The sequence below is a fragment of the Carassius carassius genome, chromosome 29, assembly GCF_963082965.1.
Source record: "Carassius carassius chromosome 29, fCarCar2.1, whole genome shotgun sequence".
In the NCBI taxonomy this organism is placed as follows: domain Eukaryota; kingdom Metazoa; phylum Chordata; class Actinopteri; order Cypriniformes; family Cyprinidae; genus Carassius; species Carassius carassius.
The window spans coordinates 26,951,954-27,096,132 of record NC_081783.1 but is presented as its reverse complement, the minus strand read 5'-3'; the positions used below and the strand labels follow the sequence as shown (position 1 = coordinate 27,096,132).

Genomic DNA, 144,179 nt, shown 5'->3' with positions numbered 1-144,179 from the left:
TTGATTCAGGGTTAGCATCATCTGGGGTCCTCTGAGGGGTCAGCATCATCTCTTCTCAGGTGTTCTGGATCCAGACTGGAGCTTGTGTAAATCCTAGTATCCCGTGGCAAAACATAGAAACAAAATAGAGACATCATTATCATAGCTGCTGATCCAACAAAGTAAAATTACTTTAACCCAAGCTAATGAATAAAAATGCACATTTGATCAGATGCAACTACACTCACAATTTAAGAGATACATTATTCGAATGCTTGGCGAAAGAGATGCGTTTTTAATCTAGATTTAAACAGATAGAGTGTGTCTGAACCCCGAACATTATCAGGAAGGATATTCCAGAATTTGGGAGCCAAATGTGAGAAAGCTCTACCTCCTTTAGTGGACTTTGCTATCCTAGGGACTACCAAAAGTCCATCGTTTTGCGAACTTAGGGTGCGTGATGGGTTGTAGCGTGGTAGAAGGCTAATTAGGTACGCAGGAGCTAAACCATTTAGGGCCTTATAGGTAAGTAATGATAATTTGTAACTGATACGGAACTTAATAGGTAGCCAGTGCAAAGACTGTAAAATTGGGGTAATATGATCATATTTTCTTGACCTCGTAAGGACTCTAGCTGCTGCATTTTGGACTACCTGTAACTTGTTTATTGACGAAGCAGGACAACCACCTAGAAGTGCATTACAATAGTCCAGTCTAGAGGTCATGAATGCATAAACTAGCTTTTCTGCATCAGAAACAGATAACATGTTTCGTAGCTTGGCAATGTTTCTAAGATGGAAGAATGCAGTTTTTGTAACATTGGAAATATGATTTTCAAAAGACAAATTGCTGTCTAATATAACACCCAGATTTCTGACTGTAGAGGAAGTTACAGTACATCCGTCTAGTTGCAGATTGTAATCTACAAGATTCTGTGTAGTGTTTTTTGGTCCAATAATTAATATCTCTGTCTTATCTGAATTTAATTGGAGAAAATTATTTGTCATCCAATCTTTTACATTTTTAACACACTCTGTGCTTAGATAATTGAGAAGTTTCATCTGGTCTCGTTGAGATATATAGCTGAGTATCATCAGCATAACAGTGGAAGCTAATTCCGTATTTTCTAATAATATTACCAAGGGGCAAAATGTATATTGAAAATAGAAGGGGACCTAGGACGGATCCTTGTGGCAATCCATATTTTACTGATGATAAATGAGATGACACCCCATTAATGTAAACAAAATGGTAGCGATCGGACAGGTAGAGATATAGAGATGTAGAGCTGAGTATCATCAGCATAACAGTGAAAGCTAACACCATGTTTCCTGATGATATCTCCCAAGGGTAACATATAAAGCGTGAAGAGTAGCAGCCCTAGTATTGAGCTTTGACATACTCCATACTGCACTTGTGATCGATATGATACCTCTTCATTCACTGCTACGAACTGATGGCGGTCATATAAGTATGATTTAAACCATGCTAATGCACTTCCATTAATGCCAACAAAGTCTTCAAGTCTATGCAAAAGAATGCTGTGGTCAATTGTGTCAAACGCAACACTAAGATCCAATAGAACTAATAGAGAGATACAACCACGATCAGATGATAAGAGCAGGTCATTTGTAACTCTAAGGAGGGCAGTCTCAGTACTATGATATGGTCTAAATCCTGACTGGAAGTCCTCAAATATAAAATTTTTCTCTAAGAAGGAATATAATTGTGAGAATACCACCTTTTCTAGTATCATGGACAAAAAAGGGAGATTCGAGATTGGTCCATAATTAACTAGTTCTTTGGGGTCAAGTTGTGGTTTTTTGATGAGAGGCTTAATAACAGCCAGTTTGAAGGTTTTGGGGACATATTCTAATCACAATGAGGAATTAATAATAGTCAAAAGATATGACTTCTGGAAGCACCTCTTTTAGGAGCTTAGATGGAATAGGGTCTAACATACAGTCGTGGCCAAAAGTTTTGAGAATTACATAAATATTGGAAATTGGAAAAGTTGCTGCTTAAGTTTTTATAATAGCAATTTGCATATACTCCAGAATTTTATGAAGAGTGATCAGATTAATTGCATAGTCCTTCATTGCCATGAAAATTAACTTAATCCCAAAAAAACCTTTCCACTGCATTTCATTGCTGTCATTAAAGGACCTGCTGAGATCATTTCAGTAATCGTCTTGTTAACTCAGGTGAGAATGTTGACGAGCATAAGGCTGGAGATCATTATGTCAGGGTGATTGGGTTAGAATGGCAGACTTGACATGTTAAAAGGAAGGTGATGCTTGAAATCATTGTTCTTCTATTGTTAACCATGGTGACCTGCAAAGAAACGTGTGCAGCCATCATTGCGTTGCATAAAAATGGCTTCACAGGCAAGGATATTGTGGCTACTAAGATTGCACCTAAATCAACAATTTATAGGATCATCAAGAACTTCAAGGAAAGAGGTTCAATACTTATAAAGAAGGCTTCAGGGCATCCAAGAAAGTCCAGCAAGCGCCAGAATTGTCTCCTAAAGAGGATTCAGCTGCGGGATCGGAGTGCCACCAGTGCAGAGCTTGCTCAGGAATGGCAGCAGGCAGGTGTGAGCGCATCTGCACGCACAGTGAGGCGAAGACTTTTGGAAGATGGCCTGGTGTCAAAAAGGGCAGCAAAGAAGCCACTTCTCTCCAAAAAAAACATCAGGACAGATTGATATTCTGCAGAAAGTATAGTGAATGGACTGCTGAGGACAAGGGCAAAGTCATATTCTCCGATGAAGCCCCTTTCCGATTGTTTGGGGCATCTGGAAAAAGGCTTGTCCGGAGAAGAAAAGGTGAGCGCTACCATCAGTCCTGTGTCATGCCAACAGTAAAGCATCCTGACACCATTCATGTGTGGGGAGTGGGCTCACTCACAATTCTGCCCAAAAACACAGCCATGAATAAAGAATGGTACCAAAACACCTTCCAACAGCAACTTCTTCCAACAATCCAACAACAGTTTGGTGAAGAACAATGCATTTTCCAGCACGATGGAGCACCGTGCCATAAGGCAAAAGTGATAACTAAGTGGCTCGGGGACCAGAATGTTGAAATTTTGGGTCCATGGCCTGGAAACTCCCCAGATCTTAATCCCATTGAGAACTTGTGGTCAATCCTCAAGAGGCGGGTGGACAAACAAAAACCCACTAATTCTGACAAACTCCAAGAAGTGATTATGAAAGAATGGGTTGCTATCAGTCAGGATTTGGCCCAGAAGTTGATTGAGAGCATGCCCAGTCGAATTGCAGAGGTCTTGAAAAAGAAGGGCCAACACTGCAAATACTGACTCGCTGCATAAATGTCATGTAATTGTCGATAAAAGCCTTTGAAACGTATGAAGTGCTTGTAATTATATTTCAGTACATCACAGAAACAACTGAAACAAAGATCTAAAAGCAGTTTAGCAGCAAACCTTTTGAAAACTAATATTTATGTAATTCTCAAAACTTTTGGCCACAACTATACATGTTGTTGGTTTAGATGATTTAACAAGTTTATACAATTCTTCCTCTCCTATGGTAGAGGATGATTTAACAAGTTTATACAATTCTTCCTCTCCTATGGTAGAGAATGAGTGGAACAGTTCCTCAAGGTGTGTATAGTGCACTGTCTGATGTGATACTGTAGCTGACGGCTGAATTGTTACAATTTTATCTCTAATAGTATCGATTTTAGAAGTAAAGTAGTTCATAAAGTCATTACTGCTGTGATGTTGGGAAATGTCAACACTTGTTGAGGGTTTATTTTTCGTTAATTTAGCCACTGTATTGAATAAATACCTGGTGTTATGTTTGTTTTCTTCTAAAAGAGGGGACGTTTTTGTCCACTAGGGGGTAAAGTTGAGTCTTATTTTGGTCACCACTTTCTCTGTGTTTGAGCTAATGGAATGATTTTTGGTGACAAATCTTATTTTGACCCATATTTTGGGAAAGTGCTTGGTAAACTCAATGGTAAACTGTGGGCAAATTCACTACCCTTTCGGTATGTTCGTGGATGAAAAAAAAAAAAAAAAATAGATTAAAAAAAATCATTTTTTTGCATAAATCTATTAATCAACCTCAGTCCTGATCAAAACTACCAAATGTTAAAAAAAATCCAATATTTTAACTTTAATTACCAAGTTCATAAATGATGTCACTGATTTGGGGAAAAAAACACACAAAATTACATATTTTCAATATAAAAAGTGATTGTGGACTGGATATTTTTTACCTTTTATCACAGTCTTGGGCATGTCAAAGATTAGTAACAAGATTGGCTTTGATGCATTGTTAGTTTTTGTGCAGCATTAGATTAAAAATGTTTCTCCCTAATTTGTTGTTGGTGGCTGTTTTTGCCCCATTGACTTCCATTATAACGACATTTTTTGATTGCAAAGCCATGACACCATATAATCATTCATTCTTGATTGTTTGTGTTTTCCCTTTTGGGAAGAGGTAAAAAAAATATTTTTACAGTTGATCACTAGGTGGGACCATTAACCCTTTAGATAGGCCTGTGCAAAAAAAGGCTTAGTTTCTGGCTTGTATATGGAGTTATATGGATTATAATAGCAAATTATAGTGTCTGTGTGTGTGTGTGTGTGTGTGTGTGTGAGAGAGAGAGAGAGAGAGAGAGAGAGAGAGAGAAAGAGAGGGTGTGAGAGAGACCTTTGTGCACTTACCTTGATGCACAGTATCTGAAAAAATCCAAATATGCACCTCATGCTCTCAGAACTACAAGGAGTAAACAATAAAAAAGAATTGTTTTTATGCACCTGCTGCCTTTTTGATGGTGAAAAGTACAGATGGCCTATATGTGAAATGCCCGTCTTTTCTTGATGGTAAAGCCAGTTTAAAACCTTAAAATCCTGTAAAAAAAATCTACTTTGCATCAAATTTATGAACATAATGCATTATGAACCAAAATGCAATACCAAATTCAAATAAGCTGCAGCTCGCTGGAGGGGTCCAGCTACATAATCATTTCTAAAACTTTGGTACAAGTCAAGCCCTTTCTCCTGTTGCTTGCTGCTCTTCTCACCATTAAATGACCAGAACGATGGCATGCAAGTGTTTATATCCACGTACTTTGCTTTTTTGTTTAGTCTATTCGCTTGTTAAGTCTGACGTCACATAGCAGCGCTTCTTGTCCAAACGCTCTATCAGTTGACACGAGAAAACAACAAAAGGTGCTAATATAAACTCACAGTGTGATAGAATACTAGCGAAAAAGTTATAATCTTAACCTTTAACTCCATACCGAAGTCCCAGATAGCCAGACAATGAAAATATAAATATTAAAAAAATATATAAAAATTATTTTTGTTTGGGACGCTGTGAGCACGAAGACTGTCGTGTATACCGTAAGTTTGAAAGCGTTTAGCTTAAATTATTAATATGAATAAACAGTGCTCATAAATGGCTGCTGAGGTCATATTCTCAAGTGAAGCGAGTTGAGGCCTGGACCCGGAAACACCGCTTCTTACGTCATCACTTAACAACCGAATACTTTCACCACCATTAAAAGGCAGCAGGTGCATAAATACACTTTTGTTTATTCCATGTAGTTCTGAGAGCTGAGGTGTACATTTTGATTTTCTGAAATACATCAAGGTAAGTGCGCAAAGGTCTCTCTCACACACTCTCTCTCTCTCTTTTCACACACACACACATACACACACAATATAATATGCTGTTATACTCCATATAGCTTCATATACAAGTCAGAAACTAAGCTTTTTTTTGCACAGGCCTATCTAAAGGGTTAATGGTCCCACCTAGTGATCAACTGTAAAAATAACAAATGTTACCTCTTCCCAACAGGGAAAACCATCAACAATCAAGAATCTCACACACACACAAACACTATAATTTGCTGTTATACTCCATATAACTCCATATACAAGCCAGAAACTAAGCCTTTTTTTGCACAGGCCTATCTAAAGAGTTAATGGTCCCACCTAGTGATCAACTGTAAAAATAACAAATTTTACCTCTTCCCAAAAGGGAAAACCACAAACAATCAAGAATGCATTATTATATGGTGTCATGGCTTTGCAATCAAAAACTGTCGTTATAATGGAAGTCAATGGGGCAAAAACAGCCACCAACAACAAATTAGGGAGAAAAAATTTAAATCTAATGCTGCACAAAAACTAAAAATGCATCAAAGCCAATGTTGCTACAAATCTTTGACATGCCCAAGACTGTTATAAAAAGTAAACAAAAAAATCCAGCCATAATTACTTTTATATTGAAAATAAGTCATTTTGTGTGTTTTCCCCCCAAATTAGTGACATAATTTATGAACTTGGCAATTAAAGAGTTAAAATCTTGGATTTTTTTTAAAAAACATTTGGTAGTTTTGATCAGGACTGAAGTTGATTAACAGATTATTAATCAACAGATTATTAATCAACTACAGATTATTAATCCCCCCCCCCCCAACACGCACACAGTGGCATAATTTATATAGTATAATAATAAATTGATAAAAAATATTGTACTTGTTTTTGTTTAAATGAATTTATAAATTAAATAAATAAAAAAGGGAAGAAACATTTAAATACACATCTAAATTAAATGATTGAACAAAAAAAATCATAAAAGGAGTAATGTGGGAAATATGCTTCAAAGACTGGGCAAAATAGGGATGAAATCCAAAAAATCTGTCAATAACTTGCTGCTGACGTGCACGAAAACTAGCCATTTATTGGGCATTTCTTGTCCTCCCAGATGTTTTGTTTTTCCTTATTTCTATGGTGTCCTTTACATCTATCAAAATAACATCTTTATTTGCCTCTATATTTTTGAAAGGTATCTTTTCATGTGTTTTTGTTCAGCCATTTTGTCAGTGCTTTATTATAGACTTCTATGATTGCTAATTCACAACAGAAGACGATTATTAGGTTGAACGTTCAGAATACGATTCCATAGGTTATATTTCAGCACGAATTTCACGAATGGACAGCGACTCTTAAGTAGCATGTAGAACGTGTTCATGTCAAATAAAGTTTTTGGGAAAAGCGCATGGAATTGTGGCGAGCGTTTATAACCTTGCACGTTGAGAGCGCTCTTCAGAGCTAAGATACATTGTTATCGGGAAACTCAACCCAGATCAGATTTAAGCATCCATTAAAGTGAATCGGTTCAAAGGAGTCATTAGTTCGCAAATCGGACGAGTCATTAGTGGACAGATATGCTCATATGCTCCGCGCATATAACGTTACTCCCAAATATATTTTTAGGTAGCACAGATTAAATTTCAGGAGCATATGCGACAAAAATGTTGGCAATTTCGAGCCTTGTAGAAGCTGCTAAACTTTCTAGCTAGAAGTAAGCAATAACCAACATGGCATTACTTTGCTAAGTTAGCCCAGAATCGTTTAACATTAATGTTATGGAATCATGACAAAAGTGATCAATTGATTGGTCAAATTTTACTAGACCTGCATATTAAAATGAAAGACAATATATTGGATTGGATTATGGCAGAGAGCTCTTGCGAAAATGCTTGGAAGGAGGCACAGCACGGAAGTCTCTGTTCCCACACGGTGGTTCCCCAGCTGGCCGCTCGTCCAGTGAGCAGCGTTATAATGAACTCTACCTTAGATTCCTCGGTGGGAAACGATGACGGTTGAAGAGAAATATAGAGGGAGCATTTAGCCACAAATGAGCGACACAACTGAGGCTCCCCGGAATAAAACACTGGTGGTGGTAGACGAGGCTCAGGAGAATTAATGCATTGATCCACGGCGGCTGGTGGATTGGACGCAGGTGTTTGCTGAGAAGAAATGGTCTCTAACTTGAGGCGCTGAAACTGAGTGGTAAGTTCCGAAACCTGAGTGACCAGGGCTTGGACAGCACGACCCGTGGCCATCATCTGATCCTCCTGGCATTCCATGCGAGAGTTACTACTGGTTAAAAAGTCTCGTAATTCTGCCGAGATCGCTGGATCCATCCTGGTTGGTTCGTTCTGTCACAATGATCGAGTCATGAGATCCAAGTGCGATGTAAAAATGGTTTATTTTGTAACTCTGACAGTCAGCAATGAGAACGTAGGAAGACGATGGCATAGCCCCATATAAATCACGTCCAGACCACTCAAGCAACAGTAACTCAATCTCAGCGCAGGAATCCTAGGCGAGCAAAGAATAAGTCAAAGTCAAAGTCACCTTTATTTATATAGTGCTTTAAACAAAATACATTGCGTCAAAGCAACTGAACAACATTCATTAGGAAAACAGTGTCAATAATGCAAAAATGATAGTTAAAGGCAGTTCATCATTGGATTCAGTTATGTCATCTCTGTTAAGTTAAATAGTGTCTGTGCATTTATTTGCAATCAAGTCAACGATATCGCTGTAGATGAAGTGACCCCAACTAAGCAAGCCAGAGGCGACAGCGGCAAGGAACCGAAACTCCATCGGTGACAGAATGGAGAAAAAAACCTTGGGAGAAACCAGGCTCAGTTGGGGGGCCAGTTCTCCTCTGACCAGACAAAACCAGTAGTTCAGTTCCAGGCTGCAGCAAAGTCAGATTGTGCAGAAGAATCATCTGTTTCCTGTGGTCTTGTCCTGGTGCTCCTCTGAGACAAGGTCTTTACAGGGGATCTGTATCTGGGGCTCTAGTTGTCCTGGTCTCCGCTGTCTTTCAGGGATGTAGAGGTCCTTTCTAGGTGCTGATCCAGCATCTGGTCTGGATACGTACTGGATCCGGGTGACTGCAGTGACCCTCTGATCTGGACACAGACTGGATCTGGTGGCCACGGTGACCTCGGAACAAGAGAGAAACAGACAAATATTAGCGTAGATGCCATTCTTCTAATGATGTAGCAAGTACATAGGGTGTTATGGGAAGTGTTTCCGGTTCCGGTTTACCTAATTAATGCAGCCTAAAAATCATTTAACGGATTTGGGTAATAAAAGCATATTAGTATGTTATGTGTATGCCAGGTTAAAGAGATGGGTCTTTAATCTAGATTTAAACTGCAAGAGTGTGTCTGCCTCCCGAACAATGTTAGGTAGGTTATTCCAGAGTTTAGGCGCCAAATAGGAAAAGGAATTATTCGAATTATCAAATTGCCTGAGTTTTGAGAACGTAGCGGACATAGAGGATTATAATATAAAAGGAGCTCATTCAATAAGGTCCAGAGAATAATCCAACTGGAGGAATAGGGCAGAACAAGACAAGAGAGACACACGAGAATCAACGAACCAACAACACGAACAAGAAACCAGCCAAACTTAAAGGCAGCGCAAATGAGCTGCAGCTGGTGCTCATTAACGCAGCTGCTGCTAGTTAACAGACGCACACAATCAGACAGAGTTGAGCGCACTGACCCATGAAACCGTGACAAAATCATCTAAACCAAGATGTATGTTAGACTCTATTCCATCTAAGCTCCTAAAAGAGGTGCTTCCGGAAGCCATAGATCCTTTTCTAACTATTATTAATTTGTCATCGTCATTAGGACATATCACCAAAACCTTCAAAGTTAAACCTGTTATTAAGCTTTTCATGAAAAAAAACACAACTTGACCCAAAAGAACTAGTTAATTACAGACCAATCTCAAATTTTCATTTTCTGTCCAAGATACTAGAAAAGGTAGTTATCCTCCCAATTATATTCCTTCTTAGAGAAAAATGGTATCTGTGAGGATTTCCAGTCAGCATTTAGACCCGTATCATAGTACTGAGACTGCTCTCCTTAGAGTTACAAATGACCTAATCTTATTATCTGATCATGGTTGTATCTCTCTATTAGTGCTATTGGATCTTAGTGCTGCGTTTGACACAATTGACCACAACATTCTTTTGCATAGACTTGAACACTTTGTTGGCATAAATGGAAGTGCATTAGCATGGTTTAAATCATACTTATATGACTTATATATAATTGTACCATCAATTCGTAGCAGTGAATGAAGAGGTATCATATCGATCACAGGTGCAGTATGGAGTACCTCAAGTCTCAGTACTGGGGCCGCTACTTTTCACGCTTTACATGTTACCCTTGGGAGATACCAGCATGGTGTTAACCTTCACTGTTATGTTGATGATACTCAGCTCTATATTTCTTCAACGCCTGGAGAAACATAACGATTTGAAAAATTATCGGAGTGCATAGTCGATTTAAAAACCTGGATGAGTAATTTCTAACTGCTAAATTCAGAAAAAAACAGTGGTGTTAATTATAGGACATAAAATATCTGCATGTAATAACCTAGAATGCTTTCTAAGACTTAATGGCTGCTCTGTCAATTCTTCGTTATCAGCTAGAAACCTGGGTGTGCTATTTAATAGTAATGTTTCCTTTGAAAGCCACATTTCTAGCATTTGTAAAACTGCATTTTTCCATTTCAAAAATATATCTAAATTACGACCTATGCTCTCAATGTCAAATGCAGAAACGTTAATTCATGCATTCATGACCTCAAGGTTAGATTATTGTAAAGCTTTATTGGGCGGTTGTTCTGCAGGCTTAGCAAACAAATCATAGCTAGTCCAAACTGCAGCAGAGTTCTTTCTAGAACCAGGAAGTATGACCATATGTCACGAATGCACACAGGAAACAAGAGATCCAAATGCAGTGTTTTGATGGGTAATCCAAAAATCAATATCCAAAAACAGGTAAGAGGTCATAACTTTAAATCAGTCCAAAACAAGAAACAAGAACCAAGAAAAACACAGGGAACACGAGAAAGCCGGGTGATGGAAAACAAGGACTCTATGAAACAGAATGAGACAGAATTGGACAGGCTGGTTTATATGGACAGGTGAAAACGATGAAAGTGGAGACAGCTGAGTGCAATTAACAGTGATGAATGGGACAAAGGCTTATGGGAAATGTAGTGCCTGCAGTTGGGTGACTATGGGGAAGTGAGACCACTAGTGGACACCCAGGGAAACACAGACCAGACACTGTGACATTACCCCCTCCTCTAAGGAGCAGCTACCAAATGCTCCATCGAACACAAGAACAAAAACAAACCAAGGAACACAGAGACCAGGAGGGAGGTGGACTGGTGGAGGATAAGGGGGAGGGACGGAGTGCCCAGGTCCATAGAGGGAAACAGAGACAGGAAGTGGAAAAAAAAAAAACACCAACAACAACGAGACCAGGAGGGAGGTGGACCGGCGGAGGACCAGGGGGAGGGAAGGAGAATGTTCCCTCTATGTTTCCCGTAGAGGGAAACAGAGACAGGAAGTGAACAAAACAAAAAAAGAAAACAGAGGCCAGGAGGGAACGGAAAGTTCAGGGTCCCAGGGTAGAGCCGACAGAGCAGGAATCCTGGGTGGAGCAGGTGGAACTGGAGCCCACCGGGATGGCACAGATGGAACTGGAGCCCACCACAGCTGAGCAGACGGGACTGACGCCCACCAGGGTAGTGCAATGAACCACCACCGCCCTGCGGTAGAGACAGAGGCCCACCAGGGTGGTGCAGAGGGCCACCACAGCCGAGCAGACAAGACAGATGCCCACCAGGGCGGTGCAGAGTACCACCACAGCTGAGCAGACGAGACAGAAGCCCACCAAGGCAGCGCCGAAGCCCACCACAACCGTGCGGCGCAGAGAACCACCACAGCCGTGCGGTCGAGACAGAAGCCCACTAGGGCGGCGCAGAAGACCAGCACAGCCATGCGGTTGAGAAAGAAGCCCACCAGGGTGGCGCAGAAGACCACCACAGCCGTGCGGTTGAGACAGAAGACCACCAGGGTGGCGCAGAAGACCACCACAGTGGGATCGATGGCACAGGAGAGCAAGTCTGGTTAGGAAAGCCTGAAAAAGAGAACATGAACAGGTTAAGGGTGGCCTCCGTGGCCCTGAGGAGATGGTAGATGGTCTCCATGGCCATGACAGGGCAGGCGGTGAGTTCCTGGATGGCATCCATGGCCATGACAGGATAGGTTGAGCGCTCAAGATGTTCGGCTGAGATGTGACAAGACTCTGGAAGTTCCACAAGAGACGTGAAGAGGCTCTGGTAGTTCAGCAGAGACGTGAACAGGCTCTGGTAATTCATCAGAGACATGAAGAGGCTCTGGTAGTTTAGCAGAGACATGGAGAGGCTCTGGTAGTTCAGCAGAGACGTGAAGAGTCTCTGGGAGTTCAGCAGAGACGTGAAGAGGCTCTGGTAGATCCGTGGTGATTTGACTGGGTTCAGGAAGATCAACTGTGGCTTGACTTCATTCAGGACGATCAACGGTGACTTGACTTTATTCATGAGGATCAACGGTGACTTGACATTGCTCAAGAAGATCAACGGTGACTTGCCCTTGATCATGAAGATCAACAGTGACTTGCCCTTGCTCATGAAGATCAACGGTGACTTGCCCTTGCTCATGAAGATCAACGGTGACTTGCCCTTGCTCATGAAGATCATTGGTGACTTGCCTTTGCTCATGAAGAACACTGGTGACTTGACCTTGCCCATAAAGATCATTGGTGACTTGACTTGACTCCTGAGGTCTAACTGTGGTAGTGCTTGACTCATGAGTGTTAATGGTGACTTGACCTGACTCATGAGTGTTAATGGTGACTTGACCTGAGTCTGGAGGGTCAACGGGGACCTCACTCAACTCTGGAGGGTCATCGGGGACCTGAATCGACTCTGGAGGGACCACGGGGACCTGACTCGACTCTGGAGGGACCACGGGGACCTGACTCGACTCTGGAGGGACCACGGTCGCCGGCGGCCATCTTGCAGTGTGGTGCCGGGTTGGCGACCAACTTGTGCAGTGGCTCTGGGCTGGCGGCCATCTTGTGCAGTGGCTCTGGGCTGGCGGCCAACTTGTGCAGTGGCTCTGGGCTGGCGGCCACCTTGTGCTGTGGTGCTGGGCTGGCGGCCACCTTGTGCTGTGGCGCTGGGCTGGTGGCCACCTTGTGCTGTGGCGCTGGGCTGGCGGCCATCTTGTGCAGTGGTGCTGGGCTGGCGACCACCTTGTGCAGTGGCGCTGGGCTGGCGGTCCTCCTGTCTGGAGACACAGGTCTAGAGTCGTTTATCACACCTGGAGAGACAGGTGTGGCTGGGGGGTCCCACTGAGACCGATGTTGTAGGTACGTGGTGAACCCCCCAAAATCCAGGATCTCCAGCTCCTTCTAGACAGGTGTGGAATAAGTCCTTCAGGGCCTCATCATTATACCCCATTCCTACCGCCATGGTCCAGAACATTTGCGCCAAGCCACCCACCTAACTCCCCTTTTGACGGAGGATGGTTAAGTTAGAAAGTCTCTCCATCCGCTCCTCTATGGTGGCTGGGGAACGGAAACAAAATCCCACACCACTGGATCTGGGCAGGATGGAGTCCTTCTGTCATGAATGCACACTGGAAACGAGAGATCCAAATGCAGTGTTTTAATGGGTAATCCAAAAATCAATATCTAAAAACAGGCAAGAGGTCATAACCATAAATCAGTCTAAAACAAGAAACAAGAACCAAGAAAAACACAGGGAACACGAGAAAGCCGGGTGATGGAAAAAAAGGACTCCGTGAAACAGAATGAGACAGGCTGGTTGTATGGTGAAAACGATGAAAGTGGAGAAAGCTGAGTGCAATACCAGGTGTGCAATTAACAGTGATGAATGGGACAAAGGCTTGTGGGAAATGTAGTGCCTGCAGTGGGGTGACAATGGGGAAGTTAGACCACTAGTGGACACCCAGGGAAACACAGACCAGACACTGTGACACCATATTAGCCCGATTCTTTCAACACTGCCCTGGCTCCCTATCAAACATCATATAGATTTTAAAATCTTGCTTATTACTTTGCCCCTGAATGGTTTTGCACCTCAGTATTTGAACGAGCTCTTATTGCACTATAGTCCTCCACGTCCGCTGTGTTCTCAAACTCTATTTTTCTTCCCAAACTCGGGATTAACCTACCTAACATTGTTCGGGAGGCAGACACACTGTAAGTTTAAATCTAGATTTAAAGACCCACCTCTTTAAACTGGTTTACACATAACACACCAACACATTTCTAATATTTAAATCCATTAAAGGATTTTTAGGCTGCATTAATTAGAAAAACCAGAACTGGGAACACTTGCTACATCGTTAGAAGAATGGCATCTATGCTAATATTAGTCTGTTTCTCTCTATTTCCGAGGTCACCGTAGACACCAGATCCAGTCTGTATCCAGATCAGATGGTCACTGCGGTCACCCGGATCCAGTATGTATCCAGCCCACATGGTGGATCAGCACCTAGAGAGGACTTCTACAGCCCTGAATGTCAGTGGACACAAGGACAACTAGATGAGCCCCAGAGACAGATCCACAGTCTAGACCTTATCTCCTATACAGCCATCAGGACAAGACCAAAGGCAACAGATGATTCTTCTGTACAATCTTACTTTGCTGCAGCCTGGAATTGAACTGCTGGTTTCAGCTGGCCAGCGGAGAACTGACCCCCTGACTGAGCCTGGTTTCTCCCAAGGTTTTTCCCTCAATTCTGTCACCGATGGAGTTTTGGTACCTTGCCGCTGTCGCCTCTGGCTTGCTAATTTGGGGACACTTAATTTCCAGCGATTTCACTGACTTGATTGCACAGATACTATTGAACAGATACTAAATGAACAGAGCTGGATGATGACAACTTATTTCAATGATGAACTGCCTTTTTGCTTTAATGACACACTGTTTTCCTGTTTAATGCTCTTCAGTTGCTTTGTTATAATCTGTATTGTTACTGTAAAAGCGCTGTATAAATAAAGGTGACTTGACTTGACTTGTTACAGGTCCACTGAAACAGTTGCAAATGTGTTCTGTATGCTGTTTTCTGTAATGTGGTTGCTGATATTCTGATCTGGTCCTAACATGATAAAGAATGATCAGTATAGCCCAAACTAATAGGGATGCTTACATTAAGACACACTGTTAAATAAAGAATAAACATGAATTCATATGGAGTGTCAATGTAAGCTAAGTGCAACTATTTAAACTAATTGAACCCATTGTTGTCTGCAGTGGCGGACTGGGATAGTAAACCAGGCCGGGAATTTGACTCCACCCCAGGCCACCTCTGTTGCTGCAGTCACAACCACCCAATTAATGTGTCCACCAGACTGCTAAATTATTTGGCTCTTTCAGTTGTCTGAATTGGGTGAAACTTAAAAAAAATAAATCTAAATCCTTAGACTTTGGACGGGCAAAATAATCAAATGGAGTATCAAGGCATTCACTGTCTCTATCATCTTTCCCTGAATCTCCCTCTCTCTCACTCTGCACATTGAGTTTCTCTGCAATATGAAATAAGCACTTTCAATAATCTACATTAATTATGCAGCCATCAGTTGTATGTCCCCGTGATCACAGTCCTACTACTGATGATCTTATAAATCATAAAAGCACCCATTTTTCTAAGAGTATAGCCAGCATGTTTAGTTTTGCTTATAGTTTAAACTTTACCTGAAGGTTCCTGCTCTGACTCAAAAGCTGAACTGTCCACCCTCTCTTGTTCAACAGTAGGATCACTAGCAGCACTAGTGCTACTGTTGCTTCCTTCATCACTTTCAAAATAAATAAATAAGCATTGCAGACTAGGCTACATATTGTAGGCTAGAAAGGGAAAATCTAAATTTCTGGTCAAATTTGGCACTAAAAATATACTGTATCCCCATATGTAAAAAAAGTGTGCTAGTTTGTGCAAGTACCGTTGTATGTGCTTTGTGTATGGAAAAACTATACTTTCAAAAATATATATATTTTATCATATTATTAAGAATATTTTAACTATGAGCAACAGCACAAATAAAATGCAATAGAGTAAAGATGCAAATAAAATAAACTCACTTTCAGGGTTTTTTCGGGGAGGTCTAACGTTAGATTTTAGGTACAGAAATTGAATAAAGTAATCAAATGTAAAATAGAATTGCATTTTGGACTATAAATTAAAGATTATTCTTTATTAAAGTTACAAAAGCTTTTCAATCAAGAGCAGTGAGTGATTTCTTTGTTGTTGCTGTTCGATTAATATAAAGACTGTCACTTTAACCCCTGGTTTCACAGACAGGGCTTAAGACTAGTCCTAGACTAAAATGTAAGTCTGAGCTGTTTCAACTGAAATAAACTTGCACTGAGTGATCTTAAAAATATATCAGTGCCTTTTTAGTTTTAAGATGCACATCGGTAATGTTTTTTTCTAAGCATGTTTATAAAAATTACTTAAATGTCCTAATTGATCTATGGTCTAATCCTTGCTTAGTCTAAGCCCTGTCTGTGAAACCGGGCCTAAGAGAATGCACTGATACAGTGTTCGTATTGAACAAGAGTGAATAGTTTGTCCACCGGTTTTCTTTTTTTTATTCTCATCGCTGTTTTTGTAATGTCTGGGAACCCAGAATGCTCATCCATCAACAGAAACAAATATTAGCTGAACCCCGTTTGTTTTACGTGTTATTTAGCTATAGTAAACAGATGCTTTGTCAGATTTAAGCTTAACAGCGGTCCCAGCGCGTGCCGAACCGTGTGTGGAAGAACCAAAGGCTTCGGTTATTTTCAATGAATCGTCCCACCCCTAATAAATATAATGTAAATGTATTTCTGACCGACCTGCTCCCTACTCGCGAACATGGCTGGGATTTTGCAGCAACTTGCTGCGTCTGTGGACAGTACTTTTCTCCTTTTTAGATGTTCCCTCTCTGCTCCTTCTTTGCGTTTATGCTCCATACTACTGTATTTGCATGTACAAAATGTGTCTGAAAAATCATAAAGAAATTACATATATATAAAGTGACACACTGTCATGGATTTCTCATGGAGGAAAGTCTTGATTTCATATGTAAAAATCGTTCTATCCAAAGTGATGCATTTTCCCATGAAAAGTGCATAAAAACTGTGGACAGTAGATTAATAGCAAACTTTCTTTACACCCTGGCTGAAGGTCAGGAAACGTCAAGCACTTACAGGAAGAGATAACATTAAAACCACATAGAGATATAGAACCTCAGCAGCTATGAGGGCCATTATTTTTGCTTCATAACTTTAAAATTACTTTGCTCCAAAAGACCAGGCTTCACAGATAATTAAAAAAAAAATCACAGTGCAGATCCAATTTAAGATTATTCTTTATTCTGTGAAAATGAAAAATAAATTATATGTGTGTTTTTATGTGTAAGCATGCAGTACTGCAAATCTTCTTTCACACATACAATGTACACAATGTTCATATGTGTGTATTTGCCTATACTCTTTTGGACCAAATGAGTAAATGATGACGGAATTGTAATATTTGGTTGGGTGAGCTATAACTTTAATAATTATATGAAAATATTTAAATATTTTCTTAATTGTATTATTATTACTATGAAAATATTAAATTATTTATTTAATGAAATTGTACTATAAATAATAAACTAAAACTACTAGTAGGTGGTGGTAAATGTCTAACGCATTCTCATCCCAAGGCGTCATATACTGACCCTCTTGACATTTCGTCAACATCCTACGCATATGGCACCCTCTAGCATCAATATGAGACACAGATTATGGGTTAAGGTTAGGGTTAGGGTGAGGGTTAGGGTTAGACCGCTAGGAGGCGCCTTCTGGCCCATTTTTATCTGCTTCTAATATTGATGCTAGAGGGTGCCATGTGCGTAGGATGTTGACGAAATGTCAAAAGGGTCAGTACATGACGCCTTGGGATGAGAACGGTCTGAAATGTCTTAATGATTAAGTCATCGAGTCATTTATTCATTCGATTTGTTCAAATGGCTGATTCCTTCAGGAGTGAAGTAAATGGTTCTTTATGAATGGTTAAATTAATCATTAGGCTTGTTCGACTTGAAGCGGGTCATCACCATCAGACCGATCGGTGTGTGACATCAAAGTACAGCAAGAGCTTAGAGAGCAGACGACTCCTTGTGCTTTTGAATCGCTCTCAATGTACTTTGATGTCATACACCAATGGGTCTGAAATTAAATGACATGCCGTTGTGGGTTGCTCGGAGGTGAACAGTTCTGCTTTGTCTTTATCTTTTGGTTGGCAAAATTGAGCAAAACATGTTACCAATAGAGGATTATATGTAGAATGTATGTTTTTCAAAAAGATGCCACAGAGAATGAGATCATATCATGATTATTACAGTGAAATTTTGAATACTCAAAGTCTAGTGTGACAATGACATAAAGTTACTGTCAACTGTGGTCTGTTGGGCAGCAAGGTGTATACCTAACTAAACTTGAACATGAGTGAAATCTGTGTGGGGAATTTTTTCTCCCTCACTCATCATTTCCAAACAAGATCCACCTAGTTCACACAGCAATGGTAAATGTGACCACATCTTAAGGCATTGTTCACACTCTGAACCTATGATCTCTTGCTTAAATCTGATCTTCAGGACTGACTGTCTAGCACTGTCATTTTGATTCATGTTCAAAACATCTCACTTATTTCCTCTTTAGTATATAGAATTTACTTGTACCTGTAAAAATGAGTGAATTCGGGTGCAACTAAGCTAAGCTACACTAACACACATGCTACACAACCTCAGTTTTGTCCAATGTTGCACTCTGATACGTCTCCTTACAGCCACAGCTACTGTCATGCAATAATAGTTTATCAAGATATTCTGCTGCTGTAAACCAAATTTTATGAAAACTATTCGATCAAAGGCATCAGTAAACTATTATTAAAAAAATAATTATTACACATGTCATTAGAGGAGGCAGTTGACGAAAAAAGAAAAAGGAGGGGGGGGGTCTAAACATTCTCTAAACATTCATGTACAAATTTATTAAACCCCCAAAAGTTACATAATTGTAACTATATAAAATGCATTTAGTGACTTTTTTTAAATCTCTACAGCAAATCTACTCTGATTATTATACAGGCCATTTTGTAGATTTTTAGTTTTTTGTTTTTCTCAGCTTGTGTCAGACACTGACACTGACAAAGCTTCAAAGCATGCTCTCCTGTTGTGCTTATGGCTCAGTGCCACCCGCTGGTGGCATCTCCTTTATAATGCTGAGAAAAGCCTTGCCAAAGTAAGAGGAATGAGATTCCTTTTTTCCATTTATACAATGTTGATAGTGGGTAAAAAGAGAAAACATTCTCTAAAGATGGAAGATACACGCAGAGGCCGATAAGGGAGCGCCGGGCCAGGATACGGTGGCGCTGTAACTATTTCATCTTCCATGGTAACTTAAACAGCAGACAAAAGCCTTCACACTCCAGGGCCCACTGCCAGCATGCCAAGATTGACTGGGATTGTAATAATTCATAGACTTTGGAGCTTCACTCTCCACAAGTGAACGACTGCATTAAGCTTTGATGAAATGGCCATTTGGCTCCAGTGTTCAACATCAGCCTCCATGTGTGCCATATGTGGTCAGTTCAGCCAGGCAGTGACCTGAGGCTGAAGTTCTGGAGTGATGTGAACATCATTCGTCCGGCTCGGTGGGAGTACTCATGAACACATAAGCTCACGTGAAGTTGTGTGATTGGGGCATGACAACGGAAAAGCATGCAATATTGTGCTAAAGAAGCTCTCATCCTTGACTTCATGTTCCGTAAAGAACATATGGCACATGCACATGAATTAATTTAAATTACAATGTACTAGACAAAAGTCTGGACACACTTTCCTATACAGTATATGAATTTCTTAACAAAACTAAATGATTTATTTATTCTTTGAGATTTTGGGGTTTGAGATGGGGTTTGAGATAGTTCATGCTTTAATTTCCCTTTATTTGAAAAAGGACTTGCATCTTACACACTTCCATTGACCCTCCCTGTTCTTCATGTTGCAAAAAGAGATTAAGTGTGCATAGTTACACAAAAACACTATGGCAAATGTGCGTAATGAGGTAAAATGAGAAAACCTTTAACATGAAATTGTAAACCCAGGGACCATTGAAGACATAGCATCTGCCATTCCACAAACCTTCCCATAGTCCCCCACCTTATCATCATTAGCCACTGGATACAGATACAAAATAAGTAGCCCTTACAGTGGGCCATTAAAGTGTCATTTGGGCAACTGTGCATGAAGAGCCCCAGATAACATGCAGTGCTGATGCAGATCCAAGTTTTTGAATCATAGCCTCATATACAGCTCTTAAATCACACTGCACACTAAAGCAGTCACGGGTTTCATTAAAGAACGAGTCACTCAGCAAGACAAATACTTGCCAAATGGAGGCGACACGTTAACAAAACTATATATACAGACAAGTTAAAGTTTTTGTTACATTCTTTGTATTTGACAACAATTGAATTCAAATTGTTTTGTCAATTTTAACAGCGTAAAAATGCATATGAGACATAAATGTAAATTTACTTTACCTAATTTAATTATAATTAAACAATTAACTTACTTATCTTACTGTAATTAGCAAGGGCTTATTTGCAACCTATTTTTAGTTTGACATCTTAAAAAAGTGTGAAACACAGCAACACAGACTCATCAAATAGTGTGAGTTTGGGACAGGTCTACTTGTTTGGCTGACCAAAGACAGATAATAGAAGGTTTGGAAAAGCCTGTTTGTGTTATTAACCTGTTTGTCATTGTTTTTAATAAATTTAATTTGGTATCCCCTTGAAATTAGAGTAAAAAATAAAATAAAATGCTGTACAGATACTCAGCAACTTCAAGACGTGTGACACACTAAAAATGCATTTAACGGCTATTGATTTGTTTGTTTTGATACTTATGGCATGAAAATCATACTGTCAATGCAAACCTTGATGCTTAAATGCAAGTGTAGATTTCTGTGGTCAGTGGCCAGTGGCCAGACCAACACTTCTGATCATTCTTTATCATGTTATAGCCAAAAAAATATGACATTTCTTCCCCAAAACATGTGAACGAGAGATACAGATTATGAATAGTGTCGTCTGGCTTAATAAACAGCTCTGGCTGACACAATCTGCAGCGTGTTGTGACCCGCTCTACATCTGTAAGAGCCATACATTTGGTGCGGGGTTGTCCACACACCAGTGCATTAAATACATCAGAGCACAGAGATAGCATCGCTTACAGTGCTCATTTCTGATGTGTTGCCTGTCGGCATGTTAACATCTTCTCGAATAGCCTCCCACCAGTGAGTTTTTTTAAAGACACTAAATCAGTCCTCAATATATATATATATATATATATATATATATATATATATATATATATATATATATATATATGATAGCCCCTTTTTCAGAACATGGGGTAGAAGGTGTAAAAAAGGCAATTTGATAAAGTATTTGCAAGTTCCTTTTTTTGACAAGGACAAAATGGCGGGAAGATGTGAGCATCCCGAAAGGCCAAGTAAAATGGAATGCCAAAAAACTCTAAGCTCGTGTCTAAAAAGAAATTCAATTAAATGGGATTTTAGTGTTCTGAATGCATGAGAGTCTTTGCACAGCTGATAAGGGCTTCAGTGAGCTAAGACCACCTTTATGCCAGCAAACGATCTGTTCCCTTTAAACGTGTAATCCTTACTCGCAGCACAATATGGATGGCTGAAATATCAATGCGCTGGGGAACCAATTTAAACATATTGAATCAAGTGAGGGGGATAGTTGAGGATGGACTTCCTGTGGCTTAGAGAGCAGCCACACAAGCTTTAACGTCTCTCACTGAATAGAGCCTTGATAATGGTCAATGTCCTACTAGTGGCAAACAGTCTGTATTATCCCCTCAATAGAGGATTTTGTATTGTCCTTCACTTTTGAAGCCAAGTACCAGTTAAGGAAAATTCATCTAAGAATCAAATGTTATCACTCTGTTAATAAAAGCTTTCAGGGATACAAAATTACAAACAACTAGCAGTACACTGTTTACAATGGTATGCGTATTTTAAAAGTGCAGTGCAATGCATTAGACATTAAGTGGGTGTTAGAGTTTAATGACCATTTTCAAGAGACAAGCACACATGAAATCTGCCAGTGTTGTAATTACCAGTGGGAAACTGGACTTGTTTAGGGGCGCCATTTAAAGAATTCAACTAAATGGTGGAACCAAATGGAACTGCACACGCTTATTATTGTTTTATTATCCAATTGGCCGTATAGTTTAGATTGTGTACATTTTTTGCAGTGTATTATTTTAGCAGAAAAGCTTTCCAGAAAATACTACTCATTTAGCTGACGAGGTGACAGGTTTGCATTACAGTATATTGACAAAATGACAAAACACACAGATAAAGCATAACTTAAATTTTTTTTTCCAATAAAAGTCACTTGCAAACACATCTGTCATGTTTTGGTTTCTGTTTGTTCTCGTCTGTCCTCATTTTGATGAATTCCCTGTTCTCGATAGTTAATCATCGTTCATTATTTTCCACCTGTGTTGTATTAATCATCTTGTTTGCTCAATTGTTTCCCTTTCTTAAAAAGTCTTTAGTTTCATTCTATTCATTGTCTTGTGTGTTTATTAAAAAGACTAATTTTCTTCCACTTTTTTGTTGTGCGCCATTTCTAAAACCACTACTACCTGACAGAATTCAAGACCAATTTACAGATGGAGATGAACTGGGCTGAGAATTATCTCCTGGAAATCCAGCAGGAGAGAAGGACATTGGAGGAGTATGTGGAGGAGTTTTTGAGCATGTTACATTTCAGGAGTTGGAGCTATGCCATGAGTAATGCCTTCTTCCGAATGGGACCAAAAGATGATAGTTTGTTTAAATTCCTTATTAATTGTGTATTAGTTAAATGGTTCCAAGTTCCTTGTGGATGTGTAGGATCCTCAACGTAAATACAAGGTCCGTTTATGACTTTCAGGCACATTCCTGTGAAAGGTTTTTTTTTTTTTAGGTTCCCTTACGAAAATTACCCATGGTTTTAACAATAACACCACAAATCATCGTTCTTTTAGCCATGGTAACTGCAAATTAACCATGGTTTTGTTACTTCAAATAATAATTTACAAAGAAATATTAATATACTGTAATTTTTTTTTGTTGTTGCTATAAAAACAGACCTAAGCCATCAATAGCCTTTAAAATGACTTTAAATGCATTATATAAAAAACTATTAGGCAATAATGATTGGTTAATAATAACACTGGTAAAATACATAATGTAGGAAAATACAAAATAAACAATTTATGTACATGTTATTACAAATGCCTGCAAAGGGAGCCAAATGCCATGTAATTGCTGCTGTTACACTTAAAGGACAATCAAATCCTTGTTTAGGCTACTGACCAAATATTTAATTAAAATATTCAATTAATCTTGCATTTTTGGCCACCTTGAAACACCTCTGAATGCTTGAGACTATAAAATAGATTAGAGTCATAATAAAGTTATAGCCATGGCTAAATGCTGGGAGCTACAATTGTAATTTGTAAATAATACAATTTATTAATTTACTTTTTTATTTGATTAAAGTTCTATTTTCACCCCTATAGTAGGTGTTTTTTTTCCATCATCATATTTGAGGAAGGGGGGCACAACAATACAATCCTGCTTAGGGCACCCATTTGGCCAGCAGCGGCCCTGCACCATTCCATCTATGAGCTGCTCTATCAGAGTGCCATGAGAGCCCCCTCCTTAGAACAGTATTTAAAATCAATGTTATGGTAAGTGGGCACATGAAGTCGGTTTTTTTTTTAAATCCTATATGGTGAGGGCTTTGTGCGGTTGCTTCGTGCCCTTTCTTGAGTTGGTAAAAGCCCCATTAATCTTGGGCGCCAATCAAGTGAGGGGGACTCCACCTATGTATCCTCGGATACCTATCAAAACAGGGTGCTGCTACTAGGGATCTGTTGAGACAGCTCCTTCAGCAAGCTTATGCGAGAGCAAGCGGTAGCCCCTGTGTGACAGGCAAGACTTTGAATAAAATGCTAGGTTCTTCGCCGTATCCCTTTAAAGGAATCTTTTTTGATTCCAAGCCTTCAGCTCTATCCCGGGCCGAGGCCCTAACAAGTAAGTTGGGTATGTAGCCTAGGCCTTTGTCTGTATGGGGTTATGTCATGGACAGCCTTCTAAACGTCCTATGGGCAACTCCCTATTGATTCATAGTCACACCAGTAGTGACGTCAGGGGCTGTCGCTGGCCAACTCGTTGGTGTTTTTTCAGTGTATGCTTCAGACACAGGTCACTACGAGGTGTTCCCCCCATAGCGACTGAGGGAACATTGGTTAATTCGTAACCGGAGATGTTTTTAGACATCTCAAAAACTTAGTTGTCATTTTTTTAATACTGAAAAAAATCCTTTTTATAATGTCAAAGGAGTTGCCATATTGTAAAATTTTCACAACTATCTGGTAATTTTCTTCATGTATGCTTGTTTGAAGGTGAACACCACACAGGAAAGCTTCTGGAATACAGCTCAAAAAAGACATCAGACTGTAACACACAATGTCCAACTGTACTGTACCTTACTGGTATGTAAAAAAGTGTACTTTGTACACCTCTAAATTACCCATTGCACACGAGTAATTGAATGCCTAAGATTATGGTTAATTGATAAATTACAGGGGAATGCACAATGAGCAATCATTAATGTTGCCAAGGGGGTTGATTTGATAAATAAATGTTTTAACAGCTTATGCGGCTTACGAGTTAAGTGATCACATTATGCCATCTCAAATTATTAATTAAAGAAAGCAGATTAAATTATTTGCTCCATTATGTATTTTAGGGATTCAGAGAAGACAGTGTTTCTCCTCCACCTTTTTAGCAGGCAGGATTTAAGTGCCTATTTGAAATCAATTATCAACTCTAATAATGATCCTAATGAGCTCATAAATTAAGTCTGCCATAATGGGATGTTAGCTCTGCTTCTGGTTATCACTTCAAGTCTGCCACTAATTTCCATGCTTCATCTATCAAAGGTGATTGCCTAATACAGTGTCAGCCTGTTAGGGGTGATATGGAGATCAGAGGAGGACGCAGAGTTGAAACCTTCACTGGTCTACGAGTGAATAACAATGAAATTGATGATATCCTCTGAGACCTGTGTGTATGTCCATGTTTGGAGTATATGCCCTATTCTTCTCTTTAGGGTAGTGGGTGCGTACAGGGGTCTTGCGTTTGGAGGCAGGGGCTCTGGGACATCTTGCACATCCCATTTGAAGCGTCTTATGTAAATGAGCCTCATAATGGATTTCAACATCTCTGCCTTATTTACATAAGCACGCTTTTCAATGGTCGTTCCACATCAGGGATCTCATTATTTAGCTCCTTTCAGGACCATTTATGAGCTTTGCCCTTTCCCCTGACCCTTCCATTTCAGACATTCTCCAAAGCACAAGTCTGTGATGACAGTGACAAGTGCACACTCATCATGTCAAGGTAATGTATGCTTTTCTTAACCGCCGAGTGTCTTCTTAAAGCATGGTGCATAGAGCAGTTGTTTATCTCTGGGATTTAATAGGCACTCCAGCAGGGACATTTAGCTCAAAGAAATACAAGACACTCAGTTCCTGGGTCTAAGAGTTGGTGGTCTATTTGGTAGAATTATTATCTTGCATAAATAAATCTTTTACTTTAAAAAAAGGTCTTAAAAAACACAGTCAATTCATTTCCATAATGACCAATGCAGTCTACCAAGAGCAGTGTAAATGAGCTATTATTAAATATTGCAGCCATATCAAGCCCAAAATGTGTTGAGACAGGCTTTTGGGGGCTTTAAATAATGGTGCAAATACCAGTAAACTGACTCCTACAAACCTTAGTAAATCACACTGCATTTGAAAAATTTGCAAAATGCATTCATATAAGCCACAAAAAAAAAATAAAGTTTTTTTTTAACAAGACTTTCCATTGCTAATTTTTCATTTCCAGTGTCTTTAGTAAACTCTGAAAGGGTTTTTTCTTTTCTTTTTTTCTTTTTTACACCAAAAGAAGGATTGGGACAAGCTGTTATAAATCTGGTCCTTAGAGTCTATATGCACTTATACAGAGAAAAAAAAATCCAATGATGAAAAATTACAATTACAATGTTTTAATACATAAATATTCTGTAATTGTAATCACTGACTGCTTAATTAGATTAATACATTGTATTTTAGGTGTTAACATACACATTTCTAGTTCCATTATCTAAGTTAGTTTATAATAAGCAAGCCATACAGACAGACAAAATGTATAAATATGCATACGTATATGATTTATACTGCAAAATAGACCGTGACAACCAATGATTAATTGAAGCATGGCTTTGTTTGATTAATTGATTTATGACAAATTTGATAGAACTCATTTATTATTTCATGGTAAACTAGACTAGTCAAATCCCAAGTGAATATGGGTTACCTAATGCTAAATAATATACAATGTTCACTATGCAGAATTATTTAATAAAAAAAAAAAGTATAGTCTTATAAAAAAAAAAAAAATCCATCACAATCATTTTTATATGAGCCACTATTATTCTGTGGTGGTGTTTGTGTCTGCAAAGACTGCCCTGTGCATGCAGTTTCTTATTAGGATCATAACTATGAATTCTTGATTCTGGTTTCATACATTTCACGCAAAAAAAAAACTTCTTTTTTTAAACTCCTCCCATCATCCCTAGACACATCCCTAATCACAAAAATCTATCAAAATAATTCTGATTCATCAAAGTGTTAATTGACTGGCCAGGTGATGCCCATTTTTACAAGCTGACCTATATCTGATAGAGACAATGTCCATACCATTGGTATAGCAGACGTTCATGAGGTGCGATAACCTCTCTGTGCTGGGGTGCGTCGAAAGATGATGATCATGAATTATAGGCCTATAATTACATTTATTAACATTGCAGGCTTCAGTGAAAAGTAAGAGCAGCTTTACTTAAAACACTGTTTCTTAATTTTTTTTCACCATGTTCGGGCCACAAGAGAAATATTGGGGGAGTAAATTAAAAAAGTGATATTCTGTTTTCAGCATATGAAGTGGCTAGATTCGTCTCTCGTCATCTTTGAGATAATACATGCCGTTAATGCAGCATCAGATGCCACACTTTCACTTTCTGGTGAATTGACTGAGATTTAGATGTTCAACTCTTGCTGAAAGTTTGCACGTTGCTTGTTTGATATCCATTGGATTGCCTTCATGGTTTAACATTAATATATAGGCCTACAGTATTGCAACATAATCCCTACCCCATGACACCAGTGCCTCTGACTTGCCGATTTGCGCTATGCAACTGGTCCACACTTAAAGAAAGTTGACACACAGACAACAGGACATTCCAAGCATGCAAAGCAAGTTTCATAAAATTCAGCCCATAGGGGGTGCTACAAAAGACACAGCACTATAACTACACAACAGTGATCCATGCAACTGAAAAGGAGGCTCATAATATATCCTTTAATATTACTTTAAAAAAAAACAACAAAAAAAAAACACATGGACACATAATTCGTTTTCCCGTGATAAAAAAAAAAATATATATATATATAAAAAAATAGCAAATATTATATTTTATGTAATCTGTGTATCAAAGTTGAAGTTCAGGTAACAATAAGGCAGACCCTGGCAAATGTTTAACAAACTTTAATAACAAAATACACACAAAAAAAAAAAAACTCAAGTCCAGTCACCTTAAATAGCGCTTTAAACAAAATACATTAAGTCAAAGCAACTGAACAACATTCATTAGGAAAACAGTGTCAATAATACAAAATGACAGTTAAAGGCAGTTCATCATTGAATTCAGTGATGTCATCTCTGTTCAGTTTAAATAGTGTCTGTGCATTCATTTGCAATCAAGTCAGCGATATCGCTGTAAATAAAGTGTCCCCAACTAAGAAAGCCAGAGGCGACAGCCAGCAAGGAACCAAAATTACATCGGTTACAGAATGGAGAAAAATCCTAGGGGGAAACCAGGCTCAGTTGGGGGGTCAGTTCTCCTCTGACCAGACGAAACCAGTAGTTCAATTCCAGGCTGCAGCAAAGTCAGATTGTGCAGAAGAATCATCTGTTTCCTGTGGTCTTGTCCTGGTGGTCGTCTGAGATAAGATTTTTACAGAGGATCTGTATCTGGGGCTCTGATTGTCCTGGTCTCAGCTGTATTTCAGGGCTGTAGAGGTCCTTTCTAGGTGCCGATCCACCATCTGGTCTGGATATGTACTGGATCCGGGTGACTGCAGTGACCCTCTGATCTGGATACAGACTGGATCTGGTGGCTACAGTGACCTCGGAATAAGAGAGAAACAGACTAATATTAGCGTAGATGCCATTCTTTTAATGATGTAGCAAGTACATTGGGTGTTATGGGAAGTGTTCCCGGTTCCGGTTTACCTAATTAATGCAGCCTAAAAATCCTTTAACGGATTTGGATATTACTGTGTTATGTGTAAGCCAGGTAAAAGAGAGGTCTTTAATCTAGATTTAAACTGCAAGAGTGTGTCTGCCTCCCGAACAATGTTAGGTAGGTTATTCCAGAGTTTAGGCGCCAAATAGGAAATGGATCTTCTGCCCGCAGTTGATTTTGATAGGTATTATCAAATTGCCTGAGTTTTGAGAACGCAGCGGACATGGAGGATTATAATGTAACAAGAGCTCATTCAAATACTGAGGTGCTAAACCATTCAGGGCTTTATAAGTAATAAGCAATATTTTAAAATCTATACGATGTTTGATAGGGAGCCAGTGCAGTGTTGACAGGACCGGGCTAATATGGTCATACTTCCTGGTTCTAGTAAGAACTCTTGCTGCTGCATTTTGGAATAGTTGTAGTTTGTTTGTACAAGGGAAACAGGTCAATTTAGCTCAAAGGGAATCATTTAAGATTTTGAAGGAAATTTGAACAGAATCACTGTTTCACGGCTGATCACTGAGACGCCCTGCGATTCACTGAACGAGCCGTTTAACATCAAATCTGCACTGGATATTAATATCCAAAGTATAGTGAAAACACTATTAATTAGCACAGTAACAAGATCGGCAGTTTAAGACATTAACCTGTAAGCACAAAACACAAGAAACTTCTCTTTTCAATATGAATAAGGCTTTATTAGATAAATCTAAGACATATAAACTAATCTAACACATAAGCACACCCAATCACAAATTCATACAAGTTGCAGGAAGATAGTAAGTTAGGGAAGAATGAGTTTAAGAGAACGAAAATTCGCATTGGCTGACGATGTAGAGTTGTGGGCTGGTTGAAGTTGAACAGGCACTCGAGGTCAGACTATGAGACACGCCGTTACAAAACTTAACTCAAAACACGAAACTCTCAAACAGAAAAGAAAAGAAACTAAAGTAAAAGAACAGAAGTAAAGTTTGACGAGACTAGGTGGTGTTTCTTCTCATCGTGCCTAAGCAGCAGCAGGCGTGCAGGCCGAAGCACGCTGGAACCGTGCTCAAAGAACGCTAAAAGTCATGACTAAAAGCAGCAGCTGAAAAGCAAACGCTAAAAGCAGACTAAAAGCAAACTAAAGCAAAATTTTATGGTGTCCTGATTATTTAAACTGGCCTGTTGGCCAAACCTAAAATGTTGTCTTGACCAATTAGATATCGTCTTTGCTCGGGGTATCATAAATCATATGTAATCTTATCAAGCATGTGGTCCGAATTTTCCCACTCTTGCAGGGTCTAATTTTGGACATGATTCCTACTGTATAACAAGAATATGACACATATGACAAATAACTGATGGTCAGGACTGTTTCAAGCTAACACGTACATAGTAAACATGAATATGTATCCTCAAGCTATCCAATAGTTATTAAAAGACATACACAATAAGTGATTATAACATGATAGTAAAATGTGTGGGGTACATATACAACCCTAATTCCGGAAAAGTTGGGACGTTTTTTAAATTTTAATAAAATGAAAACTAAAGGAATTTCAAATCACATGAGCCAATATTTTATTCACAATAGAACATAGATAACGTAGCAAATGTTTAAACTGAGAAATTTTACACTTTTATCCACTTAATTAGCTCATTTAAAATTTAATGCCTGCTACAGGTCTCAAAAAAGTTGACACGGGGGCAACAAATGGCTAAAAAAGCAAGCAGTTTTGAAAAGATTCAGCTGGGAGAACATCTAGTGATTAATTAAGTTAATTGATATCAGGTCTGTAACATGATTAGCTATAAAAGCTTTGTCTTAGAGAAGCAGAGTCTCTCAGAAGTAAAGATGGGCAGAGGCTCTCCAATCTGTGAAAGACTGCGTAAAAAAATTGTGGAAAACTTTAAAAACAATGTTCCTCAACGTCAAATTGCAAAGGCTTTGCAAATCTCATCATCTACAGTGCATAACATCATCAAAAGATTCAGAGAAACTGGAGAAATCTCTGTGCGTAAGGGACAAGGCTGGAGACCTTTATTGGATGCCCGTGGTCTTCGGGCTCTCAGACGACACTGCATCACTCATCGGCATGATTGTGTCAATGACATTACTAAATGGGCCCAGGAATACTTTCAGAAACCACTGTCGGTAAACACAATCCGCCGTGCCATCAGCAGATGCCAACTAAAGCTCTATCATGCAAAAAGGAAGCCATATGTGAACATGGTCCAGAAGCGCCGTCGTGTCCTGTGGGCCAAGGCTCATTTAAAATGGACTATTTCAAAGTGGAATAGTGTTTTATGGTCAGACGAGTCCAAATTTGACATTCTTGTTGGAAATCACGGACGCCGTGTCCTCCGGGCTAAAGAGGAGGGAGACCTTCCAGCATGTTATCAGCGTTCAGTTCAAAAGCCAGCATCTCTGATGGTATGGGGGTGCATAAGTGCATACGGTATGGGCAGCTTGCATGTTTTGGAAGGCTCTGTGAATGCTGAAAGGTATATAAAGGTTTTAGAGCAACATATGCTTCCCTCCAAACAACGTCTATTTCAGGGAAGGCCTTGTTTATTTCAGCAGGACAATGCAAAACCACATACTGCAGCTATAACAACAGCATGGCTTCGTCGTAGAAGAGTCCGGGTGCTAACCTGGCCTGCCTGCAGTCCAGATCTTTCACCTATAGAGAACATTTGGCGCATCATTAAACGAAAAATACGTCAAAGACGACCACGAACTCTTCAGCAGCTGGAAATCTATATAAGGCAAGAATGGGACCAAATTCCAACAGCAAAACTCCAGCAACTCATAGCCTCAATGGCCAGACGTCTTCAAACTGTTTTGAAAAGAAAAGGAGATGCTACACCATGGTAAACATGCCCCGTCCCAACTATTTTGAGACCTGTAGCAGAAATCAAAATTTAAATGAGCTCATTTTGTGCATAAAATTGTAAACTTTCTAAGTTTAAACATTTGCTATGTTATCTATGTTCTATTGTGAATAAAATATCGGCTCATGTGATTTGAAAGTCTTTTAGTTTTCATTTTATTAAAATTTAAAAAACGTCCCAACTTTTCCGGAATTCGGGTTGTAAATGAATATGGAGTTAAGCGATGGACTGATATTCATTTTTTAGTCATTTTGAGTTCATTTTGGTCCATTTATATCTAGAAAAGACAGTTTCTCTGCCATTCTCTGACATAAAGATTTCTGTGGAGACCAGAGGTTAAAAGGCCCCCCTTAGGAATTTCAGTCTGGTTCTGCTAGGTGGGGGAAGTCAATCCAAGGATCATGTGTATTACTCTCATGGGTTTTACATGTGATGTCCGGCGTTGCATCTCAATTACTTGCCCCAAATTTGACAATCTCTTCTCCAAATTGAAATTGTGAATAATTGTTCTAATGGTGTTAATGTCGAAAGCTGTTCTGTGAAAGAGTTGGTTGGTTGGTTAACTAGTTTCTGACTTGTGGCACTCGGAATGAATTACAACATCCTGTTGCCTTTCTGAGGAATTCGGCTCGTGTTTCAACCACAGTCCTGATCGACTCTTTAATTTGTCTGGTTCGGGTCTGATACGCTACATCTACTAAGTGTGCAAAACAACCACCCAATAAATCATTACAATAATCTAACCTTGAGGTCGCCATAAATGCATGGATTAACATTTCTGCATTTGACATTAGGTTTTACATGGACACTTTTTGCTTCCATCGGAATGAAATCATTAAGATTGACGAATCCGAACGTAGTGTTTGCATGAACGGTAAATAAAGTGATTGGGTTGATATGCGCGTTTACATGTCACAAGCTTCTGATCGGATTTACTCTTTTGACATGTGCACACTGCTTGAATATACAGAGTTTCCGCTGCTTTTTTAAAAAGCACACGTCATATTTATCTACTTCGGGTCCTAATTAGGCGACGACCTGCACATGAACTGTTGTGCTGTTTAACTTTACTTTAGCAAAAAAAAAAAAGTAGTAAAAGTGTCTCTTTCCGCACTCAAAACAAGTCTGTTGATGAGAGTCTTAAACGAGGACCGGTGGGACGTGGTCGTGTTCCACTTCACATACGCTGAGAGAAAGGGGAGATTTATAATGACAGGACACTTATTTATGATATTTTATTCACCAGGAAGAACACTTCGTTCCGCGTCATACGTCATTACGCTATTTCTACGTCACTGCGCATGCGCAATACTTTCCAGTTTCGGTTTTCAATCCGATCAAGTGTTTACATGTCCTCTCGCTCGGATTACAAAAGGGATAAACCACCCCTTACAATCCGATCGAAATTTTAGTCGGATGTAGCCAATTCTATCCGATTGACATGTTTACATGTGACATTTTTATTCTGATTGTGCTTCTAGTCCTATTACGATCTGATTAGAAGGGCCCATGTAAACGCAGCTACTGAGAGCATAGGCCAGGGGTGCCCAACCCTGTTCCTGGCGATCGACTGTCCTGCAAAGTTTGGCTCCAACCCTAATCAGTTGGAGTGCCATGCATGAAAGAGTTCTGAAAAAAGTGGTATATGAAATGGGCCCCTGATGCTGTGTGTTTCGTTGTGAAAGCAAAACTACTTTGTTTGGCCTTCCAAAAGAGGATGATATCCGCTTCCTCATGCCTAGAGCTGATCTGCGCTGGTCGCTGAGGAAATAAATAAACGTTGCACTGTGGATTGCTGGACTGGCTTTCACCATGGATGAAGCTGAGTCCAGCCCAGGGTTGTCACATGTGGTTGCTTTAAGCCCACTGGTTGCTCCTTCATCGAATCCGAGTTCCTCACTCAAGACCGCAGTGTGTGATGCTGCGTGACGCATTTTATGTATGGCGTTTTTTCCCTGTCAAATGTCGAGAGCACATTATTGTATCGCGAAAGTACATAATGCGTGAGCGCAAATCTCTCTGAGGGGATGCAGTCTAAGCACATACACACTTACTTTAAGTGAAGAGGAGAGATTCGCGATTGCACTGAACACGTTTTAAGTGCAAGGCATACTCTCTGAGCAAGCCCAGAGAAAATTCTTACAAGAGCAACGTGTATCTGAGAGCGCGCACCCAGTTCCCGCGCGAGGAGAGAGATTCGCGCTCTGGACATTATATTCCGCGAGCGAGCAGAGAGATTCGCACTCGTGCATTATATTCCGCACGCGAGCAGAGAGATTCACACTCGGGCCCATTATATATTTTATCCAAAGCGACTTACAAAGGAGGACAATAGAAGCAATTAAAATTAACAAAACAGCAATGATATACAACTAACAAGTCTCAGTTAGCTTAACGCAGTTAATGCAGTTCACATAGCAAGGGCTTTATAAATAATATAATAAATAAAAAGATAACAGATCGAATAGAAAAAGAATACTTGCCGAACGCAAGCTTCTAGTTGGCATATTAGTCTGAAGTAATTAATTTAGGTAAAGGGGTGCAGAGCCATTGGTGGTTTTGTAGGCAAACGTCAATGCCTTGAATTTTATGCAAGTAGCTATTGGCAGCCAGTGCAAATTGATAAACAGAGGTGTGACGTGCATTCTTTTAGGCTCATTAAAAATTAATTTTGCTGCTCCATTCTGGATTGATTGTAAAGGTTTGATAGAACTAGCTGGAAGACCTGCCAAGAGAGCACTGCAATAGTCCAGCCTTGACAGAACAAGAGCTTGAACAAGGAGTTGTGTAGCATGTTCTGAATGAAAGGGCCTGATCTTCTTGATGTTGAATAAAGCAAATCTGCAGGACCGGACAGTTTTAGCAATGTGGTCTGAGAACGTCAGCTGATCATCAATCATAACTCCAAGGTTTCTGGCTGTTTTTGAAGAAGTTATGGTTGATGTGCCTAACTGGATGGTGAAATTTGGGGAAGTTGTGGCCTAATGGTTAGAGAGTTTGACTTCTAACCCTAAGGTTGTGGGTTTGAGTCTAGGGCCGGCAATACCACGACTGAGGTGACCTTGAGCAAGACACTGAACCTCCAACTGCTCCCCAGGCGCCACAGCATAAATGGCTGCCCACTGCTCCGGGTGTGTGTTCACAGTGTGTGTGTGTGTGTGTGTGTGTGTGTGTGTGTGTGTGTGTGTTCAATGCTGTGTGTGCTTTGGATGGGTTAAATGCAGAGCACAATTTTTGAGTATGGGTCACCATACTTGACTGTATGTCACGTCACTTTCACAAATTGTGATTAAACGATGGGTTTGCTGGAACCACAAGCAGTTCCAACCTTTGTCAAGGTTTGAGTTGAAGGTGATGGTCCTTCATCAAGCAAGACATGTCTGTTAGACAAGCTGTGATGCGAGGAGCTATTGTCAGATCATTAGGATGGAATGAGAGGTAGAGTTAAGTGTCATCAGCATAGCAGTGGTATGAAAAGCCATGTTTCTGAATGACAGAACCTAATGATGCCATGTAGACAGAGAAGAGAAGTGGTTCAAGAACTGAGCCCTGAAGCACACCAGTAGTTAGATGTTGTGACTTGGACACCTCACCTCTCTAAAATACTTTGAAGGACCTATCTATTAGGTAAGACTCAAACCACTGGAGTGCGGTTCCTGAGATGCCCTTTGCCAACAGAGTTGACAGGAGGATTTGGTGGTTAACCATGTCAAAATCAGCAGACAGATCAAGCAAGATACTGAATATTTGGAATCCGTTCTTGCCAGTCTTAGGGCTTCAACAACTGAGAACAAGGCAGTCTAGGTTGAATGTCCACTTCTGAAGCCAGATTGGTTGCTGTCAAGGAGGTTGTTCTGTGTGAGAAAGGCAGAGACTTGGTTGAACACAGCTCATTCAAATGTTTTTGCAATGAAAAGAAGAAGGGAAATTTGACATGTTTAAGTGGCGCGATGAGATGCAATATGCAATGCAACACGTAAAAAGACAGTACAAGTCATTATAATCAGTAATTATGTCCCCACTGGATGCAACAAATTCTTCGTTTGTAATGGGATTTATTGGTTTTGTCTCGTTGTGCCGGGAGACGGCATCAGTATGTTTGCAGTATTTAGCCAATCACAACACACTTGATAGCTGACCAATTAGCGTATACCTCGCTTTTAAGAATGATGAGCTTTGTAAAAATCGACGTGTTTCTGAAAGGCGGGGCAAGGAACAACAATTAACGTACATTATGTGGAAAATAATGTGTTTTTTTAACCTTAAACTGCATAAACACATTGCATTACACATAATGTTCTTTTTAGCAACGTCATATGACCTCTTTAAGAATATATATATATATATATATATATATATATATATATATATATATATATATATATATATACACACACACACACACACACACAAACACACACATTATCACTAAATTCATCACTTACTAATAAACATATTATTTGTTAATTCTAATCAGAAAATAGAACAAAACAGCAAACCGATACCACCACACTCTATCTTTGATTGCAGAGTTAATAATAATAATAAAATAATAATAAATAGGCAAATAAATTCTGGGCAGATAACAACTTCTGAGGCAAGGGATATACTAGGAAAATTGTATTTTGAGGTTTTTTTTAGAGCACGTAGCACAGTGTGAGCAGGGTTTGCACATAAGTGGGGCTGTGCTTAATGAAATGCAAAACCTGTGCAACTAACAGTTTGAGGCTTGTGTAGCAGCTTAGCCTGTTGGTCCAAGGCCATTCGTCATAATCAGCGGCACTTTTCTCATTAGTAAAAATCCATTACTCGTCGACTATCAGCCACCCAGTGTTATCGGTGCAGCAGCAGCAATCCTTGCATGCAGTGCAGGGGATGAAAGGTGTCCCTGCATGCCTTAAGGCTAGTGTTTCAGAAGTCGTCGGTCAGGTGTCATTTTATGCTAGAGTTAGCTGTGTTGCATCAATTCTCACCCACTGCTACAACAGGCTTACAAATTGAGGAGAAATTGTTCACAGTAGGCCACTATCAAGCAAAAAGCAACTCAACCGTCCTGCCGTTCTGTGTATTTAGTATTTAGAGGCCCAAAGATGGAGTTTATTGTTAGGCTGTCAAGAAGACAAGTGAGGTCCCACCAGACACCACTGGGACGATGCCACTTAAACATTTTAGAATTTTAGTTGACAGTGTCAGTTAAACGACTGCAAATCAGAGACGAATTTCTGCCTACTCTCAGGCAGCAATTTTGTACATAATAATAATAATAATCCAACAATACTCCCAAATGATGTTCTGCATCAGAGTTTTCAGCTTTTACATTTTAATGAAATTGATTTAATGAAAATATTTTCATATTATTATTATTTTATTTTTCAGTGTTTATAGTTTATTAGTTTACATTTATGTTCTTTAATAAGAGGTACCATTCATTAAAATAATAGAAATTAAAAAAAACATTTGATATATATGAAAATGGTAAAATGTGAAAGTTATTGTAAGTCAGCAATCCATAATTTTATAGCAATATGTATCTGTGGACCCTCACTGAAAAAAAAGGTAATTAAAAATCAGTGCTGTGTATCGGCAATAATCTGGTGATACGATACGTATCACGATACAGAGATTGTGATGTGATATATTGCGATGTCAATGTCAATGTCACCTTTATTTATATAGCACTTTAAACAAAATACATTGCGTCAAAGCAACTGAACAACATTCATTAGGAAAACAGTGTCAATAATGCAAAAATGATAGTTAAAGGCAGTTCATCATTGGATTCAGTTATGTCATCTCTGTTCAGTTAAATAGTGTCTGTGCATTCATTTGCAATCAAGTCAACGATATCGCTGTAGATGAAGTGTCCCCAACTAAGCAAGCCAGAGGCGACAGCGGCAAGGAACCGAAACTCCATCGGTGACAGAATGGAGAAAAAAAACCTTGGGAGAAACCAGGCTCAGTTGGGGGGCCAGTTCTCCTCTGACCAGACGAAACCAGTAGTTCAATTCCAGGCTGCAGCAAAGTCAGATTGTGCAGAAGAATCATCTGTTTCCTGTGGTCTTGTCCTGGTGCTCCTCTGAGACAAGGTCTTTACAGGGGATCTGTATCTGGGGCTCTAGTTGTCCTGGTCACCGCTGTCTTTCAGGGATGTAGAGGTCCTTTCTAGGTGCTGATCCACCATCTGGTCTGGATACGTACTGGATCCGGGTGACTGCAGTGACCCTCTGATCTGGACACAGACTGGATCTGGTGGCCACGGTGACCTCGGAACAAGAGAGAAACAGACAAATATTAGCGTAGATGCCATTCTTCTAATGATGTAGCAAGTACATAGGTTGTTATGGGAAGTGTTTCCGGTTCCGGTTTACCTAATTAATGCAGCCTAAAAATCCTTTAACGGATTTGGATAATAAAAGCATATTAGTATGTTATGTGTATGCCAGGTTAAAGAGATGGGTCTTTAATCTAGATTTAAACTGCAAGAGTGTGTCTGCCTCCCGAACAATGTTAGTTAGGTTATTCCAGAGTTTGGGCGCCAAATAGGAAAAGGATCTGCCGCGTGCAGTTGATTTTGATATTCTAGGTATTATCAAATTGCCTGAGTTTTGAGAACGTAGCGGACGTAGAGGATTATAATGTAAAAGGAGCTCATTCAAATACTGAGGTGCTAAACCATTCAGGGCTTTATAAGTAATAAGCAATATTTTAAAATCTATGCGATGCTTGATAGGGAGCCAGTGCAGTGTTGACAGGACCGGGCTAATATGGTCATACTTCCTGGTTCTAGTAAGAACTCTTGCTGCTGCATTTTGGACTAGCTGTAGTTTGTTTACTAAGCGTGCAGAACAACCACCCAATAAAGCATTACAATAATCTAACCTTGAGGTCATAAATGCATGGATTAATATTTCTGCATTTGACATTGAGAGCATAGGCCGTAATTTAGATATATTTTTGAGATGGAAAAATGCAGTTTTACAAATGCTAGAAACGTGGCTTTCTAAGGAAAGATTGCGATCAAGTAGCACACCTAGGTTCTTAACTGATGACGAAGAATTGACAGAGCAACCATCAAGTCTTAGACAGTGTTCTAGGTTATTACAAGCAGAGTTTTTAGGTCCTATAATTAACACCTCTGTTTTTTCAGAATTTAGCAGTAAGAAATTACTCGTCATCCAGTTTTTTATATCGACTATGCAATCCATTAGTTTTTCAAATTGGTGTGTTTCACCGGGCTGCGAAGAAATATAGAGCTGAGTATCATCAGCATAACAGTGAAAGCTAACACCATGTTTCCTGATGATATCTCCCAAGGGTAACATATAAAGCGTGAGGAGAAGCGGCCCTAGTACTGAGCCTGAGGTACTCCATACTGCACTTGTGATCGATAGGATACATCTTCATTCACTGCTACGAACTGATGGCGGTCATATAAGTACGATTTAAACCATGCTAATGCACTTCCACTGATGAAGTATTCAAGTCTATGCAAAAGAATGTTGTGGTCAATTGTGTCAAACGCAGCACTAAGATCCAATAAAACTAATAGAGAGATACACCCACGATCAGATGATAAGAGCAGATCATTTGTAACTCTAAGAAGAGCAGTCTCAGTACTATGATACGGTCTAAATCCTGACTGGAAATCCTCACATATACCATTTTTCTCTAAGAAGGAATATAATTGTGTGGATACCACCTTTTCTAGTATCTTGGACAGAAAAGGGAGATTCGAGATTGGTCAATAATTAACTAGTTCTTTGGGGTCAAGTTGTGGTTTTTTGATGAGAGGCTTAATAACAGCCAGTTTGAATGTTTTGGGGACATGTCCTAATGACAATGAGGAATTAATAATAGTCAGAAGAGGATCTATGACTTCTGGAAGCACCTCTTTCAGGAGCTTAGATGGTATAGGGTCTAACATACATGTTGTTGGTTTAGATGATTTAACAAGTTTATACAATTCTTCCTCTCCTATGGTAGAGAATGAGTGGAACTGTTCCTCGGGGGGTCTATAGTGCACTGTCTGATGTGATACTGTAGCTGACAGCTGAATGGTTGCAATTTTATCTCTAATAGTATTGATTTTAGAAGTAAAGTAGTTCATAAACTCATTACTGCTGTGGTGTTGGGAAATGCCAACACTTGTTGAGGCTTTATTTTTCGTTAATTTAGCCACTGTATTGAATAAATACCTGGGGTTATGTTTGTTTTCTTCTAAAAGAGAAGAAAAGTAATCAGATCTAGCAGTTTTTAATGCTTTTCTGTAGGATATGTTACTTTCCCGCCAAGCAATACGAAATACCTCTAGTTTTGTTTTCCTCCAGCTGCGCTCCATTTTTCGGGCTGCTCTCTTTAGGGTGCGAGTATGCTCATTATACCATGGTGTCAAACTGTTTTCCTTAACCTTCCTTAAGCGTAAAGGAGCAACTTTATTTAAAGTGCTAGAAAAGAGAGAGTCCATAGTTTCTTTTACATCATCAAGTTGTTCTGAGGTTTTGGATATGCTAAGGAATTTGAATACATCAGGAAGATAACTTAAAAAGCAGTCTTTTGTGGTAGAAGTGATGGTTCTTCCATACTTGTAACAAGAAGTAGAATTTACAATTTTGGCTATATGAATTTTGCAAAGAACTAAATAATGATCTGAGATATCATCACTTGGCTGAATAATTACAACACCATCAACATCAATTCCATGTGACAGTATTAAATCTAGAGTATGATTTCGACAATGAGTAGGTCCTGAAACGTGTTGTCTAACACCAATAGAGTTCAGAATGTCTATAAATGCTGATCCCAATGCATCGTTTTCATTATCAACATGGATATTAAAATCACCAACTATTAAAACTTTATCTGCAGCCAGAACTAACTCGGATGTAAAATCACAAAACTCTTTAATAAAGTCTGTATGGTGCCCTGGTGGCCTGTATACAGTAGCCAGTACAAACATAACAGGGGATTTATCATTAACATTTGTTTCTTTGGATAATGTTATATGAAGTACCATTACTTCAAACGAGTTATACTTGTAGCCTGCCCTCTGAGAAATCCTGAAAACGTTGTTATAAATTGAAGCAACACCTCCACCTTTGCCTTTTAGACGTGGCTCATGTTTATAACAGTAATCTTGGGGGGTGGACTCATTTAAGATAATGTAATCATCAGGTTTTAGCCAGGTTTCTGTCAAACAGAGTACATCTATATTATGATCAGTGATCATATTATTTACAAAAAGTGTTTTCGTAGAAAGGGATCTGATATTCAATAAGCCAAGCTTTATCATTTGTTTATCCATATTGCTTCTGTTTTTTATTTGTTGAACCTCAATTAAATTGTTAATCTTAACTTGGTTTGGACGTTTTTTGTATTTTCTAGTTCGGGGAACAGACACAGTCTCTATAGTGTGATATCTAGGTGAAAGAGTCTCTATGTGCTGAGAATTAACTGACCTCTGTGACGGGAGGCAGCTAGCAGACGGTCGGTTTAGCCAGTCTGTCTGCTTCCTGACCTGGGCCCCAGTTAGTCAAGTATAAACACTAAGACTATTTGCCATATTTCTACAGAGAAGAGTGGCGCCACCCCAGGAGGGATGAAGACCATCTCTTTTAAACAGGTCAGGTCTGCCCCAAAAGCTCGTCCAATTGTCTATGAAACCTATGTTATTCTGTGGGCACCACTTAGACATCCAGCCATTGAGTGATGACAATCTGCTATGCATCTCATCACCACGGTAAGCAGGGAGGGGACCAGAGCATATTACAGTGTCTGACATCGTGCTTGCAAGTTCACACACCTCTTTAATGTTATTTTTAGTGATCTCCGACTGGCGAAGTCGAACATCATTAGCGCCGGCATGAATAACAATCTTACTGTATTTACGTTTAGCATTAGCCAGCACTTTTAAATTTGCCAAGATGTCAGGCGCTCTGGCTCCCGGTAAACATTTGACTATAGTGGCTGGTGTCTCTATATTCACGTTCCGTACAATAGAATCACCAATAACTAGAGCACTTTCATCAGGTTTCTCAGTGGGTGCATCACTGAGTGGGGAGAACCTGTTTAATGTTTTGATCGGAACAGAGGAGCGGTGTTTTGACCCACGACTACGCTGCCTCACCGTCACCCAGTTGCCCTGCTGCTGGGGCTCTGTTTCCGGAACCGAACAATGTACAGGAATCCCTGAGCTAGACGCATCTAAAGCCGTATCTAGAGCCCTAACATTTTTATTGTCCTCAATTAAAGTTTGGATGCGTGTCTCTAATTCTGAAATCTTCTCTGTCAGCCTAACTATTTCCCTGCATTTATCACATGTGAATCCCTCATCAGCGACAGAGATAGATAAACTGTACATGTGGCAAGAGGTGCAAGAAACAATGAAAGGAGAAGCCATTACTCACCGTGCTTGATGAAAATTCTTACTGCGGTTGTTTGATGAACTTGTGAAAAACTGGAGCGAGGGAGAGGAGAAAAGAAAACAGCGATAGGTTCGAATGAAAACGCTAATGACAAGCTAACGAGTGCTGACGCTTTACAGGTGTACTGCACTCACGGAAATAAAATAAAAGTGAACGATCAAAGTTAATCTGATAAGATTGATCGATAATATCAGAAATATGGTGTGAATTAAGTTATATTTTACCACTTTAAAAAACAGAGAGTGATAGTAAGATAAAGATTATAGAGAAAAAAATAAGCTACACAGCTACACGGAGCTACAATTTGCTACAGAAGGCCAACAGGAAGTAGAGAAAACACTGTCCAACAGCGACACCCGCAGGATCCTAAAGCAACAGAGATCCTAAAGCAACAGACGATATACGATATACTACGATACTGTAAGTAAGGCGATATATTGTGATATTTCTTATTTTAAGAATAGGTTTTTTTTTTTTAGGAAAACTGACATTAAGAAGATATTCCATATGCAAAGCTTAACAAAAAATAAATAAAAAAAAAATAGTTTTACCAGAACACACTGGCATCTGCATTTGCAATAATCAGTCCCTGTAACATTCAACGTTACTGAAGCACTTTTTGTGCAGTACAAGTAAAGGGGGGGGGGGGGGATTCAAGTGCTTGCAGGATTCTTTAGTTAATGTATATGTATAAACTTATTTTACATAAAGACCATATATATTTTTAGACCCAGCTTTAAAAGTTCACAGTTTAGGTTTACAATTGTGACATACAATGTCATAACATTTTGATCTGAACAAATAATTACATCTGCTTAATATAAATGAAAAATATAGTTCTTGCAGGATTCCTAAAAAAATTAATAAATAAAACAATTGTAAAACAATAAAATAAATACAGATGTTGAACAATTTCAGAACCTTTCCGCTTGGATTTCACAGGTTTTTCAGTTTGTATGTATGTTCCCCGTGGAATCACTGAGATGCGAACACTGCCCCAACTGCACAAAATGCCCCCATCACGAGAGAAAGCTGCAGCCGTGCTGTGACCCTACAGCCCGCTGCGCCCTGCGCGAAGGCTTTTCACACGGGACGCAGCAAGCGGCGGAACCGAGGTGCCATCCGCGCTATGGTCCCGGGGGGAACGTTGCCACAAAAGCCCCAAAGACAGCACATTTCAGCTTTGTACACTGAGTCGGGAACTGGAACAAATCTCACTTCATCCATTACTGGCAGCGAACTATTATAAAGATAATGATAGTGGCGTGCCTTAATGCTAGTATTTCCTGTCACTGTTTAAGTTCTGAGATGAAAACTGCCATCTAGAGGTTGGGATATAAACTCAAAACGAAACAACTGCATGAATCTTGAATGATTTTTATGTTTTGATATAAATATCGATATTCTGTTTTTGAGAATCAATACAGTATCGGCAAACAAAATATTGTGATACGTGTATCAATATTTTCTTACACCCCTATTAAAAATGATCTCAAAAATCAAAAATATTAATATTGCTGAATCAACCTATATTAACATGATGCTTTACAAGATTTAATAAGGTAGTAATATCTCTTTAAAGTAACAATTGAAGTTTACTGCTTTTTTCAGTGCTGATCCATCCACATTTGTTTTGACTCATGTTAGTATAAAGCCCTTGATAACATACACTTCTAAATGTATGGTCATGAATGTAGCACAATGCTCAGTATGTACATCTAACTCCATTATTTCACACCTCCATTATTTCACACCTTGATTATAACACATGCACTCATGCGCCAACCTGCTCAGAGGTCATTACGGTGTGGCTGAGCAGTTTGTAGCCATGTAATTAATCCTGTAGCGTTTACATTTCAGCGGAGCTGGCCATGGTGGTGAGTGAGTTAATCACCAGGGGAGCCAGTTCTATGAAATGACTCTCTGCTTTTTACGAATGGTTCCCCATCTCTCCTCTTAATCTGTATTTTACGAGTGAGAAACTTTGCATTATGCAAATCGGTCGATGGGAACAGGTGACATTTCAACGGAGAACACGAGCAACAGCCCAGTCTGGTCTGGGACACTGATTTAGACATTAGTATCTGTCATCGCTCAGTGCCCAAGCCTTGATCTGAATAGGAGAAAAAAAAAAGAAAAAAAAATCTTGTTTAATATATCAAATTTAAGGTGGAAATGAATGTGTTTAAAAAATAAATAAATAAAAAAACAATTGCATATATATACAGTATATATATATATATATATATATATATATATATATATATATATATATATATATATATAATTAGGCAAATGAATCTCAACAAAAAAAAAACTAACAAAAAATTGTAAAATAGTATGAAAATAAAAATAAAAATGAATTGTCCAGAGAACAACAAAAAGGCACTTGAACAAGTCTCTTTTTCTGCAAATAAAGAAATGTTGCTGAACAATCTTGCCTAAGTATATTTTAGAAAATAGGAATTATCACATGTATTCTATATATTTCTGAATTCTAAATATATTTTAAATGTAACCACAAATTTTGAATAATTTAAAACCAAGAAAAAGCAGTCCTAAAAAGGCACTGCAATTACTGTTATAAACCAATGTTTTAAGTTCCAAGTAAATAGTATGTGTTGTGAATCTGTCGGCAGAGATCCTTTATCCCCACTCCCACCCTCTTCACATTGCATGAAACATGTATAGGGTGTGTTCCACCTTAAATGAGAGCATCAGCACAAGCTTGGCTGCCCCTGGCTAATGTTTGCATCCAATAAAGAACAAATCAGCACCCAACTTGGCTCATCTTATCATGCAGTCATAACTGATGATCAAAGAAGTCATAAAGATCCCATTTAATCTTTCGCCTATCTATCACACTGATGTCTTCATCGTCTTTGTGCAGCGGTAATATCAGCCTATTACCAAAGCAAAATAGATCTGGCATGCATACAAGGCGAATGAAGTGCTCACTTTGACGTGACAGTGTGATCAGTGAGAGCGGTAATCTGCAAAAAAAAAAAAAAAAAAAAAAGATCTCAATTATTCTCTGAGTGTAATGTGGGAGAGCAGCTTTATGCACGCACTTCTGCTTTCATATATTGTGACACGCACTGATAAAACATCCTTGCCAATTTATACTCTCCCTGCTTGACTAATCTTGAACAGCTCCCAGCACCTCTAATCACTCCATCAGCCACCAGAGGACACATGAGAAAAAGAGAGCTTTCCAAATAGTGAGCTATTCATTTGCTACCTAAATAAGAGGGATATTGGAAGACTATCCTCAATTCAAATTACATTTGTAAATTAGGCAAGTTCTTTTAATACGGAGGCATTAGGGATTTTTATCTTGCAGCCCGCAAATATAAAGGGTCATTACAGGGCTGAGCATGTTGACTGTATTCAAAAGCTCAAGTAAATTACAGCAGATTCACCAAAGGGAAATGTTTGCTGTGGACCACTGCACCAGTGGAGACCATTATTGCAATAACTTATCTGTGCTGCACCATCAAAATGCATAAAATAACTGACATAAAAAACAACCCAAACAAACATTTTTCAGAGACTGCACATTTAGAGGGGCATCTTAGCTGATGAGACAAGAGGGGCAGTGGCTCTAGCAACCAGGCCACCACCTTCTACACATCCCTGCAGAACAAACACATACAAAATGTGCAGAACAGTAGGTCCCCAGGACTGGAGTATTACATCAAAACTTTATTTAAAATTTTGTCTTAATCCTTAAACTCTCAACTTGCATCCATGATTGAACACACACACATGCACACATATAGATGTGGTCTCAGTTGTTTGGACTCTAAGTCAACCAGGGAAAAAACACAATAAAACAAGACATATTCAAATATCACCAGAAGACATAAGGGATTCAAGCACTATAATATTCTGAGTACTAATTAACACCAGCACATGAAACTTATTCACATTTTATAATTACTCCTGCAGGCTAGGGAACAGCCCCTCATGCAACTATCATTACCCCAATTATCATACATTTCCCTGTGCACCAATTAACAATATGGGAGGCCAGTGCTGCATGTATTTTAAGTGTTATAATTAAGCCAGGCTCTTTTGTTAATTAGCCTGTTCTGACTCTTTGCTTTTTATGCTACTCGTCATCTCATTACCAGAGTCATTTAATTCAATTAGCACCTTAATTAGATGAACAGCCATGTTCTGATGTTACAAGTCTTGTTGGAGAAGCACAGCATGATTAGCAAAGACAAACATGGCATGCAAATCGTGGATGCCACTGCTGGAGGTGGAATAGAGCTATGGAGATGAGCCAGATCACCCAGTCACAGCAAGAGGCAATAATTTGCAAATACTGACAAACATCATTGACAAAATCTTTAAAATTTATGTGAAAATAAATGGGAAAGTTGTCACGGTTGGTAAACCGTGATCTCTGGGTTTTGCACTTTGTGGGTGAAGTCTGTGTGTTACGCGTCAGCACTGATTAGTTTGTGAGCGTCTCCGTTAATTGTCATCAGCAACAGCTGTCACTCATTACTCATCCCTATATATTGGCTTGTGTAGCGTCTTGTGTGCGTGAGAGCGTTGTTTCATGTTTGTGACCTGTGCTTTGCTTTCTTGTGTGTTTCTGCGTTGGATGTCCGTGTTTCCCCGGAACCCCGTCCACTCTACGCAACCCACCACCAAGCAACACCACTTACCTTCGGCTCGCTTCCCCGCAGTTCCTGTGTCACCCTCTCCTGCTTCCAACTCACCTCCGCCTTCCGGATTCGATATTCATCACCACCATCTTGGACTGTGCATTCCTCCCAGCGTTATTTGTGTCCCAGTATTGTATTGTTTCATTGTTTTCATTAAATTACTTTAACCTCGCACTTGCTTCCTGCCACTCCTTCACCCCAGTCGTTACAGAACGCTCTCACCAAACATGGAAGCAGCGAGCACCACTTCACTGTCTGAATTCAATCACCACAATGTCAACTGCATGGATCAGCAGCAGGAGAGCATCGTGAACACCGGACGCGCGATCCAAGCACTGGTGACACAGGTGTCCGAGCTCACCCAGCGGATTCATCAACTCACCTCTCCCACTGCGCCCACCGCACCGCCTGCGCCGCCCGTCCCTCGGGAGACCTCCAAGGAACACTTGCGGCCAGAGCCACGACTTAAGGTGCCAGAGAGTTATTCCGGTGAGCCAAACTTTTGCAAGTCTTTCCTTAACAAATGCTCCATGCATTTTGCATTGCAGCCCCGCACCTTTGCGACAGAGGAGTCCAAGGTTGCGTTTGCTCTTACCCTACTCTCTGGCAGGGCCGCCTTATGGGGGACGGCGGTGTGGGAGAATCAACATCCGTGTTGCGCCTCGTTCCACACCCTCTCCGAAGAGATGAGAAGGGTGTTTGATCGAGCCGCGGCAGGCAGGGACGCCGCTCACCAGCTCTCGGACCTCAAACAAGGAGAATCATCGGTGGCGGACTATTCCATTCAGTTCCGCACCCTGGCGGCCGCGTGCCAGTGGAACGACGCAGCGCAGTGGGATTGATTCCTGCATGGGCTGGCCGACCGTGTTCAGAAGGAGATCTACCTCCTCGAGCTGCCCCCAACGTTCAATGGCCTAATCGACCTGGCACTCTGGGTGGACGCTCGGATTAACCGCCTGGGTAGACAAGTCAGTCCTACACGCCATTACGTCTCTCCGGAAAGGGGCCACTCGAGTCGAGAGAACATGGTCGGTCCCGTCGACGATCACGAACCCATGCAGGTGGGTAGAGCTCGGCTTTCCCGGAGGGAGAGAGAGCAGCGGAGGTCCCAAGGACTATGCTTATATTGCGGTGGCTCGGAGCATTCCATCCATTCCTGCCCGGTAAAAAGAGCCAGCCCGGTAGTGAGTTTGAGGCTACTATCGGGTGGGTTCTCCGCCGGGAAGTCCTCAACCACATCATCGACTCTCCTTCCGGTGAAACTGCGGTGGGAGAACCACACTCACGACTGTCACGCCCTTCTGGACTCTAAGGCCGAAGGTAATTTCATTGACTCTCTCCTTGCACGTCACTTGAACCTTCCAGTCCAGCCTGCGTCTCATCCCATCCATGTCACCGCACTCAATAGCCAGGAACTGCCACACGTCACCCACTACACTGAACCCATAACTCTGCTCATCTCAGGCAACCACAGTGAAACCATATCCTTTTACCTCATGGACTCCCCTGTAGCTCCCATTGTTTTAGGTCACCCCTGGTTAATCAAACATAATCCACGAGTGGATTGGGGTTCCAACACAGTCACCTTGTGGAGTGAAAGTTGTCATGAGTCTTGTCTGGTTTCTGCTTGTCCTGTTGTGCCTGTTTCTGTCTTTCAGAAAGAGACCATGGTGTTATCAAACATGCCCGCAGAGTACTTGGACCTGAAGGAGGTGTTCAGTAAGTCCCGTGCTGCTTCTCTTCCTCCGCATCGTCCCTACGACTGTGCTATAGATTTAGTGCCAGTTAAGTCTCTGCCTAAAAGCAAGCTTTACTCTCTTTCTATTCTGGAGAGGGAGGCCATGGAGAAATACATTTCTGATTCCTTGGCATCGAGGTTCATCCAACCTTCCTCTTCTCCAGCGGGGGTGGGATTATTTTTTGTGGGTAAGGAGGATGGTTCTCTGCGACCTTGTATTGACTACAGAGAGCTGAACAACATCACGATAAAGAACACAAATCCGTTACCGTTGATGTCTTCAGCTTTTGGGAGGTTACAGGGAGCATCCGTATTCACAAAATTTGATTTACGTAACGCTTATCATTTGGTCCGCATCAGGAAGGGGGATGAATGGAAAACTGCCTTTAACACCCCTAGAGGGCACTTTGAATATTTGGTGATGCCGTTCGGGCTCTCCAACTCACCAGGGGTTTTCCAAGCACTCGTTACATTTACATTTATTCATTTAGCAGACGCTTTTATCCAAAGCGACTTACAGATGAGGACAGTGGAAGCAATCAAAAACAACAAAAAGAGCAATGATATATAAGTGCTATAACAAGTCTCATTTAGGTTAACACAGTACACCTAGCATGGGATTTATAATATAAAGAAAACAGATAGAATAAAAAAAGAATAGAGCAAGCTAGTGTTAGAGGTCTTTACGCATACAGACACACACATACAATTGCATAATTAATGAAAAGAAAACAGAATATAAAAAGATTAGAAAGGTAGTTAGATTTTTTTAAAGAATAGAATTAGAATAGTGAGTGTTAAAGTTAGAGGGTCAAATAAAGATGGAAGAGATGTGTATTAAGCCGATTCTTGAAGATGGCTAAGGACTCAGCTGTCCGGATAGAGTTGGGGAGGTCATTCCACCAGGAGGGAACATTTAATTTAAAAGTCCGTAAAAGTGGCTTTGTGCTTCTTTGGGATGGCACAATCAATAATAATAATAATAATAATACATTTTATTTATATTGCACTTTACACATGAAGAACACATCTCAAAGTGCTACAGGTGCACAGATAAAATAACTGAACATAAAAACTGTCAAAAACAGCATTAAAACAGAATTATATTAAGAAAATGCAATACAAAATAAGTGAGTCTTTAAATTATTTTTAAAAACCTCAATCAAGCGACGTTCACTTGCAGAACGCAAGCTTCTAGAGGGCACATAAGTCTGAAGTAACAAATTTAGGTAAATGGGTGCAGAGCCAGTGGTAGTTTTGTAGGCAAACATCAATGCCTTGAATTTTATACGAGCAGCTATTTGAAGCCAGTGCAAATTGATAAACAGAGGTGTGACATGTATTCTTTTTGGCTCATTAAAAATTAATCTTGCTGCCGCGTTCTGAATTAATTGTAACGGTTTGATAGAATTGGCTGGAAGACCTGCCAAGAGGGCATTGCAATAGTCCAGCCTGGACAGAACAAGAGCTTGAACAAGGAGTTGTGCAGCATGTTCCGAAAGAAAGGGCTTGATCTTCTTGATGTTGAATAAAGTAAATCTGCAGGATCGGACAGTTTTAGCAATGTGGTCTGAGAAAGTAAGCTTTTCATCAATCATAACTCCAAGCTGTTTTTGAAGGAGTTATGGTTGATGTGCCTAACTTGATGGTGAAATTAATGACGTGTTGAGAGACATGGTAGATCAGTTTATATATGTTTACCTGGATGACATACTGATTTTTTCTTCATCTCTCCAGGAACTTGTTCAACACGTCAGACGAGTGCTCCAGAGGTTACACGAGAATGGGCTTTTTGTCAAGGCGGAGAAATGCGTATTCCATGCACAGTCTGTCCCCTTCCTAGGGTATATCGTCTCGTCCGAGGGAATATGTATGGATCCTGACAAGGTTAAGGCTGTGATAGATTGGCCATCTCCAGATTCCCGTAAGGCCCTACAGCGGTTTCTGGGGTTCGCCAATTTCAGCCAACTAGTCTCACCTCTGATGGCCTTGACCTCCCCCATTACTCCGTTCAGGTGGTCGGATGCAGCCGAAACTGCATTTACCAACCTCAAGAGCCACTTCGTTTCGGCTCCCATCCTTGTAGCTCCTGATCCCACACGGCAGTTCGTGGTGGAGGTCGACGCATCAGAGGTGGGGGTAGGAGCATTCTTTCCCAACGTGCTGCCTCGGCTGATAAGATGCATCCCTGCACGTTTTTCTCACATCGTTTATCTCCTGCTGAACGCAATTATGACATTGGTAACAGAGAATTGTTGGCTGTCAAATTAGCTTTAGAGGAGTGGCGTCACTGGTTGGAAGAGTCAGGGGTACCTTTCATTGTTTGGACTGATCACAAGAATTTAGAGTACATTAGAACTGCCAAAAGACTCAATTCCAGGCAGGCTCGGTGGGCACTTTTTTTCGGTCGTTTTGATTTTACTCTGTCGTACCGCCCGGGTTCCAAAAATGTCAAACCCGATTCTTTGTCACGTCTTTTTGATCCCTCCGCCCGCCCGGTGACTCCCGAGTGTATTTTACCTGAGAAAATAGTCGTCTCAGCACTCGTATGGGAGGTCAAATCGAAAGTCAAGACGGCCTTAGAAGGGGTAACGCCTCCGCCCGGTTGCCCACCGAATCGTTTATTTGTGCCGGAAGAGTTACGGTCCGAAGTTATTCAGTGGGGTCATTGCTCTAACGTTGCTTGTCATCCAGGCATAAGCCGAGGGGTTAGTTAAACAACAATTCTGATGGCCACTTATGGCTCGTGACGTCCACGATTTTGTTTTGGCTTGCTCAGTTTGTGCCAGTGATAAGTCGTCTAACCGGCCTCCTGATGGGCTTCTTCAACCGCTGTCTGTTCCTTCGAGATTCTGGTCACATATCGCACTAGATTTTGTTACCGCCCTCCCGCCCTCTAATGGCATGACGGTCATTTTGGACCGGTTCTCGAAGGCGGCACATTTCATTCCCTTGCCCAAATTACCTACAGCCAAGGAGACAGCGGTCACTGTCCTGGATCACGTCTTTCGGTTACATGGCCTCCCGGTAGACGTGGTTTCTGACAGGGGATCCCAATTTATATCCAAATTTTGGAAGGAATTTTGTAAATTGCTAGGAGCGACGGTTAGTCTGACTTCGGGTTATCATCCCCAGAGTAAAGGGCAGTCTGAGCTAGCCAACCAAGATTTAGAGAGAACTTTGCGATGTTTGGTCTCCAAGAATCCTTCATCCTGGAGCCAACAACTCTCTATGGTGGAGTATGCTCACAATTCGTTACCAGTGTCAGCCACGGGCCTCTCTCCGTTTCAGTGCAGGGTAGGTTACCAGCTACCAGCTTTTCCTAGTCTGGAATCTGAAGTCGCGGTCCCCTCCGCTCACGCATTTGTCCAGAGTTGCCACCGCACCTGGACCAGAGCCCGCAAGACTCAGCTCCGGATGAGGGAGCGCACTAAGGCCAAGGCCAATCGCCACCGGTCAAAGCCTCCCATTTACGTCGTGGGTCAAAAAGTGTGGATTTCTACTAACAATATTGCTCTCCGTTCCGTTTCTAACAAATTAGCTCCCAAATTCATTGGCCTGTTTACTGTCACCAAGATCATTAGTCCGGTGACAGTCCTCCTCAAACTACCTCCAGCGTACAGGAGAATACATCTCGCCTTCCATGTGTCCAAAATTAAACCCGTGTTTTATTCACGTATTAATCTGCCTATCCCGGTTCCCCCGCCGCCGCGTCTCGTAGATGAGGAACCGACCTATTCGGTTAATCGTATTCTGGACTCGAGACGGAGGGGACGAGGATTGCAGTATTTGGTGGACTGGGAAGGTTTCGGTCCGGAGGAGAGGAGTTGGGTACCTGCTAGGGACATACTGGATCACTCCCTTATTGATGATTACAATCAGCAGGTAGGCCCTTCTGGGAACTCCAGGAGGCGTTCTTAGAGGGGGGGGTTGTACTGTCACGGTTGGTAAACCGTGATCTCTGAGTTTTGCACTTTGTGGGTGAAGTCTGTGTGTTACGCGTCAGCACTGATTAGTTTGTGGGCGTCTCCGTTAATTGTCATCAACAACAGCTGTCACTCATTACTCATCCCTATATATTGGCTTGTCTAGCGTCTTGTGTGCGTGAGAGCGTTGTTTCATGTTTGTGACCTGTGCTTTGCTTTCTTGTGTGTTTCTGCGTTGGATGTCCGTGTTTCCCCGGAACCCCGTCCACTCTACGCAACCCACCACCAAGCAAAACCACTTACCTTCGGCTCACTTCCCCACAGTTCCTGTGTCACCCTCTCCTGCTGCCAACTCACCTCCGCCTTCTGGATTCGTCAGTCATCACCACCATCTTGGACTGTGCATTCCTCCCAGCGTTATTTGTGTCTCAGTATTGTATTGTTTCATTGTTTTCATTAAATTACCTTAACCTCACACTTGCTTCCAGCCACTCCTTCACCCCAGTCGTTACAAAAGTGTTTTAAAATACCGTAGCAGATCAACACTTCTTTTAAATTGCATAATGTTTAATTACCTTGTTGCGGTTAACTCAAAACAATAATTGACCCAAAAATAGAAATTCTGTCATTATTTACTAATCTTCATTTACATTATTGCAAACTGGGATCACTGGAAAAATGTGCCCATAGCAACTTTTCGGCACAATTAAATGTTGTTTTTTGCACGTTTTGCAACACTTTTAAAGAGAAAATACAGTTTTTCTGAAACATGAATGCGAATCTGACAATATTTTATTACAAAGATTTTTGTATGTATCATGGAAGTTCAGAAACTAAATGTCCACCGAGTGGCGCTAAAAAGATTACGCTCTATCACAGTGGTTCACCAATATAGTCCTGGGCACCCACTGCTCTGCACATGTTGTATGACATTTTGGAATGATGTTTTGGAAATAGCAACAGAGATGTTGAATGAGATGCTAAAGAAATAAATCCTACTCACAGTAGCATTTTAAGGACAAAACCGGAATAATGCCTTGAAATATATTATCTGTCCGATGTCCTGAGGTCTGGTAAGCATAGTATAAGCAGAATAATTGACTCCACTCCTTCGAATTATTATAAAATAATACACAACTGAGGAAAAATGCACACTCTGCTTTGCATCGTGGTCGCATTACTACCTCGGATGGGCATTATTTTTCTAATAATTCAATGGCCCATCATCACATATTCCTCACATAATTTGACCCTTAATGATTTGAAATAGTATAAAAGTTGTTGGTGTTCTGTTGCCTCTGTTATTTTATTTGGAACTTATTGTGAATTGTAGGTACAGGTGAATTTTTGGAGTTTGCATGTTTGAAGCATGTTCTTACAATAAGCTTGCTTATGTTATTCACTATGCACAGATATCTGAAATACTTGATTCTGATTGGTCAAAATGTTTTAAAACCCTACCAGTTTGTTAGTTCTATTAAAATCCATTACAGTGTACAAAACAATTGTGGCAAAATGGCAGCAGCTGCGTTTGTATGAAACGAGAGCAAGTCCATGATACCAGCATGACATTAAACAATTGTATACCATTTTGAATCGAGTTTAAAAAAATGTATAAGCTAAACAAATGCAAAGCTTCCACCAAGAAAAAAAAAAGTTCAAGCAAGAGTACAACGCCGACGGCTGTTACCCGGAGGAGCCTGTGTTATTAGCTTTTACAGGTTGTTATCGAGGGATAACATACCTTGGAATGTCGCGACTGACCAATCAGAATCAAGTATTCCACAGAGCCGTGTAATAATTCCTGATAACAACCATCATGTTTTTGTGTTCATCTTCTTTCATGGATGATTTTATTTATTTATTTTTGTATATTATAATGCATTATTAGATAATAAACAAGTAAGATTTAAACATTTTTATCTCAAGCCTATACCTCTACAATTATTTATTTGGTGAAAAGTTATGTAATAAGTGGCATGACTTGCATCACTGCCAAAGCTTTCATCAGACTACAAATGGGTGACATGAGGGCCCAACTGGTATTTACACGAGAACAATAACTGGTGCAGTGGGTGCTGTGTTACTCCTGGTGCATGACAATGCCCAAAATGCTCCTGTGGCCAGAGTGTGTAGGCAAAATCTGGATGACAAAGGTATTGATTCTACTGACTGGCCCTTGTGTTCCCTAGACCTGAATCCAGTTGAGAACCTCTGGGACATTATGTATAAGGTCATCCTAAACCGTAAAGTGGCACCGCAGACTGTTTAGGAGCTCAGTGATGCTCTGATCCAGGTCTGGGAGGAGATTTTCCAGGACATCATCCACCATCTCACTAGGCGCATACCAAGACATTGTTGGGAGCGCACACAGACACGTAGCGAGAATGCACAGTACTCAGTTTCTTTGATGAAATTCATGCAAGTTGAATCAGCCTGTATTTATTTATTTATTTATTTATTTAACTTATTTTACTTACTTATTTTCAGTGTGAATCCAAAAAATTTTGAAAAATGGTATGAGCTACTGTATCTACTTAAATATCAATATTTAATTAATAATATTAGACATAATATTTTAAGTAGTTTTGATTTTTATTTATTTTTTAAAAATAATCTTCCTGAATATATCATGAAAAAAAAAATCCTAAATTATTTAATCTAGAACACAATTTATTTAATATTATTAATCAAATGTGTTTGTTTTCTTTAAGTTGATTCTCAAAAGTCTGTGATTTTGAGTAAGGTCTGTTTGTATTTGACTTTGAGTTATTTTTAAAAGACTGTATACAGCTAGACAGCTCAAATAAGAATAAAACTTTGCTGCTCTAGCATTAGCAAAGCAACTGCTCATTGAACAAAGCATCAAGCCTCTTAGTGGTAGTATGTAATTATCCATAACCAAGCTCTACTCTTCTGCACAATGGTAATGACAAAAACATCAACATAACAGAAACTCTTTCAAATGTCAAACATAAATAGATGTTTCCCTTTACTCAAAAATACACAAAGTAGCATTTAATTTCATTATTTACTTTCCATATCCAGCCATATGCAAAGCAAGCTGTGAACTAACAATCACTGGCAAAATAAAATTGCAAAACTGAGATAATTCTCTTTCCTTTTTGTTTTTTTCAGTTTCATCAGTTTCTGAATTCAAGCCTCATATCTGCTTGATTCCCCTGACTGGCCCTCGTGTCCCCTAGACCTGAATCCAATTAAAGACCCATCTCTTTAACTTGGCTTACACATAACACACTAATATGCTTCTAATATCCAAATCCATTAAAGGACTTTTAGGCTGCATTAATTAGATAAACTGGAACCGGGAAACTTCCCATAACACCCAAAGTACCTGCTACTTCATTAGAAGAATGGCATCTATGCTAATATTAATCTGTTTCTCTCTTATTCCGAGGTCACCATTGCCACCAGATCCAGTTTGTATCCAGTTCAGAGGGTCACTGCAGTCACCCGGATCCAATACGTATCCAGACCGGATGGTGGATCAGCACCTAGAAAGGACCTCTACATCCCTGAAAGACAGCGGAGACCAGGACAACTAGAGCCCCAGATACAGATCCCCTGTAAAGACCTTATCTCAGACGACCACCAGGACAAGACCACAGGAAACAGATGATTCTTCTGCACAATCTGACTTTGCTGCAGCCTGGAATTGAACTGCTGGTTTCGTCTGGTCAGAGGAGAACTGGCCCCCCAACTGAGCTTGGTTTTTCCCAATGTTTTTTCTCCATTCTGTCAACGATGGAGTTTTGGTTCCTTGCCACTGTTGCCTCTGGCTTGTTTAGTTGGGGACACTTCATTTACAGCAATATCGTTGACTTGATTGCAGATGATTGCACAGATACTATTTAAACTGAACTGAGATGATGACATCACCGAATTCAATGATGACTGTCTTTAACTGTCATTTTTCATTATTGAAAAACTGTTATACAAATTAATGTTGTTCAGTTTCTTTGACACAATCTTTTTCGTTTAAAGCACTTTATAAATAAAGGTGACTTGACTGGACTTGACTTGACTATACAACACTGAACCACATTTTCTATAATAAATACACACACTATTTTTAATTTGATCAATTCTCATTGCGCCCCTAAAGCTTTCTGCACACATTTTACAACTTGTGCTGCTTGGGGACAAAAAAAATTAAAAATAAAATAAAAATCATCAAGCCCTGTTTTAGATAGAATATAAAACATATTACATTGTAGTAAGCTTTAGTCACTGCTTTATATGTTGTGCCAACAGCCAAATACCCACAGCCATATAAACAAAAGACTTTTACTTTTTCAGAATATTAAGTAGGGAAAGGGACATTTATTGCAAAGCGCTACAGATGCGGCTTGCCGTATTAGCCCAGTGCTGAGACTGACATGTGAGATTAAGAGTAAGGGATTGGAGCAGAGGTAGTCTACTCTCACATCCCTGTTGACTACGATAAGAAAGCCCATTCGATGACATGTAGGGACAAACTCAATTAACTATAATGGAGAGAGGCCACTTCAGCACTCTGTTGATGGATGGCTACAGAATTCAGTTTTCTTGCTCAGAGAGATCTTAAAACCCAATGAAAGGACGGCAGACAACAGGGACAAGCTGAATCAAAGGCTATCAATGAGAAATATCCTAATCTGTGGATTAAATGCCTCATGGCCACAGTTTAATTTGAAGTGGAATACAAACCATCTCGGAAGTGTAACTCAAGGAGTTTTGTTGAGCAAAAGGATAAAGAGAGTAGGCTGGATAAAGAAGGCAGGTCAAGCTGGAAGAATGCTGGGAAAACATGTAGTGCTACAGGCAGTCATGACTGATCAACAGTGTGAAGTGGATAATCAGAGGTAGAGGCATGTGCTCAAACCCCACTGGTGTCACACATCTTCAACAAAGCCTCGTCCAATGCAACAAATCATGTGAAAAATAACATTTGTTGCACTTCCTTATATTACATCTTATTTTAAATGTCAATGCTTCTAAATAATTATTCTCAAGGAAGTTTTATATTATTGCATTAACCTGTTGCTAAACATACATGTAATATATGTAAATGTTTTTGTCAATCTCTGCACTGTTAAAAAAAAATTAACATAAAAATAAAATAAGAAAAAGGTCCTGGTAATTTTCTGCCAGGACATTATCCAGTAATTTTATGGATACGTCCTTTATCCCTAAAACACAATGCAAATACAAAAGTGCAAAATTCAAAATACAGGTAACAAACCTGTAAAAAAATCAATAATGAAAATTAGTTTATATTAATATAGTACATTGTGGCCTATTTTATAGTGTATCAAGTGTAAAATATTTTATGTATTTAATTTCAATCACGCATGATCTAATTTGAACATTACTGTTCAAAAGTCTGGGGTTGGTTGTTTTTGAATAACACTTTATGCATTTATTTGATCAAAATACAGCATTAATATTGTGAAATATTATTACAATTTAAAATAATTTTGCTATGTTTATACATTTTAATGATGATACATTTGTTGATGATAAATATACATTTTCGACAGTCAATTCTCAGTTGTTAAATTTAGCATTATCTTTTAGAAATAGATTTTTGTATTATTATTATCAATGTTGATAAAAGAATAACATTATCAATGTTATTATCAATATCTTTCTTTCTTTCTTCGTGGAAACCTTGATATTTTCAAGATTCTTTGATGAATATAAAGTTTAAAAGAACAGTACTTAAGATACATATATTTTAAAATACACATACTATAATTTCCCCAGAGTATCTGAAATATTTGATAAAATGACCAGCCGTCCCCATTTTGAACTAAAGAACACTGTTAATGTGGGTGTACTATTAAAATGTAATGTGGTTGCTATGAAGAGCTTTTTTTTTGTTTTTTTTTTTACAGTTGGTTTAATTACAGGCATAGAATTTCTGCTTGCAGTAATATATGATCAGATAGTCAAAGCATTTAATGTTAGTATTTTAGTTAGAGTTTGTGTGACCATACTATCAGAATAGAGAGCACATGAATTATATTGAGATTTAAAGCTAACACGATTAGTCTGAAAATGCACGTTGAGGAAAAGATGATTTCTCACTTCATTAGATGCTGAAAATAAAGTATAATCCCAATTTTCTTGTAGCCAACTTCTTCAAATAAAACTTTTGACAGCATTCTGACATTGCAAACCTCTTTAAATATCAAAACAATCTTTAGAAGACCTCTTTGTAGCCATAGTCTTTATCAAAGCTATTGCTGAAACCTAAACTGACTGAAATAGGTCCAAATACTGTTCTTTCAAAATGGAACTATTCACTTTTTCTATTAACAACTGTGATTGTTTATTCAAATACTGTAAATATTAAGCCACAAAGAAGTCTTCACAGTTATCACTAGACATTTCCAGTAGCTATAAAAGACAGAAAATTACTGATTTACTTTTAAAAATCCTGTTAATCTAGCTGGCTTCTAAAAAAATATTTTAAATCCTACAAATACAGTCTTGATTAAAAAGCTTTGGCGTGTGTATTTGCAACTTGCCTATATGACAACTCTATGTGAGATGAACACCAGGTCAGTTTAGAGAATGGAAATATTTATTACAAGTAATCCCATTCAAAGCTTCATCATTTTAAATCCACAAAATGTCCAGGCAACTGGAACAGACATGGACACTGTGCCACTCCCTAAAATAAAATGTTTCAACTGGTCACAAAGAATAGAAGAAAATAAATAAATAAATAAATGAAAACAAAAACTATACATTTTAATTTTATTTAAATAAGAGGTAAAGTTTAAAATTTACATATATGCATAACTGTAATTACTAAATTATAACATATACATGAACAATAGCATAATTTTTTTTATTATAATAATTAAAAATAACAATATTTTATTATTATTATTATTATTATCTATAGCAATAATAAATTATTATAATTTATAATTATTATTTTATTTTATTTTCTTATTTTCCATTTACTTATTAAGTGCTAAGTTCTCTTTGCAACGGAAATATACATAGTAAGCTGGCTCAAAACCCGGGCCAGTGGATGATTCATAAAGCTGAGCTTTGCTTATTTGGTTAACATTTGCTATTGAGAGAAATACTATTAAAGATCCATTAGTACAAATCAAAATCCACCAATGCAGGCATAATATCTGCTTTTCAAGTAAGTACTGCTTCGCATACTGATGTTAGTAAAGAGTAAACATGCTCTGCAAATTGTAATCCTCTTTAACTAAACAGTAATACTTCAAGGACAAGCTGTTTTTCTATGCCAGCTTTGATTAGTTTTCTGCCACTACTTTAAAATGATTGCTGTCACTTAAAAGAAAGCCATCTGATTGTTAACTGGTTGTGAAATTCCTCCCTTTAATTAATTAGTGTAATAATCAAGTTAATGGGAAGACATAAATGGTGGTCTGTGTGTCTAAGTGCTTAAATTACAGTGCTTTAGTGATCTTTAAACACAATTCAAGGAGTGATGTAGGAACAAATGAACCTTGGGATTATTTGGCCTTAATTTTGAAGGGCTTCAGCAGTCATTTTAGGAAGTAGGTGTGATTTCCCTAGTTTTTTACCAAAATTATATTCAAGTCTCAGAAAAAAATAATAATAATAATAATAAAACAAACAGGGCCAGAGATGTCCTATCCACTCCAGCCTTAAGAAACAAGCTGCATTACTGACATACCCAGTGGAATGATTACAAAAAAGGGACCTTCACACCACCACCATTCCGACAGCCTTCCCAGACGAAAAAGGCTGACTGTCAAAACAGCTAAACAATAGAGTGGGCTTGTAAGTATCCTGCTTGTATCAACTGATAAATGGGCCACTCTTTAAGGAACTTATCTCTTTAGGAATTGCAGCATGAGGAATGGCATCATTTGTACTGTTTGCCTGGCTGGACGAGTCAAGCTGGATCCATTTAAAAGATAGTGAGATACTGTCGACAGCAATAGACAGGGTAATTGCAGAGCCACTACTGTGGTATAAATTACATCACTCCAAATGGCAGAAGGGCCCGCAGAGAGCGGGAAAAAAATCTGACAATTCACTCCAGCTGTCACCCTACCATCGCTTATCACTGCTTAACAGAGAAAAAAGAGGCAGGTGAAAAAAAAATTAAGTATTGATCAAATTAACAGTTTTAGCAATCTATTTAAGATGGTTGGGGGCAAAGGAGATGGAACAATTAAATTCCCCAGACAATATAATGTCTGGGGATAACTCTCAGCCTCCAGAGGAATAGCTACCCATGAAAGACTCAAAGGTATAGCCCTGCAAAACTAAAAAAGAACAACAGCCCGTTTGAAGACATGGGATACAAAAGCTACAGCATAGGGTTTGCAAAAATATATATCTAAATGCTGGAGCTTGGAGCTTATTCATTAACTTTTCGATGAAGAAAATGTGAAGGCCTTCTGGTTGCTTATTGTCACAAGTCTGTTTACAAGTACAGTCAAATCATAATTACAATACAGCATATTATGCAATATACCACATTATATACAAATAGACAACAATACATATGTATTTTGGAGTAAGTCCACATTGCTGAGGCCAATTTTCTGGTAGAATTTCAGTCTGACTAAAACATTTACATCACATATTAAAAGGTCTTTATGATATTCTGTTCTTTGAATATGGTAGGGAGTTTGTTCAAATCCAATGGGGATTGGCTTGTAAGACGTTCCTCTTTCTTTATTTATTTCAGAAAAGCAATCTAAATTCACAAAGCAGCTGCCTGCAACCAAGACCCAAATGTGTCTGTCCTTAGTGGCAGACAGATAAAACATATTAGGTTATTATTTTTCCGCCCCATAAAATAATAAGTAAAAGCCAGCAATTAGTGATGAGCCATAAATATAAATATTCTGATTTATATTTCAAACTTGAATTGTTGCCACCGTCTATATGCATCTCCAGAGATCCTTTATTTGGATGATATATTTAATACTTCACATTTAAAAAAATTTCTTTATCATTGTTCTGAAGAGAGGGCCTCATCTCCCACAAAGGGCCTACGGGACGATTTGTGTTCTGCATGGTGGTTTTATGCATCACCTGCTTGATTTCAATTTACATGTATGTCCTAGGTTATGGTTTTATTCATTTGGCTGAGGTTAAATCAATGGAGTACAGTGTAACCTTCCCTGCCAAGACAAATGACATACTATGACGCATTAAAATGGACCCTTATGGCACTGGGCAAAGGTAAATAAAAGGCTTGTTTTCCATTTGTGTAATTTGTTTTGACTTGAGCTCTTCAGAATCAGAGGAGCAGCACAAGCTATGCTAATTTTATTTAGCGTATTGCCTTTTTTTGTTTTACTTTACAAGGGAGATTGGTTAATTAGGATTTCACATTTTAGGAAGATATGTAGAATAAGATAACACAAAAGAAATGCACACACACACACACACACACACACACACACACACATATATATATAGCTTAAATTCATGGCAAACAAACAGATATATTTCAAATTATGATATAAATCTAGTTTTCAAATCCCAGTCTGTTCTATGAACAATCAGGCACATTTTTCACACTAGAAACAGCATTATCACAGTGTTGTCTCTTCTAGTCATTTCTGAAATGGCCATTTCTCAAAAAAAAAAGACAAAAAAAAACACGAAAAACACAATAATATATTTTATGATAGGATGCCTTTCCTTCAATGCATAATGCCTTTAACAAAAATCTAAGATCTGTGTTGTAAAAGGTCTATTTCCCTGGCTGGCTGAACTGTTTTAATTCCCAGACACCTTATAGTGATGGCTTCAATTTCCAGGGCTTTTGATAAAATCGCACAGTCTCTCGTGTATTGCGATTGAGCACCCGTTGGACGCCGTTTAATGAAGTGTCAAAGTTTCAGTGCCTAGTGTTTGACATAACCTCATTCAGTGTACTTGTGATAAATGTGAGCCTGGCAATCATTAAATATATAGCTATAATTGTATTAATATGACTTAAAATACCACCCATTTGTACCATCCGATTGCTGTCATTTGCTTCTGACAATACAAGTTTCATTATTGTTCCCCTTTAGATTCCTTTCTTATTCACCCCATGTCATAACTGTGAATTTATTTATTAAAATAAACAATATTATAGATATTATATATATTAAATTATTATAGATATATATGTTACAATTATGGGTGAGTATGTATGCTAAACGGAAGGATAATAGTGCTCGAGGAGGATCGGGATCAGATGAGGAGTTTACTAAAGGAAGAAGGAGAATACAGACAATATACTACATTACATTCAGCATTAACATAGACATTCACAGATAACTTCACATACAATCACGGACAAGGGACAACTGAACAGACCAGGTATTTAAACACACAGGTGATGAGGGAACTGGAGACAGGTGGGGATCAATCAATTAACAAAACAAGAAAAGGAAGATGACCAAATAAAAACAGAAAGTTCATAAACGTAACAATATAGAGGTTCAATATAGGATCACTAGAATTTCTCAAAAAATCAATGCAAACAGTTCTGTACTCATTAAGTGAGACTATCACAGACACGTGCGCTATGACTTGACTTAAAATTACAATGAAATGGATGTAGTGCTAGATATTTTCTTTGTGACATACGTCCAGTAGGGGCATGTCCAAGGATTGGCATGGGGTAGCCCCTCCACCAGCTTCACCTGAAAAAATGATTGGCCTCCTGGTCCCCCATCAACACCATCAGGCTAGAGTACTGTCAATTTGCTTAATGCTTAGTGTCACTGAAACAGAGCACTGTCACCACATCTCAATTCATGGAATGTGCAAGCTAAAAAAATTTAATATTGCCCTGATTCAATTTGTAGTCTGATTACCTCTGTGTGACTGATCAATTTATTATATGTAACTTTGGCAGACAACTGAATAGCTATGCCTTTCCTGTGTTATTCAGCAGTCACAAATCATGTTTTTTTATTTTGTATTATTCATCATTGTATTGAATTGCATCATATATTTTACAACTTTTTTAAAACAAACATAACTTTAATCATAAAACTAAGCATTTAAATAGTATCTTAACAAAACAATTACTGGGAGCTGTCAACTGACACTGATATTTAATACAGTTTATCTAAGTAGCTGCTATACTGTTATACAATCGCATTAATTTAGAAGCTATCGAATTCTGAATTTACATTCGATCATATAAATAACATTATCTTAACCAAATGCATAATTTTGACCAGCTTGGGTGTCTGTTTTTTTGGTCTTTGGTTTTTGGTTCCACTTGGTTCCCTAAAATCACCTCTGAAATCCGGGTGTAACAAATTATCAGAAAATAAACAAAAACAGTCAAACAAAAGTAAAAATAATAATAATAATAATTAATTAATTAAATTAAACACATATAGTACATGCATTTACAAAGTAGACGGTGATTTTTATTTTTTATTTCATGCCAGATTGGGCTAGCTGTCACTGAAAAACTGGATTATACATCCAACATTGTGGAAAGCAGAATACACCATTCAGACAAACCTGTTTTCAAATCGTCATAGATTATATATAGATGATTGCTCACACTTATGTGTTCACTTTACCGTAGTGCTTACATGTGTTTATCTTATAATTTAATCCAGTGGTTCTCAACCACATTCCTGGAGCAACAATGCACATTTTGCATGTCTCCTTAATCAAACAAACCTACTTCAGGTCACTTAAAATGGGTGTGTCAGACAAAGGAAAAATGCAAAATGTACAAAATGTGTTGGGAGTCCTCCAGGAATGTGTTTGAGAATCACTGATTTAAACGATAGGATAACAGGATAATTGATCTATAAATTGCAAATCAAATGAAGCTACATTACTTTGAACACTAATTGCGGTAAAGGACCACTTTCCTTGTTGAGAAATTATTTCAAAAGTATAATCTTTATATTGACACTTCATGTTAAAATATATTCATAAGTCTACTTTGTAATCAGCCATTATCAAACAAGCATTAAATAACATTTCTGAATTAAATCCCCAACTTTAAAGGACCATTATTCAGGTTGTGAATCTTAAGGAAATGCAAACTGAAGTGTAATCCCACAAAGTTATCATGAACAAAAATAATGACAAATAGTATAAACTTAGATCTACTGGTGGGCAGTGTTTGTTCAGGTAAAGGAATCTATATTAAGAATAAATTTAAATATATATATATATATATATATATATATATTTATATATTTAAGATTGTTCTAAAGATAAAACTTAAGAAGAATATTAATTCATTTATTGCAATATTTCAAATATTAAGCACGACAACAAAACACTACATACAATAGGCTTCATGTGTGAACAAGAAGTGACACCATTGATCAATATTGTAAAAATTATTATTCATGATTATGGTTTATGTAGCTTTTTGCTTTAAAAACAGTAACAACAACAAGCTATAAAAGTGTTTAGATGCTTCTATAGTCGTGCAGAATTTGACACTTTTCAGAATTTGCTCAAACATTAACCAATGCAATTAATGAATGCTAGTTTAAAACTACATTGTGATGCATTGTATACATATCAACCTATCACACCTATCAACAGCCATTAGCCACGACTGTATTAACAATATAGTATGGCCTCTCTTATATTATTGCTTAAAATACATAATGTAATGCGTTTCATATTAAGCAGCCATCAGAGAAAAACACATGATTTCATCTGACAGCTCAAAATAATTACTTTCCTGTTCTAAAACTCCCTCAAGCAGACTGATATTTGCTTGTTTATTTTGTAGCTGGTGGATGACCATTGTGTGAGCCCCTTTTGTGGTGGAGGTGCAAAAGGATATCTCACAGATCACATCATTCGAGTGAGGTTGATGACTCGGTTAGATCTCCATCACACTCCACTCAAGCGGAGAATATGTCCCTAGCAGAAGTACACTGTTTAGATGGTGATGGGATAGGGAACAGGTGACAGGCTGCTGACAGCCATTTCCTAGGGAGAAGCCTCTATTAGTCCCCTGTTACCTCTTAACTTATGTTTGCATTGCTACAGTCTGGTAAGTAATGGTACTGTCAGCCTAACTATGTCAAAGCATCATCATGCAACATAACCAGAGCTGGTAAGATTCCCTTACAAATGCGGTGTATCAGAAAAAAAGCATCGCTCCATTTGCCCTTTACATAAAACGTCTGCATATTGCACACTTTGCTCACTACTTCTGTTCTGAAAGACAAGGCAGATGGAACTTAAGTATATTATATTCATATATCTTTTCAATCTACCTTTAAAATCAACATGAAATGACACACAACCCATTTTAGTACTTTTTCAAGCAGAACAAGTCATTCAACAAGAAAACAAATTAATAATAATAATAATAATAATAATAATAAAAATCACTTGACTGCATCATGAAAGTACCAACATAGTTCTGTGTTTCCTGAAACCACCGATATAAAGTTGGTTCAACGTTTGACATTTTGTGAAAGAAAAATTTGACATTTTGTAAATTTAAATGGGTGTGTCATGTTACTTGTACAAAGAACAATTCTTACAGCCATCTTTTACTATCATGTGTAAATCAGGATGCATAATTTGAATTAAATTTGAATCCGTTAACACACTAATTTTTAAAACATACAGTATTCCATCTCAACTTCAAAGGGTGTGTGTTGTTACTGGTTTCTAAAAGAACATTTTGATGGTGGTTTTAGCCACATAACTATAATAGAACAAATATTATTGAAAATGAAACCAACACGTCATTTAGTTTCAAATAAATGCCATCTTCTATCTCAGCTACAAAGGCTGTGTCTTGTTGCAGATATCTTATGAAACATTTTGCAGTAGTTTTCATTGTCAAAAGTGATGCAGAAGTCACGCTATTGACTTTCAAAAATCGAATGCAAAGCCTTCCTAAGAGTCTCCAGTGTTACTGCCCCCTAGAGGAAGATGTTTTGACTGAGTTTGACATTCAAATGAATACATTCATTTAAAAAAAATAAAGTCTTCTATTTCAACATTAAAAAGTGTGTCTTCTTACCTGGGCCTAAAAGAACATTTCGGTGAAGGTTTTACTCTCATTTGTTATTCAGGATATATGCTATTGAACTAAATTCAAATATGTTAATACATCCAAGTAAAATGCATGCATTGTTCTTTCTCAAATCCATTGTGTTGTTACTGGTTCCTAGAAGAACATTGAAAATGAAACCAACATCATTTAGTTTCAAATAAATACAATCTAATACATAAGCACCATCTTAGAGATGTCTTATCGGTTAAAAAGCAGAAGTTATTCCTCCACCACATTTCTAACCAGGGGGGGAGGGTTTCATATTTTATTGAAGCACCCCTGGGCGCCGCCATTGGGTAGCGAACCCCCATCTGCTGTTAGCATTCCATTGACTCCCATTCATTTTGGCGTCACTTTGACAGCGAATAACTTTACATTTGAGCCGTTTAAAGACTCCATGTGTCCATTCACTATTTCTAAATATACTGTACAAATGTAAAATGTATAAAAGGCCCCATTACCTTGTATCTTACGTTATGGTCCCGTAGAAGCAGTTTTTGTAAAAATAGGTTAACGATTGCATCATAACCTGTGACTCTCTGTCGCACAGTAGAGAAATTACCGTATGGACAGGAGGAGAAGCTCGCAGGCAATCTTTTACTGTCTATGATGCAATCGGGGGAATGTGGAGGCATAAAGTTAAGGGAGAAGCCCAAAGAGAGTCTATAAAAGACACAGGACAAAATTATTCAACAACGTCTGCAAGATTCGGTGGGTTATTCAGATTTCTCTTGGCACAGCGATTAGAAGACTTGAATTGTCAGACAGGTTGCTCACGTGGCATCCAGGTCATCAAGCTCTGTTTGAGTCTGCGCAGTACGCTCGACCCCCAGGAAGTGCGTGCTTTTAATTAACTTCACTTGTCTCTGTTGAATCCAATGGGGTTGCTGTGTCCATTTCTTTTACTGTCTATGGTTCAAACGACGGAGATGCGACTGTATTCGGGAAACAGTGGTAACCATTGGTTAGAGAAAGAAAATAAAACAAGAAGAACAAGAAATCCTTTTCCATTGTTAGATGATAGTTTAATGATGCTATGGCATAACATGGCATACGTAAAAATGTATGTAAGATAAAAAAAAAAAATAGCTTTAAAAGAATTATGTATAGGCTAACATTTTGTCACACCAGGGGCGTAGCCATTATTTCAGAAGTGACAGAAATGTAAAGTACAGTTACTTTATGTATGTATTATAATTATTATTATTTTACAAGGAATTGTTTTCTTATGTATTACAATTAATTTCTATTAAGAAAATTAAATACACTACCGGTCGATAATCAATCATTTTTGAGCTATAATTTTTCCTAATGGCAATTTTTTTATTGTTTTATAGGCATATAGCCTATACTACAAACAATTATTTCAATTTTCTGCCCAGAATAAGTTAGAAAATAAACTTTATAGTTCCTGTACTGCAATAAATGATATGCCAATAATCATTGCATCATTCATAAATAGTTTTTATTTATTCCATTTCAGTTCATTTCAGTTCAACGTCTTGATCTAATTTTCATAAAATAAAATGCTATAGTAGGCCTATTTAACTTTCCCTATTCACTGCCAAAAGAATGACTGAAACAAAACGCGCCCGATGTCTGTTTCCTAAAGCAACAAACACTATTTTCATGCATCTGATTATAAGATAAACCTCGCCCTCTTATTTCAAGGTTGTTGTTAATGCTGCGGTTATTTTAACCATTTCCTTCATACATTCAGTTAAGCAACACTGTTAAAACATATTTATAATTCAGTGGAACTGTGCCTATGTTTTAGACACTTACATATCTCCTCCGTCCATGCAATAAATGCGCAGCGTTCGACTGCTCAGCTAATGTAGTCAGTAAGATGCCGAGAGCCATTTAAAAACTACAGAAAAGTAAAACTGTTATACTTTAGCATTACTGACCAGGAGTACTAAGGAGTGATCACACATCAGCTGCGTCAGAGATGAACGGAGCGCGAGAAAAATCCTGTGGCAGTTTCGGGGGGTTAGTGGAGCCAGCACGTGAAGGAGAGATGTGAGGCACTATCACTGTTCAAGGTCTCCATAAATTCCTACTGGTAATAATTTAACGAGTATATATTTTGAAATCACCGAATCGCTATAGAAATCTCGATTCATTCGATTCTTAGCATTTTAAATCGATAACTGTCAGAAATCGGCGATTCAAGATTCACGACAAAGCATAATAATCCTGACAACTTCTTAAAGTGCTGAGGTGAAGAGGTTATTCACTTAGTGCCCTGGTCGGCTGTAATTTAAAACAACTAGCCCTTAAATTACTAGCAAGCCCAAACCCCCCAACCCCCTAACCCAACCTTCATGGGTTTCCCTTAACGAAAGTTTTCAGCAGGACATTACACACTAGAGCAGGCAGCAGATTGTGTGAGATTACGACAACATCCCGGAGCAGCGTTGGCTCTGTAATATCTCCATGTTTGCAGTCATGGCCTGTCAACCCAGCTGACCAGTGGGGACACCCAGTGGGTCATGCCCATGCCTCAATCAACTTCAAGTGTTATTAAATAGTGACCTCCATGAAGAAAAGTACAATGTAATGATAGCTTAAACAAACACAATTTATCATCCTCCTCACGCTGACATTAGTTTACCCTACCAAACCCAGCCAAGCAGGCACAGTGCAATTGGCTGTGTGGCCAGTCTCTGACCCAAAAAGAGGCTCCCACAATCCTCTTTCCACAGTTCAGTTGTGTCTATTTCCTCAAATGGAAACAAGGATTCAGACAAATTTTGGGTATATGTGCTATATAAATGTACTATTTAAATGTTATACACTATATAAATATTTTAAAGATTTTCAAAAATTAATAGTAAATGTGATTGGAAACATTTGTGAAGACAAAAGTGTTACTATCGTATCGTATTATCATATTATTAATCATATTTAATGTATTTCTAATAATATATTAATCTGAATAATTTTAAGTTATCCTGAAAGTTTGCTGGGGCCCCTTAAAGTGGGATCCAGGGTCCTGATTAAGAATCACTGACCTACATACATATAGGAATCTACTAGCCCAGAGACAACATACTGCCTTCCATAATAGCGTGTGTATTTATATATATATAAATACACACACACACACACAATACAATTTCAAAGACTGCACTGTTAATAACACAAACTTTTGCTACTTCCTTTGTGTAGCTGGAGTTTTATAACTTTACCACCATAATCATTGCAGGTATAAAAAATTGCTTTATCAGTTAACCAATAAAGGCATTGTATTGGTCAGACCCATCAAACAGGTCATTCGGGAAATGATGTGCCAAGTGGATTTTTATGAGTATATTTTCCAGTGTAGTATACGCTGCGGGTCAATGCTAAACTGAAGTTGCTTGACATTTCATCTATGGTACTATGATTTTTTATAAACACTATTGACTTGGCCTTTATTGATTTGCGTGAATGTTTCACACAAATCATTTTGCACCAAATCAATAAAGAAATCTTGCGGAAATTTTATATTAAAAGACCTTTGTTTGCCTAAGTGAGTTTCAGACAGGCACACTGAATGCTTTGCTTTTAGTTTAAATTTGACCATGGCAAGCCTATAAAACAATGCATTCTTAAATCATGCACTGCCATGAATGATTGAAATTAGATTTTCAACACAATAAGATGCTGCTGAATAAATCATGTATGCATTTTACACAGTCAAAGAAAAGGAACATAATTCTTATGAAGCAGCGTCTTTCAGTCTTTACGTTTAACACTTACTGATGGGTATTTGCCTGCAGTGGTGCCAATTGCTTCTTGCTTATAATAATAATAAAATTTGAGGCTTCATACAAATTTACATAATTAAAAAAAAAAAAAGATGTGCACATAGTGGAACTCTACAGAGTGTACTAGGGAAATTAAGTCATCTTTAAGTACTACAGTTGTCTTTTTGGCTAAAATGTGTAATAATCAAGCAACATGATACTTTGTGCATCACGGTTTAATTTGCAGATTATAAAATGTTCTATGAGCAAAACATCGATCTGTTTTAGGTATAAAACACAATTTTAGGTAAAATATTTATGTATTACCTCTATAATTATGAAAAAGCTGCTTATTTATAAACAGAAACAAACAGAAACAATACTTATTTAGAGAGGAAAAACATTTTTTATTAAGTTATTTCTTTTTTAATCTTATTATTTTTAAAATATCTAATATTAACTGTGGCAAAGGACTGACCTGTTTCAGATAATTTCATCGGTTGCTACTGAAGCAATCAGTATGCACTTTACTCCCCTCATGCACGAGAAGACTGTCACCATTTAGTGTGCTGGGGAGATCTCATGTGTGAGACAGAGGTGCAGTGTTGTACAGTCTAAAATATTGTAAATATTATTTCGTTTTCATCCGTGTGCATTCAAAATCCAGTTAGTACACCTGTTGTGCATTGTTATTTGTATTTATGATTAATAATGATAAAAACTATACTGTTGTAACTCCAGCATTACGTGAATTTAACACAAATTGATTTACCAGTTCAATAATCTCAGACCTGTTGTCCAGAAATATTTAGTGCCTTCTTATAAATGTTTTCCTTAACTTTATTCTGTCCAATGCTAGTGTCTTTGTTATCCAAGACAAACACACCTGCATTTCATAGAGAGGCATGCTCATGTAAATACTGCAAGTAATGAAGCAACTATGATATGATAGCTTGGCATGCTATACTAGGTTCAGTCTTTCGTCTTGCCTTGCCTGCGTAAACCCTGTGAGCTACTGTATGGATAATAAGTTTTAGTTAAGTTTGTCTAGGGATTAAATGACTGTATATTTTTACTTTGTCTGTGTTTTTTACAGAACCACACAAACACCCAATAAAGACAAATAAGCACAATTGTATTTCATCATTATTATTCACTTTGCACCTTTAATAAATCTGAAGACGGGAACAATTTGTGTTGGCGTTCTAATTGATGCCCCTTGGTGGCCACAGTGATTTGAACTTGGTCATAGTGTTCATTAGAACATATACTCTATTAATAAAGTCATCCTGCAGTTCCCTTAGAAGTCTGCTGAGGTCCCCTGTTAAGAACACCAGAGGGTTTACTTCTACTGCTGATGCAGAAATAACACACTTTACACACCTTTAAGCTAATCGGAAATTTGTTGCACAAATAGTATTTTGGCCACAATCAAAATGTCTTGATTTAGTCATTTAAATATCCCACTTTAGAGAACTGAAGGACTGATGAAGGAGGGCACTTTTGTTTTTTATAATCAGTTGATCATTGCTGTTTAATTATGTCAGGTGGATTTTGTAGTAGATAACATGCTGTTATCTCCCAGTGAAAGGGCTACAAAGGATATCAGAAAGATAAGTCCTCTTCCAGCACACACGGCTGCTGTTCAAATATTTTAATGTTCTTTGATCTTTCAAAATATTTAATCTTCTGCCAAACTGATGCAGAAGAACAAAATATGTTTTGATAACTGTCTATGTGGCATATTTTTTGTGTGTCTATAACCACAGGAGCACTTTTCAAACAGATAAAGCCAAAGATTAAATAAGGGTTGGGGGTAGAGGAGAGGCTCATGGCAATAATAACAGCCTAAAGGGATTAAAAGATCACATGAGTCAAGAGGTGTGTTAAACACCATAAAATGCAGAAATGATTAGGCTAGATATACTTCATTCAGAACTCCACACATAAATGAGAGCTATAATATGATATTCAGGACAGGGTCATTAGATGTTCTGCGGTGCCTTTTGAACTCCATGGATTTACACAAATATGCAATTGACAGCTAGCTTAAATAAATGTATATATAAAAGTGAAAAAATGAAGGATGGGCATGTTAAAGGGATATAATTGGAAACAAAGAAAAGAAAAAAAGAAGAAAATACTTTTTTTATTTATATATATATTTTTTAATTAAGAATCAGACAAAGAATACTTTGGAATCATTAAAACATTTCTCAATAATGCTCTTATTTTTTCTTTTTAAATCAAGCGTGTTCAAAAGACAAAACACTGTTCTAAAAGACAAAGAAAGAATAATTAAAATTCCTGAAATAATGTTCTAAAAGTTAGAATAAGCTGCAACATGTCTTAAATCCCCAAAGGTAAGATGTTAATTTAATTCATTGTTGTTTTAAATATAAAAAATTATATCATTATTATGATTATTATGGTAATCTGTTGCCTGCACAGAGGAACTTTGTGTGTCTGTCATGAGCAGCGAGACATCTGCAAGACCCACAAACACAAACACCAAAACCTTTTTATTCTTAAGAAAACTTTTTATAGAAATTTTGCTCTTAGGAACCTACTTAAAAACTTAAATAGTGAAATTATTTCAAAATCACCCCATGTTCACTTAACTCTGATAAATTGAGATAAACTATTACAATGGTTAGCCATCTTAAAAGTGTTTAGCTTTATAGAATTATATATTATATAATTACATTGAATTATATATAAATATTGAACAAATTATTAAAGAAATATATACAAATAAATACATACATGCATACACACACACACACACACATCTATTGTTATGAAATGTACTGCATAGTAGTAAAGACCCACAGACAATATATACACTTAGAGATGCTAAAATGACACCATTATTATAAAACTGTAACAGATAATAACAAACATTTCTATGACTTGCCTTAAAAATGTTACAAAATGTGTTTCATTCATAGCCTGTCATTACAAATCTATCTAAAAAACCGTGAAACAAATCTTAAAATTAGATTAAAGGATTAAGATGGATTACTGTAAGTGTACAAGTTTAAAGAAACCAAAGGAAATGTCAAATGACACACAAAAAAAAAAAAAAAAAAAAAAAAAAAAAAAGATACATTCGCAAATATTTTCACTATACCGAGGGAGTAAATGGCAACAAAAGTACACATGAGCTATTGGAATGGGAAATCGGATGCTCCATTAGCAGCGGATTTATTCAATCAGCTAGCTCACCTCTTAATTAAAGGAACTAATTATGCTATTGAAAGAATTCTTGGTTGGTGGCTCCAAAAGTGGGTTGGCTGGCACGCCATCCCCCTCTTACCTCGCTGCAGGTGATGACCTTGTGATAACCCTTGTGTTCATCAGTCAAATTACTGTCCCCTGTAATGGTATTGCCAAAGCACTGGAACACTGGGGCCAACTAATCTGTATTCAAATTACATGCCACCAAACAGTAAGGTGGGCTGTGCAGCCATAACTCAGCCGCCGTGCATGCTGGGGTGAAAGCTCAACAATGACCACAGCCCCCTCCCAGCCAATCAGATATTATCATACATTTCCCAGGTGTATGACAGGCCTTCTGGGGAGCAAATGATATTGGAAAAATTCATCATAAGTCTCCCTCCCAGCCGTAATGATCAGTTTAAATTAATTACAAGTGAAGGGCTGCATGGGTCGGGTCAGTATTTGTAGAACTCCTGAATAGGTAAAGCCACACAAAGAAACTGCTTAAACTGTTGGAATATGTTTCTGAATTTATTTAGACTAGTGCTTGCAAACATTGTTTATGGTGTAATATCGTTTAAGGGCGTGTGTTTGGCTTCACTATTTTGGAGTAGGCCTAATATCTTTATCGTACTGCTTAACAAATAAGTTAATGCATTTAAATTGTTATGTAAACCTTTAATGAATTGTAATATTTTTAATATATATTTATATTAATTATCTGTTCTACTATTCCGCAATGACTAATTACCCAGCATGAAAGTAAAATGAATGTCTTTTCTGATTAGAAAAGTTTAATTTACATTTGCTGCCATATTTAATTCAGTATGGTAAGGGACTTAAGGTGGCAATCAGTAACCTCATATTAAATATTGTTAACACTTCTCTTATTACTAGGATTTTTCCATGTGAACTTAAGGCTGCAGCTATTACAGCAGTCCCTAAAAAGCCTGTAACAAATTACAGGCCTATTTAAAATCTTCCCTTTTCTGGCTAAAGTCCTGGAACATGTTGTTTTGGCACAATTACATTCTCATTTGTCATTAAACAAACTTTAAGAGCCTTTCCAATCTGGGTTTAGGTCGGGGCACAGTAGTGAGACCACTTTTGGTTCACATTATAAATTACCTCCTGGTCTCAGCTGACTCTGGTGCCTCTACTATTTTGGTTTTGTTAGACATGTGTGCAGTATTTAACTCTGTATGTCACTCTAAATTACTTGATAGACTAAAGAGTTGGCTCGGTATCTCTGGCACTGTGTTTGACTGGTTCAGATCCTACCTTACAAATAGATCCATTTGCTGCTCTGGGAAATAAATCAGACATTCGTTTGGTGCAATATGGTGTCCCTCAGGGTTCTGTTACGGGCCCATACTATTTAGCATTTATATACTTCTTCTGGGGCAAATCATTAGAAAACACAGTCTTTAGTATCATTTTTATGCTGACGATACCCAAATATACAGTACATCAGTTCAAAGTCTGATGTTACAGTTTGTTCTGATCCTTTCTGAATGTTTGCAGGACATAAAAGTATGGATGCATTACTTTTAACTTTCTAAAATGAAATAGCTAAGTCTCAGGTTCTTCTTATTGGCACACCAGCAGCCATCCATAAATGTAGTGGTTTTAATCTGACACTGGATAACAGCTCTGTACTGCTGTCTGTACAAGCTCATAATCTTGGTGTGATATTTGATGTTAATTTGGCATTGGAGGCTCACATTAGGAGTGTTACTAATTCAGCATTTTATCATCTCAGAAATATTGCTTGAATTTGGCCTTTGCTTTCTGCAATATATTCAGAACTCAGTAGCACGTGTTTTCATTCACACAGCCTCGCGCAGAGTCGGCGTCAGAGCAGATCTACTGGATGGGCATTGGATCATCGGCGGGGGGGCACTGTCGTTTGATAAATATATTTTGACGCAGCACGTAGTAGCCTATTCTCACGTTCTATGAGTTAGTAGCCTACATTTTTGGGAAACGCGCGAGGAATTGCGGCTAACGTTCATAACCTTGCACGTAGAGAGCGCTTTTAATAGCTAAGATAGGCTATGCTACATCGTTATCAGGAAACCCGGCCCAGAACAGATAGGCTAAACGACAGAACAGGACAGAAAATTATAATATACATATAATATAGGCTAAATAAAAAACATAAAATAGGCCTACAATAAATAGCTTTATGTTTTTTATACTTAAATAATTAACAAATTACGAAGACAAAAATAAAACACTGAATCAGTTTGAAGCTTTGAAAAAATGTCCCCATCGGACACATTTTTTTCGTATAGATGTTTCTGAAAACTTAAGGCTCTTTTCTTCATAAAACGAGTTGGACATCATCACACAAAAATGTCTAAAAAAATATAAATATAAATGTCAAAAATGGACCAGTTAAATCAGAAGACTAAAATTCGCCTGCAGAGAATACCCAGCAAACATTTGGACATCTTTTGACCGTTGAAAAGACGTCCGTCCGACACGTCCCGTCATGGTTGAAAAATAGTTCCAAAATGAAAGTTGAACCGACGTCTTTGACGTCTTCTGGACGTGAACTTCACGTCTTTTCTGCACGTCTCCTGGACGTCTAAATGCGTCGTCTTCTGGACGTCCAAATGCGTCGATTTCTGGACGTCGTCGTTTAAATGTTTAAATGCATTGCTGCATAGTTTAAGTGTATGGATATATAAGCCTGCATATAAAATAACCACACACCCACTGTGTAACATCGTGAAAGGCAATCAATTATGTCTTGAGGTTTAAAACATCTTGACAAAAGTTCAAGATCGGTCCAGTCAGACCTGAACGTCCATAAAACATCTTAATCAAGAGTACATCACAAACAATAACACACTATTTGTGGATGCAAAAAAGAAGCATGTTCTGAGTTAGCACATTTTATTGTTTTTGAACAGTTTAGCATCTGTTAACCAAACTAAAATACCAATTACAAAATACTGAATTATTATATAAAGGGATAGTTTACCCAAAAATGAAAATTCTGTCATTTACTCACCTTCATGTTTCAAACCTGTATACCTTTCTATGTTCTGATGATATTGTTTTCACGTTTGCTTTACTGGGTCAATGACAAATAAGAATCTTCAAGATGATAAAAATCTATTTTAAAAAATTAGTTTTTCAATGTAATCTTTGTATCCATTTTGGATTTCTGAAATCAGTTTACAGGCCTACCATTTTCGTCAGAAATATGATTTAATGAGGGTCATCACTGAATAAAAAGTGCTGAAATACTCAATCTTGAAGTCCATCATTATTGTCTGAAATTTCTATTTTCACAGTATTTATTAATGTTTTTAATATATAATAATATAAATCAATATTAATTGCATTTATTTTTAAATACTTTAATCATATAAATAATATTAAGAATATTATAAATATTTGAACATGGCATAACCACATTGCAGCAGCCATTGTTGTCATGTGACAAGAAAATCATAAAACATAGAAGACCCTCATCATAAAATATGTTTGAAATCATTGCTATTTATAAAATCAAATAGTAAAAAAAAAGTAAATGATTTTAAACTATGTAGAACCGACATGAATTCAAATATTAAATTTCTGAGAATGCGTTCACGTGTTTTCTACTAGAATGTTAAAAGATGTTTTTTTCTTATGTCTTTATTAATCTTGTCATTGACTTACACAGTTGTCTTATAAACACAAATATATTTGGAAGAATATTTGTAACCAAACAGATCTCACAATCTATTAACTGCCATTGTAGGAAAAATTATTATGATCGTAACATGAGGTTGAGAAAATTATGACTATTTTCATTTTTGTGTGAACAATCCCTTAAACACGTTACAGTTGTTTGCCTCATTTCTTGTAACCTCCACCCTCATCTCTTCCTGGAGCGAGCTTCAGGTGTTCTGCCATCGCTGCATCAGTCTCAGAGACTCTACCTCTTCACAGCAGCTGAGGGAAAAGAATATATTTATTTTTAAAATAAATAAAATAAAAAATTTGAGATAAATGGAATGCACTTATTTTCAAAATATCTTTATGGTCTACAGCTAAAAAAAAAAAAAAGAAACTTGGAACAAGATGAAGGAATCATGAATGAAACATTAGAAAAAGGTAATCAACATGCATTAGATTTTATTTTTATTGTATAAGAGATGTTGTTTTAATGTGTTGCCGTTGAGAAACACCCTTAACTGGGTGTGTAAATGTGAGAAAGTGAACAGGACATTTCTGATAAGACAGGTGGGATGTGATGTCCCCTGAATAATTAATTAAAGCGTACCAATAAAAATCACATCAATATAAGTAACTTTTAGCCTACTAACGTTAGCGAATTTTAGCCATACTCAGTGAATTTCAGTTGACAACGTGGGCATCATTTCTCTCGGTTCCTTCGTGTCAAACAAGTAAAACTCAAGCACGTTAATCAAATAATACAAAATGTACTTACCCAACAGTAGATTTTATATAATATATATCGATACATCTCCCTCCTCGAGTCCTCTTCGAGTCCTCTCCGGAACCGGAAGCCAGCGAGATCTCGCGAGATAATCTATCCTATCGCGGGATTTTGTAAAATGTTTTGTGTCTACATCTTGGCAGCACCGTTTTGGCAATTACATCCAACTCAGACCGAAATGGTGACCGGATATATATCTGTTTTACATGTATATGCATAGATTCCATAAAAATAATAACAACGAATACATAAAACAGGTTGAAATAATAACTTAATTGCAGCATGGCTTCACTTAACCAAACTGGGCAGTTTGTGATTATAATTTATTTAAACAAGATAAAGTAAATGTATTTACTTTGTATACAAAACATTTTTTCCTGCTAGTCTTGCCTGGATGTCTTTTCACAACCATGATGAGACGTGTAAAAGACGTCAGTGGACGTCTATTCACAACCTCTTTAAAACCTCTTAAAAACTACTTGGTGCACTTAAATTAATTATTGCAGTATTAATAAAGGTGTAAGCACAGCTTTTGCATATTCCACAAGGATTTCATAGAGGGTCACGATGGACGTGTAATGCACGTGTAAAAGACGTCAAACAGTGACGTCCTCTCACAACCGATTCACAACACGGGTAAATAGTGAACTACACGCAGCTAAAAGTCAAAGTAGCAATTATACATGCAACCCCATAGAACTATAGACATATACAAACATATCTGAATGCATTTTTAGGAAATGTTCTGTGTTACATATTTCTACTGATTTATGCCGTCCTACCGCGACTATTTTTGGCCGGCCACACGACGTCGCCGTCGGACCAATCTTTGCTGGGTAAGGATGTCACAACAATAATGAGCCACAAGGTATAAGGTTTAACTGATTTTTTTAGTTTTTGATTTGCGTAGAATGCAAATTTTGTAGAACTTGAGAAATAAAGACAAAATAAAATACAGGAAATGGAAAAAATAAAATACAGAAAATACAAAGTGTGCTTTGCCTTAAAGATTGTTGCGCTATGACTGCGCTAGTTAAATCTTTTGGCGGTTGTCCGAAGCTAGCATTTGCAGAAGAAGGGCCAGCTCGGCTCTCATAGACAGTGGTACTGGTGGTCGTGGCCGGAGTATCTAAGTCTGCTGATTGACGAGGCTGCGGAGGTGTAAAAACCATTTTCGTAAATCCATTTTTTTACTTAGAAATTTTTAATTTAGCTGCTAACAACTGTATAATATAGAAGGACAAACTGTTCTTCAACTTTAAATGGATTTTACGCGCGTGCTGCAAATCAAATGTAACAAGTTTACTTGGCGACCAATAAACATTCACCATGCCGAAGCCTAGTAACCATGAACAACCAAAATTATGCATTTCCCCATTCTTTTTATTTTATTTAAGTTACAGTTTGAACATTTAAAATTAAAATAATAACTAAAAGGGATATTTATTTTTTTTGGGCCACGCCACGGCCTGTAGGAGGGGCATCAATGACCGCTGGGGGGGTGGGGGGCACGGCCCTCGAATGGCCTCGCGGCAGCACATCAGTGGCGTCGTCTGTAACTTGCACTGGCTTCCAGTTCAGTCGCGTATTGAGGGTCCGTGTACGTTTTGATAGTTTGTTTTCCAATTTTTTAAATGAAATAAGCAGAAACGAGAAAACGGCCCCTTTATTTCGGCTTGATTTTTCGTTTTTTAGTTCAGAGGCATAAAACGAATAAATGACTTCAAAATTCGTTTTCCACAGGTGGGCGCTCCTGAGAGGCCCCTTCCGCCGATTGGTCAAGCAAATCTGAGCATTTGAGAGGATCACTGACCAGTGTTCAGTCTGCAGTCAGAACTTGGGTACCGATGATGGTCAAATACATTTTTACTGAAAATGACCCGCGAGTATGATTGACAGGACGATAGCGGAGGCAATTAAAAGCGCACTATAACTTCTGTTAACAAAAACATAAATATTTTTTTTTTAATATAAGTGACTTTGTCTTTGTTTTAATCAAATAATTGTGAACCACAAACCGTTTTAAAGGGCGATTTCCAAATATATTTTATTTATTTTTTATAATATGGGTATTTTATGTCACCCGTCTTATTAGTTTTTTATTATTATTATTATTGTACTTTTTTACTGTTGTTTTTTAATTTACAATATATCATATAACAACTTATAAGGATCAAAATCTACAGAAGAGATTAACAAATAACATTGGTGTTGTCATAAGTTAACTAATCAATGGGAAAATTTCATCACCGGAACAACCCTATTCTTAATGTTGGCTACATGTTACAGATTTAATGTTGAGCACATAATGTTAAAGGCTTCTTAAATACCATTTCACTCGGTTGAAGAGTCAAGAAGGATGCGTTAATTTACTGTAGATTTCAATCTGTCATTAGTTGGTGACCCGGTGTAATTATAATCGCATAAATAAAAACAAATACACGTAATAGGCTATGTATGCCAATAGGCAAAACACATCTGCTTTTTCTCTAGATCACTTTACAGTGTGATGGAAACAAACTTTTCTTAAAGCGTGTTGTATATCACCACAGCTTTATTGTCACCCTTCTATATGTGTTGTATACTGTAATAGACAATTGTCCTGCAAAATGATGAGGTTTTGTAAAAAAAAAAACCTTGCGAGCAAATGTCGAATTGTGTTTTGAAATTTAAATCAACAACGTGAGGCTTCAGGCTGTCTGATGAACTCTGTATGAACAAACACCCAGCTTTGCAGTATAGGTGGCACAGAAACAGCATCTGACCTGGCATTTAGATGTACTTTACACACTGTCTATTGCAGCTCAAAGGAGGCACTGTGAATTTACATAGCAATTTCATTCTAAGAGGCTATTAAATGTGAAGTGACAACATGAAACTGCTTTCAATATATATAAAAAACACCAGCAGTTGGTGGCAAGTCACCCTGATAATGATTAAATACTAATATACTCATTTAGGCTCACAATAAGCAGATTACATAATTATACCATGAAAAAAATTATATATATATGTGCGTGTGTGTGTGTGTGTGTAAAAGCAGGATCACCTACTGGGTGGAACCCAAACGGAAGTCCAGTCCTGGCTGTATAATCAAACAATAAAAACGAGAAACAATGCATGCCATCAATAACATTTTTTATTCCACAGGAACTTGATCCAGTTCACTTGTTAAAGGATACTCCACTTTAAATTAAATTCTGTCATCATATACTCACCCTCATATTGTTTCAAAACCTGTACGAATTTCATCTGCATTTTTTTGGTCTCTTGTTTCTAATTTTCCTCTTGACAGTACCCCATAGATTCTTTTTAGGGTTCAGCTCTGGTGAGTTTGCTGGCCAGTCAAGCACACCAAAACCATGGTCATTTAACCAACTTTTGGCAGTGTGGGCAGGTGCAAAATTCTGCTGGAAAATGAAATCAGCATTTTCAAAAAGCTGGTCAGCAGAAGGAAGCATGAAGTGCAGTGTCTTTGGTTTTCAACATATTGGACCAACACCAGCAGATGACATTGCACCCCAAATCATCACAGACTGTGTAAACTTAACACTGGACTTCAAGTAACTTGGGCTATGAGCTTCTCCACCCTTCCTCCAGACTCTAGGACCTTGGTTTCCAAATGAAATGCAAAACTTGCTCTCATCTAAAAATAGGACTTTGGAACACTGGGCAACAGCCCAGTTCTTCCTCTCCTAAGCACAGGTAAGATGCCTCTGACGTTGTCTGTGGTTCAGCAAATTCCATGCCATGTCTATGTGTGGTGGCTCATCATGCCTTGACCCCAGCCTCAGTCCATTCCTTGTGAAGTTCACTCAAATTTGTGTATCGATTTTGCTTGACAATCCCCATAAGGCTGCGGTTCTCTCGGTTGGTTGGCATCTTTTTCTTCCACACTTTTTCCTTCCACTCAACTTTCTGTTAACATGCTCGGAAAAAGCACTCTGTGAACAACCAGCTTCTTTGGCAATGAATGTTTGTGGCTTACCCTCCTTGTGAAGGGTGTCAATGATTATCTTATGGACAACTGTCAGATCAGCGGTCTTCCCCATGATTGTGTAGCCTAATGAGCCAAACTGAGAGACCATTTTGAAGGCTCAGGAAACCTTTCCAGGTGTTTTGAGTTGATTGGCATCTCACCATATTCTAATTTGAATTGTGAATTGGTAGGTGTTTGTTAAATGTGAGCCAAAATCATCACAATTAAAAGAATCAAGAATTAAACTACTTAAGTCTGTGTGCACTGAATTTACAACCCGAATTCCGGAAAAGTTGGGACGTTTTTTAAATTTTAATAAAATGAAAACTAAAAGACTTTCAAATCACATGAGCCAATATTTTATTCACAATAGAACATAGATAACGTAGCAAATGTTTAAACTGAGAAAGTTTACAATTTTATGCACAAAATGAGCTCATTTCAATTTTGATTTCTGCTACAGGTCTCAAAATAGTTGGGACGGGGCATGTTTACCATGGTGTAGCATCTCCTTTTCTTTTCGAAACAGTTTGAAGACATCTGGGCATTGAGGCTATGAGTTGCTGGAGTTTTGCTGTTGGAATTTGGTCCCATTCTTGCCTTATATAGATTTCCAGCTGCTGAAGAGTTCGTGGTCGTCTTTGACGTATTTTTCGTTTAATGATGCGCCAAATGTTCTCTATAGGTGAAAGATCTGGACTGCAGGCAGGCCAGGTTAGCACCCGGACTCTTCTACGACGAAGCCATGCTGTTGTTATAGCTGCAGTATGTGGTTTTGCATTGTCCTGCTGAAATAAACAAGGCCTTCCCTGAAATAGACGTTGTTTGGAGGGAAGCATATGTTGCTCTAAAACCTTTATATACCTTTCAGCATTCACAGAGCCTTCCAAAACATGCAAGCTGCCCATACCGTATGCACTTATGCACCCCCATACCATCAGAGATGCTGGCTTTTGAACTGAACGCTGATAACATGCTGGAAGGTCTCCCTCCTCTTTAGCCCGGAGGACACGGCGTCCGTGATTTCCAACAAGAATGTCAAATTTGGACTCGTCTGACCATAAAACACTATTCCACTTTGAAATAGTCCATTTTAAATGAGCCTTGGCCCACAGGACACGACGGTGCTTCTGGACCATGTTCACATATGGCTTCCTTTTTGCATGATAGGCTTTAGTTGGCATCTGCTGATGGCACGACGGATTGTGTTTACCGACAGTGGTTTCTGAAAGTGTTCCTGGGCCCATTTAGTAATGTCATTGACACAATCATGCCGATGAGTGATGCAGTGTCGTCTGAGAGCCCGAAGACCACGGGCATCCAATAAAGGTCTCCGGCCTTGTCCCTTACGCACAGAGATTTCTCCAGTTTCTCTGAATCTTTTGATGATGTTATGCACTGTAGATGATGAGATTTGCAAAGCCTTTGTAATTTGACGTTGAGGAACATTGTTTTTAAAGTTTTCCACAATTTTTTTACGCAGTCTTTCACAGATTGGAAAGCCTCTGCCCATCTTTACTTCTGAGAGACTCTGCTTCTCTAAGACAAAGCTTTTATAGCTAATCATGTTACAGACCTGATATCAATTAACTTAATTAATCCCTAGATGTTCTCCCAGCTGAATCTTTTCAAAACTGCTTGCTTTTTTAGCCATTTGTTGCCCCCGTGCCAACTTTTTTGAGACCTGTAGCAGGCATTAAATTTTAAATGAGCTAATTAAGTGGATAAAAGTGTAAAATTTCTCAGGTTAAACATTTGCTACGTTATCTATGCTCTATTGTGAATAAAATATTGGCTCATGTGATTTGAAATTCCTTTAGTTTTCATTTGATTAAAATTTAAAAAACGTCCCAACTTTTCCGGAATTCGGGTTGTATTTCAATTTGAGTTGAATTACTTAAATTAACATTTTTCCACGACATTCTTATTTATTGAAATGCACCTGTAGTATACAAGTACATATTCCAGGATGACAATGCCAAGATTCACCCATCTCAATTTGTGAAACAGCGGTTCAGTGAACATAAAGAATAATTTTATCTTGTATGAATTGGCCACCAGAGAGTGCTGAGCTTAACTCTGTTAGTCTTTAGGATGTGATGGAGACAACTTTACAGGGTGGTTTGACTCTCTCTTTGTCAATACAAGATCTTGGCCAAAAATGAATGCATCTCTTGATGGAAATGAATGCTGTGATCTTGCATGTTGATGAGGCACAATGAATGCATAATATAATCAAAGCTAAAGTTAAAGTTGTTTGTTTGTTTACTTACACTGCAGTCATTTTCTGGCCCTTGATATAATAGATTGTCTATCATGCATTTAGTACACTTATTAAACTTATTAAATAAATCTGTAGTTAAAGTCTCTATCAAAACACCACAATTACTTTGGCAATGAAGAACATTTTAAAAATAGATAAATATATGAATAATTGTATCATTTACACAGTTTATTCAGAAAAACGTCAACAATAAAAAAAAATATCTGACGGTAAACAATTTTTATTACAGAAAATACGAATGCTACACTGATTACATCCTTAACAAATTTAACAACATTTATCTGAATGAATAACTGATCTATAGGTGGGCCAGTAAACACTTTCATAATTGCTCTGGTCACCTGATTAAGGTTCAGATTTAGTAAAACAATGCAGCACTGGGAGTTTCCGGCGTGAGCCGCTGTGTATCCTCAGGTCCAACCATTCCTGCTGAGCCATGGCCAAGTATGACTCGGGTGGGGAGGAGGACAGCAGCTCAGGGGTCACTGAGCTCTCAGCTTGTGTCAGGGCCTGCTGGCACGCTGCCTGTATGTCCATAGTCTCCAGATTATTAAGACTCCCTGCTGCCTGATCCATGACCTGTGCACTGCTTGGACCTGAGGAAACACGACAAAGGTATTAACATAAAGCTGCTGATGTCGGTTCACACAAAGCCAAGACTCATTTGATTGAAGTTTTATTTTTTATATGAAGTGGGTAACCTGTCACATAACAAGTTGAATATTGCTATTGTTAGACACCTTGCCTCAAAGTAAAATTTAATCCTGGCAGATGACAAATAACCCTGCTACAATGCTGTTTGTTACTGAAACTTTTGCTTTTGGGTTGATGCAACAATCATGCCACAAGTTGTCAGTATACAGTAAATCCAGCATTATATAGACCAGTGCAATAAATGACAGAGTGCACCTTAACGTAAGATTAGTTTATTAGACTATTACCTGTAACCAGTCTATTGACCAGTGTTTTTATATTAACTCTATTAACTTCAATCAAAATTAAAATTCTAAACATATAGCAAATACCGGGGTTCGAGCATTTACCAGGGGTTAAAATGTGTTAAGGTTTTAAGGTCTAGGCCAACCTGGATGTATGGCTGACAGTAGAACACATCTAAAATGGAGAATAGGCTTAACCTCACACACACACACACACACACACACACACACACACACACACACACACACACAGTCTTCTCTTTTATAAGTTTGTATGTCATTGGCAGGTTTCATTGTAATCATAATCTGGCACAATTGTAAAAACTAATATTTAAACCAAATGCTAAACTTTGATTCAATGTGATTTTAAATGTTATTGCAGTGATTTTAAAATGTGTACAAACAAAACAAATGAACAATACTGTTTTTATTCATTTAGTGGTCTTCCGCTGCCATCTAGTGGTTATGAATGCAATTTCTCATGCAACACTGTGTTTTTAAGCTTTATCACTATTATAGTGTTATTTTTTGCCCAATCTCTCTAAAAATGTGCATGCTTGTTTAGAATGAATGCAAATTTAATGTATGTGTGAATATGAGTTTTTTTTAAGCAGTGTGAAGCCATTTAGAACAGAAATATAGTTTTTTTGAAGTCTTATGAACAGTTACAGCGCCACATATAGTCTGATCCCCATGAAACTTTGCATGCTTATTAAGAGTCATCTGCCACATGTTTTCACCAAGTTTCATAAAGTTTTGACTATTTGTTTCGGTTTTATAGGCTTTGATGTATGTTTGGCCACTCCCCTTTTCTAAATGACCCCTTTAAAACTAACCAAAGGACAAAATTCTAAATTTTTTCAATAATTATTGATCTGGAGAGTCCACAGAATATTACTGCAGTGGTTTGGTTCCGATCATGTGAAAAACCTACGACTAGTTTGCAAAAGTATGTTTTTAACATATTTGTGAATAATTAATGAACGATTTGACTGACAGTAATGGTTCTTGAGGCAAAGTTGTGCATTATGAGGACATCTATCAAATGATATGCTTATTGTGTGGATATGTGAAACACCACATGATTACAGAGCCAAAAAACTCATTAGGGCCAACTAGTGGCAGATTTCTTTTAAAATTCTTACAGACCTTTAGGGCCATGAGTCGAACATGCTTTTCAAGTTTTGTCGTTTCGACCTTCGTTAACCCGGTCAAAATGTACTCGTATATACTTGTGTCCCATTAGACAAAGATACTGCATACCAATTTTCAAGCTGATCAGACCAGCGGTTGCCTAGTTATAGCCATTTATGTGTTTTTTTCTGTCTTATAGCGCCGCCAAGTGGCAGAGGTGCGCATCTTTTTTTATTTGACCAAAGATTGAACTTATACATATGTGCACAAGGTTTGGTGAAGATAGCTCATTCCATTCAACAGTTATAGCTTAAATAATATTTGACTAATATTAGCATAGACACTTGTGTTCGGACTTTCCCAAGGGCTGCAACTATGTAATGTTTTTGAGTCTACGACAAACAGTTACGAGTTAGAGCCAAAAATGTCTAACGTTTGGCCAATTAGGCTGAGACTTTGATAGGTTCTCCCAAAATTGAGCTCTACGATCTGACCAAGTTTCAAGTCTCTAGGCCTTACGGTTTGGGCTGCATGTTCAGTTCTAGGGCAGAATAATAATAATAATAATAATACAAATCTTAACAATTACAAGAGGGTTTCAGCACTGCGTGCTCAAACCCCTAACTAAACATAAAATCAAGATGTAAATATTACAGTTATAAAATATGTTTTTATTTATGCCATCTCTCTGTTTGTTTGTTTGTTTAAGGGGCATAAACTGAGAAATCAACTTTGACTGGCTCATTTGACATATAGAGGTCATTGTACTATTAAGATACCCTTTAAGTTTTAGAACTCAAAACTTGTTTGTCCAAAAACAGCTTTTATTGAAACTAAGTTGAAAAATAAAATGAATGTTTGAGATTGTCACATTATGATGACACAACAGCATGACGAAAGACCACCTCTGCAGAATCAGATCAAGGCCTACTTCTGCATCATTGCATCTTTGTCCCAACCAAAGAAGATAAGAATGAGAGCAGGGCAGCAGAGGATTGTATTGAATTTTCTATTGAGTGGATGCACAGATTGTGACATAATACAAACACAATTGCAAGTCTTGCATTATCGATTACGTTTTCCGCCAATTTACTGTGACTGCTAAATTTTAAATACAAAAGCAAAGTCTATTTGCAACTGTATTTATCGTAATTTCCAGTTGAATTTTCGATGCCTTGCACAAAAATTCTCTGTCAGGGACTATAAAATGGGCAGTATTTGTATTGGGAGGTGATGTCACTCACAGATAATTGTGCCTAAAAAATGGAGATCATTGGTAAAGGCTCTGCTAAAGACAGTTGCCGATCCGATAGATGTATGTGAAGGAACTGACAGTGCAACCTGGGTATCCTTATATTCTTGGTACATTGTACACAAAAAAACCCACATTTTTTACCCTAAATGCAGAGAATATCCCAAGCTAACCGCAGGACCCACAATGGTATGCACAACAGGTCATTAACCAAGTGCATATGAGCAAACAGACAGGGCAAATATACACATATTATAAAGTATTATATTTCTCTATTTCTCATTGCGATTGGTGAATGTGACTAGGGCTGTGCGATTAATCGAAATCGAATCGCAATCACGATTTGAGACGTTGTGATTTGCTAATCGCAAAAGCCTGCGATGTGGATACAATATTACTCTGTTCCAGAGCATATGCATGAATGCCAGCCTTGAGTGACAGTCTTACTAATCAAGACCATACCTGCAAACTCAGAAGGACTGAAAAAGGTGACAGATTTTTCAGTACCCCCCCCCCCCCCCCCCAAGAAGAAAATAAAGGGAAAATATGTTTTCTTGAGGTAAAAAAAAACGAAACATTTATTAACACCACTGAACATAAAACAACTGCAATACTGTAAAACTGTAAACAACAATACTGCAGCCAACTCCCACTGCATTAGTCAACGTTAAATGATCCGCCAGAGCAGGTGTTTCAATCACTCATTAAAGTTAAACCAGACACCAATGGGTCTTGTTTCATTACGTGTTCGTTTTCATTTTGCTCATTTCTTATGACAAGATATACATAAAAAAATCTGATAACAATGTTAATTTTGACAGCAAATTTTGATTTAGTTTTAGTCATAGTCTTTTGACTAAAATGCCATTTAGTTTTAGTCATATTTTAGTCATATATCTGAATTGTTTTAGTTTTAGTCTAGTTTTAGTCATTGAAATACAATAAGATTTTATTGTATTTAATCAAATAAAATATAAAATATAATGGGTTTAGTTAAATTGTAATGCATTAATTTATAATGTCTCTAAAATGTCCAAACCCATATACTCCCGGATAAAACATCTATTAACCTGTTAATATAATTGATTTTAAAGATTGAACATGCAATACAGATACAGATTTAACTACTGTGACTTATCTTAAAATTAAATAAAACCACTTTTCCTAAAGTAGAACAGTCTTTTTTCAATTAATGATATATGCATTCTTTATAACTACTTGCATACATCATTCTTTATTCTTTCAAGCAGACATATTTAAAAGAATAAAATATAATTAATCCTTAGTGAATGCTTTTCTTTCTTTTGTTGCTTGATCAATATTAAGGACACAGACCGCATTAGGTTTATTACCCACTGTCATTTTTCGGATCATCTATGAGCTATGACGCGGTTCAGCGGCAAGCAGTGGCAAAACGCCAACAACCAATCAGAATATAGACGTCCTTCGCGCTGGCTGATTTCGGAGAAACAAGATGTAAACTTTCGTTCCTACCAAAACATTAGTTCCGAGAAAATGGAGGAGAAACTGATAATCGTTGTTGCTGGGTTTCCTATCATTTATGATATGACGCTATTTTTTCATACAGAAAAAATTCAAAAGACCAGTTACAAAAGAGAGAGAGAGCCCCGGCCGCGCACGCGCACCCACCTTCACCGTCTTGCTCTCTCTCCCTCGTGCATAATCAAAATATTTTTTTTTCCCCCGACCAAATGTGACCAAAACGGTTATAAAAATGCTGTCATTATAAAGGTGTAAAATATCGTTGATGAAAATAATGACGAAAAGTACTCGTAAACGAAATTAACAGTAATGCAGTGGAGGAGATAACTTAGCCTTGCCAAAATCCTTCACAGTGACATTGAACTAACATTGTAAGCTAACAACACAATTTGCTGATCTTACTAGCTGACTAGGACAACACTTCCATTATAACGTTAATGTTAAACATGTTAACTAACAACAACGTTAGAGAAAACAATTATATTGTTGGCAGATAACAGCACTTACCTCAAAACTAATGTCAGTGTCCAAAGCGTGAATTCATCCGCGGGAAAGCTGCCGCTATCTTGACTGTGATTGGCCAAATGACTCGCGTGCAGTAGGTTCTAGAAGTAGGTGTGAATAGGCGCGAATTCATCCGCGGGAAAAGCTGCAGCCAGGGGCTTTTCAAAGAAGACGCTGCTGTTATCTTGACTGTGATTGGCCAAATGACTCGCATGCTGTATCACCAAAGATGTTTGTGAAGAAGACCGCAGAAGACCCCCCCTCCCCCGTCAAAAAAACTTTTCGAATCTACACGATTCACGTGGATGACATTTTCCCATTCAAAGCGGCGATTTTTGCCGAAAAGCGACTAGTTTGCAGGTATGCAAGAGAGTGAGCGCACCTCCGTTCTCCCCAATCAGCACCGCTCTAACAAACTGTGTAAAAACCCACCATTAAAAAAAAAAAAGAAAGAAAAAGTTAAGCAAATTAAAACTAAAGAAAAACGTTATGTAACTTAAGCTTTGAAATGACAGACAATGATCAAAAAAGGTCATTTGCAAAGAGCTACGTCACAATGCAAGCATGAACGATCAAGAGATCCCTTATCGTTTTGTTTTCAGTACTGGAGAAGATACATTCTTAGATGTCTTGTTAGTACATGAACGTTATCTTACACATTTTATCTATGGAATGCCGAAGCTGCCAATTTTAAAAATAAATAAATACATAAATAAATATACAAATAAATGTAAATAAGAATAAATAAATACATAAATATATAAATAAATATACATAGAAAAGCAAAAAAATGAAAATAAATAATTATTTATACATTTATTTCCATATTTATGTATATATTTATTTTTTTCCATATTTATTTATTTATTCTTTTATTTATTTATACATTTATTCATTTCTACATTTATTTATTTATACATTTATTTATTTATTAATTTATTTCTTCCTACATTTCTTCCTGCGTAGGGTAATGAGGAGGGCGTGGTTTACCTCAGACATAGCAATCGAGCTCAGAGTAAGCGAAGGCGAAGGGTTGAGGCCACAGTAACGCCTATTGTGTGGCGAAATACAATTAGTATAGCTCACTGACGTTGATACGGTCTATGACTGCAAGGTATATGGTCAAAATCCTAAATCTTACTGTGTGACATGGATAGGCTACTCTTTATTCCGGACATGGCCGTAGAACCTCGTTTGGTCTGGATTTGTAAAATGTCCGGGGCTAACAAACATGAAACAGGGACTCTGCAGTGCTTAATTTGTAAATTGCGAGGTCCCGGAACAAAGCGGGGTAACGGATGCCGGATGCATGTGATTACAGGAGGGAGAGGTGATGGAGCACTCGCGCAATCACATTGGTCAGCAGTTTAAGTGATTGACTGCATGCATCAGTTGCTTTTAGGGTCTGTATGTTCATGAATAACATGGAAATGCCATGCAATTTTAAAACAACAATTTCCAGGCCTAAAAACGTTTTGAAAAAGTTGTGGAATTTTATTTTACAAATCTCTGTATAATAAACTGAGTCCTAAATTTCGGTGGGGGACTGTGTAGCTATGTCGCATGGTTTTAATAATTCTCACAGCTTTCAAGTTTATAATGAGGAAAATTCCTGCATTTATTCAACATAGCTTGTAGGTTTGAATAATAAAATTAATCCACGCAAAATTTAAGATTAAATAATTCATTCGAAACCAGTCTTCGAATCCATGAACTCTCTCTCGCGCGCTTCTCATCAGCGCATCTCGTCTGCACAGTGACCTGCAGCACGCGCCGACACAAGACTTTCACTCGCATCTCGGGACAGCTGACAGAACAGTCACTTGACTAATCGGGTCATTGTTGCATTGTCACAAAAATGTATAATTTGCACATTTTTAAGCATTTTAAGCCATATGGTACAGGCTGTATTATGTGCCCCTCACAGTCACATCCAAAGTTCACGCGTATAAAGCCGCCTCGCGAGTAGCCTATTATATGAGTTATTTTTCGTAGTTTGTTGAGCTTAAGCAATCAAATACACACAATATGATGTCTGTTGTGGGTGTTGACAAACAAAACAATTTCATGGCACACTCTACTTAAACACATGGGGAAAAAAATTAAGAAAAGGGGAAAAAATCAATAATTAAACAACACTGCGTCGTCAGTGTTGGTATTGTATCGGACACTTGCACTTAACATGAAGCTATATGAAAAACAAGCTCAAATGGAGTAAACAAGTTTTTTGCTGAGATCTGTGTTTTGTCTGTCAACAGAACGCGCGCATCTGAGGCAAGTGCATCGCATTATACGCTTTCATCAACTCTTACAGGTTATATAACATTTATTGTTGCTATATGGGCGATTTGTTTTTCTTGTTGTTTAATTCACTTGGCCAAAATCTCATGATATAAACGATTAAGCGCTTATGCACAGGACATTTAAAACGTACAAAAGTAGGCTATATTGGCTTGTGAAAAACCAGTCTTCAAACACACAAAAACATTAGCCTTTACAGACATAGTGTTTGAGTAAAGAAAATAAATAATAATAACGAATTATAATAGATATATGAATTTTGGATAGTTTTTCACGGCACATCTGGCTATTCTCTGTCTGCCATATGGAAACGCCGCCCCTGGAGGAGGGGGATCCGCCAAAATATGGTGCCGGATCGGATTTCGTAGGTGCCGGATCCGGATCCGGCGTGTTGCGGCACAAATTAAGCCCTGGGACTCTGAGACTGAAGCGCTTGATATTTTCCATTTTTCAGTCAGAACTCACAGAAAGGAAGCACGGCAGATTTAGGCTACAGTTAAGTCGACGCAAGCATATTGACCAATGCTTTTGAAAAAAATTCTCTTACAGTTTGAAAAAAAAAATTCTTACAGTGCACAAACCGATCAACAATCACAAGTACAAGCTACTAACAAAGTGTCACAAATGAACAATTATTCATTTACAAAAATCACTATTATTATTAAATTAAACAATGTACAGGGGCAACCTTATTAAATGTATGAACGTCACGTTAATCCACATCGATAAATTCAGTTAGAGGATAAGAATGTAGGGCAGTTAGCCTACCACTAAAATCCAACCAGAGCTTCATCAGAGCCATCAATACAGAAAGGATCTTAATGCATTTACACAGCAATTAGCCTACAAGTGCATAGAAATATTATGAAGTGTTTTACATTTTGAAGACATAAATATGACATGATGAAATCAATGAAGTGATAGACCTACGTTTAATATGAAACTAAAACAGACACCAGGTGGCAGAAAGACACTGTCTTAATGCCTGCGTTCAATCCACTCGTTTGATTCCTTAAAATACACAGAATCAAAAACAACTCGACGTGTTGAAGCGGATCAGCTTTGGATTTGTTTCTGATCATTTCTATTTAGGCCTATGCTTTATTTAAATAATAATAAGAATAAATAAATAAATGACCAAATGTTCAAAAAGTTGGCAGAGAGGGGTCATGTTCAGGGAAACAACATAACTGTTGATAGACTATTTTTCGGGGACATGAGTTTAATGCGCAAACCTGCGTGACCATATAGCAACTATTCAGAAATGGAAATTACGAATGCATTAATATTTTGTTTTGAATTTAAGAAAAGTCAATTGAATATTTACAGGTTTGTATCTCGTTAGTTAGATAGAATAGTAAAGTCTTTGTAACCAACCATAGTGATCAAATATCGAAGCTATTTATTGTAAAATTTTGTAAAACTTTCTGTAGGCCAAAAACTGCCAAAAACATAACTAAAAAATAGCTAGTAGCCTACAAAACTTTTTAATTTGTATTATTATTATTATTCTTTCTTATTCTTCTTCTTCTTATTATTATTATTATTAGGCTATTGTTATCATCATCATCATCAGCTGGCAAACCATTATGGAGTCTATTTAAAGGGAATGATTGTGGCGGGGAGTTTGGTCAAACTATGGCAGCAACAATAAACATTATATAACCTGTAAGAGTTGATGAAAGCGTATAATGCGATGCACTTGCCTCAGATGCGCGCGTTCTGTTGACAGACAAAACACAGATCTCCTCATTCGCCAGCAAAAACCTGTTTACTTCATTTGAGCTTGTTTTTCATATAGCCTCATGTTAAGTGCAAGTGTCCGATACAATACCAACACTGACGACACAGTTTTGTTTAATTATTGATTTTTTTCCCCTTTTCTTTTTTTTCCCCCATGTGTTTAAGTAGAGTGTGCCATGAAATTGTTTTGTTTGTCAACACCCACAACAGACATCATATTGTGTGTATTTGATTGCTTAAGCTCAACAAACTACGAAAAATAACTCATTTTTTAGGCTACTCGCGAGGCGGCTTTATACGCGTGAACTTTGGATGTGACTGTGAGGGGCACATAATACAGCCTTCGGAGCGCGCGAGTACCATATGGCTTAAAAAGCTTAAAAATGTGTGCAAATTATACATTTTTGTGACAATGCAACAATGACCCGATTAGTCAACTGACTGTTCTGTCAGCTGTCACGAGATGCGAGTGAAGTCTTGTGTCGGCGCGTGCTGCAGGTCACTGTGCAGACGAGATGCGCTGATGAGAAGCGCGCGAGAGAGTTCATGGATTCGAAGACTGGTTTCGAATGAATTATCTAATCTTAAATTTTGCGTGGATTAATTTTATTATTCAAACCTACAAGCTATGTTGAATAAATGCAGGAATTTTCCTCATTATAAACTTGAAAGCTGCGAGAATTATTAAAACCATGCGACATAGCTACACAGTCCCCCACCGAAATTTAGGACTCTATTATACAGGGATTTGTAAAATAAAATTCCACAACTTTTTCAAAATGTTTTTAGGCCTGGAAATTGTTGTTTTAAAATTGCATGGCATTTCCATGTTATTCATGAACATAATGACCCTAAAAGCAACTGATGCATGCAGTCAATCACTTAAACTGCTGACCAATGTGATTGCGCGAGTGCTCCATCACCTCTCCCTCCTGTAATCACATGCATCCGGCATCCGTTACCCCGCTTTGTTCCGGGACCTCGCAATTTACAAATTAGGCACTGCAGAGTCCCCGTTTCATGTTTGTTAGCCCAGGACATTTTACAAATCCAGACCAAACGATGTTCTACGGCCATGTCCGGAATAAAGAGTAGCCTATCCATGTCACACAGTAAGATTTAGGATTTTGACCATATACCTCGCAGTCACAGACCGTATCAACGTCAGTGAACATACTCGGTTACTAAAAGTAACCTCGGTTCTCTCTAGAAGAGCGAACGAGTACTGCGTCTTAGCTAAGACGCTACGGGAAAAGTCTCTTTTCACGAAATACTGAAGCAAAAAATTATCCTTAATTTTGTATTTTTGTAAAGCGCATTTGCAGCAGTACACAGCCATAGGCGAGACGGCTCGTTCGCTCATTGGCTTGTTCTGTGGCAACTGCACAGCCTATCGAGCGCAGGCTGATGCAACATCAGACCAATAAGGGCGCATCGCGCCCTTCTTGCCACTTCCCGCCGAAACGGGTGTGGCTCAACCTATAAAAGGAGCTCGAAAAGGCTGACTCACCTGATTTATTTAATCGCCGAAGCGAACCAGAGTGAATCGTACGCACGGCAGAGAACGCAGTACACGTTCGCTCTTCTAAAGAGAACCGAGTTACGTTTAGTAACCGAGTACGTTCTCTCACGAGAGCTCTCTCGTACTGCGTCTTAGCTAAGACGCAACGGGAACCCGATGTAAAACGCCGTGCGCGCAGGGATCACACACCAATAAACCTGAAGCAACGCCCAGGATTTACAGTGCACAGTCACCTGAGGGACTCACAGAGAGTCCGGGACAGAAAAGGGGGAAAGCCCTCCGTCCCATATCTAGCAGCATCCGTAAATGCGGCAATATGACATCACACAGCCGAGGCAAGGCCTGACCAATGTGGCAATGCGGGTCTTACGCAATACTGCCCATATAACAGTCGGCAGCGCATAGCGCTCATGACCTCAGAATTCCCCTCAGGGCCCTGATTCTTCTATACCGACAGCAGCCTTGCTTGCAAGGCGGGAACCTCCAGGTTATAGAACCTGATAAATGTAGACGGCGAGGCCCAACCCGCCGCCATACATATATCCTGCAAGGAGATCCCAGTAGACCACGCCCACGACGAGGCGACGCCTCTTGGGGAGTGTGCTCTGACGCCCAACGGGCACTGAAGGCCCCTGGAAGCGTAAGCTAACGCTATGGCGTCAACTATCCATCTGGATAGAGTCTGTCTCGAAACAGCCATTCCCTTGGAACGTCCACCGAACGAGACAAATAGCTGCTCCGTCTGCCGAAAGGCAGCAGAGCGAGACACATAAGCTCTTAAAACCCTGACAGGACAAAGAAGACTTGAGTCTCCATCCTCCCCTGACACCGGCAGGGCAGACAGGGCAATAACCTGAGCCCGAAACGGTGTGTTGAGGGATTTCGGCACATAACCATGCCTAGGTTTGAGTATGACCCTTGAGTCATTGGGCCCAAACTCCAAGCACGACTGGCTCACCGAGAGCGCGTGCAAATCACCCACACGCTTTACAGAAGCGAGAGCCAACAAGAATACTGTCTTGAACGACAGATGCTGAAGGCTAACCGATTGGATAGGCTCAAATGGGGGACCCTTCAAGGCCTCCAAAACTGCCGCGAGGTCCCACATAGGGACTGACGGAGGTCTGGGAGGATTCAGCCTCCTAGCTCCTCTGAGGAACCGGAGGACTAAATCGTTCCTTCCTATTGACTGACCGGACGCCGTTTCAGAAAACGCCGCGATGGCCGCCACATAAACTTTGAGCGTGGATGGGGCTCTGCCCTTATCCAACAGCTCCTGTAGGAAGGAGAGGACCTCCGTCACCTCACAACTAAGGGGTGAATAACCTCGAGCTGTGCACCAGCTGGAGAACACCGACCACTTCGAGGCATACAGACGTCGTGTCGACGGAGCTCTAGCCTGAATGATGGTATTTAGCACTCCCACTGCGAGATCAGCGGGTAACCGTTGAGTGCCCATACATGGAGGGACCACAACTCCGGTTGAGGGTGCCAAATCGAGCCCTTGGCCTGCGAGAACTGCTTATACGCGTGAACTTTGGATGTGACTGTGAGGGGCACATAATACAGCCTTCGGAGCGCGCGAGTACCATATGGCTTAAAAAGCTTAAAAATGTGTGCAAATTATACATTTTTGTGACAATGCAACAATGACCCGATTAGTCAACTGACTGTTCTGTCAGCTGTCACGAGATGCGAGTGAAGTCTTGTGTCGGCGCGTGCTGCAGGTCACTGTGCAGACGAGATGCGCTGATGAGAAGCGCGCAAGAGAGTTCATGGATTCGAAGACTGGTTTCGAATGAATTATTTAATCTTAAATTTTGCGTGGATTAATTTTATTATTCAAACCTACAAGCTATGTTGAATAAATGCAGGAATTTTCCTCATTATAAACTTGAAAGCTGCGAGAATTATTAAAACCATGCGACATAGCTACACAGTCCCCCACCGAAATTTAGGACTCTATTATACAGGGATTTGTAAAATAAAATTCCACAACTTTTTCAAAATGTTTTTAGGCCTGGAAATTGTTGTTTTAAAATTGCATGGCATTTCCATGTTATTCATGAACATAATGACCCTAAAAGCAACTGATGCATGCAGTCAATCACTTAAACTGCTGACAAATGTGATTGCGCGAGTGCTCCATCACCTCTCCCTCCTGTAATCACATGCATCCGGCATCCGTTACCCCGCTTTGTTCCGGGACCTCGCAATTTACAAATTAGGCACTGCAGAGTCCCCGTTTCATGTTTGTTAGCCCAGGACATTTTACAAATCCAGACCAAACGATGTTCTACGGCCATGTCCGGAATAAAGAGTAGCCTATCCATGTCACACAGTAAGATTTAGGATTTTGACCATATACCTCGCAGTCACAGACCGTATCAACGTCAGTGAACATACTCGGTTACTAAACGTAACCTCGGTTCTCTCTAGAAGAGCGAACGAGTACTGCGTCTTAGCTAAGACGCTACGGGAAAAGTCTCTTTTCACGAAATACTGAAGCAAAAAATTATCCTTAATTTTGTATTTTTGTAAAGCGCATTTGCAGCAGTACACAGCCATAGGCGAGACGGCTCGTTCGCTCATTGGCTTGTTCTGTGGCAACTGCACAGCCTATCGAGCGCAGGCTGATGCAACATCAGACCAATAAGGGCGCATCGCGCCCTTCTTGCCACTTCCCGCCGAAACGGGTGTGGCTCAACCTATAAAAGGAGCTCGAAAAGGCTGACTCACCTGATTTATTTAATCGCCGAAGCGAACCAGAGTGAATCGTACGCACGGCAGAGAACGCAGTACACGTTCGCTCTTCTAAAGAGAACCGAGTTACGTTTAGTAACCGAGTACGTTCTCTCACGAGAGCTCTCTCGTACTGCGTCTTAGCTAAGACGCAACGGGAACCCGATGTAAAACGCCGTGCGCGCAGGGATCACACACCAATAAACCTGAAGCAACGCCCAGGATTTACAGTGCACAGTCACCTGAGGGACTCACAGAGAGTCCGGGACAAAAAAGGGGGAAAGCCCTCCGTCCCATATCTAGCAGCATCCGTAAATGCGGCAATATGACATCACACAGCCGAGGCAAGGCCTGACCAATGTGGCAATGCGGGTCTTACGCAATACTGCCCATATAACAGTCGGCATCGCATAGCGCTCATGACCTCAGAATTCCCCTCAGGGCCCTGATTCTTCTATACCGACAGCAGCCTTGCTTGCAAGGCGGGAACCTCCAGGTTATAGAACCTGATAAATGTAGACGGCGAGGCCCAACCCGCCGCCATACATATATCCTGCAAGGAGATCCCAGTAGACCACGCCCACGACGAGGCGACGCCTCTTGGGGAGTGTGCTCTGACGCCCAACGGGCACTGAAGGCCCCTGGAAGCGTAAGCTAACGCTATGGCGTCAACTATCCATCTGGATAGAGTCTGTCTCGAAACAGCCATTCCCTTGGAACGCCCACCGAACGAGACAAATAGCTGCTCCGTCTGCCGAAAGGCAGCAGAGCGAGACACATAAGCTCTTAAAACCCTGACAGGGCAAAGAAGACTTGAGTCTCCATCCTCCCCTGACACCGGCAGGGCAGACAGGGCAATAACCTGAGCCCGAAACGGTGTGTTGAGGGATTTCGGCACATAACCATGCCTAGGTTTGAGTATGACCCTTGAGTCATTGGGCCCAAACTCCAAGCACGACTGGCTCACCGAGAGCGCGTGCAAATCACCCACACACTTTACAGAAGCGAGAGCCAACAAGAATACTGTCTTGAACGACAGATGCTGAAGGCTAACCGATTGGATAGGCTCAAATGGGGAACCCTTCAAGGCCTCCAAAACTGCCGCGAGGTCCCACATAGGGACTGACGGAGGTCTGGGAGGATTCAGCCTCCTAGCTCCTCTGAGGAACCGGAGGACTAAATCGTTCCTTCCTATTGACTGACCGGACGCCGTTTCAGAAAACGCCGCGATGGCCGCCACATAAACTTTGAGCGTGGATGGGGCTCTGCCCTTATCCAACAGCTCCTGTAGGAAGGAGAGGACCTCCGTCACCTCACAACTAAGGGGTGAATAACCTTGAGCTGTGCACCAGCTGGAGAACACCGACCACTTCGAGGCATACAGACGTCGTGTCGACGGAGCTCTAGCCTGAGTGATGGTATTTAGCACTCCCACTGCGAGATCAGCGGGTAACCGTTGAGTGCCCATACATGGAGGGACCACAACTCCGGTTGAGGGTGCCAAATCGAGCCCTTGGCCTGCGAGAGGAGATCTCTCCTCAATGGTACCGGCCACGGGGCGACATCTGCTAATTGCATCAAATCTGGGAACCATGGTTGGTTCTTCCAAAGAGGTGCCACAAGCAGTATTGAACATCTCATTTCTCTCACCCGTTCTATCACCTGCGGAAGGAGGGAGACGGGAGGGAACGCATAAAGCGGGCAGCACGGCCATTTCCGTGACAGCGCGCTTTCGTTCTTGGAAAAGAACGCGGGGCAGTGAGCGTTTTCGTGGGACGCAAAGAGGTCCACCTCCGCCATGCCAAATCTCTCCCACAACAGCCGGACTGTTTGCGGGTGTAGAGACCTTTCTCCCGTAGGGACATTGCCTCTGGACAGCCTGTCTGGACCCAGATTCTGCAGTCCAGGCACATGCACTGCTCTCAGCGAGCGCACGTTGCGTTGAGCCCAAATCAGGAGGCGTTCCGTCAGCCTGCACAGGTTTCGGGACCCGAGACCGCCCTGGCGATTTATGTAGGACACCACGGACATGTTGTCCGAACGGACTACGACGTGGTGATCCTTGATATGGGGACAAAAGCGCGTCAGCGCGTTCTCCACTGCCAGCATTTCCAGGCAGTTGATATGATGGAGCTTTTCCCGTTCTGACCATAGGCCAAAGGACGGTCTGCCTTCGAGCAGCGCTCCCCATCCCGAAGTGGAGGCGTCCGTCGACACCATTTTCACACTCGGGGAAGTCCCCAGGCTTACACCTGATCGGTACCAGCCGTTCGCTGTGCAAGGTGCTAGAGCCGCAACACAGCTCTGATCGACCTTGAAATGCAGCCGACCAGACGCCATCGCTCTGCGCGGCACCCGAGCCTTCAGCCAGAACTGCAGGGGGCGCATGCGGAGCAGGCCCAGCCGCAGAACCGGAGATGCTGAGGCCATGAGACCCTGCATCTTTTGTCAATGTTTGAGCGACACAGTCGCGCCGCAGCGAAAAGAACTCGCTGCACGCTGAATGCCCATCGTGCGCTGTGGTGACAGTCGCGCCGTCATGGAACACGAGTTCAGAACTATACCCAGAAACAGGATCGTCTGACTGGGGTTCAGCGAACTCTTCGCCCAATTGACACTGAGGCCGAGCTTCTCGAGGTGATCAAGTAAAACGGCCCTGTGGTCCACAAGCTCTGCTCGTGATCGGGCCAGAACCAGCCAGTTGTCCAAATAATTCAGCACTCATATGCCTTTGAGTCTGAGAGGAGCGAGCGCTGCATCCATGCACCTCGTAAACGTACGAGGAGCTACGGACAAGCCGAATGGCAGGACTGCAAACTGGTATGCCTGGCCCTCGAAGGCGAATCTCAAAAACCGCCTGTGGTTTGACGCTATCTGTATTTGAAAATACGCGTCCTTCAGATCTATTGACATGAACCAGTCCCCTCTGCGAATCTGCGCGAGGAGCTTCCTGGTCGTGAGCATTTTGAAACTGCGTTTCATCAATGCCTTGTTCAGCTGTCTTAGATCCAGTATGGGCCTGAGACCCCCGTCTCTCTTGGGCACCAGAAAGTATCTGCTGTACAGCCCCCCCTCGCTTTGAGCTTGAGACACAGGCTCTACAGCCCCTTTGCTCAACAGTTTTGATATTTCGGCCCAAAGTATGTGTGCTACTTCTGTTTTGACGGTAGTTTCGACGCGCGCTGAAAAGCGCGGTGGGCGTCGAGAAAACTGTAGCGAGTAGCCTCTCTTTATAATGCCTAGCACCCAATCCGAAACCCCTGAGCGCTGACCATGCATCTGCATGAATGGCTAAGGGCTGGATGCGACACGCGCTCTGTTGACTGGGCAACGGCGGCGCTCGAGTGTGCTGCGCATCTGAGGCTGGGAGCGCGCTGATCACAGCGGGCAGATCGCTCATCCTCGACCCCGTTCCGGCGCTTAACCGACTGGAGGGAGGCTGGGCGGGTCCCGTGGGACTCGATATATCTGCGAGTAACCGTGGGCTGCATGTGTGCACTTTTACCACTTTCAACTCGCCGTCTGCCTGTGCAGAATGTACGTGCACGGGCCTCGTTTTTACAGAAGCCCCGCGCCGTAAGTGACATAGTGTATGTGGGCACTGGGAAGTGGGCACGTTTACTATGCGGCGCGCTCGACCGATCTGTGTCGATCTTATGTGCGCTAGCCCTGTGTGCAGGGCTGTGCTTACATGCGGGGATGGGCACTGGGTAGTGGGCATCGTCACTGCATTTAAAGCACCATCGGCCGTGGCCGGACGAGCGTGCACGGGTTTCGTTTTTACAGAAACCACATGACGCGTGTGACATAGTAATTGTGGGCACTGAGGGGTGGGCACGTTTACTATGTAGTGTGCACGACCGACTTGAGTCGACATTATGGGCGCAGGCCCTGTGTGTAGGGCTGTGCTTACATGTGGAGATGGGCACTGAGGAGTGGGCATCATCACAACATTGATAGCACCATCGGCCGTGGCCGGAACACCAGAAAAAACACTCTTTTTGTGAAACATCTGGGTAGCCGTGATAACGGCTTTTGTTTGCAGGCAAGCGGGCACTCGTGCAGGCTTGCGCATTGCAGAAGACACTGAGGCAGTCACAACTCTTGGAACTGCAACAGCGGCGCGCTTGGGTGAGAGCTCGGCCGCAGCGGAACTCGAACACCGGCGCTTTCCCAGCAGTGCTAGGATGCTTTCGGGGCTTCTGGCTTCACCGCAATCCTCTGCCGCGGCTCCCTCGGCGCGGGGCGATGGCTCGAAGAGTGAGAACGGGGTCCCGAGCTGCGTTGCTGACGCAGCGAATCTCTCCACAAACTCGTTGACGGAAGATCCAAAGAGGCCGGCAGGAGTTAGCGGAGCGTCAAGAAACGCAGCGCGCTCAGACTCCTTGATGTCAGAAAGCGTCAGCCACAAATGCCTCTTAGCCACCGTAGCGGAAGCCATAACCCGTCCCATGGCCTGTGCAGCGGACTTAGTAGCGCGGAGGGAGAGATCCGAAGCACTCCTCAGATCCGCGAGACAGATCGCTTCAGGTCCCATCTCATCCAGCTTGCGGAGAAGATCGCCCTGGAAAATCTGTAGCGTCGCCATGGTGTGTAACGCAGACGCAGCCTGCCCAGCAGCAGAGAATATCCGTGCGAGCAGCGATGACGTCATGCGGCAGGCTTTGGATGTCAACGCCGCCTTAGTCCGCCGTCCAGCAGAGGGCGGGCAAAGGTGCGCTGCTATAGCCTGTTCCACCGGCGGAAGTGACAGGTAGCCTCTGTTCTTAGCACCGTCCAGTGTGGAGAATGCTGACGAAACAGATGAGCGGATTCTCGCTGAGAATGGAGCGTCCCAAGCCTTCGCCACGTCTTCGTGAAGCTCAGGAAGAAAAGGGGCGTCTGTGGGGCCGGTCTAGAGCTGCTATCTGCAGAACTGGAGCGCTTCGGCAAGAAGTGCTTGAACGCCTGTGAAGCTTTCTGGTCCTCGGCGAATCTCTCCACAAACTCGTTGACGGAAGATCCAAAGAGGCCGGCAGGAGTTAGCGGAGCGTCAAGAAAAGCAGCGCGCTCAGACTCCTTGATGTCAGAAAGCGTCAGCCACAAATGCCTCTTAGCCACCGTAGCGGAAGCCATAACCCGTCCCATGGCCTGTGCAGCGGACTTAGTAGCGCGGAGGGAGAGATCCGAAGCACTCCTCAGATCCGCGAGACAGATCGCATCAGGTCCCATCTCATCCAGCTTGCGGAGAAGATCGCCCTGGAAGATCTGTAGCGTAGCCATAGTGTGTAATGCAGACGCAGCCTGCCCAGCAGCAGAGAATATCCGTGCGAGCAGCGATGACGTCATGCGGCAGGCTTTGGATGGCAACGCCGCCTTAGTCCGCCGTCCAGCAGAGGGCGGGCAAAGGTGCGCTGCTATAGCCTGTTCCACCGGCGGAAGTGACAGGTAGCCTCTGTTCTTAGCACCGTCCAGTGTGGAGAATGCTGACGAAACAGATGAGCGGATTCTCGCTGAGAATGGAGCGTCCCAAGCCTTCGCCACTTCTTCGTGAAGCTCAGGAAGAAAAGGGGCGTGTTTTGAGCTTGAGAAACAGCGCTCATCCGGAAGATAGCTACCATCCAGCCGGGAACGTGAAGGGGGCGCTGGTGCAGACCACTCGAGGCCGAGGCTCGCCGCAGCCAACGAGAGTACACGCATCAGTTTCTTATCGATATCCCCACGTCTGCTGGGCCTCTGAGCAGCGGGCGCGAGATCCACGGAGCTCGCCCAACCCTCACTGCCCGAAGCAAGCAGAGAGCACGTGTCTTCTTCCTCCGACGCGGGCCTGAGATCCACTTCCTCCGATGACGCGTCGGCAAGCAGCGGACGCTGAGCATCGGGAAGCGATGCAGGGGAGACCGGCGAAGGGGAGGGAACCGGCGAGCTCGGCCGAGCTGGAGGCGGTTCTGGTAGGCGCTGCGAGCGGCGCTTCTTACGGCGCAGCGGATGATGCAGGCTTCGAGAAGGATGCCAGGCGAGTCCTCAGAGTCACCATAGGCATCAACTCGCAATGAGGGCATCCGCCATCAGCGAGCGCGAGCGCTGCATGGTCTTCACCCAGACAGGAGACGCAGATGACGTGACGATCTCCTTCGCTGAGCGGGGTTCTGCACGAGCCGCACGAAGGCATCTTTAAAAAGACGCAGCTCTTTTGTGAATGTGCGTCGCAGGGCGAACACACACACAGAATATTACAGAACAAGGATTGTAAAGGATATGGGCGCCGGATAGCGCAGCAGGAACGGCAGTGGAAGGCGGCGGTGCAAGCAGCTTCAGGATGGCTCGTCCTGCTGATATGCTCTTCCAGACGGCGCTTGCTTCCTCGTGATCCAGCGATGCGTGAGCTTCGCTGAAGAGATGAAAAATCAGGTGAGTCAGCCTTTTCGAGCTCCTTTTATAGGTTGAGCCACACCCGTTTCGGCGGGAAGTGGCAAGAAGGGCGCGAAGCCTTTTATTGGTCTGATGTTGCATCAGCCTGCGCTCGATAGGCTGTGCAGTTGCCGCAGAACAAGCCAATGAGCGAACGAGCCGTCTCGCCTATGGCTGTGTACTGCTGCAAATGCGCTTTAAAAAAATACAAAATTAAGGATAATTTTTTGCTTCAGTATTTCGTGAAAAGAGACTTTTCCCGTAGCGTCTTAGCTAAGACACAGTACGAGAGAGCTCTCGTAAGAGAACTATACTAATTGTATTTCACCACACAATAGGCGTCACTGTGGCCTCAACCCTTCGCCTTCGCTTACTCTGAGCTCGATTGCTATGTCTGAGGTAAAGGCAGGAAGAAATGTAGGAAGAAATAAATGAAGAAATAAATAAATGTATAAATAAATAAATGTAAAAATAAATAAATAAATGTAGAAATGAATAAATGTATAAATAGATAAAAGATTAAATAAATAAATATGGAAAAAATAAATGTCTACATAAATATGGAAATAAATGTATAAATAATTATTTATTTTAGTTTTTTTGCTTTTCTATGTATATTTATTTATATATTTATGTATTTATTTATTCTTATTTACATTTATTTGTATATTTATTTATGTATTTATTTCTTTTTCAAATTGGCAGCTTTGGCATTCCATATTTATCTCCCCAACAGATTAATTTGAAATAAGTTTATAATGCATGTTCACTTTTCCCAATTCAGAAGACCGCACACACAGACTATGTCTCTGAATGCTTCTTATACTCACTCCTCTCTGCCCCACTCGGTGCGAATCATGCTTTTATACTTGCTGCATTCATGCAGCCTGTTTCATCACGCTAGGTTATATTCCCTGCACCTCTCCACAAGCGCATCTGGCAGTATGGATGAGACTTGACGCACCCGTGCAACCTGCGTCGACTCGTGCCTGGCCCCGTGTTTTAAACAAATGTAAATTCAGTCTAACTGCTTACTAATTACTTACACAATACTTACACGACTGCGGGTGTTGCTGTTGGACAGTGTTTTCTCTACTTCCTGTTGGCCTTCTGTAGCTAATCGTAGCTCCGTGTAGCCGTTTTTATTTTTTTTCTCTAGAATCTTTATCTAACGATCACTCTGTTTTTTTTTAAAGTGATAAAATATAACTTAATATTCACACCATATTTGTGATATTATAGATCAATCTTATCAGATTAATTTTGATCGTTCACTTTTATTTTATATCCGTGAGTGTAGTGCACCTGCAAAGCGTTAGCACTCGTTAGCTTGTCATAAGTGCTTTCATTCGAACCTATCACTGTTCTCTTTTCTTCTCTCCTCTCTCTCGCTCCAGTTTTTCACAAGTTCATCAAACAACTGTTGTAAGAATATTTCATCAAGCACGGTGAGTAATGGCTTCTCCTGCTATTGTTATTTGCACCTCGTCACATGTACAGTTTATCTATCTCTGTCGCAGATGAGGGATTCACATGTGATAAATGCAGGGAAATAGTTAGGCTGACAGAGAAGATTTCAGAATTAGAGACACGCATCCGAACTTTAATTGAGGACAGTAAGAATGTTAGGGCTCTAGATATGGCTTTGGACGCATCTAGCTCAGGGATTCCTGTACATTGTTCGGTTCCGGCAACAGAGCCCCTGCAGCAGGGCAACTGGGTGGCAGCGTCGTGGGTCAAAACACCGCTCTTATGTTCCGATCAAAACATTAAACAGGTTCTCCCCACTCAGTGATGCACCCACTGAGAAACCTGACGAAAGTGCTCTAGTTATAGGTGATTCTATTGTACGGAACGTGAATATAGAGACACCAGCCACCATAGTCCAATGTTTACCGGGAGCCAGAGCGCCTGACATATTGGCAAATTTAAAAGTGCTGGCTAATGCTAAACGTAAATACAGTAAGATTGTTATTCATGCCGGCGCTAATGATGTTCGACTTCCCCAGTCGGAGATCACTAAAAATAACATTAAAGAGGTGTGTGAACTTGCAAGCATGATGTTAGACACTGTAATATGCTCTGGTCCCCTCCCTGCTTACCGTGGTGACGAGATGCGTAGCAGATTGTCATCACTCAATGGCTGGATGTCTAAGTGGTGCCCACAGAATAACATAGGTTTCATAGACAATTGGACGAGCTTTTGAGGCAGACCTGACCTGTTGAAAAGAGATGGTCTTCATCCCTCCTGGGGTGGCGCCACTCTTCTCTCTAGAAATATGGCAAATAGTCTAAGTGTTTATACTTGACTAACTGGGGCCCAGGCCAGGAAGCAGACAGATTGGCTAAACCGACCGTCTGCTAGCTGCCTCACGTCACAGAGGTCAGCTAATTCTCAGAACATAGAGACTCTTTCACCTAGATATCACACTATAGAGACTGTTTCTGTTCCCCGAACTAGAAAATACAAAAAAACGTCCAAACCAAGTTAAGATTAACAATTTAATTGAGGTTCAACAAATAAAAAACAGATGCAATACGGATAAACAAATGATAAAGCTTGGCTTATTGAATATCAGATCCCTTTTTACAAAAACACTTTTTGTAAATAATATGATCACTGATCATAATCTAGATGTGCTCTGTTTGACAGAAACCTGGCTAAAACCTGATGATTACATTATTTTAAATGAGTCCACCCCCCAAGATTACTGTTATAAACATGAGCCGCGTCTAAAAGGCAAAGGAGGAGGTGTTGCTTCAATTTATAACAATGTTTTCAGGATTTCTCAGAGGGCAGGCTTCAAGTGTAACTCGTTTGATGTAATGGTGCTTCATATAACATTATCCAGAGAAACAAATGTTAATGATAAATTCCGTTATGTTTGTACTGGCTACTGTATACAGGCCACCAGGGCACCATACAGACTTTATTTAAGAGTTTGGTGATTTTACATCCGAGTTAGTTCTGGCTGCAGATAAAGTTTTAATAGTTGGTGATTTTAATATCATGTTGATAATGAAAAAGATGCATTGGGATCAGCATTTATAGACATTCTGAACTCTATCTGGGGTTAGACAACACGTTTCAGGACCTACTCATTGTCGAAATCATACTCTAGATTTAATACCGTCACATGGAATTGATGTTGATAGTGTTGAAATTATCCAGCCAAGTGATGATATCTCAGATCATTATTTAGTTTGGTGCAAACTTCATATAGCCAAAATTGTAAATTCTACTTCTTGTTACAAGTATGGAAGAACCATAACTTCTACCACAAAAGACTGCTTTTTAAGTTATCTTCCTGATGTATCCAAATTCCTTAGCATATCCAAAACCTCAGAACAACTTGATGATGTAACAGAAACTACAGACTCTCTCTTTTCTAGCATCTTAAATAAAGTTGCTCCTTTACGCTTCAGGGAGGTTAAGGAAACCAGTATGACACCATGGTATAATGAGCATACTCACACCCTAAAGAGAGCAACCCAAAAAATGGAGCGCAGCTGGAGGAAAACAAAAGTAAAGGTATTTCTTATTGCTTGGTGGGAAAGTAACCTATCCTACAGAAAAGCATTTCCCAACATCACAGCAGTAATGACTTTATGAACTCCTTTACTTCTAAAATCGATACTATTAGGGATAAAATTGCAACCATTCAGCCGTCAGCTACAGTATCGCATCAGACAATGCACTATAGACCCCCTGAGGAACGGTTCCACTCATTCTCTACTATAGGAGAGGAAGAATTGTATAAACTTGTTAAATCATCTAAACCAACAACATGTATGTTAGACCCTATACCATCTAAGCTCCTAAAAGAGGTGCTTCCAGAAATCATAGATCCTCTTCTGACTATTATTAATTACTCATTGTCATTAGGATATGTCCCCAAAACCTTCAAACTGGCTGTTATTAAGCCTCTCATCAAAAAACCACAACTTGACCCCAAAGAACTAGTTAATTATAGACCAATCTCGAATCTCCCTTTTCTGTCCAAGATACTTGAAAAGGTGGTATCCTCACAATTATATTCCTTCTTAGAGAAAAATGGTATATGTGAGTGTTTCCAGTCAGGATTTAGACCTTATCATAGTACTGATACTGCTCTCCTTAGAGTTACAAATGATCTGCTCTTATCATCTGATCTTGGTTGTATCTCTCTATTAGTTTTATTGGATCTTAGTGCTGCGTTTGACACAATTGACCACAACATTCTTTTGCATAACTGAACTGAACACTTTGTTGGCATTAATGGAAGTACATTAGCATGGTTTAAATCTTACTTATATGACCGCCATCAGTTCGTAGCAGTGAATGAAGATGTATCATATCGATCACAAGTGTAGTATGGAGTACCTCAAGGCTCAGTAATAGGGCCGCTACTCTTCACGCTTTATATGTTACCCTTGGGAGATATCATCAGGAAACATGGTGTTAGCTTTCACTGTAATGCTGATGATACTCAGCTCTATATTTCTTCACGGCCCGGTGAAACACACCAATTTGAAAAACTAATGGAATGCACAGTCGATATAAAAAACTGGATGACGAGTAATTTCTTAGTGCTAAATTCTGAAAAAAACAGAGGTGTTAATTATAGGACCTAAAAACTCTGCATGTAATAACCTAGAACACTGTCTAAGACTTGATGGTTGCTCTGTCAATTCTTCGTCATCTGTTAGGAACCTAGGTTTGCTATTTGATCGCAATCTTTCCTTAGAAAGCCACGTTTCTAGCATTTGTAAAACTGCATTTTTCCATCTCAAAAATATATCTCAATTACGGCCTATGCTCTCAATGTCAAATGCAGAAATGTTAATCCATGCATTTATGACCTCAAGGTTAGATTATTGTAATGCTTTATTGGGTGGTTGTTCTGCATGCTTAGTAAACAAACTACAGCTAGTCCAAAATGCAGCAGCAAGAGTTCTTACTAGAACCAGGAAGTATGACCATATTAGCCTGGTCCTGTCAACACTGCACTGGCTCCCTATCAAACATCGTATAGATTTTAAAATATTGCTTATTACTTATAAAGCCCTGAATGGTTTAGCACCTCAGTATTTGAATGAGCTCCTTTTACATTATAATCCTCTACGTCCGCTACTTTCTCAAAACTCAGGCAATTTAATAATACCTAGAATATCAAAATCAACTGTGGGCGGCAGATCCTTTTCCTATTTGGTGCTTAAACTCTTGAATAACCTACCTAACATTGTTCGGGAGGCAGACACACTCTTGCAGTTTAAATCTAGATTAAAGACCCATCTCTTTAACCTGGCTTACACATAACATACTAATATGCTTTTAATATCCAAATCCGTTAAAGGATTTGTAGGCTGCATAAATTAGGTAAACCGGAACCGGGAACACTTCCCATAACACCCGATGTACTTGCTACATCATTAGAAGAATGGCATCTACGCTAATATTAGTCTGTTTCTCTCTTATTCCGAGGTCACCGTAGCCACCAAATCCAGTCTGTATCCAGATCAGAGGGTCACTGCAGTCACCCGGATCCAGTACGTATCCACACCAGATGGTGGATCAGCACCTAAGAGGACATCTACAGCCCTGAAAGACAGCGGAGACCAGGACAACTAGAGCCCCAGATACAGATCCCCTGTAAAGACCTTGTCTAAGAGGACCACCAGGACAAGACCACAGGAAACAGATGATTCTTCTGCACAATCTGACTTTGCTGCAGCCTGGAATTGAACTACTGGTTTCGTCTGGTCAGAGGAGAACTGGCCCCCCAACTGAGCCTGGTTTCTCCCAAGGTTTTTTTTCTCCATTCTGTCACCGATGGAGTTTCGGTTCCTTGCCGCTGTCGCCTCTGGCTTGCTTAGTTGGGGTCACTTCATCTACAGTGATATCGTTGACTTGATTGCAAATAAATGCACAGACACTATTTAAACTGAACAGTGATTACATCACTGAATTCAATGGTGAACTGCCTTTAACTATCATTTTGCATTATTGACACACTGTTTTCCTAATGAATGTTGTTCAGTTGCTTTGACGCAATGTATTTTGTTTAAAGCGCTATATAAATAAAGGTGACTTGACTTGACTTGACAATTCAACTCCTTACACTTGGATGCAATGAAACATTCAGCACATTTTCCACTAGTTCTTAAAATCCCAAATATAATGTAACATATGTAATACTTTAATATTTGACTAAAGAAATACAGTTCTTTCTTTACAATATATATATTTCCAGTGAAATTCAGTAATTAAGTTAATTCTGTAAAAGTAGTTATACCATTATAATCTTGCCTGCTGAAAAAATAAATAAAAAATATATATATTGAACCCCTCCCAAAACACAATTGAAAATTGAATGGATTTCAGGGTTATAATTGGAACTGTATTGGTTTAATGTAAACTGTAACGGTGTCTATTTGATGGATTTTATCGGTGGGATGTAATATGGCAGATGGCAACCAACAGAACAACAGTAATTCCTATTGTAATAATGCCTAAAACAAAAATGAATTTTGTAATGGTTTAATGGAAACTGTAAGAATTTTAATTTTTTAAGCTGGGTAATGATACTCATACCGCGTTGCACATTATTGACAATATTGAGCTGAAGCTTTGACTTTGCAAATTTGCGCAAAAATCTGTCCAAAAAAAAAAAAAAAAATCGCAATTAGATATTTCCCCAAATCGCACAGCTCTAAATGTGACCATACTGAAATTGCCTGCCCCAGATGACATTTTACTAGTCAGATAAGTTGGATGCTTGATGCAGAGAGAGTGAAAAAGAAACATAGTAATTAATATTGCTATTTAAATATGATCTTGTAGAACATGGGAAATACAGTTGCAAATGGACTTTGCTTTTCCATTTGAAATTTGTCAGTCACTGTGCATTTGCGAAAACTCAAAAAGGTATTTGCGATTGCATTTGGATTATGTCACAATTTATGTGTCCACATATGGAAAATGCAAAGAAAATACAATTTACTATTCCTCTTGAAAACAGTCTGCCCTAAGAACGGCCCTGTTTATCAGTGACAGGAGTTCAGGAATCTCACAATCAAAATGATGATCCTTTAATGATGCCGTCTACACTGCACAATTAATCTATTTTTTACATTGTGTTTGCACTGTTAGCTATACTGCATTTTTGTGCTTTTCATCACAAATATATAGCTTAATAAAAAAAAATCAAAAACACTAAATTATATCCCATTACTCCTTTACTACATTAATAGTAGAATAAAATTTGATAAAGATGCCACATTTCTGCCACAATGACATGGTACAGTTGGTGTTACTACTGTAAATCCTTTATAAATAAATGTTACTTGTAGATTGAAAAGTGTTTCTCCTGTTTGTCAGCACAGTTTTATCTGGATTTAAAATACTTTAAATGGTCTTTTATTTCTAAATTATGACTATTTTATGTTATTTGATCTTTTAAAAAAATACTTACATCATAAATGCACCTCAGTAAACTTTATGAAATAGTTTAAAAACGGTTCATGACCTTTTTTTTGGAATGAATTAACTCACAGCAGTTTCTGAAGGGCTCCCAGCTGCGAGAGGGCAGGTAAGGTTTGGCCACAGGCTGCTGAAGCAGGCACACGATTGCATTGTCCACCTGATGAAAAACACGCAGTGACAGCAGCTTCTGGTACAGATCATCTGAGAGGCTATATTCCTCTGAACGAATGAGATCTCGAATCAAGTCGAAGTCCTGCTTCAGCTGCAGAGCTCCCTGAATACTAGAGTAAATGAAGAATTCAGAAACATGAACCGTGAAAGAAAGAATGGAACATGAACCACTACAGTAAGACCACTGCACCACCCAATGTTTACTAACCTAAACTTGATCTTCTGTTTAAGGATGTGCTCCATCCAGGCCTCCATGAAAGCCGTCATAGCCTCAGCGAGAGCAAGAATACGAACATCATCAGGCAGAGGCTGAACACCCTCCAGCACCTGACCAATCACAATCTGAGCTGCAGAGGCTGCATAATCACTAGGACCGCTGGGCAGCTCTAAAAATAATGTACATCATTTTAAAATAATTTAGGAGGATTTAGCAGTCTACAAGAAGACCCAAACCACTGTACATTTTCATTAATTGCATTTGTACCGGTTTTGTGATTGATCCTCCAATGCTTTGCTGATGGCATGGTTTGCTCAAAGATCTCCACAGACATTTTCTTGCAGTCTATAGAAAAGGTTCTTAGGACAAGATCAGAGGAAGCCTGCAATATCAGACAAACGGAGTAGGTCATACTATATATATATATATATATATGTATATGTATATATATATGTATATATATATATATATATATATATATATATATATATATATATATACAATTTAAAGAGTTCTTTAAAGAGGTAATTTCATGTGTGATTTTTATGTTTCCCTGTTGTTACATTAAAATGTTCATGCCACTTGTATTCACCATCTATTGATTTAGTTTAGTTTTGCTTTTCTTTTGAGTAAACTTTTTAAACTTTTGAAAAACTTATCTTATGCTTACCAAGGCTGGGGGGGGGGGTATTTTAAATTTTTCGTTATTGTATAATTATTATTCGTTATTTTACTTTATTTTATTTCCCAACTAAAGACTCATCCGCGATTTTCAATAGGTTGCACGTAAGGGGAAAAAAAACTAGCGTCCTTACACTTAAGAAGAGTTGTGCACTTTTTAATATATTTTTAATATTTCTTTTTACATAAATATTTTTTTTCTTCTTAAAAACTATAATTTCGTCATCCGGGCTTTCCAATAGGTTGCACGTGAGGGGAAAAAAAGTAGCGTCCTTCCACTTAAAGAGTTGATACAATGGCGTTAGTATTGGTTGCAAAAAAGGGTACTACTCCGCCTATATGGCAATTTTTTGGGGCTTTTGTAAAAGGCACTAAATATAAAACCGACAGTGACAGATGGAGGCAGTTGACAGATGCGGTAACTCGCTTCCTGGCCAAAGAAATGGTTTCGTTCAATACAGTGGAGAAGCCGTCGTTCAAGGCCATGCTGCAGTGCATACCTTTGATAAACAGTATGAGCTGCCAGGTCGGAAATATTTCTCAAAGACGGCTATCCCAAACCTTTTCAACGAGGTTAGAAGTAACATCACGAAAGAGCTGGGTGATGTAGAATATTTGGCCCTGACAACGGACATGTGGTCCAGCTGCAATATGATGCCCTACATGTCAGTGTCAGTGCATTATGTAAATAAAGAGTGGACACTGCAGTCCAAATGCTTACAAACTTGTTTCATGCCCGAACGCCATACAGCAGATAATTTGGAAGAAGCACTGCGCGAGGCAATTAATGACTGGAAACTACAGGAGAAACAAATTGCCTGTATAACTACCGACAATGGGGCGAATATTGTTGCAGCCATCTGGCAGTTGAAATGGCCATGGTTAAGTTGCTTTGGGCACAGCTTGAACCTGGCCATAAACAACTCGCTTGCGCAACAGAGGGCCAGCACAGACCAAGCTTTCGGGGTTTGCCGGGCAGTCAACACTGCGTTTTCGCACAGCTGGCTAAGGCGACGTGAACTGCAGAAAGCACAAGTGGAAATGAAACTCCCTGAGCACTCACTGATCACGGTAATTTTTAAAACAGTTATCTAACAACGAACAAATTATTTAAAAACTATTAAAAAAAATGTTTAAAAAAATTACATTATTGTTTAAATTACTTAATATGTATTTTATTATTTACTGCGTCTTTACTGACAGGACTGTGCAACACGATGGGGCTCAAAACAGCAAATGGTGGAGAGAATGCTGGAGCAGGAGCAAGCCATCAAACGTGTGTTTGCCCAAGACAAAAGCCGCCGCCCACTCCCCCAGCTGACATGGCAAGACATAAGTGTTCTGGAATCTGTGAACAACGCACTGAAGCCAGTAGCGGACTCCACAGACATTCTCTCTGGAGAAAATTACGTAACGGTGTCCTCACTGCTGCCCATGTTGGCCAATTTAGAAGGTGTGCTAGAGGAGTCAGGTGATGATTCCAAACCGACAGCCGGCCTGAGGCGTGTCATCCTGGAGCAGATGGACGGCAGATATGGTGATGACACCATCCAGAGGATGATGCGTAAAGCAACACTGCTTGACCCAAGATACCGAGGGGACCATATGAAACCTGCAGAAAATGGCCATCGATGGGGAAGAGGGCCCACGAAAAAAACGAACGAAAAAAGGTTTCCGTTCATGGCCATATTAGCACGGAAATATCTGTGCATATGTTCTACCAGTACTCCATCAGAGCAGGTCTTCAGCACAGCGGGGAGTGTAGTTACTCTAATTCGCAGCTTATTAAAACCAGACAAAGTGAACATACTGGTATTTCTGGCCAGAAACATCGAAATTTAAACATGGTCTATGTATGTAAATCCCGCGTTTCGGTCTGAGTGTTGTTCCCGTTTTCTTGTTCTTTGTTGTTCTTCTGTGTTTTAATAAATTTGTGTTATCTGAATTACCTTCATTCTTTCATTTGATTTGACATCATGACCAAGGAAAATTGTCTTTAAAGGTATTTATTAACCAGACAAAAGTTAATTGACGTTCGCTGAATTCTGGGTTTAAACTGCCGCTTCAGTGCAGTAAAGCCACACATCTATGTAACAATGAGCACGATCTCACGAGACACTACAATAGGATACTAATAATTCATCAATAAGGCCTGTTTTCTTGTACAAAATTTAAAATAAATGTACAGTGTTTAACATGTAAAAAAAGACAAGATTCTAACAATGTCAAGATCAAATGCCTCACACCGTATTTTCACATACTAACACACGTCACGTCTCTGGAATAGACTACAGTGAGTATTTAAAATAGCATATATGCATTAGTAATATTCTCAATTTAATTTACAGAGCAATTCCTGCAAAGATTTTAGATTAACTATAGTCTATAGAAGAGACTAGGATTAGTGTGTGTATTTTTTGCAGTCTATGGTGTAGACTCGCAGCGGGGCGGGGGCGTGGCATCACGATGGTGTCTCTCCATCATGATATCAGTCAACCATCACGATGGACGATGATATTATATTATATTATTATATATTATATTAAAATTATATTTACTTAATTGCTACTGTACAAACATGGTGGTGACTTCCATGTAAGGTGTGACACGTGGTGTATGTAGATGGAAATAGCTCAATCTAAGGTAATAAAAACATAACGGTTGATTAAGAAAGGTCTTTATATGATGTCAGTCAGCCATCACGATGGACGATGATATTATATTATATTATAGGAATTATATTTACTTAATTGCTACTGTACAAACATGGTGGTGACTTCCATGTAAGGGGACAAGTGGTGTATGTAGATGGAAATAGCTCAATCTAAGGTAATAAAAACATAACGGTTGATTAAGAAAGGTCTTTATACATTTACATTTAGTCATTTAGCAGACGCTTTTATCCAAAGCAACTTAAAAATGAGGGCAATATAGGCAAACAAAATCAACAAAAGAGCAATGATATACAAGTGCTGTAACAAGTCTCAGTTAACTAAAACATAGTACACGTAGCAAGGGCTTTTAAATAATATAATAAATAAAAAACAAAACAGATAGAATAGAAGAATATAGCAAGCTAGTTTAAGAGGTCTTTTTTTGCTTTTGTTAATTGCATAATAAATGAAAAGAAAACAGATAGAATACAAAAAGATTAGAAAGCATTTTTTTTCATTCTTTTTTTAATAACAGAATTACAATAGTGAGTGCTAAAGTTAGAGAGTCAAATAAAGCTGAAAGAGATGTGTTTTAAACCAATTCTTGAAGATGGCTAAGGACTCGGATTGAGTTGGGCAGGTTATTCCACCAGGAGGGACATTTAATTTAAAAGTCTGTAAAAGTGACTTTGTGCTTCTTTGGGATGGCACAATCAAGCAACGTACACTTGCAGAATGCAAGCTTCTAGAGGGCACATAAGTCTGAAATAATGAGTTTATGTAAAGGGGTGCAGAGCCAGTGGTGGTTTTGTAGGCAATCATCAATGCCTTGAATTTTATGCGAGCAGCTATTGGTAGCCAGTGCAAATTGGTAAACAGAGGTGTGACATTTATTCTTTTCAGCTCATTAAAAATTAATCTTGCTTCTGCATTCTGGATTAATTGTAGATTTGTCAAAACTGGGTGGAAGACCTGCCAAGAGAGCATTGCAATAGTCCAGTCTGGACAGAACAAGGAGTTATGACTGATGTGCCTAACTGGATGGTGACATTGTGATGAAACAATGGGTTTGCTGGAACCACTAGCAGTTCTGTCTTGGCAAGGTTGAGTTGAAGGTGATGGTCCTTCATCAAGCAAGAAATGTTTGTTAGACAAGCTAAGATGCGAACAGCTACTGTCGGATCATCAGGATGGAATGAGAGGAAGAGTTGAGTGTCATCAGCATAGCAGTGTTAAGAAAAGCTATGTTTCTGAATGACAGAACCTAATGATGCAATGTAGACAGAGAAGAGAAGTGGTCCAAGAACTGAGCCCTGAGGCACCCCAGTAGTTAGATGTTGAGACTTGGACACCTCACCTCTCCAAAATACTTTAGAGGACCTATCTGATAAGTAAGACTCAAACCACTGGAGTGCAGTTCCTGAGATGCCCTTTGTCAGTAGGGTTGACAGGAGGATCTGGTAGTTAACCGTGTCAAATGCAGCGGACAGATCAAGCAAGATAAGTATTGAAGATTTGGATTCCGCACTTGCCAGTCTTAGGGCTTCAACAATATATACATCTCTGAAAACAGTTATATATATTATATTGCATTTTTGTAAATAGATTTTTGTAAATATTACACATTGCACCTTTAAGGCCCGAGTACACTTCACATTCAGTGCTCCTTTCAGTCTCACTTGCAGCCGTGTCTGCACAGCTTTCAAAAGTATACTCAACCGCAGATGAGCGCGGACGGATGACCTCAACATGTGCAGTAGTACCACGGGGTGTGCGGCTGTCTGTGAGCCCTCTTGATGACGAAAATAACGTAATGCAGACGGTGCGAGGATGACCAAAGTATACTTCGGCCTTTACGTGATCGGCAACAGGCGGTTTTTTGCCTTATTGCAACTCTCTGTTCTGGACTTGCACAAATTGCTTTGCAATGCAATCATTTTCCAAAATGTAATTTATGTGAAAATATGAAGTCTGTAAACACCCCTTAACACAGGCCAGAGATGCTGAGAATGGGTTCACAGAGAAAATACTGTAGCAGGCAGATCACTCACTGTTTATGATGCACAAACTATTGGAAGAAAATCTTCAATACTGATTTGAGGGTTTATGTGAATGTGTTTCTGAGGGTAACTGACTGCCTTCTGAAAAGTTTACGTGGTATTTTCTTTTCATCTCATCTCTATAGTTTATATTAAAACAGTGTTTCAGCGCAGCACAGCTTTGTTTACAGTGGTAACCAAGGAAAAGCTGTATCTGGTGTTCCAGAGGTGCCTTTTGCTGTCAGAGAGTGAATATGCATCTCATTCAGAGCTTCTGCTGTTTGTTTCGTTCATGTAGTATAATTTCACAAAGATTTCACATTTAGTTTTTGCTTCAAATGGGTTATTATTAAATCAAATTTTGTGTGTGATTATTATTATATAACTAAATTATATGAAATTATATAAATTATGTGTAGATTAATTAAAATAAAAGTAAATGCAGATTTAGGTTAAATAAAGATGTCAGACTTTATTTTTTTCTTTTTAGGAAACAAATCAAAGAAAATAATTCTACCTATTCTAACATTCTGTAAGTTAGATGGTTCAAAGGAACAGCATTTATATGAAAATTATATATTTGTTTACTGTCATTTCTGACCAACTGAATGCATCCATACTGAAAAATAAAACTATCAATTTCTTTCTTACTGACCCAAGACCTTTTAACGATAATTCACACAATTTTATTTAATCATTTCATTCCAAACCTACAAAGCCCCTAAAGGGACAGGGTGGTGGAAAAAATATGGGGTTGTTTTTTGTTTTTTTTTGCTTTTTATTTAGCTTTTTCCCCTTGCAAAACTTGTATTCTCTCGCAAAACCAGTTGAGCTTGGACAAACACTTCCTGTTTACTTTACAGCTTGCAGTAGTTTATACAGCCTACAGTCAATAATCACCAAAACTGTTTGAACATTCTCCAAAGCATAATTTCATCTTCACAGAAGAGAGAAAGTCATACAAGTTTAAAATTACATAAGACTGAGAAAATTATAATAGAATTTTCAACCCTTTAATAATTACTCAAGAATCGTGTAATGAGGCTAGAATTTCTCACTTGCAGATCTGTAAGAGCCTTAGAGAGTGAGGTGGTCTCCTGAATTATCAGAGGGTGAGCAGAATTTCTGCCAGTGGCTTGAGTGAGGTGGACCAGGCCCTCCACTGACTCCTTGAGATCCTTAAAACAAAGACAAATGAATGTTTATATATATATATATATATATATATATATATGCATGGAGGTATTTCAGTTTAAAGGTCTATTTACCTTAAGATCTCCTTGTGTTACCAGCAGGAACTTAGTAAGGGACCAGGAGGCCAGAAACTGGTAGGCTTTACTCATAACCCAGACAGTAGAGGACTGGACAGTTGCAACAGATCTACATAGCAATCCCAAATGATTTTTCTTAACTCCCTTGAATCCACTGTCAACTAGTGAAAGATATCACACATTTAATTAGGAAACAGGATTCAGGATTGAGTTATGCGATCTCACTAACCTTAAACAGTGTTAAAAATTGGGATATACAAATACTGGTACTTTGTTACCAAGTAAATATTAATTATATAGAACATATGAAACAATGTTTCCAATTAACACATTTCACAGATTCTGCAGTAATTCTCTTCATTTTATTTTAATTATTGATTGTAATTACTATTTACATTATTATTTTGTATTATTTAATTTATTTTTGCTGTAAAACTGAGTATTAACTACCATTCAAAAGTTTGGGATCAAAACTTTTTTTAGAAAGAAAGAAAGAAACAATTCAATCATATTTCATATGAATATTTTCATTCAGCAAGGACACACAAATGGATTAAATGTGACAGTAAATTATTTTCCATGATTACAAATATATATATATATATATATATATATATATATATATATATATATTAGGGGTGTAACGGTACGTGTATTCGTACCGGACCGTTTCGGTACAGGGCTTTCGGTTCGGTGCACGTGTGTACCGAGTGACCGAATGCAATATTTTGTTTGCGGAACATAGGCACATTTTCGTGTTTCCAAAACTAACATATTAAGTGGCGGAAGTCTCCGCGTTCAGCGCAAATCCTGCCCTGCAGCTGATTCTAAGGCTTGGTGACACACTGGCTGCGTGGTGTGAGCGTGGCGTTTCTGCTGAGTGTTAGTTGCTTTGTGTTTTCTGTGTCTTTACACACCAGAATCGTTCCTGACGCAGCGCTGAAGGTGCTACTGTAGGTGACATAGAGGGAGACCGCCGACAGACCAGGATCTTGTCTTCACGACAACAATATCTATACTTCATGTTGAGCATAAATATAAAGCCTACTGATAAAGGACACCGTCAACAGTATTGACGGCAAAATAGACTATGTTTGACAGGTGCAATATGCCAGTGTGTCACCGGCCTAATGTTTTCAAAAGGGATCACGCGAGTGTGAACATCACTACAACTAGGAAAAAAACGATTGTAATTCAAACGCAGCTCCCGTCGGCATTTAAACAGACCTTTGCTCTTAATTCCGACGCAATAATGAAATCTGAGCAGGTCTAAAAACAAACTGTTGATGCTGCACTTTACACTTTGGAAAAGTTATATATATTTTTTAAATATGAGCAGGCCTACAAGCTGGGATTGGTAATGCTGCACTGTAATCATAGTTATTTATTTATATTTTTCATTATATACTTACTGTACCGAAAATGAACCGAACCGTGACTTTAAAACCGAGGTACGTGCCGAACCGTGATTTTTGCGTACCGTTACACCCCTAATACACATTATATATATATATATATATATATATATATATATATATATATATATATATATATATATTAAGCAGTACAGTTTTCAAAATTTATAATAAAAAAAAAAATTCTTGAGCACCAAATCCAGATATGGTTAGCAAAAAACTTTTAAACATCAATTTCAACTTTTGAAAGGCAGTGTAGCACCAACTAATCAAATAATGACAACTCTATACTATTTATCATACTGACAATGACAAAAGTGTAAAGTTGAGTACCTGACTCTACATCTGGGTACTGCAGTAGCTGAAGAACAATATGCAGAGGTGGGAAAAGCTGGAGAATGAGATCCATGGTGGCGGTCCTCACTGTACATCCTTTCGGTTTAAATCCAGGGACGCACTTCTCTTTTAGCCCTGAGCCCAGCGACAAACACATCACTACAATACAACAGGACACAGTCAAAAACCAATTTCACTTCAACCGTCAATCATTTCACTGAATAGTCATAATTTGTTTATTATAACTCACTTTCATCCCACTGTGTGAAGGCCGCAGCAGATAAAATATACGAGCAGAAATTGCTCAAATTTCCTTTACATTCATGTGGAATGAAGTCTACAAAAAAAAGAAAGAATGAAAAATAATTGTGAAAGAAAATCTTGAAAATCCCTCTTTAACTTCAGAATAAGAAAAAGTCAGAATCCAGTCAAACTCACTTGAGCTTAAAATATTAGAGATGCACAATATACAGTACCAGTTACTTTATATGTAATGGCAAATACGTTCCATGTAAATGTTTTAATACACAAAAACAAGCATAGAAGAGATTTATTTAATACAAAAGTAAATATTTTATATAAAGAAAATATTTTTAGACTTTACATATAATTATTTGTAAAGTTAATTTGCAAGATACAATGAAAATATGCAATACCATTCAAGAGCTTCAGCTTTTGTTTTTCTTTGAAAGAAATTAATACTTCAAGGATCATTCAGCAAGGATAAATTAAATTAAACAAAAGTTATATATACATTTTAAATGTTACAAAAAAAAATTTATTTCAAATAAATGCTGTGCATTTTAACTTTCTTTTAATCAAAGAATCCTGAACAAAATCTATCAAGTTTCCACAAAAATAGTAAGCAGCATAACATTGAGCAAACTTCTGAAAAGTTGTGTACATCATGACTATACTTAAAGGAACACTCCACTATTTTTGAAAATAGGCTTATTTTCCAACTCACCTAGAGTTCAACAGTTGAGTTTTACGGTTTTTGAATCCATTCAGCCAATCCATTCATCTCCGGGTCTGGCAGTAGCACTTTTAGCTTAGCTTAGAATAGATCATTGAATCTGATTAGTACGTTAGCATCTCTCTCAAAAACTACTAGAGAGTCTTGATATTTGTCCTATTTAAAACTTGACACTTTTGTAGTTACATTGTGTACTCAGACCATCAGAAAATGAAAAGTTGCGATTTTCTAGGCCGACAAGGTTAGGAACTATGCTCTCATTCTGGCATAATAATCAAGGAACTTTGCTACCATACCACGGGTGCAGCAGGTAGAATGATATTATGCGGCGCCTGAAAATAGTCCCCAGCTAGTTTGTGTGTTGCAGAGTTGCTGGGGACTATTTTCAGGTGCTGCATAATATCATTGAGCCTGCTGCACCCACAGTACGGCAGCAAAGTTCCTTGAATGGATTAAAAAATGGTAAAACTCAACTATTTAACTCTAAGGAAGTTGGAAAATGAGCCTATTTTCAAAAAGAGTGGAGTGTTCCTTTAATGTAAAAAGATACTTTCTTTTTCTTTTGAGGTAAAATATGATCCAGACATTTTTGTTAGATTCAACCATTAGCTATATACACTTTATTTAAACATTTGATACTTTAACCCATCCTGCACATCAGTACCTTCAATATAGAAATGTTTGATCCATGTGACAAAATGAAGCACCATTTCATCATTCCACTGGTTGATACTTCCCAGAGTGCTGTTGTACGGCTGACAATAAAAGTGTCTTACAACTGCTTTACCAAATTCCCTCCACAGCAGCTTATTATAATAAGGAAAGATCTTCGTATATGCGTCGGACTTCCTGAGATCCACTGCGGCTATTTTGTGGGTCCTGGAGGTCATTCTGGCTCTGTTTAGCAGTCTCTCTTCTCCTTCACTGGCCCCATGACAAATAATCACATAGTCCTCTAAATCAGCTGTCCTGTCTAAAAGAAGTTTTTTGGGAATAAGTGAAGCTAAGATATTTGTTGAGGTCACTAGGACTTGAAAGAGGGTGTTAAGACACTCTCTGTCTCCTGAGATAAATGAAGAAAATTGAAGATTAGATGAACAGAGGCTGTGAAGAGGCTTTTGGGGCACCTCATTAATAGCAGCTTGAGGTTTGAGTTGTACTGTATGTATGTTTATTTCAGGAGAGGATGAAAGCTGACTATTGAGATTAGGGTGTGCAAAGTAACTGTTAAGTTTATTGGGGGTTTTTGCCATGTGGAGGAGGTTACTCTGCTGGAAAGACCATGTGTAAAGTTGTTTGGCTGCTTTCTGAGCTTGACACTGGGCCAGAATCATCATCAACTGCTCAACTGGGTATTTTTTAGGACCAGTTCTGTTTCGAAGAAAAACAGATCCCGAAACAGGTTTGTATGAGCTGAACATGAGCTGTGTACCCTGGATCCACTTATCTTCTACGATCTGGTTGTACATCTCAACCGCACACTGCAGGTCCACTAAAGCATCTCCGGGTACACTGTCTAACTGGGCAGCAGCCAAAGCAGAAAGTGCCGTTTGGATGCATCGCTCCATCAGCCACAAGGCCTGCAAGCCCAGCAAGTGTAGAGTTTGCTGCATGAAAGCAAGGGTCTTCAAACGGCTGAAAAGAACACGGCGGAGATGGAAGTCAGATTGAGCATTGGCCCAGAGCAGATCCCAATGGTTGATGTGAACCTGCATTTCCTGGCATAAAGCTCTAAGGTTGAAGTTCCATGTGGAGTTGGGCTGCTCAGCTATTTGCTCTCTGTGAGCCAAAAGCAGTTGCATCTTCTCCAACACTGAGTTCAGTTGCACCACAAAGCAGGTGGCCACATGTATGTGATGACTATAATCATGGAGGAAGAGCAGCTGAGCTCTGTGGTCCATCAGGTGTTGAAGTTTAGAGTAATGCCGGTTGAAGGCTGAAAACTGATGGTGGTGATAAAAATCCTCTTCCTCAGAGGAAGAAAGACCTATGACACAACCAAACAACCTGCCTCCTGATGCAAAATCACAGAGTGTATGGTATTGAGAGCTGAGACTCTGTAAAGTTTGCCCAAGACGTTGGATATTTCTGGAGGAACAGGAAGTGATGCTCTCACTCTCAGAGTCCCAACTGCCATCTTTGTCCTTCTGTCCCATGAGCCACTTCAGAGTGGGGTTAAAACGGTTGTGAATCAGAGCCTCTGACCTCTGCAGGGATTTGGTGAATAGACCTTGGTTCAAGGAAGCTGGGAGAAAACAGAAATGTAAAATTAACTAAAAATGTTTCAGTGGAAACTTTGCAACTCTAAAGTCATTTGCAAGTCATGTGTAACCCGGGTGATCCATGCTACCAGTAAAAGAGTTAAAAGATATGGAAAAAATATGGAAAAATTAAAAGAATGAGAATAAGAGAGAAAAGCGAGTGCTTCAGAAGAGAAAGTGTTTCGTCCTATCATTGATCGCGCTGCATTGATTGACACTCCAACGAGCCAATGGTAGCAGCGCACCGAGACGGCACCGGCGACACTGCCACTCTCAGAGACATCGATAGAGAGCGAGTGAGTCAGACGAAGCATGTGCACCGAGTGATTTCCAGATACTCCGCATAAAAAGATTGTTATTGATAGAGAAAACTTGAATGCAATCAAAAGATTAAATTTCTGAGCGAACTTTGAAGAGCTGACACCGAAGTGAGAAGAGAGCGAGGCAACGAATAAAGGCCAAATGTACATACACGGAGCACCAAAGCACCGCAAATTATCTGCTTAAAATGTGAAATTCTTGCCTTGGCTGGATTTTTTTTCCTTTCATGAGTTTTTTCTGAGAAACTGATCACCGTCCTAGACAGACATTTCGAACGATTCTAAACAGTCAACAAGTCTTTTGATCGAAGTCATTTCATTCTGAACTGAACGATTCAAAAGAGTCAACAAGTCTTTTGATTTGAGTCATCTGATTCTGAACTGACATTAACTGAATCATATCCTGTGAATCTTAACTATTTGATCCATTTGACTGAAAATACTGTGTTACATCCTGAAGGGAAAGAGTAATCTGAATTATTGAGTTGTAATATTTTGTTCTGAAGACATTGTTTTTTATTTTATTGGGTTATAAACAAACAGACTCTGTGGAGTTTTCCAATAAGTTTATTTTATTTCATTTTCATACAAAGTATATGTATAATTGTTCTCAATTGGGTTGATCTGTTTGAGTTGATGAGTCCAACTTCCTAAATTGATTATATGCATTTTCATACATTGAATGTTGTTAAATTTCAATATTGAGATTTACATACTCCAGACAAACTGCAATTCAGAAAATTTTCAGTGAATGCAAGATTCCAACCAGTAAACAAAATCATTGGTTTTCACCTACCTGCTGTGTTGCTCTCCTCTCTCCAGTAGCCACACCTTACCTTCTGATCACTTGGCCCATATCTAACCATATTGAACCCTATGCCAGTGTGACACATCAGACTTTACACGTGTTACACGCTACACATGTTCTTATTTTTTTTTTTTTTTTTTCTAAAATTCATCAGGGAGAACCCATATAACTCTCTGAGGTCAAATGAAATACTATATGTGGAATTTTATTCTACATTTATTTTTTATGAGGTTCCCAAATTTTACAACCTGTCGAAGGTTAAATCTCCTAAGAAAATAAATATGCACAAAATTGGCGGCAAGTATCAGATTTAGTGTAAATTAAGCAGTCCCTTAAAAGGATAGAGGACTAAACCTGCAGATATTAAAAATAAATAAATGAATATATAGATAAATACATGTAATAAAAGGAAAATAAATAAATGATGTGATAAAAACAAAAATAGTTCATTTGTAATCAAATTTAATCCTGAATTTATATTTTAAATTACTTTTTTTCTTTATGTATTTATTTTACATTTATTTTTATTCTTACCTTTATTTACTTATACTTTCATTCATTTTTATGATTTAATTATTCATTTATTTCTTTTTACTTTTTACTTTTCTGTCTGCAAAATGGAAATGAGGGAGGCTGTCCTTGTGGACTGCCGGTGAATCATTGGTTGAGAGCTCATGCAGAAGCGTCACATTAAACTAAGATCGGGGTTTGAGAGTTGGATGTACCGGATTGACTGGAGAGATCCAATATATTTTCACAAATTCCCATTTATTATGTTGAATTATTTAACAGCGACTGAATTGTTACTTATCCTAATATTACATCATTAAGTCTGGAACCATCAACATCGTTAATGGTCTAATATGATGACACAGAGGTTTTTACTGTGTGTGTTCATTTTGTAATCACAGAGAAAATCTTCACTCCCAAAAACATTGTGAGCATAAGTTTATTGTAAACCAGTTATACCTATAAGGTCTCTACGGACTACTCAGGCTCACAATGCTTTTTGGAAACGCGACCCATATTTACACTTGATATTAGACGCTCTGTATTTGTAAATTCAGGGACCATCTATAAATTTAAATACACTAGTATACACTTTTCTTATTGCATTACATTTTTAGAGAATACCTTACAGTCACAAAACCAACTGTAAAGTGTTATTTTAAGAGTCAGGTATATTCAGTAATATTTACATATGATTTGAGTTTATTTTATAAATATAAAAAAATCGAACACATATACCAATGTCGTAACCTTAGAGATGGTCCCTAAAATTGTGAATTTGGAGCGTCTAGCACAAAACCAACTTTATGGCACTGGATCACGTTTCCAAAAACCATTGTGAGCCCGAGTAGACTGTAGAGACATTTAGTGCAACTGGTTTTATGATAACCTTTTGCTCACAATGTTTTTGGGAGTCTTTTCTCTGTGATTACAAAATGAAGACAAGCCTTACAAACCTCCCCCGAGTGTCTAGAGGCGTCATCAACCTTCAAGCTCATCGACGATGTTGATGGTTTCAGGCTTATTGATGTAACTATGAAGATAAGTAACTGAATTCAGTTGCTATAAAATAATTATAAATAATAATGTGAATCTGTGAAAATATATTTGATCTCTCCAGTTTAATCTGGCACAACAACAGACCACAAGGACCGCCTCCCTCATTTCCATGTTGCACACGGAAAAGTAAAAATGAATAAATAAATAAATCTGGAAATAAATAAACATGGGAATAAATAAATGCATAAATAAATACATTTATTATTTATAAATAATATTATATTATAAATAAAATTTATAAATACAACCACAAGGACCGCCTCCCTCATTTCCATGTAGCACACGGTAAAGTAAAAATGAATAAATAAATAAATAAATCTGGAAATAAATAAACGTGGGAATAAATAAATACATAAATACATTTAAAAATAAATAAAATAATTAAATATAAAAATGAATGAAAGTATAAGTAAATAAATGTTAAAAAGTATAAAAACTAATGTAAAATAAATACATAAAGTAAAAAAAGTAATTTAAAATATAACTCAGGATTACATTTTATTTCAAATGAACTATTTTTTGTTTTTATTCCATCATTTATTTATTTATTTGTTTTCCTTTTACTAAATGTATTTATTTATATATTTATTTATAATTTCTGCAGGATTGGTCCTCCACATAAAAAAGGTCTGAAAGTATCAAATGGCAGATGTAGTAATACTGATAACATTTCTAAGACTGGTCCATTGGTCCAGGCTCCAGCATCCCTTTGTCCCTACACTACATAGTTAAAGTGGTTGAGAAAATTAATGAATGGCTGAATATACTACTAATAGAAGAAAAAAAAAACTCTGTTTGATCAGTTTTCTTTCAGTGAAGGCTTGATTACACTAAACAATGTTTAAAATCTGAACAGATTTTAAAACACTAAGCATCATTCACTTGCAGACTTTGTAAAAAGTTACAGAAAAAAAATATATATATATAAAACTGGGCATCATACACTAAATGACTGAAGACTTTTATACACTACCAAACTTTAACATTAAACTCATACAGAAATATGTGCCTCATTACTAGGAGATGCAAGACAAATAAAAACAATAGCTGTTTCCAAAATCTCTCACTCGTTCACTAATCCCTATATAGCAGGGTTCCTCAAATCTTGCCCTGGAGGGCTAATCTGCTGCAGAGTTTAGCTACAACCCTTATCAAACTCACCTATCTGTGATTTTCTAATGATCCCAAAGACATTGATTAGCATGCTCAGGTGTGTTTGATTAGGGTTAGAGCTAAACTATGCAGGAAAGTGGATTTCTTGGGCCAGATTTGAATACCCCTGCTATATAGTAAATGGCAGTTCCCTTTCAATACTTCACTCGTACTGCACCAAAGACGCTATGGGAAAAACTAATTTTGAAACTGCAGTGAAACTGCACATCCACCAATTCATGCAGTGTACAGAAACGAGCCAATGGCTCGGCAGCGGTGCTGCATGAACCTATGGCAGCGAAGCCCGCCAAAGCCCACCAGAAGTGAGCAAAAGAGGAACCTGCGACTATACCGCCTCACAGAAACCCAGTTGCCCTGCTGCAGAGGCGCTGTTACCAGACACGAACGAGGTACAGGACTCCCTGAGCTAGTCACATCCAAAGCTGTATCCAGAGCCCTCACATTTTTACTTTCCTCAATTAAAGTTTGGATGCGTGTCTCTAATTCTGAAATCTTCTGTCAGCCTAACTATTTCCCTGCATTTATCACATGTGAATCCCATGTTGCCGACAGAGGGAATTTAACTATACATGTGGCAAGCGGTGCAAATAACAATAGCAGAAGACGACATTGGTCACTGTAATTGATGAAAGATTCGGTAACACTTTCTATGAAGCCCATATTTATAATACATTATAAGGGTAAAAACGCTTAAAGCGTTATAATGAATGCATAATGCTTTTAAGAGTATGATGATTTATAACACAATGAACACGTTGCATCCACTTTTACAACGGATTATATTTCTCATAGTTATAATGTATTATAAGTCTCACATCTTGCCATTTTTCTGATGCTACTTTACTTACAGGGGAAGTCGTGGCCTAATGGTTAGAGAGTCGGACTCCCAATAGAAGGGTTGTGAGTTCAAGTCTCGGGCCGGCAGGAATTGTGGGTAGGGGGAGTGCATGTACAGTTCTCTCTCCACCTTCAATACCACGACTTAGGTGCCCTTGAGCAAGGCATCGAACCCCCAACTGCTCCCCGGGTGCTGCAGCATAAATGGCTGCCCACTGCTCCGGGTGTGTGTTCACAGTGTGTGTGTGTGTGTGTGTGTGTGTGTTCACTGCTCTGTGTGTGTGCACTTCGGATGGGTTAAATGCAGAGCACGAATTCTGAGTATGGGTCACCATACTTGGCTGAATGTCACGTCACTTCACTTCACTTAAAGCGGTCAAAGACCACTTATAAGTAGTAATAATAATTAAAAAAAAAAAAAATTCTCTCTCAAAAAACCATTAGATTAGATGAATGTGTAATATGACACATTTGTGTTGAACTATTTGTATTGTAATATTAGTTTGATTATTTTGATGGTACCCTGTTGATAAGTAACTCTGCAACTGCAGTCATTAGAATATTACTATGTCTGCTATAAAACTAACACTTTATTTTGATGGTCAACCAACAGATAAACTGACTACAAGTGTCTTTGCAAGTACATCATCTTATTCCACCATACTAGATTCAACCATTCTTGAGCATACTAATACTCTATGAGAGTTAGTTGACATGTAGTTGAAAGCTGCTTACAGTCAATTGATTAACAGGACCATCAAAATAAAATGTAACTGTATAAAACTGCATTTTTTTCAGTTGAGTATTAAGCTCACATCAATTAATTAACATTAGCTCCACAGGAAACACTCTAATAACACTCAACATCTAATCACTCTCAAACTGTAGTAAGATACTGTGCAGATCTTAAATAAAGTGAAAGTGAAAGTGACGTGACATTCAGCCAAGTATGGTGACCCATACTCAGAATTTGTGCTCTGCATTTAACCCATCCGAAATGCACACACACAGAGCAGTGAACACACACACACACACTGTGAGCACACACCCGGAGCAGTGGGCAGCCATTTATGCTGGGGAGCAGTTCGGGGTTCGATGCCTTGCTCAAGGGCACCTAAGTCGTGGTATTGAAGGTGGAGAGAGAACTGTACATGCATGGGGGGCACCCACAATTCCTGCCAGCCCGGGCCTCGAACTCACAACCTTTCGATTGGGAGTCCGACTCTCTAACCATTAGGCCACGACTTCCCCCCAAACAATGTCAAGACATGAAACAGTCCAGTATCCTGTAAATGAAGTAGAATTAATAGGGGTTCATTGTGTGTTATAAATAACCATACTCTTAAACTTATAATCACACATACTTAAGCATTATGATGTTGTCACAGTGTCTGGGTTGTGTTCCCTGGGTTTCCACTAGGTGTCCTCCTTTCTCACGGTGTCTGTCACCTTATCACTTCCTGTTCCCTTATTTGGTCACCTTTCTCCTTGTTGAGTAATTGATTGTTCCCCACCTGTCTCCTGTTCCCTCATTATCCTTCTGTGTATTTATACCCGGTCTGTCTGAGTCTGTGTTACGGAGTCCTTGTTTAATGTTGATCGTTATTCATGTCCGTTGCTTCTTGCCTTGCCTTGCCTTCGTGTCTTGTTTATGTTATGTTTGGATATTCTGGTTTTGACCCTGCCTGGACTGTTTACCCCTTTGGATTACCCTTTAAATAAATGACTTACCTGCAATTGGTTCCCTCTCCTGTGTTTCCTGTATATCTGAACGTGACAGAAGGACTCCGTCATTCTAGGAACCAGCGGTATGTCGTTTTTCCATTCCCCAGCCAAGATGGCGGAGCGGCGAGCCAAGTATCTTAGGTTGACCGCCCTCCGCCAAGAGGGAAATGAAGTGGGTGCCCTGGCTCAGGTGTTCTGGTCCCTGGCCGAGGGCATGGGCTTCAACGATGCGGCCCTTAAGGACTATTTCAATGACGGGCTGGATGATCCAGTGTCTCAGGAGGAGATGGCGCAGTTAGAAACACTGGACTTCTGGGAATTTGTGCGCTACCTGCAGCATCGGCTTCGGTGGGATGCCCCAGCCACTCCTGTCTCTTCCGGTGGGGTGGTCGTCAGCCCAGCACCACTGCCCAGGATGGCTACCAGCCAAGCGCCACAGCACCAGATGGCCACTAACCCAGCGCCAATGCCCAAATTGGCCACCGTTCCAGCGCCACAGCCCAAGATGGCCGCCAGCCCAGCGCCAATGCCCAAATTGGCCACCGGTTCAGCGCCACAGCCCAAGATGGCCGTCAGCCTAGCGCCACAGCACAAGATGGCCGTCAGTCCAGCGCCACAGCACAAGATGGCCGCTAACCCAGCGCCAATGCCCAAATTGGCCACCGGTCCAGCGCCACAGCACAAGATGGCCGCTAACCCAGCGCCAATGCCCAAATTGGCCACCGGTCCAGCGCCACAGTACAAGATGGCCGCCAGTCCAGCGCCACAACCCCAGATGGCCGCCAGCCCAGCACCACAGTACAAGATGGCCGCCTGTCCAGAGTCATGGCCCAAGATGGCTGCTTGCCCAGCGCCGCTGCACAGGATGAGAGTCTCAGCTGACCCTCCGGAGTCGAGTCAGGTTCCAGTTGACCCTCCAGAGTCGAGTCAGGTTCCAGTTGACCCTCCAGTGTCGAGTCAGGTGCCAGCTGACCCTCCAGAGTCGAGTCAGGCGCCAGCTGACCCTCCAGAGTCGAGTCAGGCGCCAGCTGACCCTCCAGAGTCGAGTCAGACGCCGGTGAACTCTCCAGAGTCGAGTCAGACGCCGGTGAACTCTCCAGAGTCGAGTCAGACGCCGGTGAACTCTCCAGAGTCGAGTCAGACGCCAGTGAACTCTCCAGAGTCGAGTCAGGCGCCAGTGAACTCTCCAGAGTCGAGTCAGGTGCCAGTGAACTCTCCAGAGTCGAGTCAGGTGCCAGTGAACTCTCCAGAGTCGAGTCAGGTGCCAGTGAACTCTCCAGAGTCGAGTCAGGTGCCAGTGAACTCTCCAGAGTCGAGTCAGGTGCCAGTGAACTCTCCAGAGTCGAGTCAGGTGCCAGTGAACTCTCCAGAGTCGAGTCAGGTGCCAGTGAACTCTCCAGAGTCGAGTCAGGTGCCAGTGAACTCTCCAGAGTCAGGGCTAGTCACCGCTGATCCTCCAGAGTCAGGGCTAGTCACCGCTGATCCTCCAGAGTCAGGGCTAGTCACCGCTGATCCTCCAGAGTCAGGGCTAGTCACCGCGGATACTCCAGAGACTAGGCTGGTTACCGTTGACCTTTCAGAGTCAAGTCAAGTCACCGGTGATCTTCAAGGACTGAGTCAAGTCACCGGTGATCTTCAAGGACTGAGTCAAGTCACCTCTGATCTTCATGAACAAAGGCAAGTCACCTCAGATCTTCATGAGCAAATACAAGTCACCAATGTTCTTCGCAAGCAGAGTCAGGCCAGCACCGATCTTCTGGAGTCCAGTAAAGACACCAGGGGATTACCAGAGTTTCGTCGTCCCGTTGGTCCAGCCGCACGGAAGTCTGCTCCGCCTTGGGGGGCTCTCGTCCTGACCACATGGCTGTGGTGGTCTTCTGCTCAGCCCTGGGGGACTTCCGCCCTGACCACACTGTTGTGGTGGTCTTCTGCTCCGCCCTGGGGGGCTCTCGCCCTGACTACACGGTTGTGGTGGTCTTCTGCCCCGCCCTGGAGGACTCTGGCCTCGACCCCAAGGATGTGGTGGTCTTCTGCTCCGCCCTGGGGGGCTTCATGTTGTTTTTTGCCTTTTGTTTTTGTGTTCACCCCTGTCCCTGTTCCTCTCTGTTAGTCTGGCCCTCCGTCTCTCCCCCTGAACCTCCTCCAGTCCTCCTCCCTCCTGGTCTCCCTGTTTAGTGTTTACATTCTGGTGCCTGTTCCCCATGTTTTTTGTTTCTGGCCCTCCGTCCCTCTCCCTGAGCCTCCACCTGTCCGCCTCCCTCCTGGTCTCTGTTTTGTGTCTGTCGTGGAGCGTCTGGGAGCCACTCCGTAGAGGGGGGGGTACTGTCACAGTGTCTGGGTTGTGTTCCCTGGGTTTCCACTAGGTGTCCTCCTTTCTCACGGTGTCTGTCACCTTATCACTTCCTGTTCCCTTATTTGGTCACCTTTCTCCTTGTTGAGTAATTGATTGTTCCCCACCTGTCTCCTGTTCCCTCATTATCCTTCTGTGTATTTATACCCGGTCTGTCTGAGTCTGTGTTACGGAGTCCTTGTTTAATGTTGATCGTTATTCATGTCCGTCGCTTCTTGCCTTGCCTTGTCTTCGTGTCTTGTTTATGTTATGTTTGGATATTCTGGTTTTGACTCTGCCTGGACTGTTTACCCCTTTGGATTACCCTTTAAATAAATGACTTACCTGCAATTGGTTCCCTCTCCTGTATTTCCTGTATATCTGAACGTGACAGATGTATTATAATTGTTGTTATGATTATTCATTAATTGATATAACATAAACATTTTTATAATGCATTATGCATTTATTATAATGCCTTAAGAATAACCTTATAATGTAATAAAAATACAGGCTTCATAGAAAGTGTTACCGATTCGGTTATCTCAGTTGTTTGGCGAACTTGTGAAAAAAGGGAGCAAGAGAGAAAAGAAACGTAACGAGAGAGAAAAGAGGAGAAAAGAAAACAGTATTAGGCACAAATGGAAACACTAATTACAAGCTAACAAATGCTAATGCACTGCAGGTGCGCTGCACTTGCGGATTGAGAATAAAAGCGAACAATCAAATTAATCAGATTAAATTGATAGATAATATCAGAAATATGGCGGGAATTAAGTTATATTTTATCACTTTAAACAACAGAGAGTGATAGTAAGATAAATAAATTTACATTAAAGTTCAATGATGTGCAGTGACGATTCGAAGAACAGCAAATGACATGCTGTAAATACACTGGTGTGTATGAAAATATGAGTCATTGGGTCTCACCTGTTCATTATTAGAACACTGATCTTTAGAACTGTCACCAACAGAACTGTCTGTTGTTTTCTGTTTGGGATCAGAGATGTCAGAATACAAGCAAACGCTGAAATTTCAATGTTATTGAAATTCTCCTGATCCTGTTTAATACTTTTAATTCTGCACTCTTTTATACAGTAAACTGACATTAACAGTGAAACCAGTGGTGTAGTCTACGTGATATGCAGGTATACACCATATACCCACTAGGAAAGGTCAAGGATTTCCGCATACCCACTTAAAAAAGTAAGCAGATACATAACATAATTTTGTAACAGACAGACAGATAAATTCACCTAGCCTGTGTTGTGAAACACCGACTTCTTGATAATCACGCCATTTCTTATGTCGACTATTGCTTTTGTGCAACTCTTGCACAGCAGTGGGTGTGTAAATTTGAAATGAACTAATGTGAATCACTAAAGGAGATATGAAATTATTACACTTTCAGTTTTAAGCCTGCCCCTGAAGCTGCTGCAAACAGATGACAAGAACATTGTGATATAATGAGCCAGATAAGACTGACATTATCCTACACAGTACAGAAAAATAGGCTGATGCTATCGAAGCGGTACCTGATACGTCAAAGTAGTATACGTTACCATTAACATAACTGTAATAGCAGGGGATTGTTGGCATGTAAGAACAATGAGTGATTTCAATAAAAAAAAAAGTTAATATTAAGTTACTTACAGTCTTACATTGTCTGACTATAACAGTATTGCCTGATTTTGCTCTACTAATTTTGTCAACTAAAATAGTTTCAAACAAACTCACAGCTGAGCCTCTGCACATCTCCATTCAAACACAGCATTGTTTCGTTCGTGAATGAATGAACGAGTCAATTCAATTATCCATTCATAAAGACAGTCACATGCTTTGTTCCTGAATAAATCAGCCCTTCAAACTAATCAATTGAGTGAATGATTCAGTGATAAAATCGGTAACTTGCCGCCACCTAATGGCAGTTTTAGTAAAAATAATTAAGTATAATTTCAATTACTTAAATCACTGAATATTTCTATATTCAAAATGTTATATTTCAACATTATTCTCAACATCAATGTATGAAGTTAATTGCACTCATGCAACCTCTGAGCCTCATTAAATGTCTGTAAATACCGACAAGCCACTTTTGTGTTCTTCTGTGCACACTGTAGTGTAAATTAATTTTGTTAATACTGATTTTATTTGATCAATAACTTATTATTCTTTTCCCATTGTTTTAATTAGAAATGTTAAAAAAAGCTTATAAAAATACACTTTTAAATTTGAAATTAAAGTTAACATATTTTGAATAAAGTTAGAAATAAATGCCCTGTGCTCCTAAAAATAATAATTTTTAACCCCTTTCACAAAATTTTTAAACCCCTTTCACTCACTACAAAAAACTAGATTTACACCACTGAGTGAAACGTTTGCATGATATTGAAGGGGTCATATGATGTTGCTAAAACCATTATTTTGTGTATTTGGTGTAATGAAATCTGTTTATGCGATTTAAGTTTAAAAAAACACATTATTTTCCACACAATGCACTTTTGTAGTGCTGTGTTCGATACGACGATGTATCTTCACAGAGATTTGACGATACAAATATTGATATAGCTGGCCCTGTATTGATATTGTGGCACGTGCGCCGCAGTGGACTGCGCTTCATTTGAATACAAGAACACAATTTAAAAATTGAGTAGAAAAATGCAGGTTTTCAAAAAAAATGATGAATAGAGCATAATATATAGGCTACAACAAGGTTTAATCTGGACGCACAGGAACACAGCCGGGGTTGCCTGATAGATGTAATCCCCGTAACAGAGTTTCCCACTTGTGCAATACAGAAATATCTGCTAAGTGATTAAGCTATTTAGTTTATAATAAAATAAATAAATAAATATAAAATAAAAATGCAGGGGAGCGCTAAAAAGTTTGTCCCTGAATGTCTGAGTGCACGCGCAGCATGATCTGTGTGAGTGACTGAGTGTGTGTGTGTGTGTGTGATGAAATGTATAAATTTAGAGCTCTTCTTTTTATTTTATTTTTAAAATGTAGAGACTGCATTCATTTGTGCAATGATAGCCTACCATCAATGTTAACATGATGTTTTAATATATTAATAGGAGTACATTACAATATAAATGTATTATAACGAGTAGCCTACATTATTATTTATGGGCTTAGACATAAAATGCAAACAATCAGAATGTTGTACCTGGTGGGGATTGCCCAATGCAAACATGAAACGTATGCTATTTCCTATATTGCGGTACAGTTATGGAGTCTCTTCATAAAGCTGTTTTATTGAAAGCTGTATTGTATCATGGCCTCTGTATCGTGATACGTACTGTATCGTGACTATGCTGGTGATACACAGCCCTACTGATGACGTCATAATATGCTAATTAGATGAGTATATTTACACCCCACATAAACTTTCGGTCATGCCCAAAATTTTTCTAATTCACAGAAGATATCTATCTTTAAGCCCTTTTAAGCCACAAACATTTAAAATCTTGATGTCAAAATACATTTTTTTTTTAAACCTGGCACCTAAAGGGTTAAACAAACGATTGCGACAATATATGGTTTGTGTTTTTCAAGTCATCTTCAGGTAATAAATAAAGTATTTGAACAATGCAGAGCTAATTGACATAGTTTCTATACTGTAATAAATGCTATGATAAAAAAGTGTTTGTAGTATATAAATATTAATAAATCATTATTATTGATTATTGTCCAGCAGTTATCTGATTTCTAAGCCAATTAAAAGCTAGAAAATAAAGTTGCCTATACACTACCAGTCAAAAGTTTTTGAACAGTAAAATTGTCTTTTTAAATAAGTCTCTTCTGTTCACCAAGCCTGCATTTTTTATATCCAAAGTACAGCAAAACATTTATTTTAATGTAATTTATTGTGATTTCAAAGCTAAATATTTAGCATCATTACTCCAGTCACATGATCCTTCAGAAATCATTCTGACAGTCTGATTTGCTGCTTAAAAAAAAAAAAGAAAAAAAAAAATATTATTATGTTGAAAACCGCAGAGTATTTTTTTTTTTCAGGTTTCTTTGCTGAAAAGAAAGTTCAGAAGAATAGATTTTTTCAGAAATAGAAAACTTTTGTAACATACCTGTCTTCATCATCACTTTTAACAAATGTAAAGCATCCTTGCTAAATAAAAGTATTAATTTATATCATTTGTTTTCAGATAAATAAAAATTATACTGACTCTAAGCTTTTGCATGGTATGGTATATAATGTTAGAAAAAGCTTTTTTATTTCACATAAATGCTGATCTGTGGATCCTTCTTTTCATCAAAGAATCCTGAAGCAAAAATTACTCAAGTGTTTTAAATATTGAAAAGATTTCTTAAGTAGCAAATCCACATTTTAGAATTATTTCTGAAGATTCATGTGACACTGAAGACCGTAATGAGTAATGATGCTGAAAATTCAGCTTTGATCTCAAAAATAAATTACGGTTTAAAATATATTCAAATAGACAGCAGTTATTTTAAATAGTAAAAATATTTCACAACATTACTGCCTTTGCTGTACTTTGCAGGCTTGGTGAGCCGAAGAGACTTCTTTATAAAACATAAAATAATTGTTACTGTTCAAAAACTGTTGACTATTTATATAGGTTACAGAAATGTTATATTGTAATATATATAGTATAGTATGAATGCAATAAGAGTTTTTGCTTTTATCTTACCATGAATATCCATAACAAGCTCTAGTATTTCCTCCGCAATATTACATACGTATTGAATAATCACAGCAGCAGCCTAAAATATGTCTATATTATGTAACATAAGTTGACTTAATCAAAAACGTTAATCATTGAGCCATAATCATTTGTTTCAGTCTTTTCGAATATAACTTCCCATGCCGGAATTATAATTAAAATTAATTATAATCCTAGACTTTAAAAACATAGGCCAAGGCTCGGTAGAAAAAGAATGGATGAACTACATTTTAAAAGCTAATGAAAATGTTAGCCAAAGAAAATGTAGAACAGTCCCTGATCTATGATAGAGAAAATACCATTTCGGCAAGTAATGAATAAAATGCCTGTTAACATTAATAAAGTTGGCATAAGTGACAGTATCCTATTTTTAAAGACAACAAGCCACAGGACAAAAAGATTAAAAGGCGAACATGGCACCTGCTAGTGTGTGTGGGTGTGTGTTGTTTTGGTGTCAGTCTGGCCCTCCTGTGACATGCCTTAAGCATGAGCCATTTTTAACTCGAACCAACATCCCTCTTCGACAACAAATAAACACGCATTAGAAAGATGATATGGACAGTAACACAGTTATATTGGTAACAAAATTATAGTAAATCTGAAAGTTTACCTGTTCATCTCAAAGGAAAAGTAGACTTAGATTTCATCTCTGCTTACGAGTCTATTCTACGAAATACAAATGAATAACAATTAGCAGAAGAATGCTTTACAATACTTTTTTGCTAAATTACATACAAATCCTCAAGTATAAATAACATTACACGTGACAACAAAACACTAGGAAGAGATTTACCTGTCGCATGAAAACATTCAAATTGTGATTTAATCCAGCGATTAATTTTAGCATCCACCCCTGTGTCTGTATCCTCCATAATTTTACTCTAATGCTAAGAGGCTAACTGTTGTTAACTAGCGAGTACACAACTATGCTCGGGCCCGCTAATATCATTCTTCTTCATCATATAGAATTTGCGGCAGACTAGACGCATCCGTTAATAATACAATCATCCTAATAGTCACTTATTAGTGCTGATGATAAACCTTCAGTTCAATAGGCCTAACCTATTAAAAGGAAGACACCTATTTTGAGGGATAGGTTAGTTAATCTTCAGTTAAGCACATATACAGTAATTAGCATAGCCTGGGGAGAACAGAGCCAATAAGAAAAAGAGAACTATGGCTGTGTCTCAAAGTGCGCGTTCTCGTGCTCCCGAAAAAGGCAGATCTGCAATGCAGCGATTAGCTGGCGGCAAAACAGCAACGTAAGGACCTTTCTTTTACTGTCTATGTTAATGACGTAATATAATTCTTCTTCTTCATCTTTTTCTTCAATGGCCGTTCACCCCTTAGGAGTATTGCCGCCACCTACTGTATATATTGCGCACATGGGTAAAAAATAAAAATAAAAAAAATAATTGTATTGCCCCCCATTCTTTTTATTTGTATATTTTTTTATTCCCAACAATCATTTAAAATTGTCTGTGTATGATGATTCTTATTACTACCCTGTAAATTAACCCAATACAACATCGCAAGCTTTTCTCTTCTTAAATCTAATGGCATCTCCCCTATTTCGACCCTGATGGCATCTAGAGGGGTTGACCTTGTTGTTCCGCAGCTAATTCTAAGTGCTCTAAACTGTATGCTGTCCAGTTTTTTCAATTCAGATTTTTCTGCATCACCATACATTATATATATACTAGAACATATTAAAGCTTGATATATAGAACATGTAAAAATATAAAAATGTTTTACATTATTATGGGAGCGATGATGTTCATACCTCAAACGAAATGTTTACAAAATGTACATAAGTTGGAAAATGAAATCCTGCTTTGAGCTCTTCTCAATTACAGGAGTGAAATGTCAGTCTGAGTTGGGCGAGCAGACACAAACACATGAACACACATGTCTGGGCCCATATTCATGAAAAATCTTAGTGAGTTGCTCTAAGAAAATTAGAAGAAATGTGGTTGTTTCCTCATAAAATTAAAGAAAGGATGACAGTGAATTAATAAAACACTACAGATTAGATTACGCAGGGATCATGTTTGAAATCCCATAGCGCCAGAAATGAAAATAATCAGATCAAGATATTTGGCAACTGGGAAAATGCAACTATGCAGCAGTGATGATTTAGGTCTGTCACAACCTTCTATAAGCAGAGTGATCACACAGACAATTACAGCACTTTCAGATCCTCTTATTTATATGCAGTTCATTGCATTTCCATTGTACATTGCCACTTTGCAGGCTCAAAAAAAACTGCATTTATGCATATAGCAGGCTTCCCTGGTGTTGTTGGAGTAATTGATGGAACCCACGTTTGAATTATTGCACCGTCAGAAGACAAGAATGCTTATGTAAATAGAAAGAGGTACTGTACCATAACATAAATGTTCAAGTTGTTTTCAGTGCTGATTAAAGGATTTTAGACATTGTTGTGAATGCTGAAAGGTATATTCAAGTTCTAGAACAACATATGCTCCTATCCAGACGTCATCTGTTTCAGGGAAGACCTTGCATTTTCCAACATGACAATGCCAGACCACATACTGCGTAGAAGGATCCGGGTACTGAAATGGCCAGCCTGCAGTCCAGATCTTTCACCCGTAGAAAACATTTGCTGCATCATAAAGAGGAAGATGCAACAAACAAGACCTAAGACAGTTGAGCAACTAGAAGCCTGTATTAGACAAGAATGGGACAACATTCCTATTCCTAATCTTGAGCAACGTGTCTCCTCAGTCCCCAGATGTTTGCAGACTGTTATAAGAAGAAGAGGGGATGCCACACAATGGTAAACATGGCCTTGTCCCAACTTTTTGAGATGTGCTGATGCCATTAAATTTAAAATCAACTTATTTTTCCCTTAAAATTATACATTTTCTAAGTTTAAACATTTGATGTCATCTATGTTGTTTTCTGAATAAAATATTAACATTTGAAACTTCCACATCATGGCTTTTTTTATTATTCACAATTTGTACAGTGTACTAACTTTTGGAATCGTGTTTTTACACAAAAGGTCTATTTCTCCCAAATATTGTTCACAAATCTGTCAAAATCTGTGTTAGTGTGCACTTCTCCTTTGATAATCCATCCACCTCACATGTGTGGCATATCAAGATGCTGATTTGACAGTATGATTACTGCACAGGTGTGCCTTTGGCTGTCCACAATAAAATGCCACTCTGTGCATTTTTATCACACAGCACAATTCCACAGATGTCGCAAGTTCTGAGGGAGCGTGCAATTGGCATGCTGACTGCAGGAATGTCCACCTGAACTGTTTCCTGTGAATTGAATGTACATTTCTCTATCATATGCATTCTCCAAAGGCCTTTCAGAGAATTTGGCAGTACATCCAACCGGACTCACAACCGCAGACCATGTGTAACCACACCAGCCCAGGACCTCCACATCCAGCATCTTCACCTCCAAGATCGTCTGAGACCAGCCACCTGGACGGCTGCTGCAACAATCGGTTTGCATAACCAAAGAATTTCTGCACAAACTGTCAGAAACCGTAAGGCCCACACACTTGGTCCAAGGAAGGTATCCAGTGCTGGCTGAAGGTGTTCGGTCTTTACAGCACGCTGATGTAAGTTATTAAATTTAGGTTAAACTCAAATCTGACTCCATTTTATTTTGACATATCCATTTTTGCATGACCTTTTAGATTGAAAGGCAAACTGGTTTATTGTCTGTCTCTAATTATTATTATTATTATTATTATTCTCCCATTTGATTATTCTAGATAACTCTATACTTTGTTTACTCATTCATTAGGAATCTATGTCGCTCAGGGTGTATCATGCCGACCGATGTATATGTACTAGGGCTGTCACGATGTATATGTACTAGGGCTGTCACGATATTCGATTTTTCATATCACTGTTATTGTGGCCATAAGAATTCACGATATCGATATATCGTGATATCTATAGAAACCTTGGAGGGGAGCGACGACAGTGAAGGACGAGAGAGGACCAGGCCTGGGCTTTATTTTATGTTTTGTGATTATTAAAGTCTTTCATTTGATTGTCCACAGGTTCCCGCCTCCTCCTTCCCGATGATTACGGAGTTTTTATTATTACAGTGGTGCCGAAAGCCGGGAGAAGGAGGAACGCGCTGCTGAAGATCCCTCGCTGCTGTGGTGAATCCGCGGTGCCATCGAGCAGGCGAGGAGTGTGCCACCATGGACGCTCGAGGCGGTGGGCTGGAGTGAGTTGCCGGGGACGGAGGGAGCGGAGGAGTCGTCGCCGTTCGCCAGGTGGCCGGAGCCTGCTGCCATCAGCCAGAACGGGGAGGAGCAGGGAACGGGGGACTCCTGGCGGCTGCCCAAAACCGGAGGAGCCGTCGCCGTCCACCGGGCGGCGGAGGAGTGTCGTGCCGTCCGCCGAGGGCCGTCCAGTGCCACCGCCAGGCACTGCGGAGGAGATCACCCAGCTGGTGGAGGGCCCAGCAGCAGTGCGTCAGGGAACCGGAATTTTTTTTTTTTCCTCTCTCGTCTCTGTCGCTCCTCCTTCCATCTCCTTTTCTCTCACCTCGTCTGGCCTACCCCCAGGTTCCCGCAGGTCCCCGTGAGCGGTGAGTAGAGCGCAGTCTCGGGAGTACCCCCCTGGCCTGCGAGGAGCGATGGGGGTATGTGACGAGTGGGGCGGGGCTGAGGGATGTGGGAACACGAGCGAGGCCGGTGGAGTGATTGGGAAATCCGCGACACCTGCGACCCACCACCGGTCTTCAGTCCCACAGAGGAGATGGAAGGATATAAAACTGAAGTGACGACAGTGAAGGACGAGAGAGGACCAGGCCTGGGCTTTATTTTATGTTTTGGTTTTATTTTGTGCGCATCAGTCGTCCGTGAGGGGCTGGTGCGCTGTTTTGTGTTTTATTTTGAATTATTAAAGTTTCATTTGATTGTCTGCCGGTTCCCGCCTCCTTCTTCCCGAAGATTATGAAGGTTTAATTCATTACAAACATAATATTGATACTGATAAATGCAGGGCACAAGACTCTGGCTTTCTCTGTCTTCTTTGCAGCTCCTATAAAATAACAAGAGAGAAAATACTGTCAAGTTCAACAGTATGATGAATAAATATTAATAGTAACGCTTTACAATAACATGTCATTTATTAACAATAATGTATTAACATGAATGAACAATACCTTACACAATTTATTAATCTTTGTTAATAAAAATGGAGTAATTGTTCATGTAAGTTCACAGTGCATTCATGTTTACAAACACAACTTGCGATTTGAATAATTCATTAGTAAATGCTGAAATTAACATGAACTAATATTAATAAATGCTGTGGAAATATTGTTTATTATTAATGTTATTTATATATGTTAACTAATGTAATTAACTAATGAACCTAATTGAAGAATGACCACAGATGAGGCATTCAGTGCATGGCACTGCGCCCAACTTAACATTTTATAGAGTTTAATGCAGCAAGATCAGTTTTAATCGTGTAACTGTTAATAGATTTGAACAAAGAAATAAAGTGTGACTATGCACAGGCCGTATTGATTGCAAATACAAAAACTAGACGAGTAAAGAAAACGCGTTACTTATTAAAATAATCACCCTTTAATCAAATATAACACAGAAAACTGCTGTTAACAGGTTAATATAACGTTTCCCATTCTATGACCAGTAAAATAATGGCAACTTTGATGAACACGGCTCTCCTCTGAGTAGCTGTGAGCGCTGCGTCTTCTTCTTGTGTGACAGTGTCAGCGTTAAGGCACAGTACTGCCACCTGGGAGCTCAACCAGGTACTGGCACTGGAGTATTTACATGTGGTGTTATAAGAGAACTGTTCATTTTAAATATTGCGGTTATTGCTAATACCGGTATATCATCACACACTAAATTAACACGATATCTATAATTGTTGCTTTGAATATCATGGTTATCGCCAATACCGGTATATCGCGACACCCCTAATATGTACCCAAGGATCACAAACTCTCCAGTCTGATCATTAGTCAGAAGTTGTGACTAACTATTAAATAGACCGCCTCATGCTTGTCATTCTTTAAATAGTGGTTCTGTTTAGCCTCCTACAGTCAACTATGTAACAACTTAGTTAAAGCCCAAACAATAATCAGAGGTTATGGCTAGCACTGTGAAATATGCAATTCCAGGCATTTTACCTAGCCCCCTATAATTAATTTAATTGTATAACAACTTGAATATAGTGAGACAACAACCAGAGGTTATGGCTAACACTATAAAATAAGCCCAAACCATGTGAATACTCCAATAGTATTTTGTCTAGCCCCCCATAGTAAATTTTACTGCATAACAACTTAACTAAGGTCAGGCTGTTAGTCAGAAATCTATAATCTCACTTGATGTGCCCCATGCTCCATCTAACCTGATATTTAGTATGTACTAATCCAGTGGTTTTCAATCCTGGTCCTGGGAACCCACTGCACATTTTGTATGTCTCTCTTATCGGACACGCTCAGTTCACTTCATAGAGCTCTCTCCTAATGAGCTGATGATCAGAATCAGCTGTGTTAAATAAGGGAAACACACAAAATGTATAAAGTGGTGTATAATAAAGTACCTGAAAGTCATACTCAAGTAAAAGTACAGATATCTTACCAGAAAATTACTTTGGTGGAAGTTGAAGTCACCGTTTGGAACATTACTTCCAAACGGAAGTAAAATTGTTAAAGTATGTGCAAAATGGAAATGAAGCATATATATAATTATATATATATATATATATATATATATATATATATATATATATATATATATATATATATACAGTACAGACCAAAAGTTTGGACACACCTTTTGGACACACAGTGCTAATATTTGATCGGGCCCTGGGCCACTTTGTACTGTTAAATTTGGGCCCCGACATCAAAAAGGTTAAGAACCTCTGAGCTAGACTATGCGTGATAGTTCTATCAGCCCTAATTTCAGCATCACCTGTATTACCTCCTGGATAGCGTGTCACCGAGCCTCCGGAATTCGATAGGGCCGCTGCCTGACGATCGTTCCGGGTGGTGTGCGGACATGTTGGAGCACGTGAGTCCGCCCAGGGAGGGGGGAGAATACATTGGAGTATTGGTCGACCAGTTGTTGCAGCTCCTTTTTCTGGGCAGCTGACAGGAGGGGATTGACATCCACCACCATGACCTGACGGGCCCTACTCGTTCCATCGCCTTATACGGACCTTGCCAAGTCGCGAGGAATTTACAGGTGGCTGTCAGGACTAGGACCATCACATGATCACCTGGCTGGAATTCCCGTGGTTGGGATACCCGGTTGTAATGGCGCTTCTGGGCCTGCTGGGAATCCGTGAGGTGTTCCCGGACTAATGGCATGACCCTGTCAATCCGTTCCCTCATCTCTTGAACATGTTCGATGGTGGACCGATATGCGGCCGGCTGTTATTCCCATGCCTCTTTTGCAACATCTAACAGGCCTGTGGCTGCTGTCCAAACAAGAGCTCGAAAGGGGTGAACCCAGTAGAGGCTTGGGGAACTTCTCTGATGCCAAAGAGGACATATGGTAACATCTGGTCCCAGTCCCGTTTGTGGTCTGTGGCCACGCGACGGAGCATCTGCTTCAGGGTCTGATTGAAACGCT

General features: G+C 39.4%; 2 protein-coding genes across 3 annotated transcripts; one reads left to right on the top strand and one right to left on the bottom strand.

Moving 5' to 3' along the window:
• Positions 1-83,774: 83,774 nt before the first annotated feature.
• ccdc142 (coiled-coil domain containing 142) lies at positions 83,775-137,771 on the bottom strand. Of its 2 annotated transcripts, none has more exons than XM_059516470.1 (10): positions 137,346-137,771; positions 121,489-123,069; positions 120,099-120,185; positions 119,846-120,007; positions 118,095-118,258; positions 117,885-118,004; positions 111,720-111,834; positions 111,444-111,621; positions 111,134-111,345; positions 83,775-84,166 (listed from the first exon to the last, which is right to left on the bottom strand). In XM_059516470.1, the coding sequence occupies exons 1-10, from the start codon at positions 137,422-137,424 to the stop codon at positions 83,916-83,918; spliced, it is 2,949 nt and encodes a 982-aa protein (XP_059372453.1). In that variant the 5' UTR covers positions 137,425-137,771; the 3' UTR covers positions 83,775-83,915. The 2 variants fall into 2 exon arrangements, with proteins under 2 accessions (XP_059372453.1, XP_059372454.1); XM_059516471.1 differs by lacking the exon at positions 137,346-137,771 and adding an exon at positions 137,163-137,216.
• LOC132109295 (E3 SUMO-protein ligase ZBED1-like) lies at positions 112,530-114,648 on the top strand. The gene is made up of 3 exons (XM_059515307.1): positions 112,530-113,204; positions 113,337-113,697; positions 114,557-114,648. The coding sequence occupies exons 1-3, from the start codon at positions 112,530-112,532 to the stop codon at positions 114,646-114,648; spliced, it is 1,128 nt and encodes a 375-aa protein (XP_059371290.1).
• Positions 137,772-144,179: the final 6,408 nt, after the last annotated feature.

What these genes read in the sequence shown, in the direction of transcription:
- LOC132109295 (XM_059515307.1), top strand. Translation starts at nt 112,530, where the DNA reads ATGGAGGCAGTTGACAGATGCGGTAACTCGCTTCCTGGCCAAAGAAAT. An exon ending in CTGAGCACTCACTGATCACG is followed by an intron (nt 113,205 to 113,336) that starts GTAATTTTTAAA and finishes CTTTACTGACAG; the next exon opens with GACTGTGCAACACGATGGGG. An exon ending in CACCATCCAGAGGATGATGC is followed by an intron (nt 113,698 to 114,556) that starts GTAAAGCAACAC and finishes TATTTTTTGCAG; the next exon opens with TCTATGGTGTAGACTCGCAG.
- ccdc142 (XM_059516470.1), bottom strand. Translation starts at nt 137,424, where the DNA reads ATGGAGGATACAGACACAGGGGTGGATGCTAAAATTAATCGCTGGATT. An exon ending in TGAATGTTTTCATGCGACAG is followed by an intron (nt 123,070 to 137,345) that starts GTAAATCTCTTC and finishes GTTTTCTCCCAG; the next exon opens with CTTCCTTGAACCAAGGTCTA. An exon ending in GGAGCCCTTCAGAAACTGCT is followed by an intron (nt 84,167 to 111,133) that starts GTGAGTTAATTC and finishes GTGTTTCCTCAG; the next exon opens with GTCCAAGCAGTGCACAGGTC.